Source organism: Cololabis saira, chromosome 21, assembly GCF_033807715.1.
Source record: "Cololabis saira isolate AMF1-May2022 chromosome 21, fColSai1.1, whole genome shotgun sequence".
Lineage (NCBI taxonomy): Eukaryota > Metazoa > Chordata > Actinopteri > Beloniformes > Belonidae > Cololabis > Cololabis saira.
The window spans coordinates 27,279,952-27,382,799 of NC_084607.1; the positions used below are offsets into that span (position 1 = coordinate 27,279,952).

Genomic DNA, 102,848 nt, shown 5'->3' on the forward strand with positions numbered 1-102,848 from the left:
GATTATCAACTGGCATCAGTCATCACTGAAAGGCCCAGGTTTAACTCCTTTAAAGGAGGTTGCCCCACGCAGTTGCTTCAATTACATTTAAGTTTAAGGTTTCCTTCCTGCCCAGAGCAATAAAGCTCCACTCTTTGAAGAAGCTTAAATCATGACTACTGCAATCATTCATTTTGCTTCGAGGATTAATAAACGCAAATTTTTTAAGTTTGAACTGAATTTGAAGACACCCCTGTGCTTTCATTTCTATTCCTTGTGGCCACATTTCTGCCTCTCCCTCTCCAAAAAAAACACCCACAAAGCAAAGCAGAAGATTCCTGATAAAGTCTGGAAAAACTGTAATATAATCATTCAAAATCCTCCCAGTGTGCATAACCACCTCTTTAGTGCATTTCCCCCATTTTCCCCTCTAGTTTTCCTCTTTTTCTTGCAGGAAAATAGCTCCACTGAAGGGCGTGGCAGTGGGGCGTGCCAGGGGGTTTCCGTCCTTTACCCAGCAATTGTTTACGTGTGTGATGTTACCAAACTGCAAAGTCACGTTGTCTGATCTGATCTGGGACTTGTGTGCTTAATTGAGACACTTTGGAGTTATTTGCAAAGTTTCCCTCGCTGCTGCAGGTGCGCAAGTTTTGCGAGCGTCAGTATTGTTCCAATGAAGCCTGATTTATGGTTCCGCGTTACACCAACGCAGATACGCCGTAGGGTTACGCGGCGACGCACACCATACGCTGTGCGTCGGTTCTGCGTCGATTTAACGCGGTACCATAAATCAGCGTTTACGCACCAGCGGGCTGTCCCAGCAGACGGTCCCGTCACATCAACGCTCATAATCACCTTGTTGCCAGAGTCCACATGAAGGAGGGATCAGCAAAAAGAGGGATTTCCGTTCAGCAGAGGATTGGAGCCAGTGTTCCGGAGAGACGGAGAGAGGAGGCTGCGTGTGCGCCCTCCTGAGCGGATTAAAGCGGCTGCAGATCCGAGGTGAGTCTCTCACATCAAAGTATGTGAGTGCAGAGCTGCTGGATGGATGAGAGCTGAGACTAGTGATGACTGAGAAATATTTATGGATCAGCTTGTCCGGAGGGCATCCCGGAGCGTGACCGTGTGAAAGAGCTTTGGCGTTTTAATACCATTTTTTACTGCACAGCAACCTCCAAACACTTATAAATATGTTGCACAATTCTCCTTGTTTTTGTAAGTTTTCCACAAATCATTCGTGGGAGAAGGAAAAAAGTGGTTATATAATGTTCTCAGTGGGTGAATGACCCATGTAACACATACTTGAGCATGCATCTGCAGCTCTCAGGAGAGTTTGTTTTTCCCATGCTGAATATTTTGACTGAAAGGTCAGAGGAAGCAGCAGCAGGACTGTTTACTGTGACTGAGCATAGACCGAGCAGCTGGAAACACGTCTCATCATCCTCTGGGTCACTGTAACCCTGTCAGACTTGAGATGAGATGTATTCAAGAACTAGTTAAACTCTTGTAATTACAGCCGGAAACAAGCACACACATGCACAGATCACTGCACTGACATGTGGTTTCTTAACTAACCTACAATCCAAACCACATGTTCCTTCTTACTGTCAGAAACTAATAATGGGGATACACTTATTATTTTATTGTTTATAGGACATTACCATACACATAGACAATCTGACAGGCCTAGTCTGAAATGCGCTGTAATGCCAGATGCACCATTTAAAATAAATATAAAAGAAAGTTTTGTACAATAAAAATGATCATTAGTACAAATGAATACAGTTACCAAATGCATTTTGTAATAATACAAAAGATGTATTCTTTGGAAACTATTAAAGACGATTTTTTTTTATTTCAATACACCATCAACAGATAAGATAAGATAAACCTTTAATAGTCCCACAGAGGGGAAATTTGCAGTTTACAGCAGCAAAGGGGATAGTGCAAAAACAAGAGGCATCAATAGAAAAAGTCAAAGTAATAACACAGTAATAATAACACACTATAAACAGTAAACTGGTATACAATAATAATAATAATAATAATAATAATAATAATAATAAGAAAGATAAATAATAAGAAATACTAGTATATAAAAAAGATAACTGACGGATATTTACAGATGGATATTTACATAATTGCACGTTGCAGTGAGTGCAACACTTCAAATAAAAAGTTTTCTGTGCATTATTTCAAGTATCAGGCCATAAAGGGTTCAATACTGTATGAATTAGGAATTGCTGCATGACTCCATAGAGCTCAAACTCTGTATGGAAGCAAGTGCAGTTGTATTTCTCAGCCTTTTCCATGAGACCAGTGGTGTGTGGACGTAATTGGAGACGAGGGCTGGGGCTGCCAGCTGGAGATGGATCCTCCTCCGGAGACACGCCGCTGCTCATGAATCCAGAGGTTAATTAGTACATTTCCACAGCTGTTTTCATCAGTCTCATGGGGACGCCGCTCTCTGAACCAATGATTTATGTCTCCTCCGCACCACGAGCCTCGTTTTTTTGAAGTCTAACCAGTGTTTAGGATGTTTATCAGTGAACTGCATCCTGTTATAACAGCATATTGATTGTCCCAGACTGTCCCAGTCTCTTACGACTCAGTGACAAGGAGCTGAGGCTGCAGATGTGCTCTCGCAAGCCATTAACAGAAAAAAATAAGAAATTGTGTGGAGGTTTGCAGAAGCGTGGATAGTTTTCCAATGTGGATCAGAAAGTAAGAAGTGTGAATCTCTCTAACTAACCGTTGGACATTCCTGAGGGAAAGAGGAGCTTCACCTCTGTTTTCATATCTCAGCATAACTTGCCAAAAAACCGTAGAGTCTGTAGCTCCTGTTTTAATCCATAGTTCTCATACTGGCTCAATTAGGAGTGTGACCGATGGTTGGATATTGAACGAGATCAATCCATAATGACAGCTCTGGGGAGCCCCGAGTGCAACTTCTTGCGGGTGGAGACACATTTGACAAACCAGATTTCTGTTTCACTGCAGACTTTTGGGTGTATTAGCAGTAATGTGGCTCTTTGTCATCCTTTTGCACCTCTGTGTGTTCATTTCGTCAGCTTGACATTGAAGAAAACCTTTTGAGACAAGTGTATCTCCGATCTGTCTACAGATGTCAAGAAAATATTTACACAGTTTAATGGCTGACATGAAATAACACCCCAAAAACATCCTTTTTTTTAAAGAAATGAAGTGTTGATTATATATTGAAATGAAAAAAACTTTCAATTTTGTATTGAACCATTCCTTAACAACTATCTTTCCTATCATTATGAATACAGCAGGTGAGTTTATGTGTTTTTATATTTAGTTTTCATCACAGTGGGGGTCAGAGGTCTGAGAAATTAATGAATCACGCATGCAGAATAGCATTAAAGGGTTAAAACCCCATCAGTGGATGCTGTTTTGCATAAGAACACAATTCTCAGCTGTATATTGATTAAAAGTTCCCGTTGCAGCTTCACAGGATGAACAGGCTCCAGGAAGTTCAGACTTACAGTGTTACAGGCTAAAGAGGGAGCCAACTTTGTGTCTGTGCTTTTATTTATTGATTTATTTATCTTTACTGTATGTAATGAGGCTCAAACATCCACATGCCCAGTTGTGCTTGAAGGATGCGTCTCCTATGGATGCAGCTGCAACATATCATCACCGCAGCAGCACATACTGTTCCTCTGGCCGGACTGGGAGACTGTATCATAAACTTTGGCAGACAGCCACCGCTTTTTTACTGAAACAGTCCTCTCCTTCACAGGGTCATTCTGCAGGTGATTTACTCTCTTTTGTTGCATCGCACAGCCCCATTGACTTTCACTTCAGTCTCTTTTAAGGCTATATTTTATTGAGTGTTTAAGCACCAGGTCAGTGCGTTATTTAAACCCCCAGAGAAAAGCATGCGTTAACGTTTTTCCCCTTGCACAGTGCCTCTTATGTTGTCATACCTTTTTCCTTCAGCCTATGGTGGGAATGACGTCACCAGAACATGTGTTTTCTACTTGTGTTGGAGTCTTCTGTGCTTTCTGTAATTTTCCATTTTCCACCTTTTCTGAACATGAACTATGGTTGTATTGTGTTCATCATGTCTTCAGATAAATATCTTATGGTTTTCTTTTTTTCAGACAAAGTTCCGACTTCTTACCTTCAGAGTGGAGTTAGTTATTAGTCTGAAGGTAAGAAGTCGGAACTTTGTCTGAAAAAAAGAAATCCATAAGATATGAACATGAACTAGTCCCATCGATTGAGTCTCAGCGGGTTAAATATTGGGATTCTGTTCACTCCACTGGCAGAAATAACTTCAAACGTCCAAAACTGGGGCCGGATTCACAAAACATTCTTAAGAAAAAAAATCTTCTTAAAGTGTCATTTTTTTCTTAAGTTCAGTCTTAAGAAGAAAAAAGAGAAGAAGTCATATTCTCCAAAAAAGTTCTTAAGTATTTTAAACTTAAGAATAAATGGGAATTCTTGAAATAAAAGTTCTCAAATTTGTTCTTGAATTTCTTCTTAACTTTAAGACAACCTTGACCTGTCTTAAAATTTCTTCTGTGAAAAGGTAAGCCTCTAATATCACCTTTTTCAACACATTTGCACAAACAAAAGCCCGCAATATTGTGGAGCGATGCATCGGTGTAGTGAAGTCTCGCTTCAGGTGCATCGACTGAATATAATGAAATGAAGAAGAAGAAGAAGAATATTATAAATATAATATAACATAATTCTGGGATACTTGGCTGCATACTGTGTGAACGGTCTGCTGGAGCGGTGTACTGAATCCTTCATTTAGTATGCAGTATACAGTACATGCTGATGCAGTATGCAGCATGTAGTACTTAGTATGCCATTTCGGATACAGCCATATTTTAAGAAGTTCTTAAGTAGGAAAAATAAGAAATTCGTAAGAAATGACAGTTCTTAAGACGGTTCTTAAGAAAATATTGAGGAATTGCACTTAAGAACTTTCTTATGAACTCCTTTAATTTATATCTTAAGACATTTCTTAAGATCGTTCTTAAGAACATATTGGTGAATTTGGCCCCTGATGTCCAAGTCATGATGTGTTTCCCCTCCTCCTCCAGAACACAGTTATGTTGGCTGCCCTGCTCCTCCTGTTGCTCCCGGCCCTGGTTGCCATGGCGCCCCCCTCCAGCGGTCTCCCCGGGGCCTGCACACGCTGCTGTGATCATCTGGGGCCAGAAGAGGGCAGCGGGGATCAGCCGGCGATGGGCGAGCTGAGCGTGGTCCCGGAGATCCGCACCTACATCAACATGACCATCCTGAAAGGTGCGACGAGCAGCCACTCAGTTTCCAGACCTGTCACTCTGGAGCAGATGCAGTCTGGGCAGCAGAGCTTCTCTCTTGCTGTTTAAAAGGGTTCACACATCCACCACTGCCAGTTTCTACGCTAGGAACTGAATTTCATAATGTCACAATTTGGAGGGAGCTGTAATTTCAGAGCCTTTGGGTTTATGTATGAAAACAAGCAACGTTCCCACAGATGTGTGTGTGTGTGTCTGTAGAGGTAAAAGAAAAAAACGCCTTTTCTCCTTGTTTAGTCATGTTCAGTAAACCGGCCAGGTCATTGGAAAGCTGAGCCAAAGTCCACAAACAACCTCTCCTCATCGTTTATGTATTCTCATCAGGGAAAAGACCTTTTCATGAAGCTGGCCGAGCAGACTCGACCTGCCTGAACTCTGCCTGCAGATGAGATGCAACTACAGGATGTTCTGCACAGCTCTTCACAGAAAAATACCAATTTACAAGACTTTCTTGGATGTGCTCCCAGTTTTAACTCATCCCACAACATGACCTGCCCGTTGCTGAGCCTTTCCCTTCTCACAGTCTTTGATGCAGTAACCCCCCCCCACCCCTCTCAGTTCGTCTGATCTTTTTCCGTGAAAAGTGTCAGTGCTGCACCTCTCACGTCTACTGTTACCGTGGCCGAGGGACCTCAAAGGTCTGGCGTTTTTCCTTCATATTTACAGAAAACTGCTTAGTTTGCTGTGAATATAGCAAACTCTCTTCTGTCTCGATGTTCGGTTTAAACAAAGATGTTTTTATTTCCATTTCACCTTTTTCAAGTCAAATTAGTGCAACTTCTTCTGATTGTATATCAATGAATCTTGATAACAACAAATGGACGGAAGTCTAGAAGTTTTGGTTTCACTTTGGCACCTCAGCAGCAGTAATCCCGGGTTTTTTATCAGAAATGGGCCATAAACGTCTCCCATTGTTCAAAACTCATGATGCAATTCACCAGTTTTATATTCCTTTTTATTGTCTAGCAACCAAATACTTCCAAACCCACACATTTCATGATACACTGCACGAGATTAATTAACATTAGATTTATTAGCATCAGCAAAATGTCAATATTCGCCTTCTTCTTCTCCTTCTCTAAGCTTTATTTCTCTTAGGGGTCGCAGTGCCAAATGGTAATGTCCATAGAGATGTTTGGGCTTGGAACTGCATCCACTATGATCTGACCGTTGCTCTTGGACGAAGGACAGGACAGGGACCGCTCAGAGTTCACATGGAGCGATGCTCCCGTGTCTCCACCCCTAACAGGTCCTAGGGGCTTGTTTTTGCACCAGATGAGCAGCTCTTGAGTGGATATCCAGGACAGACTGCGGATGACTCTTATTTCACAAGTCTGAGACTATTTTCCAAACCTTTTTACCAGACTTGCTCGTCTACTGTCTTTTCTTCCCTGGACCTCAGGGACTTCTTTAGATCTTGGCCTGTCATGATGATACCTCAGCTGCAACGACTCTCCAGGCCGGATGCAGAAAACTCGGTGCAGTTTCATGCGTGTTGTTTATGCACAATCTTTTTGCCAGATACCTAAAGCTTTCCATACGTTGTGTTTCACTTGTGTAAAACTTAGACACTGGGACATTTTACGCTCCACACGGAGCTGTGAAGAAATGCAAACGCAAGACAAAAAGCAAAAAGAAGCACTAAAACTGAATGGGAAAAAAAGCAGATCAGCTGATGGTGAAGAAGAAACAACATTTGACTAAATCTGACTCACTTGTCTACACAGTGGATGGAAAAAAAGGCTTTTATTTCTGGAATAACAAACAGAACTGGATCTGCTGAATGAAGGGAAAGTCCTCAAGTCAAATTCCAAGCGAAGCTAAAATAACTGACTTGTGGTAACCGAGTTCAGCCTCATGCACAACCACGAATATCTGGCTGCAAAGACCTGTCATTTAATAGACCTTCTGTTAGTAAAACAATGGAGAGCCGAGAGATCGCTGGGAGAATTTCACTGAATGGTACAAAACTATTCTGTGGTGGAGATCTCTAAACGTGAGTTGGCTTAGCTTAGTGGCCGACTAAAACCCTGCAGCACGTCGGCCGTCTCATTAAGAGAATTCCCACAATTCTGTGCCAGGATCGGACATTTCAGTGAGTACGACTGTCATCTGCAGTGCGTTGGGATGTCTTTGAATGCCTGCACGCTACAGCCGGGTCGAACACTCCAAGATATCTCGTCAGATCTGCTGTTGCCCAGGACACTGAAAATCGTCCAGAAGCCGACTCATCCAGTTGTTTTTATCCAGTGTGTGGTTTTTAGGTAACGTTGTTCCTCCCCCTCGTGTGTGTTTGGGTGTTTAATTGCACATCAGAGACAAAGACAGCTGTGCATGATGAGAAACCAGTTCACATGAGGACGTCATTGGGTCAGATTAAACGAGAAGAGAGGGAGAACACTTACAGTGATGAAGTAGAGGTCTATATCACCTTCAATGGATACCTCATCACCACACACACACATACATTATTATTATTATTATTAATGTCAGTTTCAGGTCCTGCAACCTTGGGTGATTTATTTACTCCCTTTAAAACAGACACTGGAAGCCCTGTCATCCTAGACACATCTATTTATATCAATCTCTCTCTCTTCCTCACATTAACTGGTGGAGCTGTTGTTCTTTCTTATGAAAGATCAGAGTTTACACCAGGGGCGAAAATCCCGTTTCATAGTTGGGGGGGACAATAAACAGTAAAATTTTAGAGAATAAATCCAGGGGGGGACAAGGAATAAAAGTTTTAGCCTTCCTTTAATACAGCATTTTGACATTTTCATCTCTATCTCGCAAACAGGCAGAAGAGCTTTCTTAGAGTAATACAAAACAATGGTATTAGGTGGAAGGTGGCAATAATACAGCACATCTGACATAATACACTGCAAAAACCCACAATCTTAACAAGAATATCTGTCTTATTTCTAGTTAAAATGTCTCATTTTTAGTTAAAAAAAATCTCATTATACTTAAAACAAGACTCATCACTGGAAAAAACAACAATTTTCACCTGCTTCAAGTAGATTTTCACTTAAAATAAGTAGAAAAATCTGCCAATGGAACAAGATTTTTTTGCTTGTAATGAGAAGATAAATCTTGTTCCACTGGCAGATTTTTCTACTTATTTTAAGTGAAAATTTACTTGAAACAGGTGAAAATTGTTGTTTTTTTCCAGTGATGAGTCTTGTTTTAAGTGTAATGAGATTTTACTGTTTATTATTATTTTCAATTTCGGTTTCGGCCACAAATTTTCATTTTGGTGCATCACTACTAAATACTACTGCATTGTTCCAAAATTATTAATTCTGTCTCAAATTATTCTAGGGGGGGACAGCTTTACTAATGGGGGGGACTTGTCCCCCCTGTCCCCCCCGGGATTTTCGCCCCTGGTTTACACACAAAAAATAACCATACATGCATAAGATTAAAGGAAAGAGTGTGAACTTTTGCACACAACTATACATTGCTTGCGTTTACCCAAGAGATGACCACAAAACATGGATTTAACAGCTTTATGTCATGGGAAAAAAAGGCTTTTTTAAAGGTTTCTGCACAATGTTTACTGTCATTTCTTCATCTGTGATCTTATGACCTATTGATATCGTCTCTCAGGTGACAAAGGAGACCGTGGGGACAGAGGGACCCCAGGTAAAGCTGGACTAGAAGGCGCTCCGGGGTCTATAGGACCCACGGGTCCACAGGGCAGTAAGGGTCAGGCGGGTTTCCCGGGAGAGCCCTGCAAGGCCCAGTACTCTGCCTTCTCCGTCGGCCGCCGCAAGTCCCTGCACAGCCTGGAGGTCTACCAGACGCTGGTGTTCGACACGGTCTTCGTCAACCTGGACGGCCACTTCAACATGTTCGACGGGAAATTCCTCTGCCGCATCCCGGGGATCTACTTCTTCAACGTCAACATTCACACCTGGAACTTCAAGGAGACGTACGTGCACATCATGCAGAACGAGACGGAGCGGGTGATCGTGTACGCCCAGCCCAGCGACCGCTCCATCATGCAGAGCCAGAGCCTGATGCTGCAGCTGGAGCTCGGCGACGAGGTGTACGTCCGCCTCTACAAGCGCGAGAGGGAGAACGCCATTTACAGCGACGACGTAGACATCTATATCACCTTCAACGGATACCTCGTCAAACCCAATGAGGGGGACAATTAAGAGCGCAGGGCTGGTGAATATAACACACTGTTTAAAAAAACTAATAAACATCACTTCCACACAAAATTCTTCTTTCATCTTAACCTTTTTTTTTTAAATGTTATCTCACACTCATCATGCAATTGAAGAATAAGCAACGCAAAAGTGACACAGTCTGAAACTTCAACTCATGTCCTGGAAAATGGAAATCTGAAAGTGGACACTTTTTCTTTCTTCCTGGTACCACTGGTACCGCGCGTCAAAGATGAAGCCAAAGTCATGAGGAAATGGATTAGATGAGGACAAAGACTGGAAACATGATGAATAAGGTAACATGTAGTCGTGCAAAAACAACAATCGTGCAGTCGTGTGTGCTGGTTGGAGCACATGGCCAGCAGTCTGCTGCTGTTTCCATTGGCTGAATAATTCATTCATCATTTCTTTGTTTACGTGCCACGCTGGTCGGCAGACTTTTCTTTGTTGTTGGAAAAAACAGAGCACCTGCTTGTACCTGAGTGTTTCTGCCAACTACACTGCAGAAACAGTCCCTCTAGAAATGAGTCTAACGTTCCATAAATCTACTCAAAATGGTCTAATTTTAAGCAACTACATCTTAAAACTTGCAAATAGTCTTCAATTTTCTTGAAAAGTAAAAAAAAAAAAAAGCCTTGTTTCAACAGTTTTTTGCAGTGTAGCTGTCTGTTATGACTTCATATTCACCAAGTCTGAGGGTATTTATCATCCAAAATATCAATCCAGATCTGTTACTGTGCCTTACTAACATAATGTGTAACATGTGGATTATAAAAGACATCAATAAAATGTTGAGCTTCAGAAACGTCAACGTTCACGAGCAGTTCCAGAGTTTGTAGCTGCAAATCCAGCGTTGCTACTCTAAAATAAATGTCTCAGAGGAATTCAAGTTGCTGTGTAAAAGATATTTTTGTTGGTAAATAAAATGAGCGGAGTCAAACCCAGGCACCAAGAAAACAGGAGTGACTCCGTTAGCATCCGTTTAAGATACAAAGCAGGAAATTGCAGTTCCCTGCGGGAAGTGCTTGACTCGGGACCGAGGAGGAAGTCGGCCCTTTACAGTCCAGCATTTAACTCGAATTTGGGGTTTTTCTTTATTTTTGATGGATTAATGTAGTATTTCCACCTTACCTTGAAGCCCCGACGCATTTGTTTCTCTGACACGCTGCTCTGCATCAGCGGGTTGTGCTGTTTCCTGGGTTCAGATACGAATCATACATTTATACATGAACACCCCAGAATTAACTCATTTCATCTGACAGTGAACCTGCAGATGACTGATTGCAGGGGAATGGCCACTGAATTACCAGACCAGGAGCACGTTTGAGAGCCCGCTGGGGACAGAAAATCACTGCCCTTCATAACACTTGGGACAGTTGGGAGTTGCCAGGGTAACTGATCACTTGAAAAGCACATTTTACTGTGAAGAGAGGGAAAAAAAGTGTTTAGAAAAATAGAATATGAATCATGATTCTGCAGGTTCGGAGTGGAGCGCAGTGCCCGCCGCATCCTGCCTGACAGACTCTTTCATAAAGCCTGATTTCACGCAGCCGGCTGAAATCTAGCGAACCTAAACCCTTTAAATATGTAAGAGCACATGTGAGGAAACACTGTCACTGGGAGACAGTGTAAACAAGCATGCTGAAATATTGATAGGGACAGTTCTGCAAACTCAGATTACTGGCAGGGACATGTCCCAACCATCAATATTTAAAGGGGTCCTATTATGGATCTAACGCCTATTTTAAACAGGCCTTGAATGTCTTAAAAACAAGCTTTTGATTGTTTTTGCTTAATAAATTAGAAATTCAGCCTCTGAGCCATGTCTCTATCATCCCAGTCTCTAACCTCATTATCTATGAGGGATTCTGAGTGGGCGGGGCTATGATAATGAGGCTCTGTGCTGATTGGCTGCCTGAATGACGCGATACACCGCTACGAAAAAATGGCGGAAGCTCCGGCCGGCGGAGTTAGTTGTGGGCGTGGTCGCTCCTATCGTGACATGACGACGGACGCAGAATCTAAACGGCTCGTAGAAGCCACATCACACTGGACGGCTCATCCGGGCGGCCGTACAGACACTGCAGAATTTGGTTGCTTTCCTCCTTCTCTGAGTTGGCAGGCTGAGAGGAGACCACTTTATATATGTTAAAGCAAGAGAAAACTTGTTTTTCATAATAGATCCCCTTTAAATCACCGCCCCTGCTGCTTAAAACTCAGGTTCTGTCTTTTTACCTCAAGCTGATTGGATGCCGACAACTCATTTAAAAGTCTCGCTGTCCAATCAGAGAGCAGCAGGTTTTGTTACCATAGCCCAGGGGTCGGCAACCCAAAATGTTGAAATAGCCATATTGGACCAAAAACACAAAAAACTAATATGTCTGGAGCCGCAAAAAATGAAAAGTCTTGTATAAGCCTTAGAATGAAGGCAACACATGCTGCATGAATCTATATTAGTTAGAACTGGGGGAAGATTTATTTTTTCATTATGCACTTCGAGAAAAAAGTTGAAATGTCAAGATTAATGTTGAAGTACAATTTTGAGAAAAAAGTTGAAATGTCGAGAAGAAAGTCGAAATGTTGAGGAAAAAAGTTCAAATGTCGAGATTAATGTTGAAATACAATCTCGAGAAAAAAGTCGAAATGTCGAGAAAAAAGTCGAAATGTTGGGAAAAAAGTCGAAATGTTGAGATTAATGTTGAAATACAATCTCGAGAAAAAAGTCGAAATGTTGGGAAAAAAGTCGAAATGTTGAGATTAATGTTGAAATACAATCTCGAGAAAAAAGTCGAAATGGCTCTAGAGCCACGGGTTGCCGACCCCTGCCATAGCCTAATGAAACTCCTGGAGAACGCGGGAGGAACCATGCAGCGTGTGAACCGGGCAGACCCTCTGATGTCACCCGTAGGTTTTCAGAACGGCACTTTGGAGGCTTTTTCTTTCTGGTAAAGTTGCAGGTCAACGGAGAATGACTTGCTTTTGGAGCCTTCCCCCAGTGGTCGGTGGAGGAATTGCAGCTCTTATTGGTTCCTGGGGACGGATCGTTGGCGCTCGCAACGTCACCAGAGCGTTTTATGTTAGTTTGGTTCAACTGCACCTCAGGTCCTGAAAGCAAAGCAGAATTTAAAAAGCAGGCCAGAACAACTCTGCAGATTGAGTGAAGAACTGCACAAGTGACGTACTCAGGAAACTCAATTATAACAAAACTCAACTCTCCTTTCAATAGCCTAAGTATTTCTGCCACCATCCATTCTCAAAATGATCACTCATTTAACTGTATATACCCAATTAACTTGTTTATTGCAGTATTTTCTTTAACTTGTAGCTGAAATGGTGAACACTTTTTCCCCTTCATTATCATTCTTGTTCCTAATGCATCCACATCTGTAGCTTGGATTTGCTCAGCCAGCAGGACGTTGACCAGGAATGTGGGAATGATGTCTCCTCTGAAACGTTCTGCCTCGGTGCAGCTCTGAGTCATCATTGAGGCTCTGGATCAAAATGAAACCAAAGTTTCTCTCTTACGTAAACATCTTAAGCCCCGGGCCTCCAAGTCGCTCCGTTCCTCTGCACTTTAAACGCACGGAGGCCCAAACTATTGCTTACATAGTCAACACGCGATACAGAGGGTTGTGCCAACTGTGTTGTTAAAAAAGGACCATTTCTGTGAGCGATGGAGCGATAGCCGACTAAAGATTGAGATAAATATGAACACAGTGACACCTTGAGGATGCTACAAGGAGTATTAAACAGCTAAAATTAGACTGCTGATCCCACCTGTGATGCACGCCATGAATATTTATCAGCCGTATGTGTGCCAAGTTGACTTATCTACATTTCAAATATTAGTTCTTGCCTTGTTCTTCTGTTGAAGCTGTTTAACGCCGTTCTTTGTTCTCATTTTTGAGGGCTTTCACGTTAATCCTTATCACAGAGAAATAATTCTCCTGTATGACATCTTTATGATCCATATTGACACTGAATAATTGCTTTTATCCATTTGATACAGGCGCTTCGCAAAGACGGACTAAAATATTCCTTTCATGCCTCACAGCCTTTATTTCTCTCATGAGTTCCAGGTCAAACATCTGAGAAGTATCTGGCGTGTTTCTCACTATAATATGCAGTTGGGATGAGGTCAAAACGTAGGACACAGATTGTTCTTTCATGCACGACTGTTGCCGTGGCGACAGGTCACATCAGAGCACATCAGCGTTTATGAAGCATCATTAACCCTCGTAGACGAAGTTCCCATTTGCAAAAGCAGCATTTACTCATCATTTTTATTTCGCCAAGAAATAAATGTATGGGCTTTTTTTTTTTTTTTTTTTTAAACTTACAAACAATTGTCATTATTTTGTTTCTCTGGGTTTGTTTTACATCTATTTCTTGGCACTTTGACAGTAAAACAGACAAAATCAGACCATCTCTGACAGTTTGGACACTCACAAAGAACAAAAACAAACACAAAAAGATGAAATTACAACTGGACTTGTACTCGACGGTACAAACACTGGTGAGGTGGGTAGGCTGATCGACCGCATCATCCGAAAAATTTTGATTTGGAGGGAAAATTAACACAAACATACAAATGGTTGTACATTTAAAGACGACACTCCACAATGATCCAAATTAAACAGAAGTCACTGAGATAACACAAACGCAACATGGATAAATCTCCATGATTCCAATTATTTGGCAAAGAGCACATCTGACATCACAGTTTGACCCACACAGAAATCCTGCAGGACGAGTGGACGCACTTTCAAACCACCGAACACAATCACACTGGAGAGAACATCAAAGACATCGTACAAATGATCAAATTACACCTTAAAATTCTGCTTAAGGGTTTCATTTTTTTTTTCCCTATTGGTCCCAAATAGAGGTCACCATAGATAAACAAGTCCCAATATATCAAATATAACTTACTGGGGCTTCAGACAGCTCTCACTGTGTTGTGATGAGTAAAAACTAAGTCCTACAAAAATAGTTCTTTTTTTTTTTTGCTGTGTAAACTTTTGCAACCAAAGGCACTATTTTCTCAAATAAATCAAGAAACCTAATTGATTTCAATGTAACGCCAACATGATCCAACCTTTATGTTTCACGTCTTCCCTTAAACTAATACTGATTGTGGTCTCGTTTTGCACCAGCTTTAGAAGTGTTTAATATTCAAGCATCAAACCAACCTCTATGCATCCTCACAACATGCAGAAACAGTCTCTGTTGGGTTCAAGTAACGCTACAAATACAGTGCATCTCATAAAAATGTCAGCCTGGTCAGCCGTACGTGGGTCAAATGGATCTGGCACCTTCTATTTACAGCCATTTCCACCGGTACATAACGTACCGAGCCAATCACAAGGGGGTGGGACTGTATGGACTGACAGCAACAATGAGCAATTATTCAAACAGTCAAGATGGATTCAGAATTGTATCAACATTTTTTTTCCTTTTAAAAAGGTGAACCTGAAATCAGATTCTCAATTATCAAAGAGGAAAAGAATGAGCATGGCTGACCAGGCTGTGAAAATGCTGCCACTAAACAATAAAACATATTCAGCTGATCCATTACAGCCTCAACTGTTGTAAGTAAATCTTAACTTTGAGTGAGAAAACACAAGAACAAAAGTTTCAATTCTGATGGCAACAAAATACGATTGGAAAAAAAAACAACCAAAAAACCAAGAACAAAAACAGTTCCCTTTGTAAAAGTGATTAAGTTCACGGTTGCACCTGAACACGTGCAGCTGGGGACCAGAAGAATGCTGAATCTCCAGTTTTATGTCTCAAAGACAAGCCGAGACGAATCCAGCCGAGCTGCTGCTGCAATTCTGCACGCTGAAGCTACGCCGCAGCGCGTTCACTTACAAACCCGTGTAAAATAAAAAAGCAAGCAACTACAACCGTGTCAAAATAAACTCTGCATGCTGAATTTATTTCAAATAGGTCTGATTCTTTTTTTAAAAAATGTTTGTTGTTAAACATCTTTCATGCAACGCGTCTCCAGGTTTTGAGGTATAAAACTCTGCTTCTGTTGCTGCCGACTCTATTCAATATGCAATTTCAAAACATTAAAATCCCTTTCATGCTTAGCAAACACTGCACTTAAATACCGCTCAGGAAAATCAAACATTATTTAGAAACATCCATCATTTTTCTTTTTTTTTAAAATCTAATTCCCAGACACTTGCATGTTCAAGTGTGTTATTAAGTAAAAATTAGAAGTTTCTGTGTGCGAACAAGCACTTGTTGGGCTCCGTGGTGCAGTTGTTCAGACATCTGAAGCCTGTGATCTCTGAAGTCCGTTACAACTCAACCGTGGAGTTTAAACTAGCTGAATGTGCAACATTTCAGGGACCAAAAAAAAAAAAAAAAAAAGCACACACTAAGTGTGAGTGTTTTTTTCTGTTCATCTGAAAGCAGGAGAATGTTAATGGATCGTGGCGACGAGTCATCCGTGTGCTTCCGTACATGATGGAGTGTCCTTAATCTTGTGCACGTTCAGTGCAGCAGAAAAAACGCTGGGGAAAACGTGTGCAAAGCCCCGAGCAATAAGCGCGTTCGTCTCTGTTCCCCTTATCGTGATATGTTGAAATCCAGCAAGGCTGTCTTCTCTTATCTGAGGTCGGCACTCGCACCTTTTTGTGGCGCGTGGCGTTACTTCATTACATACAAAAACATCTGTCAGTGATGGCGAAAGAAAAGAAAGAAGCATCACTCGTTGAGGATGGAGTCTGGCCTGTCGTAGCCGAAGAGCCTGAAGTCGGGCTCGTAGAGCTTGTAGAGTTTTCTCCGCGTCTCCACGGGGACTGTGCTGAACCAGTCGGCCTCCCAGCTGCTGGCCGTGAGGTTCCTGTGGGACGAGGGGAAGTCCACCACGTTGTCCACCCGCAGCAGGCGCAGCAGATGCTCCGCATCCTCCTCTGCCGTCTCCAGGTGACCCACAAAGTCGTACTGGATCTGGCACGGGTGGCAGAGTCGGTACACCTGGCGCCAGTGCTCGTTGAAGGCCATGTCCTTCTCCGTCTCGGGGTCCAGCAGGTACTGGATGAAGTGAGAAAAAGAAGGCTGGATGCCCTGAGCGAAAGCCTTGTCCACGGAGGCAGGAGGTGTGGGCTGGTTGGCATAGCGACGCAGCATGACCTGTGCAAAGCGTCGGTAGAAATCCTCGTTGCGCATCTCAAACTTATTCCTGTAGGCGGAGATGAGACGCACGAACGGGTCCCGCACGAACAGGAACTTGGTGTACTTCTTCAGCTTCACCTGAGAAAACGGATTCAAAACCTTAGAAAAACATTCAGCCACGTGGAAAACGGCAGCACAGCTGCTTTAATTCTTAAGGTTTTTTACGTATCGGGACATAATAAAAAGTAATCTGCTCCTTAGCAGGTTTTAAATCAAATAAACAGACCGATGTGAGGCCATCTGCTCGGCAGATAAAGCTCCGGCAGAACTGGGTCATGAAACGGGACAATGATCCCAAACAGAGCAGTAACTCCGCCGCAAGACGGCTGGAAAACTTCTGAGCCCGGGTTTTTGGAACGACCCGGTTCGTTTGGACCTGAACCTGACCTGAACGGAGCCGTCCATAAACACAAACACCTGCGAACCCTCGGTGGGCTGGAGCAACACTGAAGACGTGACAACTCCCTCACATCCATCACGTCACCACTTCACGCTCCAAGCTTCTGCTGGGAAATACGCCTGCAGACGATACTGAATCACTGTTCTGACTTCACTTCTGTTAAATGTTGGATCTATAAAATTAAAAAGACAGACATTTTGGATCATGTCTGAAACATAAAACCTCAGAACAGAGAGATGTTGGGGCTGAGAGAACAATATCGTACTGTTTCTTATCCAACTCCAGCAGAGACGTTTGAGAGAAGCAGGGATGCTTTGATGGTTCGGCTGGTGATGGGAATCTGGCACCGATCAGGCTCCCCCCGGAAATTGATTTCCCCCGTCTGTGAGTGCATCGACACTCAAACAGCTGAACATGACCAATTTCTGTGAGGCTAAAAAAAGAGGCAACGTGGCTGAACTGAAAGCAAACAGAAAGCAGCCTCCGTTTTTCACTGGTGTCAGCAATGGGGGGTGAAAAAAAACCAGACCGTGATGAGGAAAACCGGGGAACTTGTGGCACTGGATCGTCAGACGAGGTTAGAGGTTTCAGAAATGTGATACATCATCTGAAACCAGAATAAACCCAGACTGTTGCACTACCAGACCCTTTAATCTGAAGAGTTTAAAAAAAACCTGTTCTCTGATGCACTTTAATGCTTTAGGATAAATTTAAAAAAAAGGATAAACGGGTAAATCTTCTGTTTTTAATCTCCAGTGACAGAGAGACGAGACACTAACCAACTAGTTTGACCAGCACGTTATTATATCTTTTAATCTTCGATCATGTTTTATCATTGATGGGGATTAGTGGTTGCTGGGGAGGAGAGTCGGCAGATCCATCTGCTTTTAATGTTAAATTATTTGTGCTGCATTTTATTCTACTAAAAAGTGCTATTTAAATAAAGTTGGACCCTGAGGAAGGCTGTGGCCGAAACGCGTGGGCTGTAACCCACTTTTTTAATTTTCTACATGAAATAGCCATTTCAAATAAAGGCTTTTTATATTTAAAGAAGAGTGCCGTGGATTTTTCTTCTTTTTCTTAAATAAAGTTGGATTTGATTTAGTTTCTGTTGGTGTGTTTTTACATTCATACAGTTGAAATGAGCAGGTTCAAACGTCTGAACTTGATCGGTACGAGTGAACGCAGCATCTGCATCTCTCGGAGGATCTCTCAGCGAGACAGATATCTGGGTCACGTGGGCGGCTAACCCAATCCTCCACCTGTGTTTGTCATCTTTTCTTTGGTTCATTTGTGTTCTGGACAAACTCTTTCTTCCCTCTGCCCTTTTATAAATACACGTCTCCTGCTGTGTGCATGTTTACGTCTCATTTCCTGTGTCTTCAGCTGACAAGAAAAGCCTCGGAGAGCAGTCGGTTGACTGAGTCACCGTCAGAAGTGTGTGTGTGCGTGCGTGCGTGCGTGCGTGCGTGCTCCCATCGGGCTGCAAGACGGATGAGCAATGAGAAAAAACGGGCTCTTAATAAAAAAGAAAAAACCCACCACCACACACACACATCTGGAGTCAAAGAGGTGGTGTGATTTAGGCCTGTGTTGACAAGATCGATTCTCCGATTTTAAATCGATTCTCATATTAATTCCTAAAAATCGATTCATATGTCTAAAGATCGATTTAAAAAAAAATAATAAAATTTCATCATTACATTACAACTTTTGGTACTTTTTTGTTTATGCCCAAAAAAGGAATATTTTGTTGGACACGAGAATAACTGGTGCCATGTTTTTGCCTTTAAATATGTTTAAAGGTATGAAAACATTAAAGTTTTCAGTTATAATTGCATAAATTGTCTATATTTCTTTGCTTTATATACTGTCTTGGGGTTACATTTGCATAAATGTTAAAAACCAAATTCTCATAAATGGGGAAAAAATAAAACCGATTTCATACGACTCTGTTTGCTGCCCTGGATCTGTTTGGTAATTCTGACTCACACGATGTTTCTGAAAGCAGTTCTATCAGCATTCTCGGAGCTGATTGGTCCTTACAGCATCATTAGCTGCCAATACTTGCTGTTGAATCTCAATATAATACTAGTATTATTGCATAACTACAGTCATATAATTCATGCAACAGCTGAAAAAACAGTTTTATTAACAGTAACCCAAATCAATATCGGATCGAATCAAAGCGTGATAATCGATTCTGAATCTTAAGAATCGGAATCGAATCGATTCTTGACATTTGAATCGATCCCCAGCCCTAGTGTGATTAACAACAGACCTTCATGAGGTGTCTTGCAAACTTGGCGTAGCGTTTCCAGAACTTGTTGAAAGTGAAGTGCATGCTGCTATTGTGCACCAGGTCCCGGGGGATGGCCAGGGGGTCCCTTTGAGGAACGCCGTCCTGCAGGAGGCTCTCGCTGAGAACGATCATGATGCGCTTCCAGTTAGTGCACGCTACCTGAAGTTTAAATGACAGCCCCGAGTTACCGAACAGAAAAAACAAACAAACGCAGGCAGACAAGCTCCTGTTTAAATGATCCGTGTCCGACAGTGTGACAGCAGGAAAAACAACAACCCCACAGTGATTCAATTAGCAGAGGAACGCGTCCGGCCTACCTTTGGAACGTAGCAGTAGATAATACCGTGCCTGTCGTCCACGATGAGATGATCCAGCTCCTTGTTGGGAATGTCATCAAATGAGCGGTTTTTGCCGGGGAACACCATGCTGTCGTTGGCACAAAGCTCCCGAAGGATCCGCCGCCTCTGCTCCTGAGGACGAGGCAATGGCACATCAAATAGGAACGACTGGACAGATATTTGCTGCGGTGACTGCAGAGATGTACGGTCGGGACTAAAATCCAATCCAATCCACTTTATTTATATAGCACATTTTAAAAAAACAACAAGGTTAACAAAGTGCTGCACAATGAGTAAAGCAAGACATAATAAAATAGTAAAAACTAAAAACAGAGTAAAATAGATAAGAGCACATAAAAGCATGAAATAAAAATACACCACACAGACAACCAGTGATTCAGAAACATAAAAGACAGGACAGAGACCACACAACTCTCATGCTGGATTAAAAGCCAAAGAATAAAAATAAGTTTTAGGACAAGACTTTAAAATTTCGAGTGTGGGGGCCATTTTTATGTGGGGAGGAAGCTCGTTCCAGAGTTTAGGGGCTATTGCTGAAAAAGCCCGGTCGCCCCTGGTTTTTTGCCTAGTTTTGGGAACGACAAGACGTGACTGAGTAGAAACCTCAAAGACCTGGAGGGAGTTAAACGTGTAGGAGGTCTGAGATGTATTCTGGTGCCAACTAGGGGTGTAACGATACACTAATCTCACGATACGATACACGATATTGACGTCACGATAACGATACGATTTTATAGCAATATTTTTTTAACAATCTTGCATGAGGAACATATGACTGGAAAAAAATTTATTTTATTTGAAATACAAAACAAAATACAAAACAATACTCTGCGTTTGCCCTATTGTTACAGTTTGTAATGCTTTATAACTGTTTAAGTTTTAAAGAGAAAGCCAGGCCAACCATTTTCCACAAACTGAACTAAAAGTAAATGTCAGGTTTGCATTATGCATCTTCAGTTTCATACAATACAAATATTTTCCCGTGATCGGGACCGCAAAACGGGACTACTTTCTTCTGAGCGTAGTAAGATTTTGGTCCGCGGGTCGAGGGGCGGCCGGCACGCGTGGTCGGATGTGCGTTACTAGTCAACACAATAGATTAATATTAATAACACAATATCGCGATACTCTTTGTCACCTCCACGACACATATTGTGACGTTTTTGTTTCGCGAAATTTCGTGGCACCATATATTGTTACACCCCTAGTGCCAACCCATTTAGTGACTTAAAAACAAACATTAGTATTTTAAAATGAATTCTAAAAGAGACAGGGAGCCAGTGAAGGGAGGCCAGAATAGGGGTGATGTGATCATGCTTGCGGGTTCCTGTTAAAAGACAAGCAGTTTTGGACTAACTGTAAACGTGCAAGGGAGGTCTGGTTGACGCCAGTAAAGAAAAAAACTCTCCTGAGGCGGTAGTGAAGCTGACCTGTCTCTCGCGGAGCTCCGCCGCCACGGGCGTCAGGTGGATCTTCCACTCTCTCCGCGGTACGTAGCGCTCCTCCGCCTTCTCCGACTGGTTGCTGGTGTCGGGCGGCACCGTGTCGGTGGGCTCCCCGGTCCCCGGCTCCAGGAACTGGTTGACGAAGGCGTCGATATCCGACAGGAAGGACGGGGTCCGGGAGGTGTGAGGCTGCGGCTGCGGGGGAGGATGCGGGACTCTTGGACCCGGTGACACCGGCGTGTGCAGATAGAGGTGGGAGGCACTGACGTCATCCCAGTAAATAATGATCAGGAGAATCATGAAGGCAGAGCCCAGGACCACAAAGATGCGGAACATCCTGGATGTTCCCATAGCGACTGTTGCTAGCTACAGAATTACCATAGCAACAGAGTTATGACTTTAAAGGGCGTCTCCACAGCATTGCCATGGCAGCAAATTGAAATAGATACCTGGATCTTTTACATGTGACTAACAGGGCAACATGCTGGAGTTACGGGCCTCGTGCTACAGGGCTACCATGGCAACAGAGTCAAGGTCCGGGAGCGCCATGGCGGTGAAGAGACAGCAGCTTCAGCAGAGTTGGTAGCAGAATTAGACCTGTCATGATGGTGAAGCGCTGCAGGAGGATGCTGCACAGGGTGGACGTGGCCAGTCACCTCTTGTCCACAACTGCAGCACCTACACGCAGAGGGAAAACAGCGGTGCACCTTTAAAACCGTCTGAACTGGATAATCACTCAAATTTGAAATCAGATTCTACGCTTGGGTCACTTACATGCGTGAAAACACTAACAACATGTGCCATTATATAACCGGAGCACTGAATCGGCCCGTGTTTGCAACAGAAACCGCAATCTGGCGCCGTGATCTTCACAACCGAGACGAACCGGTTAACTAATGACTAAAATTTAAACTGTAATCATTTCATTTTGGTTAGAAAATGGCCACGCTTCCAAGCAAAAGCACACAGAACTATGGTTGAATTAAACAACCTCAGGTATTCTTGGAGAAAACGGGAGCGAGGCTCTGCGAGTTTTACACTTTATTGGGCTCAATTTATGACCATGCATGCCGTGAATTTCTCCTTCAGCTCTTGGAGTTGACCTAACTCCCACTCCCAGCAGCTAAATCACAAGGGTTTGTGAAATATCTCAAAATCAGCACACCCAAAGCAATATGTCCTGGACAGACCACCCTTACTGTGAATGATGGTACAGTCCTTTAATAACAAGCACTCTTACGGCTATAAAAGCCCCTCTGTATATAAAATACACATTTATAAAGTATTTTACACACCCAACCATTATTTACACACCCAACTGGTAAGTGAAAACACAATGAAGCTCTCTGTGCCCATAAAATACACCTATTAACCTAAAATAGTCTAAAGCAGATCCAGTGAGTGGAGTTTCTACCTGTGATAAACGGTATATCCACATCACATTTCATCTCACTCAAGGCTATTCAATCTCCTCTACCGTCTCTTTCAGGTCCTACTCAAACTCCCTGAATTGTTTTTCCTCTCCAACACACTTAGACCCTCGTGCAACAGTCCTCAAATTATTTTCTCTTTTTCCTGAAGCCAAGAGCGAACCATTGACACGGAAAACCGTCTCAAGAGGCAGCAGACCTCAGTCCTCCACAACACATTCATTAACAGAGCTCCTCTGCCACTGATTGGGTGAAACAGCATTTATTTAATCACGTAAGCCTTTTTCTCATTTGCATTAGACGTCTACAAGACATTCAAATTAAAGTATTATAACGGGGCTATTTGACTTTGTAAACTGACAAGTTTTAGAAAAGACAAACAGACCATGCTTGAAACAGACGTGCCTATTTACATACGTAAGGGAGTATTAATGAGCCTTAAAGCCACAAATCTCTCCTTTTACTCTCTTTTAAACCAAGTAAATAATAAGATCTAACAACCAAGATCTTTTCAAATCATTTGGAGAGCAAAGCATTACACAGCAGTTTCTAGGCTCGACACTGCTCGTGTTTATAGCCGTGAGAAGCAAACCCTGGTCGAATAAAAGCCTCAGTCCCAGAAGTCCTGGCGGGATCGTTGTGCAGTTTTCCTGGGAGCGTGCAAAAGCAGATGGCTCCAAGCGCTGCCTAATCAGCTGTGTATGTCAAACTGACAATTTACCCACAGCAGGGTTCAAGATCAAGTGGGCGTTGCACAGTAATATGCTAAAAACTCTTGTCTTGTTTCTAAAATGTTATAAACAAATAGGATGAGCGGTGTCAAGGACCACAAGCTTTTGGATGACTAACCTGAAGTTCTCCTCATACATGGCTCAAATCTCTCCTAAAACGCCCCCGAACCGTTGAACCACAACCTCCACGAGTTAATGCGATGCTAATGTACGAGTCAGAACTCTCTAGCAGGGTTTTGTTTGGAAAATCCACAGGATTCTCTGAGTCTAAAACAATCTCACGCCTGACTTCCTGCAGGCTCAATCTGCTCTGTATAAGTTGTCATGGCGGACCCAGAGTCCAGCGGCAAAATAGAGCCGACGTCTTTAACAGAGCAAAGCGGACACTGGAATCTGGGATGCTTCTCAACCGCACCACAGCGTCTTCTGTGAAAGCACTTTCATCAACCAGAATGATTCACAGCAGCGGACGCCACGTGAGACTTGAACTTATCAGGAATCACGGGGGTTTGAGAAGATAAAGATCATCCCTGGAGTCGTTTGCACAGTCTTGAGTAGTTTTGGAGAATGACAATGCGGGATAAGGTTGTATTTTATAACACTATGCATCCTGGTTGATGCACACCAATGATCGGCTGATATTGATACTGCGCTTTCTACCCCCCTCCCCGTCTACCACGGACTGTCCCCCCACCCCACTCTACGTTACATTAACGTAAAGACTCCAATCCTGACTTTATGCGTCACATTAACATCCCAGGTCACCTCATGTATATTTTTTTTCTACAGACTCATTATTCCGGCACTTTAGAACCAACTTGTTGTACATTTTTTCCTGTAATATGATTTGTTCTTTTGTATTGCACCAATCACCACAACAAATTCCTTGTGCGTGTTAAACTACTTGGCAAAAATTCTGATTCCGACTCATTCTGATTTGCCCAACATTCAAATATCCAAGTGTCCAAGTTTTTTATACAATTTAAAGGGGACCTATTAGGAAAAACGTGTTTTTTCTTGCTTTAACACATATAAAGTGGTCTCCCCTCAGCCTGCCAACTCAGAGAAGGAGGAAAGCAACCAAATTCTGCAGTGTCTGTACAGCCGCCCGGATGAGCCGTCCAGTGTGATGTGGATCTACGAGCTGTTCAGATTCTGCTCCAGTCGTGACGTAACGACAGGAGCGATGCGGGAAACCACGGCCACAACTAACTCCGCCGGCCGGAGCTTCCGCCATTTTTTCGTAGCGGTGTATCGCGTCATTCGCGTCAGGCAGCCAATCAGAACAGAGCCTCATTATCATAGCCCCGCCCACTCAGAACCCCGCATAGATAATGAGGTTAGAGAATGGGATGATAAAGACATGGCCCAGAGGCTGAATTTCTAATTTATTTAGCAAAAACAATCAAAAGCTTGTTTTTAAGACATCCAAGGCCTGTTTAAAATAGGTATTAGATGCCATAATAGGTCCTCTTTAAATATCTGTCTCTTTATTGGGTTAGCAGGACATTTCAGTCCAGCACCCCCGGGTCAAACGCTCTTCCCTCAGCTCTGTTTTTACAGTGCTTAGTTTCAACCCCAAAAGGGGGCGTGGCCTAGAGGGAACTCTGATCTGGGTCTGTGATGTCACAGTTTCCTGCCAATCTGAACCACTCAACTCAGGAAAACACTCTGAGAGCCTGGTCCTCTGAGTGTTTGAGTTGGTAGTCCCCTCAGACATGCTCATGCGTGCACCCCAGCACAGAAACCCCCTCGCCTGCCCCCCATGCCCCCCTCACATAGTGGTCGTACCGTCACCTCCCAGGTCGCCCGCAGGGACGCATGCTGACAGAAACACCGTCCGGTCCGCAGCAGCGCCGGGTGCAGGACCAGCACACAATGTCGCCTTTGAGCTGGACCCGCTCTCCCCCCGCGGACCAGCGCTTTGAGCCGACCTGTGCGGCAGTTAAAACGTGCAAAAACCCCCCACGAGAAAGCGGAGAAAGCAGCGAGTTTCCCTGCACGCCGCGGGCTCGGCGCTGTCAGAGTGCCAGGCGCTGCAAACGCTGTCCGACAAGTTCTCCGTGTTGGACAAAACGCGCATGGAGAAGTGGAGAGATGAGCATGCAACGCGAGTTTGGAGATGTTTTGTTGATAAAGCGTGAGTCGGGGAATGGAGACGAGCTCACCTCGGTGTTTTCGGTCCCCAGCGCCGCGTCAGCTGAGAGACTCAGTCCGATGAGAGCCGCTTTTTCCTCGCTGATTGGAGCCAGTTCGCGCAGCGCATCGCGAGAGTTTGCAGGGCGAGATTTCAGCCCCGTGAGCTCTTGTAGGGGAAATGTTCACTTTTCTGGGTCATCTCCAACATAATATGTCTCAGTTTGGGGATGATTTATGTACACAGTATCTGCTCCGCCCTCCCACTGGAACAGTGTGCTGAAAATAACGTTTTTTTCTGCCTACCTGCAAAAACTACGACGGAGTAGGGCCAAACTAATACAAAAAAAAGGAAATTACGAAAATAAAGTGATAATCATATGAGAATAAAGTCGTAAAATTACGAGAATAAAGACATAATGTTGCGAGAATAAAGTCGTAATATTTTGAGAATAAAGTCGTAATTACGAGAATAAAATCGTAATATTAAATATATTATAAATATAATTTCACAAGATGCTCAATATTCAACATTTTAACACATTCTTCCTGTTAGTTCTCATAATTTAACACTTTATTCTCGTAATGTTACGAATTTATTCTCGTAATGTTACGACTTTATTCTCGTAATATTACGACTTTATTCTATTACGACTTTATGCCGCGTTCCATTTGTCCTCGGAAGTCGGAATTTCCCAGTTCCCAGTCGGAATTTTCAACTGGAACGCCCCTCGAAGTGGGATTTCCTACTGGGAAAGTGGGAGAAGCTTCACCACCCCCGAGTGACCATTCCAAGAAGGCTGCCATTCCCAGTTCCCAGTTCCGATTTCCGAGGTAAATGGAACGCGGCATTATTCTCGTAATTTTACGACTTTATTCTCATTACATCATGACTTTATTTTTTCGTAATTTCCCATTTTTTTTGTCTTAGTTTGGCCCTAATACTCCGTCGTAAAAAACAAGAGTGACTCTTTTGAAAATGAGATCAAAATAGTGCTTAGGAAATGTATGTGGTTGAAGGTATCTGTTATGTTTTCTGATGTGTAAGGTATTCTGTTACTGGTGTGAACTGTTTTGTCTGGTGACATCAAACAGCAAGTTGCACCTACGGAGTAACTGATTCATGTTGTAAACAACCTCCTCCTCAAACACACACGTACACAGAACCACAGCATCTTCTTCAATGGGCAGCACATGTTTCTGTTTCTCTCCCACACATGTTTTACTCTCACTTCTGAATTCTGTTGAACTTACCTAAAATAACTGTACCCTTCCAGTCATTTTGGGGCTGAAACACACTCTCCCGCCCACATGCTCAAGTCAGTTTTGTATACCGCTACACAGAGCAAAATGTGGGGGAGGTGGTACAATAAATGTAGTTTGTGTGCAGCATATGTTTAAAATGAGCCCCAGTGGAAATATTTGCATATTGTTGTTGCACTTTTTTTCTATGCGGATGAGAAGATTATCAGATTATTTAGTATCCTTCTGTAAGAGGTTTGGCTAAATCCCTTCTGGCTTGTCCATTTTTGCTTTTTATCCATTAAGCTGGAGATAAAGAAACACATTTATCAGAGATTAAAAAGGGTCACGGACTTATTGATAAGGATGTCTTTTTATATGGGGCCAAACACGAACATGGTGGGAGCAAAATCTGCTCTCCTTGTTGATTAAACTTTTGAAAACAGCAGCTGACATAGTCTAAATTCATAAACATTAACTCCCCGACCAGAGGCCACTGGGGGGTTCTGCCTCCATACTTCTGTTTCCACACACAGCAAGTTGTTTTGGCACAAAGTTACTCTGAATAAAAGAACGTAATGAAGTTATAGCTGTCATGAGCCACTCGGGGGCAGTATATACTCAGTTACGCCTCAACAAGTTAACACCTGCCCTTTCCCAGCTTGAATTTTAAACCACAGAGACACATTTACAAAACACATAATGCATTTATTTAGGTGCACAATAGTTTCAGTGTGGACAGGTTTTTTTTACACTGGCTATAAATATAAAATTATTATGGTTTGATGTACAAGGTTTGTACAAACAACTGGGACTACAGGAGGTCCTGTTCCACCCAGACAGTCTTCTTCTGCTCGTCCAGTATTCGGTCTTTGATGACCTTGATCAGGTCGTCCGTCCCGGCCCAGGCGTCGGGCTCTAGCGTGGTGTAGAGGCAGGGTACGGCCTCCAGTTCCTTCTCTTTCGCCCGGCATGACCTCACAAACTCCTCCTCCGACTCCACACGTAGAGGCAACTTCCTGTGTGGACAGGAAACAGGAAGGAAGCAGTGTTGCGGTGGTGAGAATGGTAATGTTTGGAACCCCAGCACTTGTGATGAGATCCTCTAGACACTCTACTCTGCAACAGTGCCCTTCCTGCTTTGCTGTAATTCTCAGAAACAATGCAAGATTCACGTGATGAATGACTATTTAAAGCCACAGTTGCACCCAAAGATACATCAAGCATATAGGTTTTTGGCCCTGACGGATAACAATCTCGTACAGAATTTAAAAAAAGAAAACAGAAACCCGGCTCAGCAGACCTGAATGAATTGAAATGAAGAGTATTTAGAGGTTTAAACTCCCGTCTGAAGTTAAAATGTCATGCTTAGTCTGACGTGTAAATGGATTTGGAAAAAGAAGTGCGGTGTGCAGCGGTGCGGTTTATCTGAAGATGGCAGTGATTTAGGGTGGTGAGGCCTACCTTAATTTTTTGACATTTTTCTCACAGATCTTGACGTAAATGATGATCGGGTATATTTCCCTCCGCAGAAGGTCCTTGACGCAGCTCAGCTCAGCCTCCAGCAGGCAGTGTTTTCCCTAGTGACGAGACAGGAAAATAAAACCTTTAAAAACAAGCTCGGATCTTGAAACATCAAATTGATGTCAATGATGTGCCATTAACATGTTCAACTAATGAGTTGCAACCTGTTAGTTAACTTCAACTGTCTAGATGCTGGGAGTTGTTGTTTAACACAATATTTTAGATACAAAAGCTTGAGATTTGTTAAGAGGGGAAACGTCAGCAGACTAGAAGGGAACTCGGACACGGCAGACTTTAGGGCAAATAGGTGCAGCTACACCGAACAATTACAGAGATGCAATCTGGTTTTCTGGTTCAGCTCCGCTGCTGCTTCCAATGAGCCTTGACGGAGAAACAGAGTTCAAATATTTAAAATCACTGATAACATTTGTGTTTTGTCCATCTCTGGCATTCCTTCCACCAGTGTATCTATGATCCCTCCTCTCCGTGTGTCCCAACCCAACTTCAGTTATGGTGTAATCAGTATAACTTTTACTATAAAAGCATCCTACGTTCTGGCGACTACCAGCCTAGAATGTGGTACGTCTTATCTAATGCAGTGCGTGCGTAGTAAAGCACATACTAGATGGCTAGAACTACTGCCGAAATGTAGGATCCAGTGTGGAAACACTTGTACTGTTAGTGGTAAAATAAAACAATAAACCCAGATGGTTTGGTGCATACGGAAAATGCAAGTATGCAACTGACAAGTCACTACAGCAAAAGCCAATCCCTGTAGTCGGATTATGGCCACATGCCATAATCATATGTCCCAGATAATTGCATTCACAATGGTATACTACGCACCAACGGCTGCAAAAAAGGGACTAGAGCAGTACATACTACATATGTAGAAGCTAAGCCAACGCTTTGAACCTTTGTTGGCTCACCAGGTGTGTTTCCGACTGGCAGGAGGAAACAGTTTTTGACTTGAATTGTAGAAGCTAAGCCAACGCTTTAAGCCACTGAGGTGTATTTCGACAGAAGAACCTTTTTTACGCGCTTACTTTTAATATGCCAGGTGCATGATGAATGAATGTCCACTTAAACTTTCTTTGCGATGCACAATATACATTTATTTTACACTCACATAATCCAGTTTGCAAGTTACAGACATACATCAGCCCGGTACGGCATGACGTGCATACGTGCGTGCGTGCGGTCAAAAACCGTTTCCTCCTGCCAGTCGGAAACACACCTGGTGAGCCAACAAAGGTTCACGGACTAAATAGGATTCACCGTCACACTGAAGCCAATCAGCACCTTGTAATCTGCTCTTACAACATATATACTGTGTTGTGTTTGGTATGCAGTATATGAATTTGGAAAACGACACGCACGCACGCACGCACGCACGCACGCACACACACGCACACACATCAGTAAGAACCTACTTTGGCAGCGACAGCCTCGATGTTTTCTCTGGTGATGCATTCAAATGTGGCCTGTTTCTCTTTGTAGTGAATGAAGGGCTCCACGTTCTGCTTCAGATGAAACTCCTCTTTGGTAAGAGTGTCTACAAAGCACAAAAGAACAGAACAGTATTGTAAAATGACGACCCAGAAAGGCAGAACATTAAACGGTGCTCATTTGTTAATCACTACAACACGATTTTCAAAAGGAACAGAAACCTGAGGTTTTTCGCTCTGGAAACTATTCACGTAACTACATCACACAAAGTCTTGACTCACCAGATGTTCGTGTCTTTGCAACAGATACTTGTCTAACTTCCCTTTCCCCCAGTCCATTCAGCATTTTTTTTGTTTTAAATAGAAAGAATTGTAGCTTCTATGTGTCATTGGCCATGCAATTCATTACTATCATGGTGTTTATCAGCTGGGCCATCTCCAGTCCTCCGGTTACACTCATTCACATTTACACCACTGTGTTGCACAATACTTGACCTGAATCAAGACTGCTTTCTTTCTCTCCCCTCCTCTCCCCCTTATAGTCACCTGCCACACATCTCTCTCCTGGTTTGAGTCACAATACCCACTGGGATTAAACTAGCTAGATAACGCGGCACGCTACACACCGACCTGGTTTGCAGATATTGAAGTCCATGGCAGCTCCCATGTTCAGTATTTTCTGGATAATGGTTTTGGCTAGTGCAGTGGGCGTGAACAGAACCGGTCGTCTCCTCTGGGTCCGCTGAGGGGTGACGGGACTGTAGGGAATCAGGTTGATGCCTCGGCTCAACTCATTGTCCGGGTCGGAGGCATCTGTTTACAGTCGAGGAACGAGAACAAAGAGAGGAACACAATTGTAAGAACATAAATAGAAAGACAAGTGGTTTAAAATTGCTCAACAGGGCTTACAAAACGTACGAGTTGGAGATTAGTGTATTTCCCCACAACTGTGTTCTTGTCAAATCATAACAAGCTGCTTTTTGCTGGAGGAGTTTCTCTGACATAGCTTCCCGTTTGAAAATACCTCAAAGAAATATTCCTCCCCCGCCAAGCCTCTGCAGACCGGGAGTCTGTCAGAACCTTGTCAGACGTTATTTTGACATATCCACAGGCATCCATGGTGCCATCAAACAAAACGTCTTGTATTCCCGCATGATTTTTTACCCTCATGCACACCACAGCATCAGCATTTCTCTGTACTCCAGGACTGTTCTGGTCCGGATGATACCAAGAATACTAGTTCCTCTCCGAGACGAACAAATTCTTAAGTCTGATCAAAAATTTACTTTGTATTGTAATCTTTGTGTTAAAAGAGCAAAAGAAAATGAATTAAAAAACTACTACTTCATAGACAAGCAGGAGTTTCTTAAGTCTGCTGGTATCAAGAACTTCGGGTGTTTCTTAACAAAATGTCAAAGAAGAAAGACATCAGCAGCTATCTCAGACAAGCAATTATTGTTGCCCATCAATCTGGGAAGAATGATGAAACCATTTCCAAACAATTCAGAGTCATTACATTTACAGGGAAAATCATTATTCACAAGTTGAAACATTCAAGGTGAAGTATGCAGACGAATAACAACATATAACTGTTTGTTCTTCCACGATCACATTATTTATTCAACAAAATAAAGCCAAAAAGAAATGCTTTCAATACCAAATACCCCGCTACTGATTAGGACTTGCTGCTAATCGTCATCCCTTGGCGATGGACTTATCAGCAGGTGTGCAGACCTTATTTGGAACATTCAGGCGTTTATATTAACATGGATAATAATAATAATCTATTTAGTGTCCTTCTTCTAAATTAGACAGTATTCCCATTAAGGTGTTTACATGAGTAGCTTCAGGAATATTCATTTCATATTTCTGGTTTATATGTTATAATGCACGGTTTGATTGACGGGGTGTCTCTTCATCGTCTGCTCCCACCGTTCGAGGGAACCCACGCTGCTAAGAAAAGGAAGCTAGCAGTCTACTAAGCTACGGTTTGGATGTCAGATAAGATTTAACTTAACTGCGTGAAGCCAGGGACCATTTCTGGTCGGGCTCGCTGAACTCTGAGTAACAGAACTTCACCTGGGCACCAAACACGAGTTTATTGGTATAGTTACACATTAAACATTAGAGTTACCAAATGCTTCTCATGTTTAGTGCTTTTTATTTTTGTTTCGTACATATCATGCTTAAACATTTTAATACTGCCATAGGTGGAAGCTACTTGGCGTCAAAGATGCTGTGAAATCCAACAGGATGTTCTACTGCAGTCAAGATGTTTACACGTCTCTACGACGGCTGGAATAAAGTTGCCATTAGTTTCTTATTCAGCCGTAATCTGAAGAACACTGAGGTGCTGTTATGCATGTAAACACACTCAATGCCAAAAGGAAAAGATATAAGTACTTGTTGCGCATTCATCTAGTAACAAAATAATTCCCAAACAACATACTGAAGTTAGAAAGTTAATCTATAAGTGGAGTCAGTTAACATTTCACAGCGTGCAATGCTCAGAAAGTTTGCAAAAAAACAAGAGTTACATCAGTTCATCAGAGTCTTCAGGCCTGAGTTAGCGTGTACTATCATGTATTGTAAAAGTGACAGCACAACTTAGAATAATAAACAAGTGTGGCCTGTCAGACAGGGTTGCCTGAAGAGTCTCCGATATCTAATGACAACATGGCATGTACCGGTATGTAAACTTGAACCCAGGTGTAATTGTAACTATTGGTTACGTTTACACAGTTGCAAAACCACAAGACTTCTGCAACAGTGTGGTTTAGACAAATGAGACCACAGTAAAATGATTTCCCATAATGTTCAGTGCAACGACAAACAGAAACTACCGTAAACGCAGCCTTTCAGCACCAGAACATCACACCAGTGTCTAAGCCTGCTGGTTTAAGGGGTCGTGACTTGTTTTGCAGGCACAAGGCCTGAGCCGACCATGAACTCAGGAGTTAAATGTGAAACCATCAGTCTGACCGCTAAAGCTGGACCATGGACCCAAACCCAGCAAGAAATCTACAACAGAAGAGCGGAAAAAAAGAAAAGACTCAAGGAATTGGTCAAAGTTCAGACCTCAACCTAGTTGCGAGGCTGTGACGGAGCTAGCTGTGCACACACGAGAATCTGCACATCTCAATTAACGAAAGCAACATTGTTAAGAAGAGTGGGCGAAAATTTCTCCGCAGTGATATGAGACGCTGATAACGTCACACAGGAAACAGTTACCTCAAACTACTGCTGATAAAGATCAGTCCGCATGCTCTCCTACATAATAATTCGTTTTTTATCAAATCAGTAAGGATGATAGAATACGGTGCTAAAAGAGGGTGAACTTTTCTTCTTTTTCTTTTTCCATGACTCAGATGTTCTTTATTAATGTCACCGCCAACTCTTGCTGATTCTAGCTTTCAGATATTATAACTGGTCACAAATCAAGCTATTCTTGAGGAGAAGGTTCCTGTTTTAGGTCGTTTTATAAAACCTTGTTCTTGCACCTGAGTTCATTAGAAATCACTGGTGTGCTCAGTTCAGCCTCAGTGAGCACACCTGGATTCAGTTTCCTCTTTAGTATTTATAAATCTTACTACAGCTTACTACAGTTCATAAGTTCATCAACTTAGTAATTATAATAAAACAATTTTCAAACAGTTGTGAATTATTTGACTTTAAGAGATTCTGCTCTTGGGTATCAGAACTTCTTGGATCAGATTTTGTCAGAAAAATCACTTTAAAGATATTATAAGATAAACAATTGTGTTTTTTGTATCTTAAGTTTTATATTTAAAATGATCAGCCCCTCAGAGCCTGTTTTTCACACGTTCAGATCAACTGGTAGACTCGTCAAACTGTGACACCTCCCCCTACCCCCATGTTTATCCCCCTTCAGCTTATTTTACACCATTTTCTTCTTTCTGTCACCTCTGGAGGCGAGTCTGATCTGTCACATCTCAGTTTCATGCCTTTCTTTGCACCTTCTCTCGTCTTCACATCGGTGCTGAGACACTTCAGCTGCTTCTGCTAAGACGCGTCAATGTTCTCATGACAGCAGAGAGGTCAGCTAATTGCAGATTATGGGACAATTTAGTCGACACAATTCAGCACTTTCACCAGGTGACTTTTTACCGTCAGCTCTCATCGCACTCTTTCACTGATTTTCCCTCAAAGCTCCCCTGAAACGTCCCTCTCTTCCCCCTCTCAGATCTTTCTTTTTGAGCGGCTTTCATTTCCCATTTGCCTCCTACTGTCTGAGCCGAGCTCACCTTCGGGTCTGAGCGTGTCCAAGCCTTGTCTGGGTAGCGTTGAGCTACCAGAGTTGATGAGCCTCACACGTTCATTGCTGTTCATGCGCTTGTACTTGATGTCCACCCTGCTGACAAACTAGAAATACAACCACATGCAGACCACAGAATTGGTGTTAATTTAAATAAGAAAAAGAGAGGGTTGCGGTGAGGAGCTTTAGGTTGGTTTTGACTTTGTACCTGCAGTATCTGAGTGAGGAAGATGGAGGCTCGAGACAGGCGTGGGCTGGCCTTAGGGTCAAGGCTGGGACTGGCTTCTTCTGGCCCTAAGTTGTTCTGGACAGACATGAACACTCTTCAAACACCTCAGCACACAGCTCAGCAATACTTGTACAGATTAGAGGAGCCAGTATGCAGCTCAAAATATTACATTTAAATTCAATTTATAATCAAACTTAATCTATGGTGAGGATATAAAACTGAATTTACAAAATAAATATCTAGAATTAATCACCAGAAACCCAGATAAAACCAGGACAATATGGAAAATGTGAGGAGAAAAACAAAAAGACGATGAAATGTATGAAATGAAATTGTAAATTGAAAATTGTGCACCCTTGTGCAATAAACCTGTCTCTTTAAAAGTGCAATAACCACTAATACCTCACGTATTTTTGGAAATATTTGTAAATATTTTGTAAATATTATCTGTTTATTTGGTGTTTACTACTTTTTTTCTCTCTTGTACATAGTCTTTTTCTACTTTTGATATTGCTCTTTTTTATTATTTATCTATTTATGGTTATTTCTATTTTAAATTTTTTGTATAAAGCGTGTGTGTGTTTTTGGCGGCTGCACGACTGAATTTCTCCTCTGGGAGATAAATAAAGTCTACTATTCTATTATTCTATTCTAAATGTAATGTTTTTTCTTATCAACTTCATTTAATTTATTAATATTCATCCATTGTTGCCTTGCAGACCTGTGACATGGTAGTACAGGTGCAATTTAGTGATATTAGGGTGGTAAAATAAAGAAAACAATGTGATGTCAGCTGGGGATTTTGATGAGGATTTTGGATTAAACAGTTTCCATGAAAGGCTGAGCCTCGGAGGAGCAGAGATGGGAAGAGGATCTCTACTTTGTTCACAAATCCATAAGAAAACTATTAAAATGTTCCGTCAATATTACTCTGACAAAAGCTGAAGGACATTTCTCCTTCTGCAGTGCATAATATCATTGAATGATTCTGTGATTCAGGAGCAATTTTAGAGCAAAACGAGGACAAGGGTGCAAACTTAAGCTGGACACCGAACCAAGAACCATCATTCATCAGTAGCTGATATAACCACATCTGCAAAGGACTGTTTGGGAAACCTTGATAGACATCACAATTTAAAAGGTGCATCAATTCATAATACTTTAAACTTTACCCTGCAGAAAAGAAGCATTATGTCAACATTATCCAGCAGTTGCATCAACATCTCCTAGGATGGACCTTCACTCAGAGATGTTTGCTGTGCTCTTTTCCTTTTCTTTTTGGGGAAACAGATGCCCAAGAGGATTATCCAGAGAGTTCAAAGGCCGGGCTCTGTGATGGTGTGGGGTTGTACGACTACCACCAGGTGGATTTCTATTACACTTTTTCACAAAACAAATAAAGATTTGCTGCAGGGGGGCTGGTGCTTCAATTTAAGGGGGGCTTTTCTGTGTATGAGTGCAACTCCCCTACTTCTTTTTCCGTATCTCTATTACTGGTTTTCTTTGCAATATTTAGGTTTTGCACAAATCCAGGGGTAATGGAAATGTAACTACTGACAAATGTAATTTACACCTCTGTGCTGAAAGCATTATTGCAAAAAAGCAACACCTTTAAAGCCACATCTTTTCAAGGGTAATCCTTCCACGTTTCAGCAAGACGATGCAGAATCAAATTCTGCACACAACACGAAGGCCTGTGTGCACACGTATTACACATGCATGCACACATTACACATAGGAGAGGCCTGGCCTTTGAGTTATGTGTGCTGCTGGACCGGCTGCTCTGCATTCCTGACCCCCTGACCTCCTTTTTGAAACAAAAAATAATACTGTTGCACACCTTCAGACCTGTTTGCTGAAGTGATAGAGAGTAACGGAGATGTGTAACAGCTGAAATTTCAGTGTCAGTGTTGACAGAAGGACAGAATAGTAACATTCCAAAAATGTCCCAATAGATCAAAAACAAAAATGCAAATACTGATAACATTTAAATAAAGAAGGAAGAAGCTCATAGGTTCTTACCCTGCTGTTACGGCGACTTTCATTTTCTTCTCTTCCCCCTCGATACACCAACTTCTGGATCTTCACCAAGAGTAGTTGCTGTGCTCTACAGTCACACACATTTATAAAAACACACACAAACACACACACACACACACACACACAAACACACACACACACACACATAAACACACACATCTCAAATCTTGTGCTTCTCAGTTGCAGACACAGAATATGGATGGAGCTCAGGAAGGGAAAAGCTCCTGGGTGTGTGTTTACCGTGAGTTGCTGGGTACGGTGCCGCGCTCAGGCGTGTCGGTTCCCGTGTAGGGGTCCACGCGGGCGCACAGCCACTCGCAGAGGCCCTGGTGCCGGGTGTCCAGCACGTGCACCACTTCATCGCAGTGCACACTCAAAGAGCAGCTGTCTGACTGGCCAGAGATGTTGAGGTTGACCCGGATGTAAAAGGAGTCGCCAGAAGCCAACGTGCCGTCCACCAGATCCCTCTGGAGACGGCGATACGCTGCAGATGAGAGCACAGCTGACTTCATCTGGTCCAGAGTGGCCCGTTAGCAACTGATAATCCTGAGAGCTTTGATGGAGGACAACTAGACCTCTTCCTGGCTCTTGACGCTCCACCTCTAATAACCAAAGATGCAGTTACTCTTTACCTAAGTCCAACATCACTTACCGTCAAAATTAGCTCGAAAGTGCAGTTTGATAGATCCAGAGCAGTGCTGCAGCGTCCAGTGGGCTTCCTCCTGCGTGCTGGTATCCAGGGAAACGTTTTGGTTTTCTCCTCGTATGCAGCCCTCAAGCTGGTTAACCAATCAGAGCACAAAACACATCCTTAGAAACTGTATTGGTTTGGTTTTTTGCATTTTTTACATTTTCTTAAAAAAGATCTTCTTATAGATAATTAATAAATAAATAATTGTCCTGGGATGCCCGAACACGTGAAACTGAGCTCATGAATGTTTACATGGAGAAATCTAGCAGGTTCTCACTTTTTTGTTGTGTCTTTTCTTTCTCTTTTGTCTGTGTTTTAACTTTTGTCTGAGAGCCTGTTAGAAACCAGCCAGTTTGAAATCTCAAATGTGCACTGCAAAAACCCAAAATCTTAACAAGAATTTTTGTCGTATTTCTAGTTAAAATGTCTCATTTTTAGTCAAAAAGTCATTACACTTAAAACAAGACTCATCACTGGAAAAAAAATAACAATTTTCACCTGTTTCAAGTACATTTTCACTTAAAATAAGTAGAAAAATCTGCCAGTGGAAGAAGATTTTTTTGCTTGTAATGACAAGATAAATCTTGTCCCACTGGCAGATTTTTCTACTTATTTCAAGTGAAAATTTACTTGAAAGAGGTGAAAATTGTTATTTTTTCCAGTGATGAGTCTTGTTTTAAGTGTAATGAGATTTTTTTTGACTAAAAATGAGACATTTTAACTAGAAATAAGACAAATATTCCTGGTATGATTTTGAGTTTTTGCAGTGTATAAAAGTGGCTGGCTGAGGTGGCCGTTGAAAAGTGGGTACAGCGGGTTTCCCCCCCGACCGGAAGACTGCTGGACTGATCCCCGGCCTGTCACCTGCCTGGGCAGTTACACTGATCCCCGTAATGACACCGTTGAAAAATGAAAACAGCCATTAAGGGGTCCCAGGTCACTGTGCCCATCCCAAGCCTGGAGGTTTGTGTCAGAAAGAGCATCTGCTGTTAAAATCAGTATGCAGAACACAAAGATCCGCTCCAGGGAAACGCCAAGAGTAGTTGTTTGCCTGCCTTGAAACATTCCAGTGGGTGACGGGAGGTTTATGTAACCGATGAATAATCCATACTTGAGTCTGTGTAGACTTAAAGGACACGTAGGTTTACTGGCGGGCCGCGTGTGCACTACCCTCCAGCAAGTCTGTGACAGCTACGCCCTGATGGTTTATGGATGTTTCACGTACATATGAGATGTTACCGTGTCTCCAAACGTCTGTCTGGAGATGTGCTGTATAAATACTGCCTGCAGCTTTGTACTGGAGTTTTTCATTTACTTTCAAAATCTTTTCAATTTTTGATTATTTTGTAATCCTCCCAACCGACATCATTTCCCGTGGAGGACGTGTTCGGCCTGACACCAGCAAAATGTGGGAACTAACCGCATCAGAACGGAAGAGCGTTCACTGGAAATACGAAAAATGTCAGCTCAGCCTAAAATGGTGAATTTAATCAGACAAAAAAAAGCATCTTTGAGCATGATTTTGGCTTTAACAATCACATTCAACGCAAATTTGGCTCAATTTCTACACTGAGTTGTGAAATTGTGAAATTTTCATATTTATTTTTGCAAAGGACAAATCAGCAGAAATGGCCAAGAACAAAAAAAATGTCAAGGTGTATCAGTGTTGAAGGGGTGAAACTATGGAACCGCCTGGATGAGGAACTAAAAAAAAAGTAGCTCAATTTACAAATTATAAATTATAAATCTAAAATAATAGATAAAGATAGAACACTAATATAAATTATCTTCATATTAAACTGTCTAAATTATGCAACTTTCCTCCTGCAGCTGTCCTCAATCGTGAGTGACCACATTTATTTTCTTCTCTTCTTTGTTCATTTTCTTTGTTCATTTTCTTTGTTTTGTTCGTTCGTTTAGTATCTTTTTGTTTCTGAAGTCTGCCTTTTGTTGAAAAGGATAGGCAAAATAAGCCATGACACTTCAGCCTATACCTTTTTGGTCAAAAAAAAAAAAAAAGGAAATGTGTACATATATATAATATATATATTTATACCTGTGTGTATACATATACAGTGTGTATATGCAAACATCTTAAAATGTAAATGATCAAAACAAAATAAACTAAACTAACTAAACTAAAACCACAATTTGTCAGTTGCTTTCCATTAATTCACCCCCAAAATACTCCTAATAATTCATCTGCTATATTTCTAAATTAGAATATTTCCATAATTCCTTAGTTTAACCTCCACTGGGAGGTTTAATTCACTGAACAAGTATTCAGTTATCTAACTCCGTACCAGGAGAAGATGGTGGCCCTCTCGGAGCCCCGCCTTGTCCGCGTTGGATCCCGGCTGGACGGATGAGACGAAGATCCCGCTGTCGTTGCCGCCCACCAGAGCCATGTCCTTCAGCAAGTTGTCGCCCAGTAGAGAAAGCTGCTGCACCGGCTTCACGGTGGAGCTGATCCTGGAGAAGGAGGACAGGGACGGGCGGAACGGCCTGCACGCCAACAGGAAGCGCCGTGTTTTAGTGTTTTAGTAGGAAGCACGTTCAGACGGACTGCAGTTATTTTCGAGTAGCTGGATCTTACCGCTCCAGGGAGAGTTTTCTGAAGATGTTGTTGACCTGCTCCAGATCATAAGTGTCCACCCCTTCAGACTGATGGGAGGATGAGGATGAGACCACAGAGTTGGGACCGTCCTCTGAGGAGATCAGAACAACAATAGACAAAAAGATTCATAAATTACAAAAAGAGTCATTGGGATGAATAACACTTGTGTTATTTCTGAGAAGGCAGTAAAAGGACATTACCTCCCTCCACTTCCATGTTGTCGCTATCAAAGTCTGAGAGGCTAAAACAGACAAACATCAGACTATTCTGAGACTGCTCATAACAGGGATTCAAATAAAAACCAGAGCAAAGTCCTAAAAGAAGATAAAAGTTCATCCGTCTGGTACCTGCGGGGTTGGAAGTCGTGCTCCTTCTCCCGCTCCCGGCGATACAGCGATGCTTTTTCAGGCGGTTCTGGGAGTATGGACAGGATGCTGTCGTTACGGTTACGCAGCTGGAGAGTTCAGAAAAGAGAGGAGAAGTTACTCCAGTCGCAGCGAGCAAAAGACATCAGTAGGAGACCAGAGACGAGGACAGAGAGCTCCGTCTCACCATGTTGGGCCGGGTCTGCTCGGCGGCGGCAAACAGCAGCAGGGAGGGAGACGGGGAGGAGGGGAGCGGAGGCGGAGCGGAGAATGGGTACGTCGGGGACATCATGAAGCTGGGGGACGTGGGGACTGAGCTGCTGATTTGGTAGTTTGGCATCTGAATATCCAGTAAGTCTCCGTTGACAGACGCTGGAGCTGGACTGGCTTGAAGGTCCTTGAGCAAACAGACTGGAGACTTGGCTCTGTGCTGAAGGACAAAGGTCAAAGCCCAGATGAGCGACTGATGCACAGCATAAATCTGCTCTTATTAAAGGGCTGAAAAGAAAAATAAGTGACATTAGCAGACACTTGATGTATTATAAAGAATAAAGTATCCTCCCGCTATGATTATACCTCTTTACATGATATATTATACAGGACTGTCTCAGAAAATTAGAATATTGTGATTTTCTGTAATGCAATTACAAAAACAAAAATTTCATCCATTCTGGATTCATTACAAATCAACTGAAATATTGCAAGCCTTTTATTATTTTAATATTGCTGATCATGGCTTACAGCTTAAGAAAAATCAAATATCCTATCTCAAAAAATTAGAATATTCTGGGAATCTTAATCTTAAACTGTAAACCATAATCAGCAATATTAAAATAATAAAAGGCTTGCAATATTTAAGTTTATTTGTAATGAATCCAGAATGTAGGACATTTTTGTTTTTTTAATTGCATTACAGAAAATAAAGAACTATACAATATTCTAATTTTCTGAGACAGTCCTGTAAATAAGCTATTCCGGAAATGTACAACAGAGGAAGGGCTTTCTGTTAAAAGTGTGGAACATGTGACCATTATAGGGTCAGCGTGTGATTGGCTGCTCCACCTCAGAGGACATGTTAGGCTAATAATGAGAGAGCAGCTCTTCCCTGTCACTCTCAGATCCTGCAGCAGAAATTAGTAAGTAATAAGTAGCTCCGACACTGAATAAAAGCAGGGGAAAGCTGACCCTTTCTTTCAGGTTGGGTCTGCGCGTCAGCCGAGGCTTCGGAGCTTGAGACTTCTCCTCATGAGACTCGTCACTGGACCACTCTGACTGGCCCTGCCCCGGTTTAAAATCCTCCACCTGAGAGATGATGGTTGGAGGAAGGTCTCGCGGTAAACTCTGCAAAGGCAGAGGCAAATATAAAGTGGGTTTACCTTGATAGTGATAACTTATTAAATACACACGGTTTTTAATTGTACAACCAAAAATCCTAAATAGTTGGCACACCGTGTAAAATGTATATAAGAAACAGAAACACGATGATACGCAAATCTCATAAACCCATATTTAATCTACAACAGAACAGAAAAGAAGTATCAGATGCTGAAAGTGATAATTATGTAATAGAGATCAGATTTGCTGATGCAGAAACACCTCTGTCTTCTTTAAGGCAGAAGCTCATTTAAAACGGGCTGAGGGAAAGTCTAAAAACATCTTGTTTTCAGTGTCCCAGGTTCATTAGCGCCTATGAAATGCACAGCTGTCCCATCTAGAAAGGAAACATTAATGTTGAACGCTATATTCAGGTTTAAGCAGTACTCGAGTTGTAAAAGAAATCAGGGGGGATGGTGGATTTTATCATATGGGGACAGATAATTTGTGCTGATTACAAATAATATAATATATTACAAATAATAGCACTGACCAAAACACCTGCAGAAATACAGCAGGAATGACATAGCAGCAGTTAAATGCAGCCTTCTGTAAGCTTTAAATATCCACTGGGCTTATATCAAATACATCAAAACACAAAAATAAAAAACTGTTTTCTGAACTTATCAATATGACTCTGTCCTTCGCAGGATAAGTAAAATGGATCACTGCAAAAACTCAAAATCTTAACAAGAATATTTGTCGTATTTCTAGTTAAAATGTCTCATTTTAGTAAAAAAATCTCATTACACTTAAAACAAGACTCATCACTGGAAAAAAACATCAATTTTCACCTGTTTCAAGTAGATTTTCACTTGAAATGAGTAGAAAAATCTGCCAGTGGAACAAGATTTTTTTGCTTCTAATAAGAAGATAAATCTTGTCCCACTGGCAGATTTTTCTACTTATTTTAAGTGAAAATTTACCTGAAACAGGTGAAAATTGTCAAATAAGTTATTTTTCTGGTGTTATTTTTCTTGTGATGACTCTAAATGTTGAAATAGCAGTAAAACCACATTCATTGATGAAATGACATAAGGGATGGAAAGGGGGGATGGCAGTTTTACAGGGGGGATGATTTTGACCGTTTTTATTTCAGGGGGGATGCCATCCCCCCTCATCCCCCCTCAACTCCAGTACTGAGTTTAAGAGCAAAATATGCTCCCATCCAGACAATGTTCTGCTCAGGTAAAGCCTTGTATCTTTCAGCAAGGCAACGCTGTAATAACTGGGTACTGAACCTGCCGTCCTCCAGTCCAGACCTCCAACCAGATGAAAACATCTGGCGTATCGTGAAAGGAGGGGAACAACAACAGAGGAGCCAGGACAGCTGAGCTGTTCAAACCCTCTCCTGAGACTCCAGCTACTCGTCTCCTCAGTTCCCAGACACACCAATATTCTTATCAACTGTTGGTGCTTTTAAAGTCAAAACAAGCTAAAAGTTTTCATGAAATGACAAAATGTCCCACAAATGTTTTTTTTGATCTTCTATTGTGGATAAAATATGGGTTGATGAGATTTTCAGATTCCTACATTCCACCTTTATTTACATGTTACCTAGCATGCCAGCTTTTTCTGAATTGGATTTCATATAAATTAAGATAAAAAATGTGAATTCCCCGTCTGTACTGGCTCACAGCACCCGTGTGATGGTCTTTCTACTCTCTTTATGTTATATGTCATATTAAAAGATGCGTCTCCAGATGAAATGTGACGATCAAGCATGAACATGAGCCACAGCTCCTCGTTTGCTCTGCTGTGTCTGACCTGCTCCGAGACGGCGTCCTTGGACATCCGCCGAAGGCGACACTCCAGCGTCACCAGCTTGGCCTCCTTGCGGACGATCTCGATCTGGAGTTCATCGCTCTTCTCCTCCAGCTCCCTGATCTGCTTGCGGTATTTGTCTTTGTCCACGAGACTCTGAGAGAAGTGGTGCTGGGCCTCGTCTCTGGCCCGGAACGCCTGCGGGAGCAGAAACACTGTTGTGAGGGGGAGAGACCTTGAAGGACGTTTGGGGGCAATCTCTAGCGCAGCTGCGCCGGAAGATAGTCTCTGAGTCTGCATCAACATTTCTGAACCTTGATACGGACTTGTGAGAACACCGTGAGACCTTCCAGATCTGCAGGTGGGGGAGTGGGTGTGAATAGATAATGCTCTCCAGCTGTCTGGGTGCATGACTGTGTGGGAAACTGGGCAGTACAGATGTGCGTGAGGGTGTGCACGTCCTCACCTGGTCCCTCTCCTTCTCCACCTCGTCCAGCTGAGCAGAGATGGTGTTGATGCGGTTGCGATACATCACACAGTCCTTCTGCAGTGTGGAGCTCTTCAGTTCCAGCTCCTCCTTCTCCTCCAAATACTAGACACACACACACACACACACACACATAACGCAACCCCACGGTGTTACTGAGGTCCAGCAGAAAAAAAAGGAAGACAACCACATCCCACGTCTCTGAGCTTCTGTCGGAGCGGCTTTCCCAGCCGCTCGGTGCTGCACAGTCACACGTCTCATCAGCCGGTGTTTAGTCACACGGCCACTCCTTTCACTCCTTTCACTGCTTTCACTTCTTTCACTCCTCTGCCTCCCCCGTGTCTGACCTCCGGCATGATGTGTACTTGTGAATGGCGTGTGTGTGTGTGTGTGTGTGTGTGTGTGTGTGTGTGTGTGTGTGTGTGTGTGTGTGTGTGTGTGTGTGTGTGTGTGTGTGTGTGTGTGTGTGTGTGTGTGTGGCATGGGACGATATGAAAATTTCATATCACGATATTAGTGGACAAAAATATCACGATTACGATATTATCACGATATTAGGGTGTCGCTTATAAAATTCTTAAAATGCAAGGAAAAACACTAACCGTGGATTCACTGGTTCCTTCAGAACATTTATTCTCAAATCATTCTCAACACAGTGACACTTGAGGTAGAGAACAAATAGTGTACTGTAAACGTTATGCATTACAAAGTGTAAACTATAGTACCGGTACTTATTTGAACTTTCTTTTTTTGTAAGAAAATACTTCCCTGAGAGTCGAAAGAAATAAGTGACAAATAGAAATAAAGTGACAAAGTAGAGCCAAATGCACACTGATTGTATTACTCTCTGAAACTTTAACAGTGGCTGGCTGCCTGCTACTTAGTACGGCTCTCTGGAAAAATAATAAAATAAAGGCACTGCTCTGTAGTATACAAAACAAAAGCTGCATGGCCAACACAAAGATTGAGTGAAAATAAAGTGCCACAGTAGTCAAATGCACACGGATTGTACTACTCTCTGAAAATATATTAAATAAATAATAATAATAAATAATATTAATAAAATACATGAAAAAAATAACACTGGCTTCTACCTGGCTGGTAGCCTTGTGTGACAAAAAAAAAAAAAAAAAAAAAATTAAAAATTTGGCGATAATTACAGTACCCCACGATAACGTTATCGCGGCCGTTTTTTATCGAGATATACGATAATATCGTATATCGCCCCATGCCTAGTGTGTGTGTGTGTGTGTGTGTGTGTGTGAGTGTGTGTGTGTGTGTGTGTGTGTGTGTGTGTGTGTGTGTGTGTGTGTGTGTGTGTGTGTGTGTGTGTGTGTGTGTGTGTGTGTGTGTGTGTGTGTGAGTGTGTGTGTGTGTGTGTGTTGTGTGTGTGTGTGTGTGTGTGTGTGTGTGTGTGTGTGTGTGTGTGTGTGTGTGTGTGTGTGTGTGTGTGTGTGAGACCTTATCTCGTAGTTCTTCTGCTTGTCTGACTTCTTCATGCAGGTTGTAGAGGCGGTTGACCAGATCCTGTCTGTCTTCCAGAGCTTCCTGTCTGTCATGCTCCAAAATGTCAAGAATAGCCTTGTCTGACGCTGGCAAGGGGCCGGGCTGGGTACCAAACACACACACGGCACTCAGTATCAGAGTTATTATCGTTCACGAAAAAGAATGAAATAACGAAAACTAAAATTGAAAAAACTATTTCGTTAACTGAACTAAATAAAAACGAAAATTAAAAGACAAAAACGATAACTAACTGAAACTATATTGCGTGTTTAGAAAACTAACTAAAAGGAACTGAAATTATAAATATAATTTCCTCCGTTTTCGTCCCTGTCAATATAAGCCTCTTGGTATGATCAATTTATTCCGCTCTGGCCGTTTATCTCCAACTGGCAGCTACGGCACCTGAACGCATCACGGTCCGTGACGTCAAAACTAAAACTACAACTAAAACTAATAAAAACGAAACTAAAACTAAGCATTTTCGAAAATATAAAAACTAGCAAACCCACACTAAAAACGAATTAAAACTAACTGAATTGAAGGAGAAAAAGTCCAAACGAAATAAAACTAAACTAAAATGAAAAATTCAAAACTATTGTAACCCTGCTCAGTATGCAGCCTTTATTGCTTTACTGTTGTAATTGTTTGTGTTTGTTGCTTCCTGGCAGCTCTGACCAGCTTAGTTGTCGGGAATGGGTCAGACCACAAATACAGTCAGGAAGAGAGCGAGTGTTTCATTAACACGACGAGTAAGTAAACCTTAAACGCTACAGTGGAGCATTTCTGGATGATGCAAGCCTCTTCCTTCCCCTCCCTCCAGCTATCCAGGAGCAAACACACCCATCATGAACACTCCCAAGCCGCCCCCACTTCATGTAAACATGCATGTGATCATCGTGCTGAGCGTTGGACTGGCTCCTTCGTTTGTCATTTCACGTTGAAGGTTTACTCCAAGACCCTAACCAACATTAAAGCTCATGAAGCACATCAGTGCTTGTTTCTGTATCTGTAAGTCTCATCTCCTCCTGTTCAGCTGATCAGTCAAAACATTCACAGAAAACGTACAATTCTGTATTATAAACTCGCTAGATGAGCAACGTGTCAGAACATATTCATAGTGATGTCAACAAGTTAAGAAGCCTTTCTGTCTCTGTGTCTATGCAGAGCTTTTAGCGTGAATAAAACTAAATGATAGTGGATGAATGCTAAAGCCACTGTGTCTGCAACACATTCACTCTATCAGCTGTTATCAGCTGACTGCAATCAGATAAAGGCAAAGCCAGGATCCCAACAGTACCATAGAAGCTAAATGAGAGTGTTTTTACTTCAACTGTGGACTAACTGCAACTCTGCTGCAGCTGGACTTGAGTCAGCTCACACCTGTATGATGGACTGCAGCTCCTGCAGCTTGATCTTGAGCATTTCGTTCTCTCTTTCCAACTCAAAGACCTGCTCCCTCTTGGGCCGGTTCTCGATGTCGTTCTTCAGTTTCAGACTCTGCCTCCTCTCCATCTTACACTCCTCCTCCAGCTTGTTCAGCCTGTGCTTCAGCTGGTCGATCTGTAACACGGAGAGAAGACCTCAGACCCGGCCACCTCCACCTCAGTTTGCTCATCACTTATCATTTCTCCCAAAGTGTGTGTGTGCGTATGTACCTCCAGCTGCAGGTCCCGGCTCCTCATCACCGCCATGTTCTTCTCCTCGCTCAGCGTGGCGTACCTCATGGCCAGCTTGTAGTTTTCATCCTTTACTCTCAGCAGCTCATCACTGTAGGTGTTCCTCTCCTCTCTCAGTTTATTGTACCCTGGAGAACCGACAGCAAACGCAGCTCGATGACCTACGTTTCTCATGAGAGCAGAATGCTTCACAACATTCCCACTTGCTCACAACTAATTAAAAATGTTCAGCTCAAAAGTGTATTTATAAATGAGCCATGGCAGCTCTCACCTACGTTTAGGTGAGAGGACAGTGAGAGAGTTCAGCCAGCCTAAACATCCCTCTCACGTTGTTTTTAGTATCTGTTTATGTACAGGGGAGCTACCAGCTGCAGAGGACGCCATAACAAGCACCACCCTGTCCTAGTTTCATGCACTCCAGCAGCCTTCAGTAGATCGATTAGAAATCCTGGTTAAGGTCAGTTGTGGTGCAACAACAAGGGTGAACCAAGCTTGTCTGGTGGTGTGCCAGTTTCAGCTCCATGAGTTCTTGGTTTTGATTATCGGCCTACACGTGTTATTTTTTACTTTTACTTTTTTACTTGTTTTTATTTCTCAATAAAACTCAGTGAAATGTTGTGAATCTTGTCAGTCCTTGTCAGGAAATGTGTCTGAAATTATACTGATGTTTGTTTTTTTTTGTTTTGCTTTTATTTTGGATCCCCATTAGTGGATGCAAAACGCCAGCTAGTCTTCCTGGGGTCCATGAAAATTAAAAGTACATTCATATAAAAGCACAATTATATATATATATACTTCCTATAGTACTTTACATTTTAAATGTATGAATACATAACTAAATACATAAGTAAATACAATTGCATCACTCCATTAACCCCCCCCCCCACATCCCACCCACATCATTACACCAGCAACATCACTGTAGTCGTAACCATCACAAACTGCAACTACATTGAGCTGTATATTCCAAACAATAAATCACAAAATGTATATCAAACATATATATTAACCATTGTTTATGTCTGTACCCAAAAATAACCTTTTTAGTTGCTTTTTGAAACTATCTCTGCTTGTTGCTTTAGTAATGTTATATGGCAACCTGTTCCACTGTGAGATTACTGGTAATGGAATAGAAATTTGACCCCAGCTAACTTGTCTTGTCCTGTGCTCGTGTCTGTTTTGTATCTTTACTTTGTTGGAAGGCCTGGAGCTCCTGGTTGGCCAGCCGCAGCTTCTTCTGCTCGTCCTCCAGCGTGCAGTTCTTCCTGCTGAGCTCAGTGAACTGCAGGGTCTTGGCTTTGGTCTGCTGTTGCAGCTTCATCACTTCATTCATGAGGAACTGGATCAGACCTTCCTGGCCCTCTTCCACTGAAGGGAGGAAACAGAGAAAAGAAGAAAAAAAAACACCAATTAAAGCTTATATTGTATGCCAAGTGAGCTGCTTTGATAAATCTCAGATTTCAACCAGTCGAGCAGGATCAGAGGAAGGTGGCACTGATTCTTCCTCTGCAGCCAATGAACCGCTCCTGTCTGACCCAAGTGGCAACCTCTGCTTTTCAGACACTGATGCCACTCCAGAAGTACAGTTCCCCTATCGACCGAGAGCTGGGTCCACAAATGACTCAACCTCTACTTGACCCCATGTTGAAATATCTCATTTTACAGCAGAAACAGTCATACTACTGGGGAGCTGTCTGTTTCTGTCTGTGTGTTTTGTTTTGTCGGCATTGCAGGATCGAATGTTATTCTTTTTTTTTTTTTTGTTTGACATCTACACTCGTCATTACAAAAACCATGTAAACATCAACAGAAATATGGCCATGCTGAACAAGACAGGCATCAACCAGCTTTATCCTCACTCCCCCCGGGGGGGTTGTGGCCCCGGCCAGCCAGCCGGTCCTGGATGCAGCAGCTGCTTCCCGATGCAGACGCTCCCTGTGATGGAGTGATAGAGTTCCCTCTCTGGTTCTTTTGTGCCCAGCCACGTCATCAATGTTATTATTTCTTTTTATCTTTGATCACGTTTTGTCAGTGATAGGGATTATGGGTGGATGGGGATGGGGGGGTCACTCTGTTTTTACTGTTAAGGACCTTGTCCTGCGTTTTACTGTATGAATACTGCTATATACGTAAAGTTTGATGGGATTTAGTCACTGCACCAGGAAACCTCCAACAACATTTGAACTATATTATACTATTTCTTAATGTTTCAAAAATCTAAATTAAATAATGAGGAATAGAGCATTATTTTTTTTTCTTTTCTTCATTAATATTGAAAAAGGAGTTGCAAGATCCTTGTCGCTGCTCTACGAACCACCAGCCAGCTGTTACATCACTTCAGCATTCCTCTCAATGATGTGAATTTAGAGGAAAAAGGCATGAAGGGATGCTTCGTTTCAAGGAGTTCCCCAGTCTCTGTAATCCTCGGGAAGGAAAGGTCTTCCTCAGGGTTTGGTCTGATGTCCCTCATGTCTGCTTTGTTTCGTACCAACAGGTCTAATAAAATGGATATCAGTGTCTGAGCAGTGATGACCAAGTGTGTGGTTTTCGGCGTACACGTATGAATCTGCATCTAGAGCTGTGTTCCTCACCTACGATGGTGGAGAAGCGCCGTGTTGGATCTTTCCCGGTGACTAGCCTGTACAGGTCGGGGTAGTAAAGCTCCAGGCTCTCCAGAAACGCCACGTAGCCCCGGTCTCCTTTAGTGCGGAGGATGTCAAGCAGACGACCTGACGAAGGTTTCACACAGCTCAAGTTCAACACACACAAGAAAAACAGAGCTCTTTATTTCTATAGATTATAAATAAAGAGAGAGGAAAAGCTGTTTATGTATATACATACTAGGGATGGGCGGTATGGACTAAAAAATGTATCACAATAATTTCTGGCATTTATCCCCATAACGATAAAAATGACGATAAAAAAAAAAAACAATTCAACCAATTCTTTCTTTCTTGCTCATATCTTTGTTTCTTTCTTTGTTTCTTTCTTTCTTTCTTTCTTTCTTTCTTTCTTTCTTTCTTTCTTTCTTTCTTTCTTTTTTGCTCATTTCTTTCTTTCTTTCTTTCTTTCTTTTTTGCTCATTTCTTTCTTTCTTTCTTTCTTTCTTTCTTTCTTTCTTTCTTTCTTTCTTTCTTTATTGCTCATTTCTTTCTTTCTTTCTTTCTTGCTCATTTCTTTCTTTCTTTCTTTCTTTCTTTCTTTCTTTGTTTTTTGCTCATTTCTTTCTTTCTTTCTTTCTTTCTTTCTTTCTTGCTCATTTCTTTCTTTCTTTCTTTCTTGCTCATTTCTTTCTTTCTTTCTTTCTTTCTTTCTGGCTCATTTCCTTCCTTTCTTCCTTCCTTCCTTCCTTCCTTCCTTCCTTCCTTCCTTCCTTCCTTCCTTCCTTCCTTCCTCAATCAGACTTTCAGACTTTCCAAATCCGGCTTTACACAAAAACGTCATCAATGGGAATTTATCGTTTTTACCGTGAGATACAAATTCTTACCATGGGGAATTTTTTTGACGGTATATCGTGAACGGTAAAATATCGGCCATTCCTAATACATACAGTATGTTTATGTATATAATTCACATTTTACCATACTATAGAATCAGACTCTTGGGTCTGAAGTTGAACAGCAGAAGTTTTTCCTTCACAGATCAACGTGCATGTGTCCACTCACTTGTGCGGTTGGCCTTTGAGACCAGCAGCATGGAGTTGAGGATCTCGTCCTCGTCCTGCTCATCCAGGACTTTGCACTGACGGAGGTAGGGAGTGAGCTTGGACGGGGAGATGACGCGGCACAGATCGTAGCGTTTGCACTCCACCTTCTCCCACATGGAGTCCGTGTCGTCTGATATCCCGTTCTCCATCTCTTCCACTCTGAAGAAGAGCAGAAACAGCGTAGGATGACCACCAGTCCAGCAAGGTGCCCTTACGTCCTTTTGATGTCGTTTCTGAGGGGTCGTCAACTCTGGATTTGAACTAAGGTGTTATGATGATACCTAACAGCAGCCAGACGGTTAATGCATGCACGGCAAGGCACAGGAGCTCCTTCAGTTAAACCTTTGATAAAGATCATGTGCATCAGCTATGACACAATAATGCTGCACGGATGGTCAGTCCCACTAATCTCAATTATCTTTTTACCTAAAAAACAGCTATCAGATGGAGCACAGGAGAGATTTTTTTTATGTCCTTAAGGTTAAAATGTAATTAATTTAATGTTCCACTCACTGATTATGGGATGTGTGAACATGTGTATGGTAGAAACCAACCAAGAAGCCAACCACTGATCTTTTTTTCTCTAAGATCATGAAATGTGATGTTCATTTCTTGTTTTATTTCTGCATGTTCATATTTTGTAGCATCTTATTGATTTGATATTGATACGTCTACTTCCTTTGACATCAGTGCATTGTGTCCTGAAGGTTATTTCTTCTCTGATAATCCATTAGATTTACATTTTCAGCCGCGAAAACGTAATAATTTATTAGAATTTCAGTCAATAGAGTGGAGGTTCACTGAGTGTGCACCATCCAAATCTGCGCTTCCACTAGAAAGTGGCTTTTTCTCAGCACATGAAAGCGTTAAGCGACATCACGCTGGCTTTTATCTGCATTGTGTAGAAACTTCAAGCATTTTAAGCCACACTACTTTTAGCTACAGTCTCGAACAAACTGTTACCTGTTGTAAAAGGTGTATATGCCTGCTTGATCAATTCTTGCTCCAAAATACAAAAGCCACAATTCAACACGTTAAAAGACAGTTTGGTCAGATTTGAGAGTGCTACACATCTAGAAGCTAATTTCAGAAGACTCGCCCAAAGATAATAAGCAGCTTTAATCACCTTTTTAATTATAAGTTGAGTCACTCCATAAAGAGTAATAGCTCTGTTTTCCAAAAGCAAAAATGAAATTCAAGCTTGCAAACGTACATTTAAAAAGTTTCATTGCACAATATAATTGTAGTTTAGAATGTTCTCAGTCTGATGTTGGAGTGAAGCATGTATTTGTGACCCAAAGCCTGAAGGTGTGAGCCAAGATGGCGAAGAATGATGGAGGGAGCACTAGCAGCTGCTACACGTTTTCATCCAACATAGAGTCATGTGGCTGGACATTGCCAGCTTCTGTCATCCACCTTCACACCGGCAGGATGTATGGCCCAACTCTAGAAAGAAGAAGGCCGTGTGGACAGAAGAGCAGCTGACATGTCATCAGCTTGAGAAGCAGAAGCTGAAATGAGATCATAAAGGAAAGGAAGTTTGGAAGGTGATGTACAAAGCTGCAATCTATGGAGATGATTTGTATTTTCTGCACACCCCTGATGTGCATAGCAGCCCTGGTTTTAGTATCGATTCATTAAAGTTCACCCTACCTACTCCGAAGTTCACCGTCAGATCCTGACGATTAACCCGGATTTGTTGGGTGATTAACCAGGATCTGCAAGGATTTGCACATCTCTGCTCACTGGAGACGCAGCCGTGCAGCCCCTCTCTACCTTCTGAGCTCCCTCCCAGCCTCACGAGGCTTTAAAGCTTCCTGTTTTCAGGACAGCATTCATGCGATTCACCCATGTGCTTTTACTCTCTAAACATGTGCGAGTTCACTTCTAACCCATCCATCCATCTTTCTTCTGCTGCTCATGCAGCATGTGGTTGTGGAGTCAACAGCCTGAATAACACCAAACCCCTGCGCCCCTCCTTCTGCCCTCCCAGGAGAACGTCGAGATGTTTTCAAGCCAACCGGGAGGCCGTCTTCAGTCCAGAGGCCTCGCTCTGATGGGACCTGACGTCCTCTACACCTCCCCTGTAAACCTCCTGACCCGGCTCCTCTCACGGTGGAGGAGCAGCGACTCCACCCTGAGCCCTTCCCAGAGCACTAGTTACAGCCAGAAAAGTCCTTTAGAGACATTTCAATCCTAATTATGCATGTTTAATGCCTGAATCTAGCGCAGATGATGGCTAAAGTTAGAAAGTAAAAAATGCTGGGATGGACCTAGAACTCTGGAGTAACTCGTTTTAGTTACTCCAGAACATTCTTCCAACTATTTTTAAAAATATCACAAACATTATTTTCCATCCTCACTTATTGTCATAAACTGTGGTTAGTGACTGAGAGTGAGATCACAAATGCAAACAGTTCAATCTCAATCTCAATTTGAAACCCCAAGAACATAAACTTATTGATTCCGCTATATTGCCGGCAAAAAAGATTATCGCTCTCAATAGGAAGAAAACGGAAGCGCCTACAATCGGTGCTTGAATCAAGGCTATGGCACAATGTAGGTCAATGGAGAAAATAACATACATTAAAAAATAAACTCGGGAAGTACGAGGAAATCTGGAAACATTTGATCAATTTATTAAAAAAGGAGATATATGGATGCTTCTACGGGAGGAAAATGCAGGGCAGGATACCTGAATTTCAGAGTAGTGGTAAACCTGGGAAGGGGAAGGATTTTGGAGGGCGACGGTAAAAGTGTAATTTTTGGTTATTTGTTTAGTTTATGTATATCTTTAATTTGCTAGAGGTACCATCGGACTGTATTTACAATAGTATCATATGTTATTTTGGACCAATTTTGGATCTTATAACAAGAACAGATGTAAAGAGAGAAGAGATGTGGGATGGGATGGGATGGGATGGGGGTTAAAACTGTTAAGTCAGAAATAGATGTGAAATGTCCTTTATTATAATATTCTGTGTGTGAATGAAAAATCAATAAAGATATTGTTAATAAAAAAACAAATGCAAACAGTTGAAGTGAGTTTCCTCTGCAGGGATGCTGGACTCTCCCAGCGAGGTGGAGGAGAGCAGCCATCAGTGAGGGCTTCACATCACGACCCTCCACATGGACGGGAGCCCGCCGGGGAAGAAGGGAGGGGTCTAGAGACACAGCAGAAAATGCCTACAAGAGCTGGAGGTGAAGGTTGGGAGAGGAAGGTATTGACCTCTCTGAGGGTTTTGTTCCAACAGCCCAAAATGATTTAAGCAAAAGTGGCACATAGGGACTTTTGAAGTCTTTATCTCCGAGGCTCCTCCTGCAAGTGTGAAGGTTTAGTCGCTTTAACGTCGATGGCTAACATTTACTCTTGTTTTGGTCTGTTTTATTTTTTGTATTTATTGTATTTTCTTTCCCATCGTTACTTTCTTGAGTCTCTTACTCACTTCGGAAGTTCAAAGTTACCTTTGTGTGTGTTTTTTACTGTTTTTTACTGTTTTTGCTGAGAGTAGGGACGGAATACTTTTTACAGACTAATAAAATATTCCTTCAAATAAAGTTGAAACTGATGTTTTAAAATGAAAAAAATGCTGTCTTGCTTAAATGATGGATGTTTTAATGAAAACATTATTTTAGTGACAATTTAACAACTTTTGTCACAATGATAAACATTCAGTCGTAATGCAAAGGCTGACATGTTATTCCCAGCGCTCCATTTCAGACGTGTTGCCTTCAGGCCTACCTGATGCCGAACGGAGTGACATCACCACATCATGCAAACACACTCCTGCAAACCGATTGGTCGACTCTGTTTTTCCGACTGCGACAGAGCTGCTTTCCGCTGTTTGGATCGTGACACAAACAGATAAGAGAGTCACACGTGGCCTCGTGAACTACAACCGTACCAGCACCAGTGCTTGTGACGATGTCATTAAAACAGAAAACAACACTTTTGTTTTTGAGATGGTATATTTGGGTGTAATTATCGAATCAAAACATAACACAGGCCTGCTCCGAGTCTAAAACCCAACGAGTTGTTCAGATCTGCAGAGCTGTCGTGTGACACCCAGACCTGGATCTGAGCGGCATCCACACCTTTATCTCCCACCCACTGAACATCTCGCAGCACTTGCAGAGCCTCGGCAAAGGGTGCCACAAAACTGTGACCCTGAAGACAGTGGAGTGAAATGTCTTCCCACCTGCCCACTTTCTCTGGTAGTTGAACAACAACAAGTCCCAGCAAGACCTCAAGAAACCCTGTGACATTTTCCGTGAGACTCTCCTTACTCTTCGCGTTTTTTTTAGACAGCCATGTATTCTCTTTATCTTCCTCTCACTCCCACTTAATTTCCTTTCTCCATCATTTCACCGTCTCATATACATAAACACACGTAACTCCGTGTCCGCACATTGATGGCATTTGCATGCTGTAAAGTTGTGGGTGTTATTCCACAATCCTGCTTTGTGACTTGCAACCAACAGTTAGGAAAATCAATGCAAATCTGAAGCCACTGGCCGTGTAAATACACACTTTTGCACACTATCGTCTGCTTTGTGCACGTCAAATCTCCAGATTCTGTCGTCAGACTGCACAGAAATGAGTTACGCTGCTCAGGTTGCGGGTAAACAACGGCGGAGGAGCGCTAGCAGCACCAGCAGAGCTCTTACACGACCCTCTCAACACTTGAACTACTACTTTTAACTGCAGCGTGCATGCGTCGCCACAGCCACTGCGGATGATGAAACCGCCGTGCATGTGCACTTGAACACACCAGCATCGCACACACCTCATACAGACCCCTTAAGCAACCGCATGCATGTTTCCACTTCTCTGTTCTCTTATTCTGGAGTTCATTGCCGAGAAAGTTAATCATTGCTTCCTCCTTTTTCAAGCCAGATGTGTGTAGCGCTTTCTTCCTCTATTCTTGTCTAGTTTTGTCTTTTTTTTACCCCCTCAGTTACTTAGTTGTTTATAGTCCTGTGGTCACGGTGGTTGTTTTTAGAGAACTATAGACTATGAATGTCTGTGTGCTTTTAAACTAAACCCCTTAATTTTCCCTTTCTTCTTTCTATTCTTAAAATAAAACTTACACATACACGTGCTATTAACAGTATGGTGCTGCAGGTTGCACTAAGCAGGCTGATTGTTTCCCGTCTTTACTCATACGTTGACTTATACTACTGACATATCTCCTACAGATGTGAAATAAAGCGTCACTCCACATTACAATGATATCAACTAAACGCTATCAAATAATTGTCATTTATTGTTCAAGATCTACACTTATATTATTCAATTATTCATTGAAGAAAGCTATTTATGTGTCAGCAACGATTTGAACATAGATAAGGAGGAGGTTAATAATAGATTGGGCAAGCCTGCATTGTTTTCCTAATTGATAACAAAACCATTGATTTACAATGTATTCTTCAGCATTCAGCTAAATGGTTTTATAGCACAAAACACCACGATGATCCATCTCAATCCTCAAACCTTGAATAAAAATGATACGACACATATGTTTATTTTCCTAAAAATGCATTTGAGTGGACTAATGTTGTCTGCTGATGATGAAGCAGTTTCGATGTTGGAAACTCACCAGGAACGACGGTAGAAACTTGACTTGATGTGAAAATCAGAACAAAAAAAGCCCTGAACAAGTTTTCCAAATGAATATACATGTTGAAAAGGTTACAGATCTGTTAAAAGCTATCGTACAAGTTTGCAAAACCCAGCAATTTAAGGCAAATTAAACAAAAAAAAGAAAGAAATTAAATGGACGACAAACGTAGCAGGTAATCTGAGCCCATGTTTGAATGAAATAATCTGATTATAATCTGTGGCCCTTTTTCTGTGTTATCAGCCCTGTGGGAAAAAATGTTGCCCAAAGAGAGCAAGAGGGTTAAAAATATATATTTTTGTTTGATGTCATTCTGCATTCATATAAATAAGGAACTTTATATGATTCATGTGTTTACATGGGTTGATATTTCACTCCAGATGTTATTATACATAAACATTTTCCAGGATCTGCTCCAAAAACCCAATAAAGTGATGCAAATTGTGTCTGATTTGACGAGAAAACAGCTTTGCTAACACTTTTAAAAACAAAAGCGCTATCTTTGTAGGAATCTGCAAAGTTAAACTGGGAGGATGTCGGGGGGGGGGGTCACATGTAGGCAACTGAGGTGAACCCCTTAACCCCTTAACCCCTTGACTGCAGAACTGGAGAAATGGCAGCCCGCTGCTCCCAGCGTAACTAGTAATGGGTTAAAAGCAGAAGACAAATTGGGGTGTATTTCGTAAGACATGAAGATGAATGGCTGTAGTTTGGACAGGTCTGACAGGACCAGAGAGCAGCGGTGCCAGACACGGCCCACGCCCTCGCTCCTCTCGCCCTGCACTTCTCCACGTTAAGCTCTGCAGTTTTAGCTGTTTCACCGACAGCCAGAGAGACAAACTATTTCAATGATCACTATTCCTCAGCTTTCCTCACCGAGGACGAATGAGAGGATATTAATGAAACCCACCACTGCTACTAACGAGTCTAGCACTCACAAAATCCGTCCATCATGACTGAGCAAACAAAGATATAAAAAGAAAGAAAAGAGTGCCAGGGTGAAAAATAAAGGTTAATCATAGTTAAAAGTAGAAGCGCCTCGATAATCTCTGATATGAATAGTTTCTATTTTTTAAACTTCTGTACAATAAAAGTTGCAAAATAATACTCCCTGCGCTCTTATTTTGTATATTTTACCATTTGCTAAGAAGAATTTAAAAAATGTAAATGTGTTTTTGAGTGAAAATAGCAATCCTTCTTGAAATCCTGATGTCATCTGCATGCTTTTAATGAAAAACATATAACCAGAGTACAAAACATCCCAGTTTTACTGCTTCTGGTGCCTCGGTAACTCTTTGAAGCAAGTCTGCAAAGTTGGACCCACAGACAATACACACTTTAAAGGTTTGCAGTCTTCTGCTAGTAACGACTGTGTATCAATTTTGCTCATGGTTTCTGCTCTTTTTGTTGTTTTTTTCTTTTCATCAGTCAGTATCAGACAAATAAAACGTTCCGTCACAAATGTGCACCCACTGACTCATACACGAGAGCGTGTGATCTGCAATATGGTGCCACTGAGCACATCCAGCATCTAACTAAACCCACAGAGCTCGTAGACAACCTCTTTGCTTGCTGTATCGTTACCGTTGCTCAAACAGCTTCTAAGGGTCAATAATAGTGACAATTCAGAACAAGACCACATCTGATCTTGAAGCTCTGTGTCACGCTGAATTGGCATCAGACTCTGCTGGCCGGCCTGCAGATCAGAGGATGTGGTTGGTTCAGGTTTACAAAATGTCATAAAGGCTTCATTGTCCAACTGAATAGCTGAACCTTGTGGGAATTTGATATGTGGGCTCCGTCTGTGAAGACTGGAGGAACAGAAACACAACAAAGGGAAGCTGAAGATAAGCTCTGAATAAGGTTGTTGCAGACTCTTAATATAAATTGCAAAGTTTCTGCTGCACAGCTGGTGCCCAGTCATCCATTGCACAACTTTGTAAATCATCTTGCACACTTATTGGCGATATATCTGACTATTTCACCTGTATGGTAGTTTTGGGAGCTCATTTGACATCTAACATTGTTCACTTCTGTTTACAAGTTTAGAAAAATAATTGTGCTACAGGCAGTAGCCCTGTTGCCCTGCATATCATGTGTGTGTCAACCTCTGGATCATCACTGGATCCCATTGTTCTCTGCACCTGCAGTCTGAATCCCAAACATTTTGAATATGCGAGATAAAGCCCCAGTGATGACTGAAGTTCAGCTATTTTGCTGCCAAACTAATACATTTCCTCGTTTAAGAGCCAAGAAAATGTCAGTGGCGAAGGGAGACGCTCTTATTTGCGCTCCTAAATCAACAGATTAATTTTATGTTTTCATTTTATTATTATTATTATTGTTATCATTATAACTTTCCACTAGAGTGGTCTAGTTAAGTGTCTTCTGAGGGCAAAATTGTTTATTATGATACATAAGTAGTTAAATGTACTTCATAATTGCGTGGCTTACTTTAGATGACAGATATCAGGTTTTGACGCGCTGCCAGGTCTTGTGAGTTAAAGTGTCTCTCACGAGTTGTCGCACGCGTACAAGTAACTTTTTAACAATTGGCCGACAAAAGTGGACATGTGCGTGTGAAAGGAGTTTTCTTACCTGAGATGCCGTAGACGTCTGAAATCAGAGAAAACAAAGTGGACCAACCCTGACCGGTTTAACTGTTGTTATTTCAGAAGTCCTCTAAACGCTCAGGTAGTCTCCATTGATCAAAACAGCGAGAGATGTGTTGATCGTGCTGCAGCAGCGGGCACTGCTCGCTGTCAGGATAGAGATGATGAAGAGAGTAACCGAGAACTGGCAGGTCTGCAGCGAGAGGCGGGCGGAGCGGAGGCGGGCGGAGCGGAGGCGGGCGGTGTGCACGGACGGTGTACGCCGGTGACGATAACGAGCTCTCTCTCTGAAATAAGTGTAATACAAGGGATTTAAAAAATCTTAATGTAAACTATTATTATTCCTTCAACTGCCGAATATTACCTTTGCGTTTCTTGTTTCGTCGTATTATTTGGTTGTGTAGCTTAATGTTAGAAAGAAAACAGCCTTGCAACTGACATAGCAACCCACCTAGTAATGACAGAGTTTATAAACATAAACAGTCATTGGTGAGTAGCATAATTAAGTTGCTTTTTTTTAATGATTATGACTAAGTCCACCCTAATGACAAATAAAGTAAAAAGTAACATTAAAGTAATACATTAATAAATTAAATTAAATTACATTAAAGTACATTTAAAACAGAGATATTACATATATATACATAACAATAATAATAATAATAATAATAATAATAATAATAATAATAATAATAATAATAATAATAATAATAATAATAAAGAAAGAAAGAAGATTCAGTGACAACAAATAAATCACAAATTTCACCTAAAAACAGACGAAAAATGACAAGATTAGGGGACTGGGAAAGCTTGTGACACAATGTGTAAAAGTACAGTTTAATTTACATAAATATTTAATTATTTTGTAGGAAGATTCATCTAACTGCTGTAGTTGCTTATCCCTACAAACATTAAAAACAACCAACAAAAACAAACCTTTGGACTCCTGTCCCAGTCACCCACCCGAACAACTTCTTATTGCTTGAAGTGTGATTTACACATTTATTCCCCCTTGCCCTTGGTCAGTCCGTTTGAGATAGCTCCCCCTGTGTTCAAAGGAAGGATGTACAGTTCCTATAGATGGGTTGGTTATATGCTAACCCCCACACAAAAGAAACCACACTGTACACTGTCTTTTGTCCAGTGAACAGCCCACACTTCATCACTACATTCTCAAACTCCTGAAATCAGTTTATTTTCCACTTGTTATTCACATTGTACCAGCCAGCACTCAATCTTAGCCCAGCATATACATTTTTCTCCAAACTTCAACATACACAAGGTAAATCACACTGAAAAATATTGAAAGAAGGTGTTTCAGAAATACGGCACAGATTATGGAGAATCTGATGGGAATGAATGAATAAAAAGACATATCGCATGAATACAGATCAGTTTCCTGGCATTAAGCCATAGCTTTTCTCAGAAGTGCTTTTGAACGCTCACTTTACTTTTTCTGGCAGGCCTCAACGGTGACTTGAACACATCAGCCTTATTACAGCAAGTTAGCAATATTGGCTCGGCTGGTTTATCTTGTGCTGATCTATGGATGCTAACTAACATTATTTCACTTCCGTTATGATGAAATCTGGCCGAACATACACATTGCAGATATTGCTACCATAATAAGTGCTGCCATAGTTGAAACAAGGACTATCAAAGTTCCAGTTGGACCTGCTATTGCTCAGCCCAACACTTGCCTGTCCGCTGCCCTATGATGGAGGGGGTTCTGGTGATGGCATGGGCTGCAGAGTTTCGAAGTTGTAGTTTATGGATGGACTTGGCAGGCAAACCAAAGAGGAGAGAATTAAAATAATTTTAATGGGATGTGACCAGGGTGTGAACCAGAATTTAAGTAAGAAACCTTTCAAACAGACATTGTTGGCAATAATTATGCTGTAAATCAACCATAGGAATCAACAATGGCTGTTGGCACATTCAAACTGTAACACGTCCAGGAATGTGTATGTCTGACTTGATGTGAATAATAAGTGACAGAACTGTTATCAACAAGGAAATCCGATGAATGTTTATTGCATTGAAGCGATTAGGAGTCATGTTGGAATTCCTTTTAATGGGAACCTCCAACTTTTAACTCAGAAATATTGACTTCTGTGTGCAAATGAAACGTGATATTTGTCAGGTATATTCTACAAACTACTTTTAAGTGGCATTTTTTTTACAGTGTTATGGTGGTGGAGCTCGGCAGCAGGGGTGAAGGTGTGGCAGTCGTTCAGGAAACAGCACCAGATGAACCAGATGCACTCAAGCTGCACATCAGCTCAACTAAACAGCCCCTCTAGAAATAAGCCAAATATTCCTGAATGTTGTCGATTTGTCTTATATTTAACAACAGAATATCACAAAGGGGCAAAGAAAAAAATCTTGGATAGAATTCTTGAAACTAGCTAAATAATCTAACTACTATATAAAAGTTTTACTTTCTACTTTTGCACCTCTTTCCATTTATGCTGTGGTCTGCTGGGACTGAAGGAAAAACATCAGTCGCTGGGGCTGCTGTGTTATTGCTTGTTTCTTTAATCTTAGATTAAACTCCTGGAGAAGGAGCCTCAGTATAGCAAGAATTTGCAAATAGCTTATTGTTGAAATTTCTGTTCAGCGCAAGACACATCCACACGGTGCTATATTTTCTTGCAATTCCTAACATAGGAATCAAAAATGGAAATCGTTAATTATGCTGAAATTAGATTAACTCCAAAAGTGCACAAGCAATTTAAGAATTTGTTTTGCTTAGATTTTCTGCAATTTAAAGGGTAATAGACCCTAGACCGTATTAATTTTGGGATGAAATAAGTATTACCAGGTAATGCTCTAAACCGGAGAAAACCTTCATTCATTTTATTAACATTGTGTTTACTTGGTTTCAAACCTGAATCACTGATAAAAAATAATTTGGTATTTGGCCAAATAGCTTGGTCTCACAGGATAATGCTATCTTTGTTTAACAGGTTTTTCAAACCTTTAGTGGACCCTCAGGGAACTTTCCCTGAAGGTTTTCTGATTGAAATTTTGAAAAAATTGCAGGTGACGTTCTGGGAAAATTCACTGAACATTGTGAAATAGCATTGCTGTTCAGCTGTAATATGTCTAAGTAGGAGCCTGATACCATTTAATAGAACCAAAGACACTGAAAAAGTCGAAATGTCTACCACAAACAATACTCTTTCGGTGTACAAGCAATACGTGTGAATCAGTTAAAGCAGAAAAAAATAAAAAAGGAGAAATGCAGCTTAGGCCCTGTCCCAATATTATCACTACCCCTACTTTTCATCCCTACCCCTAAATTTTGCGCGTTCCTGTGAGGGTAGTGGTGTCCCAATTCCTCTTTCCACCTAGTGGTAGTGGAGAAAACAAGGGTAGTGGCTATGAATCTGTCCCTACGGATCAAGTGTTTTCGGATGCTCACTAGTTTGATCTAGGGACAGAAAAATTTCCCAGAATGCTTTTCGTCGTCATTTGCGGACTGAATAAAAAAAAAAACATGTCGGGCATTTCTTATTTTTTAGTGAATAAAATCAATATTTTGAGTTAGTTTCTGCATAAAAATGCGTTTTGATTACATTTCTAGCGAGAAATATGTATTTTACTTTCATAATATTCACTCAGTGAATGTATATAATCAATCGCTTGCCCGTTGTTACGAAGTCTTTTTCAAACCTTGCCAGAATAAAGACTGATTTATGGTTCCAGAGCCTACGGCGTAGGTTACGTAACCTACGCCGTAGGCTCTGCGTCGATGTTACGCGGACCCATAAATCAGCTCCGGAGCCGGCAGGCAGGCAGAAATCTCGAAATTTTCAGAGCAAATTTCTTAACAGGCGTAACTACAACTGTTAGATTTCATCTATTAAACCAACATTTATCTTCCTAAATGATTTATTTCAGCCAGCGGTAATTCTCAACAGAGTTGCAGGTTTCTCCCCCGGGACGACGGCGCAAGGCAATCACGTCTGTACTTCGGCTGCTGCTGCTCCGAGCCGAATTGGGACGCCAATACCCTCTAATCTCCGAAAACATCGGGTCAAATTTCTTAACAGGCGTTATTTGGATAAACTGAGCCCAGGTTGGGGATCTTAACGGTTACTTTACGCCTGAAAAAATATTAAAACTTAATAAAGTGGCATATTAACAGCGCTACAGCTGAAATTAAAACAGCTTTTGGCTCTCAGCTTCCTGATTTTAGGGGTGGTGCTGAAAGTAGGAGTAGTGGGAGTATTGGGACAGGCCCCTGGGAAGATTTCAAGTAGTGATAGAAAGTAGGGCTAGTGAAAGAAAGTAGGCGGAGTATTGGGATTGGGCCTTAATGTCTGATTTGCATGAAATCACATTTAACTATTCAACTATTTAAGTTGTAGTCACTATTATACTCTACAGGTTTGTACAGATTGTAAAGCCTATTGACATGAATTTATGATGCACCAAAAAAAGATTTAGGATTTCTTAATTGTGCTCAGTAGTTGAGTGAGTATCTGTGTGTTACACTCTTTAACGTCCCCCCACCGAAAGCGGAACAAAACTGTCATGTCATGTGATTGCAATCAGGACCGGATTATCAACCGCACTGTTTACCTTCCGCTGCAGAGGGATGCACTGAAATGGCCTGCTTTTTATTTTCTTAAAATGTATTCTCACGGGTCAGAAAGCCTAATTAAACAAGCGAGGTAAGAAAGCAGCAAGGAGGACTTGTTTATGTCCAGTCTCTCTTCTGTTTTTCGTATTTCATAGTGCTGAGCTAAGGAGGCTAAAGTCAGCTAGCTCATTAAATCCATCCCATATTACTCAAACTTTAGAGTTAGATTTTGCCTTGATACAGGAGGTAGTTATGAACAATATCCGCCCTGTCATATGTTCTGCATGCCTGTTTTATTGTTTTGTTTTTTCAACTAAAACGAGTAAATGTTATGGACAAAACAGCTTGTTTTTGCTGCAGTTGTTTTTGTATTTACATCTGGATCAGAAGTGTAAACCACGTGACCCAGTGACTCCAAACCTGAGCCGAATTATGTCAAAACAGGATCAAATACGATAGACCGCTTTGTATTACTTATGTTTTTATTTTTTAGTGAGATCTTTTAAATATAGTTCGATAGTATAAAAATGAAATATCCCACAATTCAGCTTTAGTCCTGAGTCACTGTGTTTTAGGATTTATTGAACAAATATTGCAGACTCATTGATCCTGGATTAATTAAATTTGTAGAGATGGACAAATTGATCAGATAGTGATCAGTATTGGCCAGTTTGTGTCTGGTCGGTTTTAATCTGTATCTGCCAATACTGGTTGTTTAAACCTGCAGATACTACCTTTATTTTTTTTTTCCTCAGTACATTCGTCATATAAATAAACATAAAAATATGTATTTGTGTTTTCCACAGCAAGCAGTCTACAGGAAGCGTTGAAAAAACTAAAAGTAATTTATTACTTAAGAATTACTTGTTAATTCATATTGAATAATAGGAAATAATTTGTACAAGACTAATACAAAATACTAGTACAAATCTAAAGAAAAGTAACAACAAACTCAGTCAGACATAATCCAAAACTTAATTAATTTAATCCGTTTCTCTTTGGTGATTAAGAAAAAACTTTTTTAATTTGAAAACAGCATCACCGTACTGACTATGCTCAGTGGCCTGAACCTAACAATTGTTTAAAAGGCAAATAATAAAGCCAGAAGAGTGCACAGTCTGCAGCCTCTGCTTTCTTTCCATTGTTGATTAAGTTAATTGATCATAGTCCTAAGAAAGTAAACATGAATCAGTCACAATCTTTATTGATCGTTCAAACCCACAAGAAAGTTAAAATTTGGAATTGCAGTGTGGTCACGTTTGGATGGTTGCACATTTTGCACAGATATGTTTGCTTGTCGAAGCAGAAAAACTCCAAATGTATTTGTCCTGTTAAAATAACTGCATCCCGGTCAGGAAGCTATTCATTTTACTGAGACACTTGTGGACTTGTACAAACAAAATGTATTTACTTATTCATTTCCTGCTGCAAAACAAAATGCCTGTTATGAAAGTGACAACATATATTCATATTTTAGAAAACCACATCTGATGTTGGGGTAAATAATCAGGCAGGGACCCCATAGTAAAATATTGGTTTGGGAATCGAGAGTGACTCAAAACCCCAAAACTCCCACAATAACACAATTCTGCCACTTTGTTTGTATCTTCTTATTCATATAACTCAGATCTTATTCAAGAAATTGGGAAAACTATATTTAATTGCAAAGTATTTGACTCTGTTGTCCTTTAAATGTCTTCCCAAAAACGCTATAAGTATATAGGATATATAGTATATAGGAAAGAATACTTTGAATAGTTGATGAATGAGGAAAATGAGAGAGAGCGAAGAGTAGAAGAGGTGACTGTTGTGGACCAGGAAGTAGCAAAGATTAGTAAAGATGAAGTGAGGAGGACATTGAAGAGGATGAAGAGTGGAAAGGCACTCGGTCCTGATGATATACTTGTGGAGGTCTGGAAGTGTCTAGAGGTAGCAGTAGAGTTTCTGACAGGGTTGTTGTAGATAGTGAGAAGATGCCTGAGGAATGGAGGAGAAGTGTGCTAGTGCCCATTTTTAAGAACAAAGGAGATGTGCAGAGTTGTGGCGACTACAGAGGAATAAAGCTGATGAGCCATACAATGAAGTTATGGGAAAGAGTAGTTGACACTGGACTAAGGGCAGAAGTGAGCATTTGTGAGCAGCAGTTTGGTTTCATGCCAAAAATGATTACTACAGATGCAGTATTTGGTCTGAGGATGTTGATAGAGAAGTTCAGAGGGAGCTGCATTGTATCTTTGTAGATCTGGAGAAAGCTTATGACAGGGTGCCCAGAGAGGAACTGTGGTATTGTATGAGGAAGTCTGGAGTGGCAGAGAAGTACCTGTATGTTAGAGCAGGGCAGGACATGTATGAGGACTGTAAGACAGTGGTGAAGTGTGCTGTAGGTGTGACAGAGGAGTTCAAGGTGGAAGTGGGACTACATCAGGGATCAGCCCTGAGCCCCTTCTTGTTCACTATGGTGATGGACAGGCTGACAGACCAGGTTAGACAGGAATGTTTGCAGATGACATTGTGATCTGTAGTGAGAGCAGGGAACAGGTGGAGGAGAAGCTAGAGCGGTGGAGGTTTGCCCTGGAAAGGAGAGGAATGAAAGTTATCCGCAGCAAGACGGAGTATATGTGTGTGAATGAGAAGAACCCAAGTGGAAGAGTGAGGTTACAGGGAGAAGAGATAGAGAAAGTGGAGGATTTTAAGTACTTGGGGTCAACAGTTCAGAGCAATGGAGAGTATGGAAAAGAGGTGAAGAAATGTGTGCAGGCGGGATGGAGCGGGTGGAGAAAAGTGTCAGGTGTGATGTGTGATAAAAGAGTTTCAGCTGAAATGAAAAGAAAGGTGTACAAAACTGTGGTGAGACCAGCGATGTTGTTTGGTCTAGAGACAGTGTCACTGAGGAAAAGACGGTAGCAGAGGTGAAGATGCTGAGGTTCTCTATGAAGTGACCAGACTGGATAGGATCAGGAATGAGTAGAGGGACAGCACATGTTAGAGGCTTTGGAGATAAAGGCAGGGAGGCCAGACTGAGATGGATTAGACATGTCCAGAGGAGAGATAGGGAATATATTGGTAGAAGGATGCTGAGTTATGAACTGCGAGGCAGGAGGCCCAGAGGAACCAAAGAGGAAGTTTATAGATGTAGTTAAAAAGGGCATGAAGGTAGTTGGGCTAAGAGAAGAGGATGCAGAAGACAGGCTCAGATGGAGGAAACTGATTCGCTGTGGCGACCCCTGAAGGGTAAAGCCGAAAGGAGAAGAAGAAGAAGATAACTACATCTTTTGCCTCAAATTGATAAAAAGACCACAATAATCAATAGATAGCAAACAAAAGAGATTAATGATGAGTACATTGTTTAGGCGTCATAGTGTTTCAGTCACAGATCCATAATGAGCTGAAGTGTAGTGACTGTGTGTTTGTGATTTCCAGAGAGATCCAGGAGTCTGAGCTGCAGAAGTTTTACAGCAGACTGGTGAAGGTTCTACCACAGAAGGAGCTCGGGCATGAGACGGTGGACTCCCTGCAGAGGCTGCACCTGATCCTTTCTGCCAACAAGTACAGCCGAACGTAAGAGTTCCTCAGGCTTGGTACTACGCCGCTGTCATGAGATATGTCCATAAACTGTGTTTTATGAAGTAAGATGTAGATGGAACAATATTGTAATAACATATTAATAATGTTGCATTAATATCTTCCCAAAGAAATGGTGCAGCGCAACTTTCTTGTGTATTATCTGCTTAACCTCACCCTCTTTCTGAATACACATCCTGTTGGGAAATGGGTGTCGTGGGAGGGAAAATTCCAAGGAAAATAAACCACTGAAATTCTGACTTAAGGGGTCACATCTTCTGACTTTGTAAACGTGCAGATTACTGAGGAAACTTTCCATGTCTGCATCTGATGGTACTGCCCCCTGCAAATCCTGTGAGTTTCCAAAGTCTTAATTGTGTAATTCCCAAAGTCATGATCACAAATCATATCTGAGCAGAGATATGTCGAGGCTTGTTATTGCTGTGGTTACGATATTTGCACATTGAGGATTTATTGAGGAGGAATTTAAAATGTAAAAAGTCAAATGAGTATACTTGAGTTAAAGTTACACAACCAACCCAAATCATATAACATAAAATTATATTATATTTGACCATTTAGGGGTTTTTGTCCATAATGCCACTCCCGGTCAAAAGTTCTGCTTTCTATGAATAATAGCACTTTCGACTAGTAGTAAGTAAGTAAAGTTTATTTATATAGCGCCTTTCACTTTAGAGTGATGCATTCATCATACAGCAACCAATGTCAGTAGTTAACCTTTTTAGTTTCCCACCTATTTGTGCTCTGCATTTTAATGGTTCCTTCATGAAACTTCTTTCTTTTTTGTTTCTTTTAAACCATTCAGAAGTTTTTCAGCCGTGACAATGACAGTTATTTCAGGGAGTGTTTACACTTTTGTTTCGGCTGTATTAATAAAGGTTTGGTCGTCTGTGCAGCACGCGCCACTCAGGGTGAGGCTGCTGCTCCAGAGGGCAGAGGTGACAGAGGGAAAGAGACTTTTTTTGCAACGCTCTTCAAAAGAAAGCAGTCAGGGTTTTTTCAGTGCATTGCTTTTTTTGAAAAACAACATGCTGTCCATCCATCCAGTATCTATACCCGCTTATTCCTATTAAGGCTTTCAGTGGAAAAAGTTAGTTACTTGCTTGAAAAATTAAATAAAGTGATAACCAGTTCTGCAGCTCAACATGTTTGCTAATATAACAAGTGCAGATAAGTCTTTTCTAGTTCGTTCTTGCACTGGTTCAGAGCCAGAAGCACCGGGCTGATCTTTCCCCCAAAACTCTGCCAAGATAGAGGCAAGAAGCGGTTATATCAGCTGGGGGTGGGGGTACTAGAAAGAAACAAACCGAAGAGGATTGATTAAAAATGGACCCCAACATGGAGCACTGTGGCTGGTGGAGGGGAGTGTACAATCACATACCGACCAGCCTGACTGGAACATTGTGACTGCTATTTTAATAAAAATAGATAAATAAGTAGAAATATATAAATATATAGGAAAACGGGTGCCTTTATATCAAACAAACAAACCTTGGCATGAATTTACAGGTAAATGATGTTCTCAGACTGCTTCAGAATTAAAGTACCATCTGATTTTCATCTTTCATTTGATAATTTCCCCTTTGATAAATTGAAATTAAGAAAGAGACAAACCATCCATCCCTGTTAGAAATGTATTTGCATTCTACTTTTCAATCATTATTTCTTTCTTATTGAGGCCCCCCCTCTTCTCCAGTGTTTAACTCGTCCTCTTGATGCTTTTCCATTCACTCTTTCATTCAGTTCTTCAGAAAGAATCTCATTACAAAACATTTGAATCATTAGTTTTTTTCCATCTGCTGTCTCTACACTACAGGGCATTTCCCTCTCAATTTCACAATTACCGGTAGTAACATTTATCTTATGACTTCACATTTAACTTGTTTCTAAGTAATCAAGGTGACGTTAGTGTTTTAAGCAGAGAGATTTTAGCCTCTGCTTCCTGTTCTAACTGTGTGTCATCATTAATCAAAGGCTGCCTGCAGAGCTCCAGCAGAGACTTGCTTCGCTCCTCTCATCACCTGCAGAGCAGCTTCAGGTGCTCAGCTCCGCTGTGCTCAGGGAGACGGCGCCCCCCGCTGGTCAGGGAGTCAACTACAACCAGGAGAACAGCCATGCTGCTGCTCTGCTCCTCACTCAGGTGTGCAGGAATTAGGGATGGGCGGTATGGACTAAAAAATGTATCACGATAATTTCTGGCATTTATCCCGATAACGATAAAAATGACAATAAAAAAAATACCAATTCAACTCCACCTTTTTAACTATAAATCTATCACCACATTCAGTCTTTGGAGCCCCCAAAACACTGCTCTAAAAGAATACTAAATGCTACTAAACTACACCAATTAAATTGAATGAATAAAAACCAATTAAATTAGTACACCTGTACTGCAAAACTGTAATGACTCACATGAAACAAGTTTGAAATGTAAGAACAGATTCAACATTTATTCAAACTGCATGGCTTAAACAGTGGGATAACAGTGCAAACAGCAAAAGTACCATTGTCCTTCAAGTTTTCCTAGCTTATAAAATCACAAAGTAGAAAAAAATACAACCTGATAAATAAAGAAACAGGACAAATAAATAAAAGTTCACTGAAAATAAAATCCTATCAGTGATGACCTCTTCTATTATAAATAAAGTGTGCAAATTAACCTGTGGTTGGAACATGCCACAAATTAGATACTATTGCAATTTTTTTTCGTAATAGTCAAACGTTCAAACGTATCAAAATGTAACAACCATTTCCTTCTGTTTTTACAGACTCTGCATATAATAGATGATGTTTGCTCCTCGTCACTCTTTTTAAATCCAAACCAGTTCCAGAGCTGGAGCCTCGTTTAACAACGAGCTCCTCACTCTCAGATCCGCCTTCCGCCATGTTTGTTACACAAAAACGTCATCAACGGGAATTTATCGTTTTTACTGCGAGATGACAAATTCTTACCGGGGGGAATTTTTTTGACGGTATATCGTGAACGGTAAAATATCGCCCATTCCTAGCAGGAATGCAATAACCCCTCGAGCCGGTGGTCTTTAAGGAGATAAAGTAGCAGCGCTGATCGATTTGTCGCCTCTTCTTTGATCCTTAAAGGCTTCATCCAAGGCCGATGTGTCGAACCTCTGCGCTCAGCTCATCCGTAGTCTGGAGAATCGGCCTTCTGAGGGGCCGGCAAACTCACTCATGCACTCACTGCCAGTCCTCAACACCATCCTCACGCACAGCCCAGACTGTCTCACAGAAGGTAAAATCCACTTCTCTTTGGTTCTGCATTACGTCTACTTCAGATTTTCAAGCAGACTATTCTCCACACCCACAGATCATTTGACGCTCCTGAGCAAAAAGCTTGTGGATTGGCTGCGCTATGCCAGCATCGTGCAGGGAAGCGGGGCTTCCTCGGGGGGATTCTTCACGGGGGCCAGATCCCGGCAGGTGACATTAAGCTTTCAGACATCAGAGGATACGAGCACCGGTTTCTGTTTTCCTCATCTGTGTTTAACGTTAGGCCTTCCTGTGTGTGTTTTTCTCCTGTTGTTGTGTTTTTGTCAGCCGCTGCCCACAGCAGAGCTGGATGGGACGGTGTCGGGGGATTTCTTCACCGTGCTGTGTGTGGGCCAGGGCTTCACAGAGGACCAGTGGCTGAACGTCTATTCCTTTTCCATGCTGCGCCACTGGCTTCTCACCTACCACTCCGTGTCCAGCAGCTACACCGCAGCGGATACAGGTATGACCTCACCATCAGCAATGACCACGGCCTCCTAGGGCTGGGCGATATATCGAGATTTTAATATATATCAATATATTTTCAAACGCGATATGGTACGAGACAATATCGTTTATATCGATTTAAAAAAAAAATAAATAAATAAAAATTATGATTTTGATATAGCTTATTTTGTGACAAATTGACTTGAATGTTTTATTTGAGATTTGCACAAATGTTTTGTTATTTGCACAACTGTCAACTTCAGTGGAAAAGTCTGCCTGTTACTGTCTACATTGTATTAATTGCACAATGTATTTTAATTTAATTGTTATGCAGGAAAGGGATATTTGTTTTATTTTATTCAAGAAGCATTTTTATTCTATATATGCAGGCAGTTTATTTTTATTTCATTTGTTTTATACATTTTGATATTGTGCAGACCTCTGTTAATAAAGATACCTGTGTGACATTTGGTACGAGGCTTTGTATTAAAACTGACTGTTTTTTTAAGGGTTTGCCTCAGAAAAAAATGAAGCTAACAGAGATGCTATGCTATAATGCTTTGGGGGAAACCCCAATTATGGCACAGAAAAAATATCGATATATATATCGAGTATCGCCATTTAGCTAGAAAATATTGAGATATGACTTTTGGTCCATATCACGCAGCCCTACGGCCTCCTGACTTTCTCTCTTATTGTTGTCACTTCCTCTTAACGTAGCTGGTTCTCCGGAACCTCACCGCAAATCATTTTAAACCTGAGTGAACAGTAGATGAGTGATTTATTTATTGTTTTGGTCGGTGATACTCATTGGTATCAGCCGGCTCTTTGTTTTCATCATCTCCAGTAAACAGGTTACAGCTCAGCCTGTCCCTCTCCCACTCCCACTCCTTTGGTAAGACATGAGAGTTTTTGGACCTTGCATGCCGCACTAAGAATCAACCAATAACCTGAACTCCTACATCTCCTGTTTAACTCGGGGGAGAACAGGTCAACCCACGTCCGCTGGTATGATGATGACTCACATCTGCGCATGATCTAACAAACCTCCCAAAACCAGAAATTCTAATCTCTGACTTCTAACCTCCACTCTTGCTGGTTTATGCACTGTTTACTCTCTCATCAATGTCTGAACCTGTTAATAAACATGGCAGTGAAAGAGCTGCTCTGACGGCAGCCCCTTTCACAATAAAACACTAACATATGGTGTGCTTGGCAGCAGGATGGAAATCCAGTCGAGTGTTTATGTCTCAGGTTTCTTCCTGGAACTTCTGTGTTTATGTGTTACTCATGTGATCTCTCTTCTTTGTTACAATTTTATTCTCACAGTTTTAGTTATGTTTGTGACGTTGTTTGAGGTAAACGTCACTGTCTCATACTTTTCTAATCATTTAGTCTAACCTTCAATAGCAAACTGATAATAAAGATTTAAAGCAGCACAAAGGAAGTTTTGTAATTTTAAGCTCAGAGGGTGGAGTAGGTGTGGAGGTTAGGACACTTTTACAGCGCTGTTCAAAGTTTACTCTTGTTCAGCTTCTTCTTCTCGATTTTTCTGCGGTCATTACTCTATTAAGCCACCGGCTGCTGTGATGTCCGCCGTAGCGCTGGGAGTCAAAGTCAGCTTTATGTGTAAATTCTGTCATATGTGCAGGACACGTAGAGAATAGAAATGTTGTTTCTCTCCAGATCCGGTATGTAAATGATGTAAGACCTGTACAAAATACAGAAAACTAGAAGTACTATTTGTAAAAAGAAAAAAAACATCGGAGAGTCACTCACCCACAGTTTATCTCCTATCGTGGGCCAGAGAGAAACAAATGCGTATGTCCTGTTTGTGTTGCACAATAACGTTGACTTTGGTTGGGAGCAATCAAAGTCTCATACTTTTTTTTTACATCAAGGCAAATGAAACTGACTTTGATATTTAAATATGGAAAACTCTTTTGTGCTGCTTTAACTTAGTTGTGTAAAGCTGATCAGGTTTAAGCATGGTTTTTTTTAAGCATCATGGGATTTAATACACATTTATGGACAAACCCCATTTCCTGAAAACATTAAATGTTTTCTAAAATAAAAAATGATGGTGAATTTGTTTAATTGTATATGATTGCGTGCTCACAGATTCTCTGGATTTTGTTATAATATACATATTCATCTTAGTCCATGAGGTTTTAAAGCCGCTATATGTAGTAATACCATTTCTGACCACCAGGGGGTGAAATATCACAGGACAATTCATGCCTGTGTTCCAGCTAGTGTATTTTTGTGACTACACTCGAACACAGTGTACTACATACAAGGTGTACTGCCGTGCAGCGTGAGTGACTGATACCCCGTGTATAAGTGCTGCTTGTTCCTGATTTTTCTTTTTATGTTTGCAATCTCTCCTCTTTATAATGACAGATTGAAGTTGTGCTGTAGTTTAAACCAAATTCAGACAGATATCCTTTTTTAACTAAAGTAAAAAATCTAAATGAACAGATTTAAGTATGTTTTGTTTGTTTGTTTGCTTTTTACTTTTTGAAGATGTCTGCTTTTCTGGAAATGGGTTTTGTTAGATGAAATATTTGATGATGGCGCTATAAAACAAACAATAAATGAAAGTTTTTCTCACCAAACTTGGTCAGAATGTTCTCAAACACTTTTTTAAAACAATTGCCCAAAACCAGTGACTGTATGTTCTCTGTGCCGTCTCCCTGGTGACATTAGATGCAATTACATCTAACATCAAGGCAGGGGGCATGCTAATAATGTCCACTAATTCTGTTTTACTAAATCAAAAATATCTTTTCATAATCAGGATTGATCTGTGTCTGATCCCTGTTCATGTTTAACGAGAGGCATTCAAATGTAGTCTCATATTTTGAACCGTTGTCTTGTTGTGGACCTTCCTCGTTGCAGACGACCGCTCAGAGGTGGACGGGTCAGTGGTTTCCATGGTTTCAGCGACTTCCTCCACGAGCCGCTTGCTGCCTCCAAAGGAGCGTTTGAGAGAGAAAGCTTTCCAGTACTGCCAGCGGCTCATCGAGCAGTGCGACCGCAGTGAGTTTGTGCGGGACAAGCCAGCTGTGTTGTGGAACGACATGATTATTCTTGTTTAGTCTTTTTTTTTTTGTCTCTGTGTATTTTACTGTCGGCATGAACTCTGATGTGAAATCCTCTCTTTCCGTCAGAGGCACAGAAGAAGACGGACACAGAGCTGCAAAAAGCGGTGAGCCTGTGTATTATTTATTGTCATGATTCAACTACGGTACAATGGTACGCCCAGAGGGGTTTGTCTGTTTGTCACACAAACAAAACACTTAGAATAAGGACTCCACATGGCTTCCTGGCTTCCTCATCCTTAGATATCTGTAAGCCAGTGGGCAGTTGGCTCTGAAAAAGCCTGACTAATGGACATAAGTGCAGTTAAGATAATTACAGCTTGCTTTGCTCAGAAGTAAACTAAAACATACTAACACATGACAACGCATTTGCGGTATTTGTCCTTCAGGGTAGAGAGGAAGTCGCATCTGTCTGTTCTGTTTCTGTGCTACCGTAGGAATGGGTGATATTTTACCGTTCACGAATATACCGTCCAAAAAATTCTGCACGGAAAGAAAGAAAGAGAGAAAGAAGGATATGAGCCTGAAAGAAGAAAGAAAGAAAGAAGAAAGAAAGAAAGAAAGAAAGAAAGAAAGAAGAGAGAAGAAAGAAAGAAAGAAAGAAAGAAAGAAAAGAAGAAAGAAGAAGAAAGAAAGAAAGAAAGAAAGAAGAAAGAAAGAAAGAAAGAAAGAAAGAAAGAAAGAAAGAAAGAAAGAAAGAAAGAAAGAAAGAAAGAAAGAAAGAAATATATGAGCCTGAAAGAAAGAAAGAAAGAAATATATGAGCCTGAAAGAAAGAAAGAAATATATGAGCCAGAAAGAAAGAAAGAAAGAAAGAAAGAAAGAAAGAAAGAAAGAAAGAAAGAAAGAAAGAAAGAAAGAAAGAAAGAAGAAAGAAAGAAAGAAAGAAAGAAGAAAGAAAGAAAGAAAGAAAGAAAGAAAGAAAGAAAGAAAGAAAGAAAGAAAGAAAGAAAGAAAGAAAGATATGAGCCTGAAAGAAAGAAAGAAAGAAAGAAATATATGAGCCTGAAAGAAAGAAAGAAATATATGAGCCTGAAAGAAAGAAAGAAATATATGAGCCAGAAGAAGAAAGAAAGAAAGAAAGAAAGAAAGAAAGAAAGAAAGAAAGAAAGAAAGAAAGAAAGAAAGAAAGAAAGAAAGAAAGAAAGAAAGAAAGAAAGAAAGAAAGAAAGAAAGAAAGAAAGAAAGAAAGATAAATTCCCATTAGTGTAGTTTAGTAGCATTTAGTATTCTTTTAAAGTATTTAGTATTCTTTTAGAGCAGTGTTTTGGGGGCTCCAAAGACAGAATGTGATGATAGATTTATAGTTAGAAAGGTGGAGTTGAATTGGTATTTTTTTTTATCGTCATTTTTATCGTTATCGGGATAAATGCCAGAAATTATCGTGATACATTCTTTAGTCCATACCGCCCATCCCTAGTGCTACCACTCCACATCGCTACACCTGCACACGCTCCAGATCCCTACAAATGTAGAAAACTTCAACCCAAAATCATTCAGTGGAACTTCATGAACGGAGTAGACTCTTCAAATGAATGTTGGGACAGAATATTCTGACACCAGCCTGGTTTCATCGTGCCCTTGTGTGTGTTCCTTCTGTCAGTGTCTGGTGGAGGCGGTGTGCATCCTGGACTGCGTGTGCGTTGAGGACCCTTCGCTCGTCTACCAAGCGTTCCCCTGCATCAAGCCTCTCTTCGGTCGGCTCAGCTCGGACCTGTCGTTTGCTCGAGTCCTGCTGCCGGTGGCCCAGTTCTACCTCAACCACGGTGAGTGTGGAAACGTCGGCCTGCACTCACTCACCGCCGCCACATGCGGCGATGTAATAAGGACAAAAACCCAAGAATTAAAAATTATCCCTCCGTGAAAAAGTCTCTGACGAATCAAAACCTTCTTAGTTCACTCAGATCGGTAGAAGCTGACAGCAGACTCGTTCCTCCCGTTGTGAAACATACGATCTTTTCTTCATTCTGGTTGGATTATGGCTGGTGAAGCTTGTGTAGAGGAGTCAGACATCTAAACTGGTCAAGCAGTTCCTGAGATATGGCCTTTCACAAACACCAACAGCTTCTGCGAAGGCTGCACTTGGAAGCAATTAAAACTGTTTGTGGTTCGGTGCATCGAAAACCTTCAATATCAAAGATGCACCGACGTGCACAAATGATGGTTTATTACACAACAACAAAATCAGTCTGGAATATTAAGTGATGTTACACAGCAGATTTCTAGTGTTTAGGTTTCTACTATTTGAATCCAGAGAGAGGTCTACTCTAAAAGTGCAGTATTGGTTTAGACAGAGACAAAATGTTATTTATCTTCATTTACTCTGGGCATCTAAAATTTAATTTTACACTTCAGCTAGATTCTTGCGTGTGTTACTTTTGCTTTAATGGCAAATGTATTCAACAAACGTTGCAGTTATTTTTTAATTAGATATGTCATTTTTGGCCCAGTTAACATCCTGACAGAGGATTAGTTTATTATTTAACTGGTTTCAACGTATCTTGAAAAAATGATTTACACACGTGGACAAATCTGTTGATGCCAAAGGGAAAACCAAGAATGATCGAATAATTAATAATTAACTAGTCATTGACTAATGAAAATCAGACTATACTTGAAATGTGCTCGAAGAATAATTTAGACAAACAAACAAACTAATAACTGACCAGGACCATCTACTTAATATTTTGTTGCACAACGTTTTGATATATCCCTGGAATCAGGTGATTTCTGTGACTCCCAGTGAGACGTGTGCACCTGCAGAACGGTATTCTGCTCCAGTCCTCATGATGGCGCTGCTCCAGCTGTCTCGGGTGTGAGAGTTTTCTTTCTCCAGATTGATGTTTCAGCTCTTTTCCACAGATGTTCAGTAGGACGTAGATCAGGACCCATCGTTTTGATCATAGTCATACTTGGCTGTTTTTAGTTGTGAGTTTTGGGTCGTTATCCTGTTGGAGGACCCGTCACCTGCTTTCACACCAAGCTTTCTGACACTCGGCAGCTCATTCGTCTCCAGAACATCTTGACAGTCTTGACATTTCACTGCACATATATTTAATTTTTTTGAGCGACTTTCACTCATTTCTTCTTCTCGCCAATTTTACTTTATTTTTTTAGCGATATTTAGTTCGGGAAACTTGGGGAGAAATGCTTCAGTTTTGTGCCTTTTAATGAGATAAACATAGATCGGGGTCGGCAACCCAAAATGTTGAAAGAGCCATATTGGACCAAAAACACAAAAAACAAATATGTCTTGAACCTCAAAAAATGAAAAGTCTTGTATAAGCCTTAGAATGAAGGCAACACATGCTGCATGTATCTATATTAGTTATAACTGGGGGAAGATTTTATTTTCATTATGCACTTCGAGAAAAAGGTCTTAATTTCGAGAAAAAAGTCAAAATTTCGAGAAAAAAGTCGAAATGTCAAGATTGATGTTGAAGTACAATCTTGAGAAAAAAGTCGAAATGTCAAGAAAAAAGTCAAAATTTCGAGAAAAAAGTCGAAATGTCGAGAAAAAAGTCAAAATGGCGAGATTAAAAAGGAAAGGAAAAGGGAAGAAAAAAAGAGGAAAAAAGGAAAAAATGAAGAAAAAAGAAGGAAAAAAAGGAAAAAAAAGGTCAAACATGTTTGAAAAGCTCCAGGGAGCCACTAGGGAGGCGCTAAAGAGCCGCGTGCAGCTCTAGAGCCGCGGGTTGCCGACCCCCGACATAGATGCTGCAGGTTGTTCAGCATTGTTCTGTTGTGGAAGTGATTCCTGTTTTTTTTTCTTTGTTTAAAGTTATGATGTTTACTTTGAGATGAAGTTGATAATATTGAGACTGTCCAAACTAAAAGTCTAAACCACCACTAACCCGTTCCTGCGGTGAACAGCTGGAAATATGTTCTTATTATGAAATCCTGCAGCTTTTATCTAAACATAACTTTGCTCTTTGCTACCAGAACATCATTTTCTGGCTTCTTCAGCCTGCAGGACTGGTGAGGACTACAGAGGGATTTTTCTCTGATCCCTCTTTGTCCAGTGCTGATCAGTCTGAATCATGACTGTGTCTTAAGGACTTACCTGTACTGCTACCTTCTCCCAGCCTTTTCCTGCTATATATATGAGCTCAGCATTCATTCAAGTACCCACAGGAACAGAAATGTTGTATGCCACTGTAGGAAATCTCCCAATTTCAAGCATAAAAAGATGAAATATCTACTTCTATGTGTTCAGGTGAGTTGGCAGCGGTGGACTGTGACGGTGTGTGGAGGCTGGTGTTTGGACGGTTTCCTGCCGAGCTGTTCAATGACCCCTTCCTCGCACACGAGCTTCTACGCTTCCTTCGACTGAACCTGGAGAGTGTGCAGCTTCGAGCTCCTCAATACACGCGCTCCTTCCCAAACCTCTTAAAGGTGAAAACCTGAACAAACAAGTGCTGTGCCGTTGACTCCTGCAGGAAGTATGACTGCTGCTAACGTCGTGTCTGTGTGTGTGTAGTTTCTAGCCTGGGACAGTCCCACGGTGCTGGATGACTTTGTGGATCTGCTGCCCTCCCTGGTCACTACTGGAACTGCAGTGGAGCTGCTGCACTCGCTGCTGGACCTTCCCTGTCTCTCTGCCACGCTGGTGTTGCAGTTCAGGTCATTAAAAACATATGAGTTGACAAAACGGAAATCTTCCTCACCGATTTTTACCCAAATCTCACAGATTGTGTGTGTGTGTTTTTGGTTGGCAGGTCTATGTGTTTGCCCAGCTCTGAGCCGGGAGGCCGAGGCCTCCTGTCACTGGACGCGTTTAGAAACCTCACTTTCAGAGGCCTTTTTCTCTTCCTTCTTCGTGGAGAAGCCGGTTCAGGTACTTACACATGCTACATGTGGGACGTGAGGCTTGTGTTCCTTTCCCAGGCGAAGCCTCGTACGTGTTAGGCATCAGAGCGTATTTCAGTAGCGGTAATCTTTTTCATGAAGTGCACACAGATTCTCTTCCTCATAGCTTGATGATGCCTGAAGTGAAGAGCATTTGTGAACTGGTCATCAACTCAAATCTAAGAAAAATAGGCCGAGTTACGATGACAAAACATTTCATTTCTTCTGCTTAGAAAGAAAATGGTTTCTACTTGTAACAATAATCATCTCAAGAGATATTCACTGGAAGTATAAACACTTTCTGCAGGTTATTTTCTGTCCTTTTAAAATCAATAACTGAAGTAAAGCAGCTGTTGAAAGTTGATATTTCTATTTTAAATGTCTTTAGTTGATGTATTTCTGTCTCCCTCTTCAGGTGACACCATTGACCGACTGAGCACGCTCCACGAGCTGCTGGCCGAGGCGGCCGACTGGCCCAGAGTGGTCCAGTGCGCTCAGACCGTCCCCGTGCTGTTGCACATTTACTTCAACACAGTCATCACGGTGAAGAAAGCATTCTTTAATACGAATGTATCGCAGTCGTAAAGGTTTTCTGCTGAATGGAGTTAAAAACACTGGAAGTTTAGTTTTATTTGTAAGAAGCTATGTTATGTTTGTTTTCTAGGTGGCTGACGAGAAGCTTTTAGCACATTTGATTCTGGCAATGCTGGAAAGAAGCGCCCTCCTCCTCAACATCCCCACATACAGTAAAGAGATTCACAGGTGACGTTGTTTGTCTTAAAGCCACTCGATTAAGCAATAAAACGCCCGACCACACGGGGGCAGCATATCACAAGAACCTTCATGTGTCGCACAATCAGGGTTCGAATTGGACCATGGGTCCTGGGGGAGCCAACATTTTTGATGTGGTTGGACGGGGGGGTCGGGGCGGTACTGCCCCAAAGAAATTTTCACTTTGAAGCAAATTGACGCAATTTGGCAACATAGCGGGTCTCAATATAAATAAACAAATGTATCATTTGCTCCTCTTTTAGAACGGTGCTTGCTGGGTTAAAGACCATGTGAAAAACATTCTACTAGCCGTATTGCATGACCGAACTCATTTATTAATCAGAATAAAGAAAAGCAGCAAGGGGACACATGGGCAACGTTTTTTCTGCTCAAAACACCCTTCAAGAATCCTGTATAATGGTCTTACCCTGCGTTCACACTGAAAGCGTCAAAAATCTCCCGACGCCAGCATCTCGCTGCTTGGTGCGTTCACACTGAAAGCGGCATGCACTGTTGACGCCTGCAGTGGGCGGGGCTTGAAGCTGCGCTGCAGAACTGGAGGGAACAGTGGGAACAGCCTACACATCTTCAGTGCCCTATTTCACCATAGATCACAATTTGGGAACCTTCTTTATATTTTAGCGTTATTTCCGCGTAGATAAGAGTGAGTTTGATCCTCCTTTAACAAGTTTGGTCCATGGATCAACATCAACCGCCCGGTGAACCATAAATCCTCCTAGAATGATTTATGGTTCCGCGTCACACCAACGCAGAGCCGACGGCGTAGGGTTTGCGGCGACGCACACCGCACCGCGACCCTACGCCGTCGGCTACGCCGTCGGCTACGCCGTCGATTTAACGCGGAACCATAATTCAGGTGAAGATGCAGTCTGTCTGCGCTGATCACAGACACACCGGGTCGGAGCGGATTTGGTCATACAGAAAATCGAACTCTATAACCTGTCTGAAAAAGAAACAGCCAATATTTTAGAGCTCCCACTAAATTTCACAAAGCAGTCTTTCAGGGGAGCCAATGTCCTTCTTAGGGGAGCTCAGCTCCCCTTAGCTCCCCCCCAATTCGAACACTGCGCACAATGAAGCACTCCTCTAGTCACAAAGACGTAGACAGTAATCCCTGGTTTTTCGCCGGGGTTATGTTCCAAAGAGAACCTGTGATAGGTGAAATCCGAGGCTTCAAATTACGGAGATCAGCACCGCCCCACCGCGACCCGAGTAATTGGATTTGAACGGAGGAAATTACAAATGATTATGAAAAAAAAGTACAATAAATACAGTAGGACAAATTGTGACTGGCGTGTATTTCACTGCTGTTCTGAAGGTGGCGCTGCATCCTGACTCGCTCTGTAGCGTCTTTTTCTTCTAAAACCCACGGTGCAGGTGTGTTTTTTGAGAGAAAAACATAGTTATGGGTAGTTGTTGTCGCTCTTTTTTCTTCTGGGCAAAAAGATTTTTATAAACCGACATGCCACTATCGAACTGTAGCGGGGAGACTGTTTAGCCAATCAGAATACAGAACACAATGCAAATCCGTGAAGCAGTGAAGGATTACTGTACATGACACGGTTAAACTGCCCCAACTCATTAGCCCAGTATTGTCTGCAGCTTTATAGCCAGCATTGCAGATCTAAATGCCCTCTTGTGGTCGGTGGTGGTATTGCTATACAGAGTTAAAGCCTTCGTCTCAGTTTCAGCGTGACGTTCCTGCTCACTCCGTCCCTCTGTCGCTGCTCCTGCAGGGTGTTCAGCTGCCACCTGCTGAAGTTTTGTAAACTCCACCCCTCCCTGGTGGTGGACCAGTCTCAGGACCTGCTGCAGTTTGCCGGAACCACCGCCAACGTCTACAGCAAAGAAGAAATCTACACTCACGTGGTAACGAAACTCTTCGTGGTTTAGGGAGATAACGCAGGGGAGGGTTCTGCTGATTTATTTCTCTCCCTGCATAGCTGGGATCAAGTCCAAACCCGTTGCATCTCATATCTCAGGCCTCATCTCGGCACCATCTGCTTTGTGCTGGAATAAGCTGTCAGAACCTGCCTCTGAATGACCTCTGAGTTTATGTTTGGGCTTTCAGGTGTGGGTGCTGGGAGAGTACCTGTCGGTGTCATCTGACTCGCGCTGCTCCGTCAGGCTCATCACTTCCTGTTTTGAAGCTCTGGAGGCGGTGCTCTTCGAGATCACCTCGTCTGCGCCGACACCCGGAGCCGTGTGTCCGGCCCCCAAAGTCATCACCACCTTAATGAGTGCTCTGGCTAAGCTGGCGTCCCGGTCACATGACCTCATACCCAGGTAGGGGACCGTTTTTGAAAGACCATTTAGCTTTTTAGTAGGGTGGTCCCGATCAGGATTTTTTAGCCCCCAATCCGATCCCGATCACTTGAGTTTGAGTATCTGCCGATCCCGATTTTTCCTGGTCCGATCACTTTTTTAGGCTCCCGATACATTTCCGATACTTTTTAGAGGACTGAAACTAAATTATCCCAAGTTTCTTTCATTGTCCATTGGAGAACATGGACATATATTTCAACAAAGCTTATCAGCACTGGTGCCATAAAATGTAAAAACATGAAATTGTAAACTCAAACAAAAAGTGCAGAATAGTGCATAATAACAATAACAAAAATAAATACATGTAACTTCAAAAAAGGTAGTTGAATGACATCCAGTCAAACTCACAAACACAAGAAAATTAAAATAATTTTTGGCTTAACCTTAGTGCAACATTCTGAATGGCATGAAATTAATAGCAGCAGCTTAATGCAACATGAACATATATAAAGTTTCACAATTCAAACATGTAAACCATGTTAGTTTCGCTTACTTGCAACGATATATAAAACGATTTAATATATATTAAAAACATTAATAACTAGGTATGTCCCGATACCTTTTTGGCCAAGACCGATGTTTTGAAAATGCCGTGATCGGCCCGATCGATCGGGCGGCCGAGCGATCGGGACAACACTACTTTTTAGCACATGACAGACTGAAGTTATACCATTTCTTTTTTCTTCAGGGTGTCTCTTTTCCTGTCAAAGTTGAGAACGCTCACCCGCTTTGGATCGGTTACCTGGTGCGCTGATGAAGATGACCTTGTTGCCATAGTAACCCGAGGAGAGGAGCTGTGGTCACTCCTGAAAGTCCCCGGTGTGGCTCAGAGCGTCCTGACCCCTCCAGCCCACGTCAGCACGCCGCAGTGGCACCGAGACACCAACCTGGCCACGGCCCTGCAGCTGCGGCTCCTCACCAGCCTCACGCACTCGGTGACGCGCACGTCTTCCTCGTCATCCTGCACCGGGGCCGATGACGCATCTCTCGTCTTGTAACGTTCATTCCAGTCAAGCTTGTTGTTGATTGTTTTTTGCACTTTGATTTAGTAAATTAATGACATAATTCCAGTGAAACCTGATCTTAAGAAGCAATAAATGATTTTAACAAAATGCAGACGTCTCACAGTGTTTACAAGTGTCTCTTCTTTAATAAAGTGATTTCACAGAAATATATAATTTTACAAAATATACCATCTGATTTAAAAACAAAGGTTAAAAATAGTCACTTCCTGAGTAAGGGCTCTGTTTTCTAAAAGTTTAAACAGAAACTGCTGTAGAAAACTTGCAACCGTGACCAACACATTGCTCAATTAATCATAAACATTAACACATCTGCAGATACAATCTACATTTATATTGTGTTCGGAGGTTAATTTTGTCATTTTATTTTTATAAAACCTACATCAACATCACTGCTTTTGATACAAAAGTGCTCATTGATTAGAGTGCAAAAAGTCACTGGCGATCAAAGTCTCAAAGTACTCAAGAATCTAAAGTCTCATTTGTTGCAGACCGAACATTTTGCCCCAATTTATTGATAATGTTCTGTAATGATCTCTGTTTCAACCACTATTTCAAATAATCACGATAAAAAGGTCAGAGGAAGAATCAAAGCAGATAAAAATCAGAGTGGGGTTTTTCCTGAGGCCCTCAGTTTAACAGATGACCGTTTATCTTTATAAACACGGTTTCCTCAGAAATAAACGCGTTGATTCACACCAGTTTATCCCCCAGACGTGAGACGTGACCCTAGTGGTCCTGATGCAGAGGCATGAACCCCATCTATGCCTCATGTTGTGACCTGGCAGCATATAAATACATGGATCTCACATTTTCTCTGGTGAAACGTCCCTATAGTTCCTTCATTTTACTGTCATAAGTTTCCACTAGTTTCAGGAACTAAATGTGAATGTTAGCACCGATGTAAAGGAATGTCCGTGTGGTACGTTTTAGCACATCGTCACCAAGGAGGAGTTTTTTAGCATTTTGGGGAAGACGACTATACCAACATGACTAATGCCCGAACTTTGAACTTGAAGCAGCTGCTTTGGTGTTTCTGAACAGAAGCGGAGACGTGCTGGAGTCTGGTTTGCTGCAGGCAGTGATAACCTCATGGTTTTAGGGTTGCTGGGAGGCATTTCTCTTATCTCTGAGCACAGCCGGACTCGACTGTTTCTCCTCTCTTCACGTCTCCTTGACGAGCTGAGACCTCATGTGTCCGCTGTAGCTACAGGTGTTTGAGGCTCTACGCGTGAGGTGACGATTCTTTAGACGATGATGCATGTGTGTAGCTTTTATTTGACGTGTGTTGTACCCTTAAAAAGCACCTTAGCCAAAGCTTTGGTTTGATTCTGCATTTCCATTTAAAGCTGCAGCTATTCTTGTCGTCACACCTTTCTTCTGACGTTCACTGCAGACGTCCGAGTCTTTTAGGGACTTTAGTTTTTCTTCTCACCGTGCACCCGTAAATCTCTGTGATGCTGAGATCGGACCTCTGTTTGGGCCAGACATATTTATATATTCATATTCATATTTATGTTCAGGTTTGTGCTGCAGAATTTCGCCTAGACGCTAAGCAGACGCCGATACAGGACTGCAAGGAGTCAAAACAGCTAATGTGCTTACAACGTTTGCAGGGAGAAGATTAATTTTTTGTGTAAATTTGAAAGAATGCAGATAAGTGCATTAACCGAAATGTCAAACTACTCCTTATTCCTTTAATGAAGCACACAGCAGCTTGTGCAATGTTTAAGCTTAAAAACCCTCTCCAGGAGGGGAAGCTGAGTCCTTTTATGATGCTGTCGGATTTATTTGTTTGCTCTACGTTGTGTTTTAACATTCTTACGAGTTACTTATGGGTCTTCATGACCTGAGTTGAGCGTAATCATTTTTGTGAGCAGTTGTTTCTCATCCACATTCCTGGGTTACGCACCGTTCCTTGGTATCGTCACCAGAAACATTACACGACGTCCAACTCTAAATGCTTAAAACGCACACGTCTCTTTTCCAGTAATTGTGCTCCTGGTTGTATGACTCCCTTTGCAACGCCTCAGACTGAACAAGAACCTGACTCAGGTCCTCATCTTCAGTCTTGCCTAGTTAACAGAGGTTACGTAGGTGACTATGGTTCTGTTTCGTCCCTGGATGACGGCCTGAACGTCCTTACAGACGGTGGGTGCAGAACATCATTCCTGCTAAATGATGCTCACTAAAAGTAAGCAAATAATCCCTCAGATTTCAACCTGAATAAAACTCCTTTGTGCTGCTTTAAATGTTTTTTTTTTTACTAATTATCTAAACTATTAACAGTCTTTATGGAAGTTAATCAGGGGTAACTGTCTTTCATTAAAGTTACATTTTTGTGCAGGTTTGGTCCAGGAATTATATATTTTCTTTCTTTACTAAGTGTTCAAAGGTTAAAATCATCAGCACCAGCCCGGATGTTGGGTCTTGTGAGTCAGTTGTAGTGATAACAGTCATGGCTTACGTCCGTGTCTCCATGTGGAGACGTACAGTTGCACTCGCGTGTTTAGACAACGAGCGTGTTTGTGTGTGAGGTGTCGCCCTTGAAAGCAGCCGATCACCTCGACGTCTGCAGCAGCGTTCCCGGCAGGTACAGGTACCTCCAGATGGCGTAGTAATGGACGCTTGCTCCGACGGCAACAAAGAGATGCCAGATGGCGTGGGCGAAGGGGATGAGGCCGTCGCTCTTGAAGAAGACCACCCCCACCACGTAGAAGACGCCTCCCATAGCCAGCTCACACACACCTGCACGATCCACCTGGAAGACAGAAGACGATGATGGAGAGCTGTTTCAGCTACAGGAAATTCAAATGTTACGCTTATTAGGGCCCGAGGACTTACAGTGTGAAGGCCCTATTGTATCTGTAGGAATTGTTTTCCTCGTTCTCGTTTTTATTTTTATTTTTCCGACAAAATTAGGGCCTTTTTGCCCCCCTAATTGTGTCCCAAAAGTCACCAAATTTTGCCCGCAAGCCAGGCCTGGCGATAAATGTGATATTTAATGGTTTGCATTAATGGGCGTGGCCTAATGGCTCAACAGCGCCCCCTAGAAAACTTTGTGCCTCAAGCCCCACAATACAGTTTGACGTACATGCACGCTACACACCTGTATCATGTCGCAACTTAAAGAAAAGTCTCTTGGCGCCATGGCCGAAACCCAACAGGAAGTCGGCCATTTTTAATTAATCGTGTAATTTTGGCGCAATTTATGCCATTCCTTCGGCCGTTAATACGGCCCGAACCGTAACGTGCACCCAGGTGTTACATCAAAATGTGCGTCTCGATCCTGCGACAGAGCACATTACTTTTCTCAGTCAAAAGCGTTACCGTGGCGACGCTAGACGCCAAAAAGCGCGCCCCCCCTTCATCTGATTGGTCCATATTTGATAGTTCTTATTTTGTGCCATAGCCTTTGAATGTTTTGACATAAAGAGTCATGGGTGGTGTCACCAGACTTAGTTTTGAGTCCTTGACCTTTATTGGTGAAAATTGCACGTGCGAGGGCCCGTTCATCGCTGCTTGCAGCTTTAATTTAAAGTTGTTGTTTCTTTCATCCACAAATACTGATCAAACTGTGTCAGGAAAAAGTCCTTTAACCTCTTTGCTCAGGTGTTTCAGTGAAGTTTGCTGACAGCCTTTAAACAAAGTTTTAAGACGATGCAAGAATACCCTCCAGACCAGACGGGGCAGGGATTGTTTGTTGTTTTTTTTTCTTCCTGAGTCTCCATACCAATTTTTTTTTTTTCAAACCAAGCAAGGAAATTGTGCATAACTACATGCAAATCAAGGGATATTTATTTAAAAACTGACAGAGGAAAGAAGCAGCAATGAAAGTTGCTTCTGCGATGATTTGTTCAGAAGTGAAAACAGAAAAGACACCAAACATGATGAAGCCATGGACAAACACATGAGCAGCACATTGTCTGAACTACAGAGAGCAGGAGTGAGTTAAAGATGGTTGTAATGAAAGCGTAGTACTTCAACTGTAGCGCGATGTGTTGTGTTTCAATAAAGGTTTACAGCATTAATCCCTCATTTCCCCTCAGACCATCACTTGCCCCCATGGCTCTGATTACCCAGCATACTGAAATATCCAGAACGCTCATAGGCAGGATTATTTTGTGCTCACGGGGGGCCGTTGACTGAATAGTCTGTGCAGGTATGAAGGTAGCCTGAACACTAGCACTCATGAGCACTGTTTTGTGCATCTGTCATCAACTAAGCAGACAATTACTTTGTTTGGACAGACGAAGAGGAAACTGTATAAAACTGACTCAGCATTCAGAAGCTAATACTTTCCCCCAGGAATTATGTCTTTGTTAAGTTGTAATCAGATTGTAATACTTGACGTATTTTGTTGCACGTCGTTCAGTGAAATGAGCTTAGTTTGAGATGTATTCTCTTCTGGCTAAATAATGACAATATCAGATGTCTGTAGGGTCTGTAGGGTTGCCACCTTTCAGAAATAGAAATAAGGGACGCCCCAATTTCAGCAGCGCAGGAGCCAAAAAAAGCCCCAAAACTTCTAAACTGCATGGAAATGTGTTAATTTTATATGAAAAAACAAAATGCTTTGATTTAAAGTTTAAAGTGCTTTAATAGCATTGAACTTGCATGACTGTACAAACAGCCAACCATACTAGCAACTGAAATAGCCTCCTATGCCATGTATGTCCACATCAGCCAAGATGTATAATATAGCTACAGGTGAAGAATATGGTGTAAAAGTTAATTTATTTCAACATTTCAACTAGAATATGGTGTAAAAGTTAATTTATTTCATTAATTCAACTAGAATATGGTGTAAAAGTTAATTTATTTCAACATTTCAACTAGAATATGGTGTAAAAGTTAATTTATTTCATTAATTCAACTAGAATATGGTGTAAAAGTTAACTTATTTCAATAGTTCAACTAGAATATGGTGTAAATTTAATTTATTTCAATAATTCAATTTAAAAGGTGAAACTAATATATTACCTAGTCTTATTACATGCAAAGCAAGATATGTTAAACCTTTATTTGTTGATGATGGAATTGTTTATTGATTTCATAAAATATTCTCTAATTTATTTTTTATTTGGGGTTTTCATAAACTGTGAGCCATAACCACCAAAATCATAACAAATAAAGGCTTGAAATATCTCACTTTGAATGTAGTGGGGAAATAATATATTTGTTTCACCTTTAGTTAAATTTACTACGAATGACGTTTTGCAATATATTCAAATTTTCCAACCTTCACCTGTATATTATTAAATCAATAAATAAGAGCATGATATATATATACGGAACGCAACTTTAAATCCCAATTCCCTTATTCTACCTGGAGGTGAAGCCCGAGTCCTCCCCGCTGTCTTGCACATATTTGAATGATCTGGACACAGACGCAGCAGGTCCTGTTGTCTCGCCACAAAGATTTTGCTGGCCTTAATGTTTCCTGTGTTTTATTTTGGTCATTATTGTTAAATTTATTTTTCAAATAAAGGACAATTCTGTATTTTACGGGACGGGTGGCTGTTAAATTATCCTGCTCATAGGTGACTTTTGGCTCGGATGGAAGTTTCTGTAATTGAATTTGGTTCAGTCAATATAAAACATTTGCAACGTGAGCAATTGTGTTTAGAAAGCATGGACTGAGAAATAAACCCTCTCTGTTACTTTAATGGTGATTCCCTCACAATGAAAGGAAGTGTGCAACAGAAGAATCCGAGACAGACGACACTCGGACGTTATTCTTACCATAGACAGGATGACCAGCGCAGGAAGAGCCCCCATGGCCACGTAGCCCCCCAGCTCGACCAGCTTGTACCTGCAGCAGGAAAACAGGAGCAACAGTAAAACCTCCGCTGCTCCGGGTCGCTGTTGCTGCTGAAAACATCAGTCGGGTGTTTGATATAAACACAGGAAGGTCGGAGGGGTTGGGTCCAACGCACGAAACAGATGAACTGCTGTTACCTCTCGTGGAAAAAGAAGACGTACGCAGATCCCAAACACGCCATGACCCAGATCAGCCAGCGCATGTGGCACGTCCACGGCCCCAGCTCCCTCAGCATCAACCTGACGGCACACATCACACAGCCGTTATCACCGCGTCACCGCCGCCCGTGAGCCCACCGGCCCGGTCACATGACCCACCAGGGAGAGTAGGAAGCAGCGATGAAGAAGTAGATGGCCATTCTGTCACACATGTGGAACCGCTGCTCCAACCTCCTGCACAGAGACGGAGAGGAACAGAGGTCATATCTGAGACACGGTGCCCTAAAACCCTCTCTGTAAAACACACGTGTTACAGGAGGCATTTCACCACAAGAGACACCACACTTTAAATAGTTACTGGGAAACTTACTTCTAGTTAACAATTACTTAATAAGTAAATACAGCTAATGATTAGTCAATAGCTAATTAAAGCAACACCAAGGGAGGTTTATTCTTAGCTAAAATATCAGATCAACACTTCCTGGTCAGTTAAAGAGTGTTGGTCGTCTGTTGGGATGACTGTTGTTTTACAGCGCTATGTCACGCGCCGCAACGAGGAACATAGCTCATAGAGCGGGGCGACTGAGAGGCTCAAGACAAGCGATTTAACCCCGGTACAAAACTGCAAATGTTTGTGTCATTTAAAGATAGTTAATAGATAATTAAAGTATTTCCCTTCGTTTAAGTCCTTCAAAAGCAACACGCTCGACTTTTATTATGAGCTGATGTGTAAAACTCTTGAACCGAATGAGGTTGTATGCGCAAGAAGAAAATCCTGGTAGGTAATTTTGTTCAGAGCTACAGTCTTTGCACACAGAAGTGAGTTTGCTTCGTTAAATCATTGATAAGGCGACATGTTCTTAAAGGCACTCAGTGTAACACACCATTACTAAACAGCAGGGGGCTTGTAGATCTGCTGCCTTAGCAAAGGAGCCACTGACCCATGAGGGGGCGGCCCACCTGTGACGCCGCTGAAGGGATGCTTGGGTGGAGTTTATAAATGAGGTTGTACCGGCGTGTGACGTGTTTTGTGATATGCAGCCTGCATGTGATCAGGATTCATATCACTTCATGAAGTGCCTTTAAGCCCATTTACACGGGTATTCAGGCAGCCAATCAGCACAGAGCCTCATTATCATAGCCCCACCCACTCAGAATCCTGCATAGAGAAGGGCTGCGTCCGAAATCCCATACTTCCACCCTAATGAGTATGCAAAATGAGTATGTGAGATTTTTTAGTGCGTCCGAAACATTAGAACTTACTCAATAGTGTGCTCTATCCATACTCATTCCGGAGAATTTTTTTAGTGTGGATTGATGGACACTAGCCGAGCAGAAACTTCCCACAATGCAATGCAGCGGCATTTGGTTGCTGTCATAAGTATAATATTAAAGTATAATAATATTATATAATATTAATATTATAATATTCGTATTAAATAATATTATATAATGTCATCTTGTTTGGGCCAGAATAAATGGGAAAGAGCGGAGCTGCTACTGCTGCTGTGACAGGTTACCATGGTAACAACCCCCCCCCCCCCCCCCCCCCCCCCCCCACGGCAGGAAGTGACGTGTGCGCTCTTAATAGTACGTCCGAAATTAATGCACACTACTGATATTTATTCAAAAGTGTGCCAAATTTAACTATACTTTTTAGTATGGCATTTCGGACGCACCGAAGGAGATTAGAAACTGGGAAGATAAAGACATGGCTCAGAGGCTGAATTTCTAATTTATTTAGCAAAAACAATCAAAAGCTTGTTTTTAAGACATTCAAGGCCTGTTTAAAATAGGCATTAGATGCCATAATAGGTCCCCTTTAATACAGAACATTATATGAGGATATATCCATTTTAAATTCCAGTTGCTGTATTTTTCAGAATGGGTCGTAATATTTGATATATTTGATCATCTTTGATATAAAAAATCCCATGAACTCTTTACACTTGACGCCTTGCCCCTGACTGCGTCATCTAAGAGTGTGAGGGAGTTGAGAGTCAGTTGGAGGAGGAACACAAACCGGAGATGGCTGATCTTCCAGGCGGCGGTGTGGAAGAGCGTGGAGGTAACAAACAGGCCGGTCAGGCCGCTCCCGTAGAGCCAGGCGGCGACCTTCTGCCATGTGTCCACAGACAGGAAGTAGAGGACGGAGCCGCCCACCAGGCTGGGGAGGATCCACAGCTACAAAACGTCAGACAGCCGCAGGTCATTGTTTTAGTTTGCTCACAGGATTTGGTGCAGAGTTTAATATTTGCTCTTTCTATAAATCATGTTTCATGGAGTTTCGAGTTGCACTCAACCTCCAGACGCAACAACCAATCAGATTAGTTACAGATGTAATGTGGCACTTTGTGAAGCTGACACACCTCAGCTTAACGGCTTTGCATTAAAACAGACTTATATGCCTCACTTTTATTTTTAATTTTTAATCTGGACTCAAATTCCAGAGGGTTTAATGAAACTCCTGTAACCCAACATGGGTCACGATCCCACAAGGGTAAAGTACAGCTGTGTTTTCGTTCAGCTAATCTCAACCAACGGCAGGTGGATTGGGCCGCTCGGCTCTGCTCCTCCTCCCGCTCAAACAGCTTTGTGTAAGTATTTGTGTGGTTCCAGTAAACGCAGCTGATGTGAAATTGGGTTGAGATAAAGATAAGAAGGTGGATAATTGCAGTCTGATCTGGGTATGTGATGTCACAGAACCCTGCTAATCTGGACGTCTCACTGAACACTGTATTTTCAGAGTAGGGACTTAAAACACTGATATGTGATATAAATATCACATGAAAGCATATATGTTTTCATGTGGATTTATTGACCCTTGTACGTCTTTGGGTCAAAATGACCTAATTCTCCTTCCTTCTTCCCTTCCTCTATTCTCCCTTCCTTCCTTCCTTCCTTCCTTCCTTCCTTCCTTCCTTCCTTCGTTCCTTCCTTCCTTCCTTCCTTCCTTCCTTCCTTCCTTCTTTTCTTCCTTCCTTCCTTCTTTTCTCCCTTCCTTCCTTCCTTCCTTCCTTCTTTCCTCCCTTCTTTCTTTTCTCCCTTCCTTCCTTCCTTTCCTCTTTTCTCCCTTCCTCTTTTCTTCCTTCCTTCCTTCCTTCCTTCCTTCCTTCCTTCCTCCCTTCCTTATTTTCTCCCTTCTTTCCTTCCTTCTTTCCTTCCTTCCTTCCTTCCTTCCTTCTTTTCTCCCTTCCTTCCTTCCATCCATCCTTCCTTCCTTCCTTCCTTTCTTCCTTCTTTTTTCCTTCCTTCCTTCTTTCCTCCTGCTCTCTCCTTCCTTCCTTCTTTTCTCCCTTCCTCCCTTCCTTCCTTCCTTCTTTCCTCCCTTCCTTCTTTTCTCCCTCCTTCCTTCCTTCCATCCATCCTTCCTTCCTCCCTTCCTTCCTTTCTTCCTTCTTTTTTCCTTCCTTCTTTTCTCCCTTCCTTCCGTCCATCCATCCTTTCTTCCTTCCTTCCTTCCTTCCTTCCTTCCTTCCTTCCTTCCTTCCTTCCTTCCTTCCTTCCTTCCTTCCTTCCTTCTTTTCTCCCTTCTTTCCTTCCTTCCTTCTTTTCTCCCTTCCTTCCTTCCATCCATCCTTCCTTCCTTCCTTTCTTCCTTCTTTTTTCCTTCCTTCCTTCCATCCATCCTTCCTTCCTTCCTTCCTTTCTTCCTTCTTCTTTCCTTCCTTCCTTCTTTTCTCCCTTCCTCCCTTCCTTCCTTCCTTCTTTCCTCCCTTCCTTCTTTTCTCCCTCCTTCCTTCCTTCCATCCATCCTTCCTTCCTCCCTTCCTTCCTTCCTTCCGTCCATCCATCCTTTCTTCCTTCCTTCCTTCCTTCCTTCCTTCCTTCCTTCCTTCCTTCCTTCCTTCCTTCCTTCCTTCCTTCCTTCCTTCCTTCCTTCCTTCCATCCTTCCTTCCTCCCTTCCTTCCTTCCTTCTTTCCTCCCTTCTTCTCTTCCTCCTTCCTTGACCTGAAGACAGCACAAGGGTTAACAGATGAAGAGGGTGGGCAGATGTTACCCTGCTTCAGCACACCGTGATAAAAGTACCTGTGTCATTAACAGAATTGTGCAGACCTTGATGACAAGCTGATGACGATGATTAATTAGAATCAGGTGTGTTGAAGCACTGAAACATCTAAAACATGCAGGACACCGGCCCCCGAAGACCAGGAGGGCCCACCCCGTCACACATACATACACTTTATTTCCTCCGTTTTCTCCTGATAATGAGATAATTTTCCACGGGAAAACGGAGGAAATAAAATGTACAGTATGTAAATGTGTATGACCCTTTAGAGTTTCTGTACAAACGTATCATCACCCTCCTACAATAATGGCCTAAGTCATATTTTTCTCAAGTTTTTCAAGGAGCAAAAACAACTGGACCAAATATTTGGACTCGTTTTGTCTGTTTTCTGATGAGTTTTTTTCGTTTTTTTTGAAAATCTCTGACGTATGACGGCGGCCAGATGCCAAGTGGAGTCGCATGAATGCAAATCCATGCAAAGTGGTAAAACAACATTATGAACACTACTGTCTGCTCATCTGTGCGTAAAAACTAGAATGAAAAAGCTTTAAATAAAAGTTTTTTTTTTATTTAAAAGTTTGATGGAGCTAATGTGCCAAACAGCTTTGTGGTTAATAAAGTAAAAAATACACTTGAGTTGTTAACTCCAGTGTTTTCACACCTTTGTGTCTATCTTAGTCTAGTTGGTCTAGTTTAGCCTCATTTAGCACATTTTATAGTGTAGTTTACTTAGTTTTACACAATCTGTGCTAAGATACTAGCCCAATATTCTCTAGGCTAGTTTACCAGGACCATGCTGGACACAGGTTCAAATACTGATGTCAAACTATCAACCAGAAAGAATTCCGGTCCATTTTCCAATATGGTGAACTAATCCTGAGCGCATGTACCTCCAGCACACGGCTCCTCTGCGTGCAGTCTACAGCAAACATCTGAAAGCATCCAGGCTCAACAGTTATTGTCCCCGTGTTTTTTCCCTGTTTTTTTCCCCCGTCTCTGTCTGTCTGTTTCATTCATCCTCTGTGATGCAGCAGCACACGAGGATTAGCCCGCAGCAGATTAGAGGAAACTACAGGCTGACTCACAGATTATGGCCTCGATCACACGGGGAAAAAATCCTCCCCATCCTGCCTCATTCCTCCCATTCCTCTACAGCTTCTGACTTGCAGAGGAAGCATGTGGTGCGGCCGAGGCTCCACAAAGACACGTCTCTTGCTCTGGGAGCGTATCGGTTGTCTCTGTCTGTGTGTGGCTCACCCCGTGCGTGGCGCAGTTGGCAGCATGTTCATACTCAGTGGGTTGGTATCTCTTGCTGGCCGGCACCCTGCAGTTCATGTACCTGGGAGAGGAGAGGGGGAGATGGAGGGGGGAGACGTGATCACGGAGTGAAGCTGGACCTCCAGGCCAAACGGCTCCCTCGCTGCTTAATAAGTTACAGTAAAACAGTGTGTGGTCATTCCTGGGGGACTTACGGGACTTTACTCCACATCACGTTGCCCGAATTTAAGTTTGCAACATTGTTGCTATGATAACTGTTGCTATGTGACGTCACTGCCTGTACCACCACAACGATTATCATTAATCATTACCTACATTTGCATTACTCGTCATGATAAAAGCATCACCTCTATGTGTGCACATGCAAGCCTCTATGTTGTGTACAAACTCTGTAATCCCTCGGGCCCGGCTTACAGGGCGAAACACATCTGGAGATGTTACAAAACCACATTTTATACGTCGAGATGAGCACATTCCCACACAGAAAACCGATTCATTTGACTGTGGATTCCTATGGAGGGCCACAGGTGTGTCCGTGTGTGCCCGTGTGTGTGTCCGTGTTTCCTGATTACACATGTAGGTCATGTGCTCGCCTTCATGTGTACACTTGAACCTCCTATTATGTTTGTTGTGACGGTTCATTGAAAATAAAGGCATAAAGGAGGAGTTGCAGCAGGATAAAGAAGAATCAAACAAGGGTGGCAGATCTTCTTGTTGAAGGTATTTTACATTTAAGTCTATTTAGGTCTATCCTGAATGTATAACTACATTTTTGCGACCCCATGAAAGGACATTTATGAGGGAAAAATCACTTAATTTGTTGCCGGAAAAGAGACTAATGTGTCCTGTGAAGCCTGAGAAAGAAAATCTGCCGTAAAAATGATTCAAATATCGAGTGTGAACGTGATTCCTTCATATATACAAAGCAGCAATAACCTAAAGGTCGGTAAATATGAATGCAGGGACATTTAATAGATGAATAAAAAGACAGTAAAAGAGGACAGAGATGGCTGATAATGAGCAGCAGTGAGATTTAAGAGTGTTGGATTTCAGCTTGAGTGAGTCTTCAACCTCTGCGTGAACTCAATCATCATTTCCTTGCTCTGCCCGCAGCGTACTTTGTGCTGAAGGCTTCTGTCACACTGCTGCAGCTGTTCAAGGTCCCACTTCTTCAGATATGAACCCCTGAACTCAGCCTGGTGTCCTCTTCCTGAGCCCATTTTTGTGATTTCATTAAAAGGCAAAACCTTCTCCGCCTCATCAGTCAGCTTTTTTGCTCTTTGCTGTTTATTCAAATCTGCACTAGTTCTGTACTTGATCCCCCGAATCGGCCTTATTGAACCAGCCGTCCGGTGGGCAGGGTTGGGTCAGGACAGACGTCAGATGTCAAAAGTTTTGCCAAATCAATACCTGGAACCGGATGAAAGGGAAAAGCCAAAAGAAGCTGCTTGTTATCTCTTTTGCACGTTTATTCTTGCTATCCTGCCAATGAAGGAACGGCCTTTGAGGTAAGACAGCCTACAGTTTGGTCCTTCCACTCATGCACACGTGTTGCTAAAACACTTCCTGTCACTTACACTGCCACCCCTTCTTCAAACAGACTAAATATTTATTTAGCTTTACCTTATCAAACATCCTATCAGAGAAATGAGACACCCTCTGTTTGGGCGCAGGGGAATTCTGTCCTCCTCCAACGGCGTTTAGAGCAAACGTGCTTCCCAAAACAAACCCTGCAGGAGCTCCTGGTGGTCTCAGTGAACTGATATAGGGATTTGTAAAGAGATATTATGTGTTTGACAACAGTTTTTAAAACAGAAAGGCTGATATCTGTCTTGTACTGAACTGCATGTGGAGTTGTACGTGTGAATGTCCTGTTCAAGGTTGTGGTTTTTCAGAGCCGGGTGGAGAGGTATTCAATGCAAATAAAAGTCCATTTAGCTGGAACTGGATTCATTTGGGAATAATAAAATTAAAAAACTGCAACATTTAAAGCTCAGAGAATCAGATTTATGTTAACTGGACTGAAGGGCAGAAACAGACATGGCGAGCTGTGGCTGCTGTGGGACTGTTTGTGCAGCAGTGACTGGAGCGAAGCGTGATGCTTCTGCGTCCACCACTAAGCAGCGTTAGTAATGATGCCAACTACGCTCCTGCTGGCATTTATAAATAAATAATAAATGCTCCGTTTCAGACATGGAGACTGAAACAGAGCAGCTTGAGAGTCAGCGTCTGTTCTGTTTGACAATGGCAGAGAAGAAGGAGGTAGTACCCAGAAATATCCATCCATCCATTGTCTATACCCGCTTTATCCTTTGCGGGGTCACGGGGGTCTGCTGGAGCCTATCCCAGCTCATTTCAGGCGAGAGGCAGGAGTTACACCCTGGACAGGTCACCAGTCCATCACAGGGCCACATATAAACACACAACCAGACACACTCACACTCACACCTACAGGCAGTACTCGAGTTGTAAAAAAAAATCAGGGGGGGATGGTGGATTTTATCATATGGGGACAGATCATTTGTGCTGATTACAAATAATATAATATATTACAAATAATAGCAGTGACCAAAACACCTGCAGAAATACTGCAGGAATGACATAGCAGCAGTTATATGCAGCCTTCTGTAAGCTTTAAATATCCACTGGACTTACATCAAATACATCAAAACACAACAAAAAAAAACACTTTTCTGAACTTATCAATATGACTCTGTCCTTCACAGGATAAGTAAAATGGATCACTGCAAAAACTCAAAATCTTAACAAGAATATTGGTCTTATTTCTAGTTAAAATGTCTCATTTTAGTAAAAAAAATCTCATTACACTTGAAACAAGACTCATCACTGGAAAAAACAACTATTTGCACCTGTTTCAAGTAGATTTTCACTTGAAATAAGTAGAAAAATTTGCCAGTGGAACAAGATTTTTTTGCTTGTAATGAGAAGATAAATCTTGTCCCACTGGAAGATTTTCCTACTTATTTCAAGTGAAAATGTACTTAAAACAGGTGAAAATTGTCAAATACGATATTTTTCTGGTATTATTTTTCTGGTGATGACTCTAAATGTTGAAATAGCAGTAAAACCACATTCATTGATGAAATGACATAAGGGATGGAAAGGCGGGATGGCAGTTTTACAGGGGGGATGATTTGGACCGTTTTTATTTCAGGGGGGAAGCCATCCCCCCTCATCCCCCCTCAACTCCAGTACTGCCTACAGGCAATTTAGAATCACCAATAGACAGGCTACGGCTCAGGACCCCCAGCTACGTCACTGGTTTGAAACGTTAATATATTTGTGCAAAGACAAATTACGACTTCAGCACATTGGACCTCGGAGGGCTCTGCAGCAGCTCAGAGAACCAGATTTGTACTTGATCAACCCCCGCCAGCGGCTCAGTGGGTTGGTTTTCGGTGCCGTTTCCTCCCAGCCGAGGCTCCAACCTCTGGCTGCAGCCGTTCTGTCTGCATTTCCTGTGTAGGCCCTCTCCAGGTAAAAGCACTTTTACAGGTCAAAAGCACGGACGTTAGACTGACTGGTGGTTGTAAAGTGAGTCTGGAAGTGAGTGTGAGCGGCTGTCTGCCTCCGCACGGCCCTGCGTTGGATTCATGTTTGGGGCGTATCCAGTACTCGAGTTGTGAAAAAAAATCAGGGGGGATGGTGGATTTTATCATATGGGGACAGATAATTTGTGCTGATTACAAATAATATAATATATTACAAATAATAGCAGTGACCAAAACACCTGCAGAAATACTGCAGGAATGACATAGCAGCAGTTAAATGCAGCCTTCTGTAAGCTTTAAATATCCACTGGGCTTACATCAAATACATCAAAACACAAAAATAAAAAACGCTTTTCTGAACTTATCAATATGACTCTGTCCTTCACAGGATAAGTAAAATGGATCACTGCAAAAACTCAAAATCTTAACAAGAATATTTGTCTTATTTCTAGTTAAAATGTCTCAGTTAAAAGAACATTTTCACTTGAAATAAGTAGAAAAATCTGCCAGTGGAACAAGATTTTTTTGCTTGTAATAAGAAGATAAATATTGTCCCACTGGCAGATTTGTGAAAATTTACCTGAAACAGGTGAAAATTTTCACATTTTTCTGGTGTTATTTTTCTGGTGATGACTCTAAATGTTGAAATAGCAGTAAAACCACATTCATTGATGAAATGACATAAGGGATGGAAAGGGAGGATTGCAGTTTTACAGGGGGGATGATTTTGACCGTTTATATTTCGGGGGGGATGCCATTCCCCCTCATCCCCCCTCAACTCCAGTACTGGGCGTATCACAGCTTTTTGCTCCAAGACAGCAAAAAAGGCCTGTGCACACCCCCGTGTACTGCTGTTATGTTACTGTGTGTGTATATTGTGACTGGAGAAACCCAAACCAGGGATTCATTTTTAGAAAATCCATCTCATCAACAAGCTAAGAGGACTTCAGACTTGCTGAGAGAACCTGCAGGTGAAAACAGATGCTTATCCAATCAGGTTTTGTGCAGAACCACAGAGTTCAAGATTAACTTCTGCCAACCCCCTCCTTTTTCCCCTAGATTTTCACCAGGCAGCAAAGTTCTGTGTCCCTTCTGGTTCCATCATGTTTATAACACAGAGGATTTCACATTTATTTTCATGACGAACACTTTTAGGTGCTAGTTTGATTCGGTTTATGTGACACAAGTTATCAGTTTGGATTAAGAGAGGCCTTTTAAACATGTTTGACCTCTACTACAAAGCTGTAATTTCCCTTCTATAATGTTGCCATGGTGATGAATCCATCCTTTAACAATTTGCAACAACAAAAAAGGAAGAAAAAAGTGAAGCTCACAGTTTTTTATTCCAGTTTGTACTGCGGATCAACATATCCATTACCCCTGTTTATGTAACACCAGGCTGATTCCAGCAAACAACTCGTACACCCACAATGCATGCTGGGACAGGACCCAGCTGACCGTGGCTAAGATTATACTTTGAAACTTTTAAAGTGGAAGATTAGGAAACACAAAGGAGAGAATAATGTGTGCCGTGATTAGATAACAGCAGTTATAAACAGGGCTGCACATAAGTGGGCCGCCAGAGCGCATGCGCCGTCAAAATCCTCAATGCGCTGTCAATCTAGTGCTGCGAAGCGCTTTTGCGTACCAACAGCTGGGGCTCATATTATTGGTTGTGGCCAGACCAGAATACTAATATTAAAAAATCTATTGCGAGAGCTTTTCCCCAGAACCGCCACTCAAAGTTAGTACTGGCCAATCACAGCGCGTCCTTACTCCCCCTCCCATACTCGTTGCAGCGGTGAGGAAGAGAGTTAAGGATAAGCTTTACTGAACAAACCCCGTCACGTCTCGTCAAAATGTCCAAGAAGCAAGCGCCATTAAGTAATTATTTTGGCGTTCCACCACCACCAACTACAAAGAGACGCCAAACTAAACCACTACCCGTGGATAGAAACAGAAAACGTGTCTTCGCCGAGAAGTGGCTGCATGATGTTGTTACGCGGCGACGCGCACCGTACGTTCGCGGTCCCGCGTATCCTACCCCGTAAGCTCTGCGTTGATGCAACGCGGAACCATAAATCAACCAGCGTCCGTCACTGCGTGCAGCAGTTACCTGCAGCAGCAAGACGCTGCTCTGATTATGGCTCAAAGTTTATGAAAACCCCAAATAAAAAATAAATTAGAGAATATTTTATGAAATCAATAAACAATTCCATCATCAAAATTATAACAAATAAAGGTTCAACATATCTTGCTTTGCATGTAATAAGAATAGGTAATATATTAGTTTCACCTTTTAAGTTGAATTATTGAAATAGATTAACTTTTACACCATATTCTAGTTGAATTATTGAAATAAATTAACTTTTACACCATATTCTAGTTGAATTATTGAAATAAGTTAACTTTTACACCATATTCTAGTTGGATTATTGAAATAAATTAACTTTTACACCATATTCTAGTTGAATTATTGAAATAAATTAACTTTGTAAAAGACTATATTGAGCCATTCATCTTTATAAGTGAATAAATATCGTTTTGCCTATAACTTATTCCTGCATCCCTCTTTTATCGATCCGGCGAGACGGGTCACCGCGTTTTTGGAGGCCCAAGTCACATATCCAGGGGCTCCTCTGAGCACCAGACCAAAATAATTATGTGCAGCCCTGGTTATAAACTGTTTTGACTGCAACACCGACCTCACACCTTCATCCAACAGGACTCCAGTCTGGATGGAGGCATGAGGGCTCGCTAAAGTGCAAAACATCTCTGTTTATCTCCCAAACACAAGTAGGCACTTAAATGCCAAATGCCCCCCCCTCCAAAAAAAAAAACTCCTGCATCAGTTTTCTTGTACAATTACACAAGATCAGGCCTCTCTTGTCCTCTCTTTTAGAGTTTTAATGGACTTTTGTGCACTTTAATAAAGATCAATAAATATAAATCAGCAAGACTCCAACACAAGAGTCAGCATGCAAAGTGAAAATATTAATTGCTAAGCTTATTTCTCAGTAACTTTGTTTGTCTGCGGTCTTGCAGGCCGCTCGTCTTTCTTCCTCGTCCCTGCATCTCTGCAGGCTCTGCAGGCACAAACAAGAGATACTGTATTTTTCTGAGCAGTGTTCCGAAAATGTGGCTCTAGAAAGTCCTCTGACGTCCTCTAATCAGTTATGACAGAACTCTGTATGTGTGCGTGTGCGTGTGTGTAATCAGCTGAAAGGGAAAGGAGAGGCATTCCCAGGCTGATCCAGGGCTGATCGGAGGAGGAGAGCCGCTCTCTCCTTTCTGTCTTCTTTTTACTTTCACTTGCTTCTTCTCTTTCTGCACAGATGTGTGTCACGTGTTTGATGTGCGTGTGCGTGTGTGTGTAGGCACGCCACGCACGTGGAAACCCCAGGTCTCACCTCATAAAGCGAGTGTTGGGTTATGAAAGCTCATTACAGCGCATACCACACATGAATAGGATCAGTTGCATCTGACGCCTGAATTATAGTTCCGCGTTAAATAGACGGCGTAGGGTACGCGGCGACGCGCCCCGTACGTTGCGCGCATGGATGTATTGGGTTGCGCGTCGCTGCATTGGTGTAACGCGGAACCATAAATCAGCCTCGAGGACCTGCGCGTCTGGACGCGGGGCTGCAGCGTGGGTGCCTGCCCTGCCTGCGCGTTTTCCGGGGGGGATTTCTTTTCTTTGCAGATCAAGTTGGTCTCCTCTGTACTACGGAGTATTAGGGCCAAACTAAGACAAAAAAAATTGGAAATTACGAGAATAAAGTCATAATATAATGAGAATAAAGTCGTAAAATTACGAGAATAAAGTCGTAATGTTGTGAGAATAAAGTCGTAATAGAATAAAGTCATAATATTATGAGAATAAAGTCGTAATAGAATAAAGTCATAATATTATGAGAATAAAGTCGTAATATTACGAGAATAAAGTCGTAAAATTACGAGAATAAAGTCGTAACATTACGAGAATAAAGTCGTAATGTTGCGAGAATAAAGTCGTAATAGAATAAAGTCGTAATATTATGAGAATAAAGTCGTAATATTATGAGAGTAAAGTCGTAATATTATGAGAATAAAGTCGTAATATTACGAGAATAAAGTCGTAAAATTCCGAGAATAAAGTCGTAATGAATAAAGTGGTAATTTATGAGAATAAAGTCATAATATTATGAAAATAAAGTGGTAATTTATGAGAACTCTAACAGTAAGAGCAGTCTTCTCCCTGTGTTAAAATGAAGAATATGAGCAGTTATATTTATATATTTATAATATATTACAACTTTATTCTCGTAATATTACAACTTTATTCTCGTAATATTACGACTTTATTCTCGTAATATTATGATTTTATTCTCATAATTTTACGACTTTATTCTCATTACATTATGACTTTATTCTCGTAATTTCCTTTTTTTGTTTTTTTGTTTGGCCCTAATACTCCGTCGTACCTCTGGGACTCCGACTCTGGTTCTCACGACCAGAACCAGCGAGCGCCGAGGAGGAGGCGCGCACACGTGTGCGCACAGAAAGTGGATGTCAGCGGGATAAACTGTTAAAGACTGCTCCAGGATCTTCCACCGCTGCTGAAGCACACATAAACACGCACGGGAAAGTACATTGAGTGACTTTGTCTGTGTGTTTTTTCCCCTCTCTCTCTCTCTTGTTGCACACACATACACTCACACACACACAGGTCCACACGCACGGACTAATCTATGGCATCCTCTGATTGCCGCTGTGCCAGCGCGTCATTGCGCATGGATGCGCGGCATCTGTCACGCGTGAAACTAATCTGCTGTCACACTTTCCTCGAGGCGTTTTACCTCCCAAATGTGGTTTTACCTCCCAAATGTTGTCTTCTTGAAGTCCATCTCGTGCGGGGGGCTATGTGGAGCCTCCTGCCCGTGCTACGGAGCCAGCGAGGGTCGTCTCCTCATCCCGGATGTCCCACCGACGCGGGCCCGCGGGCCGGCACATAGGTCCGGCGGGTCGGGCTCAGCTCCAGGCGCAGGCTGGACTCCTGAGCTGGGTGGGTTCACTTGTTGGTTTGTTGGTTTGTTTGTTTGCTTGGTTTGGTTTTTGCTTGTTTCACCGGAGCCGGCGGTCCATCCCTGGCTGCGAGCACCGGCGGAGAGACGCGCGGCGCTGATGGGAAAGTGGGCAGAGTTTTGTTCTGGATCTCGGACGTGTTTCAGGATGTTTCCGAGGGACCGGGCTGTAAACCCCTCCCCTTGTTCCCTCCCCTTCCCCCCGTCCTGGTTCGTGATAACACGGCCGCAAACAGAAACCCCTCCCTCCATCTCTCCCTCCCTCCCTCCATCCCTCCATCCCCTCCATCCTCTCCCCTCTGCGTAAGGGCTGATTTATGGTTCCGCGTTACACCGACGCAGAGCCTTCTGCGTAGGGTCTGCGTCGATTTAACG

At 41.9% G+C, this 102,848-nt stretch overlaps 5 protein-coding genes across 9 annotated transcripts; 2 read left to right on the forward strand and 3 right to left on the reverse strand.

Annotated features, from left to right (window-relative positions):
- The first annotated feature begins 763 nt into the window (after window positions 1-763).
- c1qtnf6a (C1q and TNF related 6a) lies at window positions 764-10,381 on the forward strand. The gene is made up of 3 exons (XM_061712281.1): window positions 764-981; window positions 5,064-5,268; window positions 8,913-10,381. The coding sequence occupies exons 2-3, from the start codon at window positions 5,073-5,075 to the stop codon at window positions 9,464-9,466; spliced, it is 750 nt and encodes a 249-aa protein (XP_061568265.1). The 5' UTR covers window positions 764-981; window positions 5,064-5,072; the 3' UTR covers window positions 9,467-10,381.
- Window positions 10,382-12,841: 2,460 nt separating this feature from the next.
- On the reverse strand, window positions 12,842-25,571 carry LOC133421945 (carbohydrate sulfotransferase 12-like). The gene is made up of 5 exons (XM_061711757.1): window positions 25,505-25,571; window positions 21,161-21,853; window positions 19,689-19,841; window positions 19,351-19,530; window positions 12,842-16,747 (listed from the first exon to the last, which is right to left on the reverse strand). The coding sequence occupies exons 2-5, from the start codon at window positions 21,524-21,526 to the stop codon at window positions 16,199-16,201; spliced, it is 1,248 nt and encodes a 415-aa protein (XP_061567741.1). The 5' UTR covers window positions 21,527-21,853; window positions 25,505-25,571; the 3' UTR covers window positions 12,842-16,198.
- A 1,822-nt stretch (window positions 25,572-27,393) lies between these two features.
- card11 (caspase recruitment domain family, member 11) lies at window positions 27,394-58,792 on the reverse strand. 3 transcript variants are annotated; one of them, XM_061712051.1, is made up of 24 exons: window positions 58,637-58,792; window positions 50,377-50,576; window positions 49,303-49,440; window positions 47,903-48,079; window positions 46,691-46,839; window positions 46,416-46,595; window positions 44,991-45,137; window positions 43,509-43,634; window positions 43,046-43,240; window positions 41,090-41,245; window positions 40,092-40,334; window positions 39,887-39,993; window positions 39,740-39,780; window positions 39,519-39,630; window positions 39,226-39,427; window positions 36,884-37,010; window positions 36,472-36,715; window positions 36,214-36,298; window positions 34,171-34,266; window positions 33,952-34,069; window positions 30,317-30,499; window positions 29,672-29,793; window positions 28,179-28,294; window positions 27,394-27,733 (listed from the first exon to the last, which is right to left on the reverse strand). In XM_061712051.1, exons 2-24 carry the CDS (start codon window positions 50,564-50,566, stop codon window positions 27,529-27,531), a joined length of 3,459 nt encoding a protein of 1,152 aa, XP_061568035.1. In that variant the 5' UTR covers window positions 50,567-50,576; window positions 58,637-58,792; the 3' UTR covers window positions 27,394-27,528. The 3 variants fall into 3 exon arrangements, with proteins under 3 accessions (XP_061568035.1, XP_061568036.1, XP_061568037.1); XM_061712052.1 differs by lacking the exon at window positions 41,090-41,245 and having other exon boundaries at window positions 27,395-27,733; XM_061712053.1 differs by lacking the exons at window positions 27,394-27,733; window positions 28,179-28,294 and adding an exon at window positions 28,346-28,619.
- Window positions 58,793-63,215: 4,423 nt separating this feature from the next.
- Window positions 63,216-82,718, forward strand: ap5z1 (adaptor related protein complex 5 subunit zeta 1). Of its 3 annotated transcripts, none has more exons than XM_061712532.1 (18): window positions 63,216-63,332; window positions 66,662-66,799; window positions 68,798-68,963; window positions 69,923-70,073; window positions 70,149-70,261; window positions 70,379-70,553; window positions 71,358-71,432; window positions 73,439-73,579; window positions 73,711-73,748; window positions 75,245-75,407; window positions 77,858-78,036; window positions 78,122-78,264; window positions 78,360-78,478; window positions 78,905-79,032; window positions 79,154-79,251; window positions 81,018-81,150; window positions 81,353-81,567; window positions 82,295-82,718. In XM_061712532.1, the coding sequence occupies exons 1-18, from the start codon at window positions 63,292-63,294 to the stop codon at window positions 82,602-82,604; spliced, it is 2,526 nt and encodes an 841-aa protein (XP_061568516.1). In that variant the 5' UTR covers window positions 63,216-63,291; the 3' UTR covers window positions 82,605-82,718. The 3 variants fall into 3 exon arrangements, with proteins under 3 accessions (XP_061568516.1, XP_061568517.1, XP_061568518.1); XM_061712533.1 differs by having other exon boundaries at window positions 63,221-63,332; window positions 71,385-71,432; XM_061712534.1 differs by lacking the exon at window positions 71,358-71,432 and having other exon boundaries at window positions 63,221-63,332.
- An 18-nt stretch (window positions 82,719-82,736) lies between these two features.
- mmd2a (monocyte to macrophage differentiation-associated 2a) lies at window positions 82,737-102,613 on the reverse strand. Its single transcript, XM_061712535.1, has 7 exons — window positions 102,268-102,613; window positions 93,878-93,959; window positions 90,634-90,794; window positions 88,770-88,844; window positions 88,590-88,691; window positions 88,374-88,443; window positions 82,737-85,389 (listed from the first exon to the last, which is right to left on the reverse strand). The coding sequence occupies exons 1-7, from the start codon at window positions 102,294-102,296 to the stop codon at window positions 85,189-85,191; spliced, it is 720 nt and encodes a 239-aa protein (XP_061568519.1). The 5' UTR covers window positions 102,297-102,613; the 3' UTR covers window positions 82,737-85,188.
- Window positions 102,614-102,848: the final 235 nt, after the last annotated feature.

Excerpts from the sequence above, each read along its gene's own strand:
- c1qtnf6a (XM_061712281.1), top strand. The coding sequence starts at position 5,073 with ATGTTGGCTGCCCTGCTCCTCCTGTTGCTCCCGGCCCTGGTTGCCATG. Across the intron at positions 5,269-8,912 it reads CAACATGACCATCCTGAAAG|GTGACAAAGGAGACCGTGGG; the intron begins GTGCGACGAGCA and ends ATCGTCTCTCAG.
- card11 (XM_061712051.1), bottom strand. The coding sequence starts at position 50,566 with ATGGAGAACGGGATATCAGACGACACGGACTCCATGTGGGAGAAGGTG. Across the intron at positions 39,631-39,739 it reads CAACATGGAAGTGGAGGGAG|AGGACGGTCCCAACTCTGTG; the intron begins GTAATGTCCTTT and ends TGATCTCCTCAG. Across the intron at positions 39,428-39,518 it reads AGAAAACTCTCCCTGGAGCG|GCCGTTCCGCCCGTCCCTGT; the intron begins GTAAGATCCAGC and ends GTTGGCGTGCAG.
- ap5z1 (XM_061712532.1), top strand. The coding sequence starts at position 63,292 with ATGTATTCTCACGGGTCAGAAAGCCTAATTAAACAAGCGAG. Across the intron at positions 70,074-70,148 it reads CCCAGACTGTCTCACAGAAG|ATCATTTGACGCTCCTGAGC; the intron begins GTAAAATCCACT and ends CCACACCCACAG. Across the intron at positions 70,262-70,378 it reads CGGGGGCCAGATCCCGGCAG|CCGCTGCCCACAGCAGAGCT; the intron begins GTGACATTAAGC and ends TGTTTTTGTCAG.
- LOC133421945 (XM_061711757.1), bottom strand. The coding sequence starts at position 21,526 with ATGGGAACATCCAGGATGTTCCGCATCTTTGTGGTCCTGGGCTCTGCC. Across the intron at positions 19,842-21,160 it reads CGGAGCTCCGCGAGAGACAG|GAGCAGAGGCGGCGGATCCT; the intron begins GTCAGCTTCACT and ends CCTCGTCCTCAG. Across the intron at positions 19,531-19,688 it reads TCTACTGCTACGTTCCAAAG|GTAGCGTGCACTAACTGGAA; the intron begins GTAGGCCGGACG and ends TTTAAACTTCAG.
- mmd2a (XM_061712535.1), bottom strand. The coding sequence starts at position 102,296 with ATGGACTTCAAGAAGACAACATTTGGGAG. Across the intron at positions 88,692-88,769 it reads GCTGCTTCCTACTCTCCCTG|GTTGATGCTGAGGGAGCTGG; the intron begins GTGGGTCATGTG and ends GTGTGCCGTCAG. Across the intron at positions 85,390-88,373 it reads CGCTGGTCATCCTGTCTATG|GTGGATCGTGCAGGTGTGTG; the intron begins GTAAGAATAACG and ends TCTGTCTTCCAG.